Consider the following 136716-nt stretch of genomic DNA (forward strand, 5'->3'; position numbering starts at 1 on the left):
TCATTTTAAAGGTTGTAATATTATTTTATGACATTATATTTTCCCTCCCCATTAAGCTATTACTACGTTGAAACCAACACAGACACAAATGAGTAATGGATGAGAAAGCTTGTAACTGGTCATTGGATGGATGAGAAAGCTTGTAACTGGTCATTGGAGATCACATTAGAGAACTCAAATTTAGCCATCCGTTATGAGAGAAAACATTCTTCACATCCTTATGTCTTCAGGCACTGGATTCAGACCAAAGCCAACATACAAGAGGTGTTTACATAAACCACCTACACCTTTATTAAAGCAACGATACACAGTGTGGCTTTAAGTCTATCAAGCTTACTATCTAATGCTTTAAAAAGAAAAAAAACACTAATAAAAACTATTTAAAAAAATATATTATCAAAAGTGACAAATTGCTGCATTCATTTCCCTGTGATTACAAATATCTATTTCAAATCTATCAAATTGGCTTATTACAACTAGTCAGGGGGCCAAAACTGATATTAAAACTTTGTCTGACACTTTTTGGTACAAGCATACAACCTATCCAGTATGTAAGGGATAATGGCCGCCGAGGTGTCCTGTTATACGGAATTAATGGACGAGGGCGAGGGGCAAAAAACTCCCCGACGCGCAGCGTTGGCCCTATAACAGCGATAGCATGGACAGTTAGCTTGTTTACAGTTGATTCCATTGTTGCGAAGCCTGCCTCCAGGCTCATCTGTCGTCCTACTATGGTTGTTATAGTTACCATTCATAAGCATTGATATGGAACGGTGTCCTGTTATTCAGAATTAATAGCCACCCCACCAGCCAATCAGAAAAGAGTATTTCTTCTCTCCGGGTGATAATAATATTTAACCCCTCAACATGTGTTCTAGCCAGGTTGTCAGCTTAGAAGATGTTTTTTTTTTTTGGCCATTATAACACTATATTCTTAAAAGTGGTAAAAGCGGATTTTTTTTCCAAAGTGCTTCCATTTTCTTCCATGTTACCTACTGTAATTTTGGCAAATGTGGAATATAATCCAATTAATATGCAAGCATGATATAATCAATAAATACCACAAGAGTATCACACCACAAGGGGCACTGTTGTGTCAGCACAGCTGTGATTTCGCACAAGGCAGCAGATCTAGAGAAGAGGATCACAGCAGGTGTCAACAGTCTGAACAAAACTTTATACTTTTATATTTATATCACCCTATGTTTTTAGTTAGAAGGCACCGATAGATAAGATATTAGAGTGGTAGGGTGCGTCAAGGACGTCATGGAAAGTGTTCCAGCAGTGCCTTCATCTTCTCCACAACTTTGGTGATGAAGAAGTGCCAAGTCCGGCTATTCTATCCTCAGCAGAACAGATTGTCTGCAAACTGTATGATCCAAAAATGACCAGCACTTCAATCCATGATGTTCGCTGTTCGCTGTGCCCTGTTTTGGAAAGTGAAAGCCAAAGTGAATACTTTGCCACCAACTCAGGATGCTTTGTCTCTGCACCTCATGAGGGCCCACTATCAAACAAAGGTTTGGAAACAGTCATTAGTGAACCATCCACAGTTGCCCTCACCAACCAAGTCAATAGTTATATAGCGCATTTCATACACAGAGGTCATTCAATGTGCTTTACATCAAGGGCGTAGGTTTGGTCTCAGCTTTGGTGGGGACACATCCCCAACTCCTGTTGTCACAATACCAACATTAGTGTTTCAATACCAATACTAAGTGAAGAATCTCAATTTCGATACTTTTTGCGATTTTTAAAACTTGATTTGGTTTGTGTGATTTGTGAGATCATTCACATCAGTGGCAATCATAGAATTTGATTGACCCTCCACACACACACACACACACACACAAACACAGACATACATAGAAAGTGATGGTTGTCATCAGTGTTGGGCAAGTTACTTCAAAATCGTATTATGTATTACTCATTACTGTCATTTCAAAGTAATTTGTTACATTATAATATGTATCTGAATTGTAAGGCATTACACTACTATTGTATTTCTTTTGAGTTACTTTCACCAAAATATCTAGAAATATGAATTTGGAATTCTAAATGCAGTTTATTATGCTGAATGCAGCTCATTGCACTTCTAATGGAGGGCGATGTGGTATAACATAATGACTGAGCTAGGCTTAAGGCTAACAACAGTAGAATGCAATAGGCACAGTGATGGCTCATGATGCAATACAAGGAACAATCATAGCCAGAATTTTGTTAAAAGCAGACCAAAGGTCAAAGTCTGGTCAATTGTGATAGAAATGCTGTAACTTTAGGCTTAGGCCTACTCATTAAAATGAACAGAGAGCCCACTACCTGTATATTGCAACCCAAAACTTAGACATGTCAAGATTTCTGAAACATGTAATATGTATTTCAAATACAAAATAGTATTTTGTCATTTTTATTTTATTGTGTTGAAGGAAATGGCTCTGTATTTTGTATCAAAATACTTTATTGGTGTGTATTTTTGTATTTAAAAAATACTGCAAAATACTATATGTGAAAAAAACTAAAAAAAGTAGATACTACACACAGGTGTAATGAATAATTGGTAATTAGGCAACAATGGTTATTGTTTATCGCAATTAGCTAATGTGAGAACAGCTGTGTTCAACGACATTCACAGCTTTTCAGTGACGGCCTTTGCTGAAGCATCAGCTCTGGTCTGAAGTATAAGTATGAGTATAAATACTCTTTTGATCCCGTGAGGGAAATTTGGTCTCTGCATTTATCCCAATCTGTGAATTAGTGAAACACACTCAGCACACAGTGAGGTGAAGCACACACTAATCCCGGCGCAGTGAGCTGCCTGCAACAACAGCAGCGCTCGGGTAGCAATGAGGGGTCGGGGTTCGAATCGGCAACCCTCCGGTTACAAGTCCGAAGCGCTAACCAGTAGGTTAATAACCAATTCTTGAATTATTCTTAATTCTGATCACACTACATAAACTTGCATACTGTATATCCAAAATGGCATGACAGGGGCCAAATTGTATTGTTTTTTACTGTATAGTTTATAGGCTCAATGTTTGGGATAAAAAAAAGCTTTTTTGCAGTGCTTTCATACTTCAAAAAAAGTATTTGGGTGCGTTTGGCGATGCCTGATGAAATCAAACGTTGTTGCCACACACCTTGCATGTAGCTGTTCGCTTATTTCCTCTGTGCACGAAGTTATTGTAACCGAAAGTAATGATAAAAGGCACTCCGGGAGGACTTCTTGTCGCCATGGTCAATGCATTTTTTATCTGTGAGTGTGCGCACATGCGTTACGTTGCACATTATGGAAAAGGGGCCATGCCGCTCGTTATACGTTTTCCAAAGTATACTGTATGTTGCAATAAAATAGAAATACATGAATACATTTAGATAAAAAAGCAATAATTGCATGAAATACAGCATGTTCAGGAGTCTCGAAGCGTCCGAGTCTGAAGTCTTTTGAGTGGAGTCGCAAGTCAAGTCTGAAGTCATTGTTTTTGCGACCTCATTGTTTTAGGCTAGTGAAAAATAGTTTTCGCAAGTGCAAGGATATGTGGATTCAATTAATCATGTTTGCTATGTCATTAGATAAAATAAATGTTCAAAAAACTAACAAGTCAAAGAAAAGCTTTATAGGATGAGATCATTGATCATACCTGTCAACACTCCCGTTTTTCCCGGGTTTCTACCGTATTTCAAGGTCATCTTCCAGCACCCTCCCGTTTTGTTATTTCTCCCGGAAAACTCCCGTAATTTGCATGGCCATCAAACTTCAATCAATCAAATAAAATCATTGATCCATTCAGGTTGCCAGATTGTGTATGAAATACACCCTACACATACACGATCACTTAGTTTCAATTTCAACCGTTTTGTCATAGGCTAAAACCTGGCAACCCAAAACCCAAATAAGGAAGCGGGTGCCGACAGCGCAGCCTGAGTCTCGTCGTAAGCAAGCGGGCTAGTTGAATGGCCTACTCCAGAACTGGCTGTTGTGAAATTGTTGGGAATTTAATTGATTAAAACATCACATAAACTGTTATTGAGTGTTGTTGATACACTGAACTTGTGCCCTCGGAACCAAATCTGACAGCAAGCAGCTTTGGAGTTTTGGAAGTAGGCTGGTGGATACATAACTGTCATGCGTAAGGTAATGGTAAGGTAAAAGCAACGACCGAAATGTAGTGCTGAAACACGTGTATGAAACGTATTAAATATGCAAACACAGATCCCCCCCGAAAAAAAATCTCCCGTTTTTGGAAAGCTAAATGTTGACAGGTATGGAGATCATAGAAGAAATATCTGGTGTCTCGCAATGTTTTTTTTAGTTTCTATGGAAATGCACTTAGTTTATCTTTTATTTCTTTGCATTGTGCATGCTACATCTACAAATACACTGCAAGATTGGCAGCCAGTGGCTTCTTTTCGGTGCTATAGCCTATGCGACTCTCCGTACGGCACGCCCATATTCAACATGACTTTTAACTTTGGTTGAAAGATTGCAGAAGCTAGGTTTAGCTGTGACAATATCCTGGGTAATCCTAACAGCTAATGTTATTTTACACAGTTGGCTAAAATCCGAATTTGAAAGCCTGGTTACTAGTCGCCAGTTTGTATGGCTAGTTTGCCTACTTAGACTCTATGAAAAAGCTTTGTATGTCCCCTTTCTTCTTCTTGGGTGGCATAGGCAGCCAGCCATAGCTGATCTACAAACCACAAAAAGGGGCAAACATGTACATGCTGAAGGGCAAAGGGAATATCAAAATGTTTTACTTTGGCCTTTTATGGGGTATGTATTGGCAGACAGCCCTGGTAACTTACCGTTGTCGTTGACACACCTGCTCGCTTGACTGCCACTGCAAAGTAGCCTGTGCATTGGAATTCTCCATGCGTGTAGCCTGCGTGTCAGATAACCCTGACGTTTCTTGTATTGTCGTGCTGGCTGTCGGAATGATCAGCAGTACAAATAAGTTCGCTAAAATATTGGTGGGGACAATTTTGTCATCTTAAAATTTTGATTAGGACTAGTCCTTAGCGTCCCACCCTAAATCTACGCCCATGCCACCAACTCAGGATTATAGGTAGACTTATATATCGGGTTGGCCTATATATTGGCCATTTTTTGCCATTTTTAAACTTATCGGTGCATATCGATATTGGCCAACTCATATCGGTTTTGCTATAGTTGTTCAAATGTGCCTTTTTGTGTTTAATCCAACATACAGCTGTTTCAAATTTACTGTCACTAATTTTTTTTATTATTTTTATAATCTACTTAAAAGCCTAATTTGACTTGCAGTAGCATTACACTGATGTTTCTCACGCCATTTTCTGCACTTCTCTCACAAAACAAGTCAGCTGTCAGCATTCAAGGTTTGCATGTTGTGTGTGTTTCCCAGACAGTGCATGCCTCTTCTCTGCAGCCAGTCAGTGTGGAGAATAGCCTAAAGCCTGGAAGTCTAACCCAGTGTTTTTCAAACTTTTTTGTGCCACAGCACACTTTTGACACTTAAAATGTCCCACGGCACACTAACATCCTGTGTGAAGAAAAAATAAACATACCATAGCCTAAAAATAATAATAACAAATAATAACAAATATGGCCTTATTATGGCTTCTATGCAAGACCTGCTCAATAAAACAAGCGCCCTCTGTTTCATTTGTAGGTGACTATATCTAATTTAATTGTTGTTATGAACTGGATATGTGATGATTCTGTGAATACTGGATGTGGGGCCCCCGTTGTACAATGCCTGCACACCACAAATAGTGCAATCATACAATCAATGAGAGCATGTGGTTATAAATTCTTTGATGCAACAGCTGCTTTTCTGGACCAGTGAGTGACATTTGGGTAATTTTCTGCAGCACACCTGATGATCTCTCACGGCACACTAGTGTGCCCCGGCACAGTGGTTGAAAAACACTGGTTTAACCCATATCAGCCTGTTTGTATTTGTAGCCTACTTTTAGTACATTTAAGGTGTAAAAGGATAAACATTTACTCAATAAACCATCTTTAACTCCATGTTTTGCCCTGTTTTCTCATAGAAGTATTCAAATCAAATTCAGTATGTCATTTTGTGATTGCAACAGATCAATGAATATCGGCTATCAAACAAAGGTTTGGAAACAGTCATTAGTGAACCATCCACAGTTGCCTAGCCTCGTGAGACCATCCTGATCTCGCAAGATTCAGGGTTTCACTCGCAGATCAGTCTGGCAACTTTTCGTTAAAATGAATTTGGAGCAGTTCACCAAACGAACGTCCAATCAGCGTTGGCTTTGAGGCGGGTTGAGGTGTGACGCAACGAACAACATGACGGCATCCACAGATGAGATGAGCATAGCTATCGCGCAAGTTTTATTCAAATTAGAAAGTATTCCTGGGTAAGCTGTGAAGCTATGAGTCTCAGCCATGCAGCTGGGAGGAATGAACGACACAGACATCCTCCACGGCCGATTCCAGTTCATAATGGAGGAATATACTTTCTTCAGAAGTGTAGGGCCTACCGTGAAAACTTGATGGGAATTGTCGTTGATTAGGTTCATGTCACATACAAATGGTAAGTTAAAACATCTTAACGTTAGTTCCGTTACCTAACTTGTATGTTAAATGAAGGCATGAAGCTCACTGCGCCGGGATTAGTGTGTGCTTCACCTCACTGTGTGCCGAGTGTTTCACTAATTCAAGGATTGGGATAAATGCAGAGATTATATTTTCTTAAATGCAGAGATTAAAATATACTTATACTTACAATTAACCACATTATAATCAATAGGCCAAAATCATAATTGTGTATCTGTGCCGAATTTCGTAATTCAAGTCCAGTGTAGAACTGAATAAGAAAATCATAAGGCTGTATATTTTGAACTTCCAGTATGTGAGAAACTTGACTTGCCTTTATACCTCCAACCTCAAGTATGCAGCTAATAAGGAAATAGAATTGTTATTTAATTAAACAAGGTGAACTTCTCCCCACTGTGCAATGCAGAAAAGGATGCTACAAGGAAGGGAATTCAAACACACTCAACACCTTACCATCTATTGATGTCATGTTTTGCCCTGTTTTCTCATAGAAGTATTCAAATCAAATTCAGTATGTCATTTTGTGATTGCAACAGACCAATGAATATCGGCTATCAAACAAAGGTTTGGAAACAGTCATTAGTGAACCATCCACAGTTGCCTAGCCTCGTGAGACCATCCTGATCTCGCAAGCTTCAGGGTTTCACTCGCAGATCAGTCTGGCAACTTTTCGTTAAAATGAATTTGGAGCAGTTCACCAAACGAACGTCCAATCAGCGTTGGCTTTGAGGCGGGTTGAGGTGTGACGCAACGAACAACATGACGGCATCCACAGATGAGATGAGCATAGCTATCGCGCAAGTTTTATTCAAATTAGAAAGTATTCCTGGGTAAGCTGTGAAGCTATGAGTCTCAGCCATGCAGCTGGGAGGAATGAACGACACAGACATCCTCCACGGCCGATTCCAGTTCATAATGGAGGAATATACTTTCTTCAGAAGTGTAGGGCCTACCGTGAAAACTTGATGGGAATTGTCGTTGATTAGGTTCATGTCACATACAAATGGTAAGTTAAAACATCTTAACATTAGTTACGTTACCTAACTTGTATGTTAAATGAAGGCATTAGAAGAACACTTTGTTCATCTAATTGGTTGATTTGGCCCGTCGATAACCAACAAAGGTGGTGATAGACAGATGGTTTATCCAATCAGCTAACCAGTATTTCCGCCCTTTCCCAAAAGTTCTTCAATGAAAAGTTCCCAGATGGATATGCGGAGGAAATATGGGGAGTCAGGTTAACAGTTGCCCTCACCAACCAGTTGTTCCATCCTTCATGTGCCAACCACAACTGTACCTCAACACCAACGTTGACCTGTGGTGTTCCCCAGGGGTCGATCTTGGGGCCACTATTATTCAACCTCTATATGATCCCACTTGGACAAATCATTCAAAACTAGATGTACCGCATAGCGGTACAAAATATGACAAAATAAGTCCTGTACATCCGATCCGCAAAAATAAATCACACTTCAATTTGTCTCCATATTTTACTCCATCCCCCACTCTTGAAACTTTTGTGTATGCTTGTTTGGCATGCCTGAGTGTGTGTGTGCGGCTGCACAGAAAGTAGCCTACTGGTGCTGAAAAGGTGAATAGATTGTAGAATAGCCAAAGAAGATGTAGCATTGTTATAAAACCTTTAAAATCTCTAAACAATCACGAGTAGGGCAGTTCATCACAGTTCATCCATTGCAACTGGATTGATGAAAGGTCACTTACACCTGTAGGCTACATTGTATTTGGGAAAAGCAAAAGGTATCAGCATAATGTTATTTATTTATTTATTTATAAACCAAAACATCTCTGTCAGTTCCATGCCGTTTTCAACAGCTATCAAAAACAAAGGTCATTTTTGGATGGATGGATTTTTTGTGAATGTTTCTTCCTCTACATAAGATTTTAGTCATCTTTAGTTCATGTAATACTTTATTGTCAATGCACAAATTAAGTAACAGTAGTCTGAAACGATGCTGTTTTACATCTAACCAGTGGTGCAAATAACTGACATGTCCAAATGGGCCTTGATGAAATGCGTCGCTAGACTGTTCATACACATTTTAACGGGCCAAAGTTGAAGAGCTGTTGTCCGTTATTGTTGTTTTTTGTTTTTTCAGCAAATAACTGACATGTCCAAATGGGCCTTGATGAAATACGTCGCTAGACTGTTCATACACATTTTAACGGGCCAAAGTTGAAGAGCTGTTGTCCGTTATTGTTGAAGGTGTCATTGTTTGGATACTTGAACACACACGTGCTTTTTAATTTCACAGACTACAACTACCAAGCTGGAATCAAAGCACATCGATTCCCCTCTCACACCCTGCACGCACTTAAAACAAAATAAACAGGCGTCTCAGTCTCACACATGTATAGGCAAAACTGTATCAGACCGGTGTAACGTTGGTAAATCTTCCATTGCACAGAATGATTTTTGTAGCACGTGCAACAAATGACAGTCGAAAGATACAATTTGGCCTCCATCACTCAACCAGCGCTAACGGTAACATTACCTAGGTCCTTATTGATATTATAAGATTAACGTACCTGCAGTAAAAACCAAGCATGTCCGATAAACATCCTCAGATTCATTTCGGCTTCAAGAAGAAATGGGAATTACATTTCATGTGAACATCATCCTATCCTTATTAGACGTTCTCTGCGGTAAACTACAGTCCTTGTAGGAAGCGTCCATTGTTTTTCCAACCCATAACTTCCAACAAAATGACGTCTCACTGCAACGATGCGCCATCTAGTGGACAAACGACTACTTATCGCCAATACTGGAAATGCAGCCATGATGATGATGATGAATATTTATTTTGGCTTTCTTTTAATCCTACTGAATTTGTAATTATGTATCGGGCCGCTCTAATACCGATAGTATGTGGGTGCCTGTGTGTGTGTGCATGTGTATATGTGTGCACCGCCATCTACAGGCCAATGAGTGTACAGTCACTAAATGTACACATAACCTAATTGTTTTAGACCCCCCCATGGATGAAATTCTACAAAACTTGGCATACCCCCAGAGAATGCCAGGTCAATCATACACATAAAATTTGGTGCAGTTCTGAACATCTTAACTGAAGATAGGGGCGATTAATATTGCATTTTCATTTTTTACCGGGTGGGGGTGCAAATCACAAATGAGTGATTATGGGCCAGATTGATGTGGGCCCTTGAGACCAACATACCATAAAAGATTCTTCATCCCTCAGTGCCACGGTTCAGGTAGTTATTTAGGAAAAAACTGCTTTTTTATGTTCGGGGGCCCAGCACGGGAGTGGCCCCCGGGGACTAAAACAAAATTTTTCAGAAAGTCTAGTGGGGCTACATACCCACCAAATTTCATGTGCCCCGGTGGTTCAGTGTCCCGGGTATCGTTGACCAAACATTCAGGAAGTAGATGACGGGGGTCATAATCATTTCATTTCATATCATAGATATGCAGATGACACACAAATTTACTTAGCTCTATCACCAAACGACTATGGTCCTCTTGAAGCTATGTGTCAGTGTATAGAACAAATCAACACCTGGATGTCTCAAAAATGTCTTTAGCTGAACAAAGAAAAAACTGAAGTAATTATATTTGGTAAAAAGGAGGAAAGACTTAGGGTTGCCACTCTCCTTGACACAAAAGGGTTGAAGGCAAAAGATACTGTTAAAAATCTTGGTGTATTAATTGACAGTGATCTAAATTTCAACAGCCACATGAAAGCGACAACTAAATCAGCAAGTGCATTTTACTCTGGATAATTCCTTTAAGACCAAACTGTTCTCAGATGCTTTCTGCTAACTGTGCCGAGTTACAAATTCTGAATCTGCCATGATAATTATTCTACCTTGTCTTTTATTGTTTTTTTTTAAACTACTTTTGCCTTTGTTTTTGCTTACTAATTATTCTTTATTTTTAAATGATTTTACCGGGGTTGCCGGTTCAAACCCCGATCAGTAGGCACGGCTGAAGTGCCCTTGAGCAAGGCACCTAACCCCTCACTGCTCCCTGAACGCCGCTGTTGTTGCAGGCAGCTCACTGCGCCGTGATTAGTGGGTACCTCACTGTGTGTTCACTGTGTGCTGAGTGTGTTTCACTAATTCACAGATTGGGATAAATGCAGAGACCAAATTTCCCTCACGGGATCAAAAGAGTATTTATACTTATACTTATACTTCAGACCAGAGCTGATGCTTCAGCAAAGGCCGTCACTGAAAAGCTGTGAATGTCGTTGAACACAGCTGTTCTCACATTAGCTGATTGCGATAAACAATAACCATTGTTGCCTAATTACCAATTATTCATTACACCTGTGTGTAGTATCTACTTTTTTTAGTGTTTTTCACATATAGTATATTGCAGTATTTTTTAAATACAAAAATACACACCAATAAAGTATTTTGATACAAAATACAGAGCCATTTCCTTCAACCCAATAAAATAAAAATGACAATACTATTTTGTATTTGAAATACATATTACATGTTTCAGAAATCTTGATATGTCTAAGTTTTGGGTTGCAATATACAGGTAGTGGGCTCTCTGTTCATTTTAATGAGTAGGCCTTAGCCTAGTTACAGCATTTCTATCACAATTGACCAGACTTTGACCTTTGGTCTGCTTTTAACAAAATTCTGGCTATGATTGTTCCTTGTACTGCATCATGAGCCATCACTGTGCCTATTGCATTCTACTGTTGTTAGCCTTAAGCCTAGCTCAGTCATTATGTTATACCACATCGCCCTCCATTAGAAGTGCAATGAGCTGCATTGAGCATAATAAACTGCATTTAGAATTCCAAATTCATATTTCTAGATATTTTGGTGAAAGTAACTCAAAAGTAATACAATAGTAGTGTAATGCCTTACAATTCAGATACATATTATAATGTAACAAATTACTTTGAAATGACAGTAATGAGTAATGAGTAATACATAATACGATTTTGAAGTAACTTGCCCAACACTGATGACAACCATCACTTTCTATGTATGTCTGTGTTTGTGTGTGTGTGTGTGTGTGTGTGTGTGTGTGGAGGGTCAATCAAATTCTATGATTGCCACTGATGTGAATGATCTCACAAATCACACAAACCAAATCAAGTTTTAAAAAAATCGCAAAAGTATCGAAATTGAGATTCTTCACTTAGTATTGGTATTGAAACACTAATGTTGGTATTGTGACAACAGGAGTTGGGGATGTGTCCCCACCAAAGCTGAGACCAAACCTACGCCCTTGGTTGGTGGTAAAGTATCCACACTGGCTTTCACTTTCCGAAAACAGGGCACAGCGAACATCATGGATTGAAGTGCTGGTATTTTTTGGATCATACAGTTTGCAGACAAACTGTCCAGCTGAGGATAGACATCCACAACCAAAGGGTATGAGAGGCTCATCATTTAGTGCAGAGACACAGATGTACTGTTGTTGCATTTTGTGTTTGCAACCTGCTGAGCCCAAAAATTTGGATGAAAGCAGGAACTGCCAAAAAACCACACTACATTAAAGTGCATGATATTAAAATGTCAAATGAGATTCTGGATCCCCGGTGAAAAACCTGCTAGGAAAACCTACTGTTAGAACTAAACATGGTGAAGCAGCTTTTAGCTGCTATGCGGCTCAGCTGTGGAACCAACTGTCGGATGACATCAAAAAGGCCCCAACTGTAGCCAGTTTTAAATCTAGACTGAAGACCAAACTCTTCTCAGATGCTTTCTGCTAACTGTGCCAAGTTACAAATTCTGAATCTGCCTTGATAATTATTCTACCTTGTCTTTTATTACTTTTTTACTACTTTTGCCTTTGTTTTTGCTTACTAATTATTCTTTATTTTTAAATTATTTTACCTTGTGTTTTATGTTTTCTTTTTATTATGATCTTTACCTTTTAACTATTCTTTGACTATATTGCCTTTCTATGCTTTTATTTGTTATTATTGTTTGGTTTTGTTTATGTAAAGCACATTGAATGACCTCTGTGTATGAAATGCGCTATATAAATAAACTTGACTTGACTGGTCTGTTGGCATTTCATAATGGTAGTGACACTACCACTCAGTTCACTGGAATAGGAAAAGGGACATCATGGAAAGTGTTCTAGCAGTGCCTTCATTTTCTCCACACTCCAGCACTTCAATCCATGATGTTCGCTGTGCCCTGGTTTGGAAAGTGAAAGCCAAAGTGAATACTTTGCCACCAACTCAGGATGCTTTGTCTCTGCACCTCATGAGGGCCCACTATCAAACAAAGGTTTGGAAACAGTCCCTAGTGACCCATCCACAGTTGCCCTCACCAACCAGTTGTGGTTGGCACATGAAGGATGGAATGCTTGTCCTCCAGCTTTTAACCAAAGAGCCTGTACAGGCCAGGTGCTTGGAGCTGACGATATGTGGATGCAAAGAAAGTGGAAGTCAGTGCAGTACCAGGCAGTGTTGATGTCGAAAAAGTGGAATATTTTACAGTGGGGCATGTGGGTGTGCCTGTGCAGTTTGATGCAAGAATACTCATCATTATTATTGAGTTTTGCCATTTCAGATTATTTGGCATGATATTGTTTTTCCTGTTTTGTAGATTACATTTGTAGTACTCTGCAGAGAGTAGTGCGCTCAGCTGAACGTACTATAAGAACTCAACTCCCTGCTCTACAAGATATCTATTCCAGAAGAGTACTCCTAAGAGCCCAAAAGATTCTGAAGGACTCTTCTCATCCTAACAATGGATTATTCCTACCGCTGAAATCAAGAAGACGCCTATGTAGTCACAAAGCCAGAACTGAGAGACTCAGGAGAAGTTTTTATCCCCAGGCCATCCGAACTCTGAACTCACACTATACTGACTTTGCACACATTCACTCCTCAGCACTCTCAAACATTTCCCAACTCTGAACTCACACTATACTGACTTTGCACTCATTCACCTCAGCACTCATGACCCCCACACACACACACACACACCTACAAGACTTTTAGCACTTTTACATCCCTCTCCCTATGCTACAGACCTTTTATTTATTTTTCTTATTTCATCACACGTCAAAACACACACACACACACACACACATATCTGACTTTCTCCAACTTTTGCACACTTTTTATTTATTATTTTTGATTTCTCCTCCATCTACCCATGTCCTTGATTGCCTAGCCTTTCTGCCCCCCCACCCCCATCCCCAACACACACACTTACATCATCACTGTCATCACTTCACATACATACAGCACTCCTCTACATACTTGCTGCACACTGCCCCCCACATACACAGCACATTGTCTTCAGGATCTTCTCCAACACACATCCTCTACATACTTACAGCACACTGCCCCCCTACCTACCACACACACACACACATACACACACAGTCACTGCTCCACACACACACACTACCCACACACACATCTTCCACTCCCCCCACTGTCATCACTCACATACATTACATACAGTACTCTGCTTGCAATAGTAAGTCCCTGACCCCCCAACACACACACTTACATCATCACTGTCATCACTTCACATACATGCAGCACACTGCTTGCTACAGTAAGCCTCCTCTACATACTTGCTGCACACTGCCCCCCCCCACATACACAGCACATTGTCTTCAGGATCTTCTCCAACACACATCCTCTACATACTTACAGCACACTGCCCCCACCTACCCACCTACACACTACACACACACACACACACAGTCACTGCTTCACTCCTCCCCCCACACACACATCTTCACTGTCATCACTCACATACATTACATACAGTACTCTGCTTGCAATAGTAAGTCCCTGCCCCCTACATACACAGCACATTATTTCATCAGGAAGCTTCCCAACACACATCCCCAACATACTTACAGCACACTGCCCCCAATACACAGCACATTGTCTCATGAGGAAGCTTCTCCAACACACATATTGCACACTGCCCTCCTCTCCCCACATACACAGCACACTATCCCATCTCCCCTGTCATCCCCCAACACACACACCAAGACCCCTGGCAGTTGGTTAGCCCCTTGAGCCGTGGATCTGCCCAAGGTTTCTTCCTTGGTAAGGGAGTTTTTCCTTGCCCCTGTTGCTCTTGGGTGCTCCTTGTTGGTGCCCCCACCCAATCCCAATCCTCCCCCACCTTTTTTTATGCAGCCCTTGCCACTTAATCTACTAAACCCTCTTCTACTGCACTTTTTACCCCCCATTAATGCACAAATAGGCTGACACCAGACATAATTTCACTGCATTTCTTACTTCCAGTAACTATATGCATGTGACAATAAACTTCCTTGTATCCTTGTATTAAGCTCACTAGGGTGTGGCTTCTTAGGGACAGGGGTGAGACATGATGTCTTCCACAGTGTTGGGACTTGTCCAAGGCGTAGGCTCAAATTGAAGATGTGCTTCAGTGGCTCCCCCAGTTCAGCAGCACAGGCCTTGAGTAGCCTTGGACACAGTCTGTCAGGCCCCGCTGCTTTATTGATTCGCAGTGTCTTTAGTTGGGCTCTCACTTGATCTGTTGTGATGATGAGGGGTGTAAGGGGAGGGGAGGGGAGGGGTGCATCTGGGATCTGTGTGTTTGATGGCTGTTGACTGACTGACTGAGGGCAGTCAAACCTGTTGTAGAAGTGGTTCAACTGGTTCACCCTGTCCAGGTCCCCCTCCACAGAGCTGCTGCTCTTCTTCAGGCCAGTGATAATCTTCATGCCGTCCCATGCCTCCTTCAAGTTGTTTTCCTGCAACTACTGTTCCACCTTCCATCTGTAGTCATCCTTAGCCTCCTTCAGCTTGACTGAGTTCCCTTGACTTTGAGCACATGGACATGGTCCCTGGGTGCCTTCTGTTGGCTGCCTATACCTGAGTGTCACTGCTTGGATGGGGAAAAACATACCTTTGCCATCCGACTATTAGTTATTACTAGTACAAACTAGTTACTAACCCCTAACCCTAAAGAAGTGAGAAAGCAGTTATGTTAGTGTGGCAAGTGGCTTAGATTTTACACAATAGCTGACTACGCCACGATGGGACTTGCACCCAAAGATATAATTCAGAGATCAGTATCCTTAACCCAGTAAGGCACTCAGGTTCGTAGAACTGACAGTTCTACCAGAAAGACTCAGTAGACAGAATAGAATCAGTTGACAATTTAATTAGTAAAGGAACGGCTTGGATACAAGCATGATAGAGTCCTGAATAGGTAACAGTCTTCGGCATAGGCCCCATCTCGGAGCAGCACGTGAACGGGGACCAGGGAAGCAAAACATTGTTAGGGTTAAAAGGTTAAACATGATTTACTCAGGATCAATGCAGGGGAATAGAGCTTGTGGTTGCAGATGCTTGGGACCGGAGCAATGAGTTAGTTGATATGGGTGCTTGAGTATATTCGCATCAAAGACATGTGGTTTAATATTTAGGATAAATGAGCATTATGACTAGTTTTGTGGAAGACTAGTGCTTGTGAAGCCAGATGTGTGTTCTGGTTCGATAGCTCACCTGCAGCGGCTAGAGTGAGATGAATGCATTGAGCTGCAGACCCAAGGCCAAGATGGATGCGTGAGAGCTACACCTTAGCACCTGCTCTTGGAAAGCCCCCCAAAATAAGATGGGCAGCATCAGTAATGCGAGGGAAGCATGACCTTGCGACGTAGACAAAGGACTTCAGGACAATTCATGCCTGTATGTGACAGGAGGAAGAAACATATGTAACTGAAATATGACAAGACAACGAACAGATGAGTGCTGGGGTACCATTGGTGCTTATGCATCTCAGAGTGCAGAGGAGCTCTGAGTGACGTAACAAGAGCTCGCTATACCAGCCGCACCAACTGTGGCAGGATAGTACAGTTTAGAACTGGCTGCTGGAGAGACAATGAGTAAAGGTAGCAATAAGGAGAGAATAAGCAATACATATCGCCCAACTGAATGCAGAAATGATATCAGTCATGCGCCAAGCACTGGCCCCTGAGTGATGAGTGGAGGGGTGTGCATACACATGACATTACATGTGGCCGGCACATTTTTAATCAAAGCGACTGACAACGTACCCTGGGAATCCAGAGTTCTCACGGAAGCGTTTGCTCAGGGAGAGACTCGAGTCTGGCAAGGAGTATGATGCACGTAACTTTGGTTCCCCGCGATGCAAGGGGCAAATCATATCTGTGTAGCTGATATAGCGGGCCAGAGGCGATCTAAACAGATGACAGACGTAGTGTAGATTGCGTGCAGACACACACACACGGCAATGATACACTCAGTGAGACAAATGTCACAGCACACAAAGATGGGAACCCATCACCACCAGGAACTGCTCCCACTTTCGGCTCTAAGCACCTAAACAGAAGGAGCAGACAAGGATTACAGACAACTCACATCTAAAGTGTAACAAAGTAAATCAAACAAACAACCAATGAAACAAACTGTCACACTAAGGACCCGCAGCTTCACAGCCTCCCCTTAGTGAGGACAACACAAATTAACATAGATTAGTGCAAACAGAAAGACAAATCACAAAACCAAGGTCAACACTTTGGCGATCAACAGCACTAGGGAAAAAGGCCTCCAGTCAAGTGTATAAGTAACAGACAGACAAACATAGGCTACAAACAACACAGACAATAACACTATACAACGCAGAACAGAGTAGAACAATCAATAAAGTGGGGTCCGTTTGTCAAACACCCATTCCTTCATAACGAACGCTATAGCACCCGAATGAGTTCCAGCGGCCTTCTAGCCCAAGGCCTCTATGCGTAATCCCACTAGCGTAGGCTACGACAAGCTAGCTGCAGGCCACGTAACTGTGGGACCAGTGGTGCTGATTAGACGGGCACGTGAAGAAGTCGTAGGCAAAAAATGATGTAGGCAAAGCAGCAGAGCTCTTATCGATGTAGCCAATTGACAGCCGCTCCCCTGCTACATAGTGATCCCTGGAACACACAAAATACTCACTTAAAACAGGAACTACTTGAGTACTTCACTTCGTACAAATGGATATAACATACCCGGGGACTGCACTGGACGCACATCCAGCCAGCGGGAGGCCAATGCCGCACGGGGAGGGGGAGACTACAACAAAGCACTACGTGTGAGTAACAATATAAAAAGACTATCAGTAAAATATCACAGGAAGCGTGATCATACCTGCGGCGATGGCAATTGTCAGGGAGGTAAAAAGGGGTGGGCCTTTGACGTCTGGCATAGCACAATGAGGGTACTTGAATTTAAATTGAGGCACTGTTGTACTGATTGGCCCATATCTGGCTACCGAGAGCCACTCACGATGCAGCCACCTGTGCTTGAATGAAAAGTGGGCACTGCACCACTTCATTCTGCTACATTAGGATGGCATTAATAACTATAGTGATATGTCAATTAGATATAATTTGGGTTACAATCTGGTACATTAATGAAGTCAAATAGCACCATAGACCACCATCTACAGTTCTACATTTCCGCCCTGACATTAAAGTATTATAACTTGTGAAGCATTGCACTCTCTCCCTACAAGCTTGGCTTGACTCATTCCCATAGGGGTACTGATTAATAAGAGATTTTGGGAAACTATGTTATGTTTGAAAACTGGTTCTCTTTAGGTGGAGATTGTTTTTTTTTCCATGTTCTAGTTCTGTTGCCTCTTACACTGTACACTACATGTTCATTCTGCACATCCCATGAGTGTTGGCTTTCATTTGATACCATTTTTATGTATACGGTCCTTGTGATTGTGGAGATATTCAACATTTATTGTTGGCATGTTGTGTTGAGCAGGAAACCAAAAAAAAAAAAAAAAAAAAAAAAAAAAAAAAAAAAAAAAAAAAAAAAAAAAAATCAGCTTGACAGCCACCCTAATATCTTATATGGGTGTCTTCTACCTAAAAAAAAATAGGGTGACAGCTTGTACCAAAACATGTCCGCAAAGTCTTAACGGAGTCAGAATTGGCCCCCTGACTAAACCAGTTGTTCTCTTAGACAAAGGCCAACTGCCTCCTCTGAGTCTGGTTAAGCCTCATACCGACCTACATTGCAGTCCCTCTAAACACTCCAATGGGAGAAGCTCAGTTTTCATTTTCTACACAAAACAACAGCAACAAGAGTTCCATTCCACAAAACCTCAAAAGTAATGCCGCAGGTCTCTTGACAACTGGTTTTATTTGAACACCAAATTACAGGTTTACTTACACAAGGCATCACTACTACAACAGTGAATATTATAAGAGCACTGTATGTACAATTTACAAGCAGGCGGGACTTTGTACCGGACAAGGCACATGGTGGTGGACACATTTTCAGAGCTGCAGACAGATATGATAGAAAAAAGGAAGCACTTCAGTCCTCAATGTGGCAAAAGCGATCAGAGTAGGACAATAAAAGCACTTGGTGGCGCAGTGTACAAAAAAAACTAATTCAATGTGCTGCACTACAGTAGTGCTAAACAGCCTTAAGTCCCTATCTTTTTAGATGACTCAGCCATACACGTATACGTCCACATGCACCCACACATACACACACACAGGCACGCAAAAGATTTTAAGTAGGTATCAAAGATCAAACTATAAGACACAAGCTTAAGTTGGCAACACACTGCATTGTTGGGAAGGTTAAGGCTCTCATCCCTAATTGTAGAGGTATGCGAGTATGACCTTTTACAGTCAGACCAGTTCACATTATATAGGGGAGACATGTTAATGAGTCTGGAAAGCTAAGAATTCAACAGTGACTCCACATTAGGGTTTGACCTGAATGTTTAGTATCCTGAATAGTGAGATTTCTTGTAATTGGTTGTACACAGTTCAGTGAATGGTGAATAGAGAATGTCATATCTAACACACACACACACAAACACAGTTCTCGACTGACTATCTCAGGGGTGGCTAACCAGTCCAGCATAAAGAGCCAAAAAAAATTCCACAACTCAAAAAAGAGCCGCACAACAATAAAAAGATGCCCACACTACAACAGCGACTTAGGCCTACAAAAATAGATCTTCTCTTTTCATTTAAAGTGAGACACTTGGCAGATGCTACAAATTATCGTTTTCAGGAATTTTTTAAAAGAAAATACATAAAAAGAAAACGAGTCTACTTCTCTGACTGACGTCTATATAGCCTACCTTTACCTTGTACTTGCATAAGTCAGTCAGTGTCTTTGGGAAATGTTCAGGTTTGAAGCTTTATGCAACAGTTAAGTCTGGCATACCAAGTACCAAACTAACGTGTAGAACACGTTTAACGGTGTTATTTAGGTTACGTTGACATATTAACCAGAAAGGCTATGATAGCCTACAAAAAGATGAATCCTCCTTTTGAATGTCCTCTTTTTATTTACGCTTAGCGTCAGGGTTTTCCTGATTGCAACAGTATCATTACACCTGGTTAGACACAAAGTCTGCTTCTTTTTAGGCTAGATTCCTATCCATAACATGACGGTAAAATTATTTTAATTTAAACATTGCAGCCTAACTATTAGCAGTACTATCAACTTATGAAAAGCATTTTCATTTACCAGAAATAATAGGCTATTTAAAAAAAAACTCCAAGGAGAAGTGAGAACATCAGTTGAGCAGCCGCGAGCCGCGAGAGGAGGCAAAGAGCCGCAGGTTCGCCACCCCTGGACTATCTGGACTGATCTAAGCACACTAAACCGATTGGTGCAAGCACTGAAAGAATACATTTTATGTATTCACCGATAGAATACATTTTATGTGTGCAAATCTACAAAGGTGTTATGTCTGAAACGAGGGTTCAATTTGTAGTTACAACTTTTTCGCTGTTCTCATTACAAAAATAAAACAGACTTTCTTTTCTGAAACACATGAATGTTGTTAAAATGTAAATTAACCAAATCAATTACAAACAATTTCCTAAGACAATCATCAATGGTAATCACATACAATAATTAATTTAATGAAAAGACATGGTCAACAAAATGTAAAAATATGGATCAAACATTATATGCGTATGGCATTGGACATTCTTAAACAATCGGTTCTTGTGCTTTTCCTTTAGATCTCTAAACAGAAGAAGTCCTTTCTGAATAACTGAAAAACTAAAAAAAAAAAGGTTCTAGAAAACAACTCTTCACTCTGCAACTGCTATTTTCGCAGGAATAAATGGATTGCATTGATGGGTGGCCGATACTGCTCCAGGGCATTTGCTGGGAGGGTGGGGTGGAAGGTTTTCACATTGCTCTAAAGTGACTATGACAAACCTTGTCAACTGCATTTTGGAGTTTGATGGCTTGGTGAGTTTAATTGTGCCTGGTAAGTCACTCACTCACACTCTCTCTCTCTCTCTCTCACACACACACACACACACACACACACACACACACACACACGAGTGTGTTACTTTGTTACTAACAGCTTTGGCAAAAGCTTTAAGCCTGTTCCCTTTCACTACGTATAACGCATGTTCAAAACTACTAAAACGAATTTGGAAAACAGCAAAAATCAAGTATTTTGCTACTGACTAGCTATATTTTAAATTAACACATCACATCTGTCCACAGTAGACCACTGATCAATCTTTCACATTTACATTTGGGGAATACAAGTAAAAAAGGGAGGGGTTTATACAGCAATATACCAGCAATGATTTCTCTCCCTTTTTTTACATTACTCGGTTCAATAAATTACTTAGATATTTATATATCAAATACTACAAAATCACCAAATGGTCAAGGCATCAACCAAAGGAATGCTTGTGGATTTTCTGGATACATGTGTGTCTCTGGGCAGCAACAATCTCTGAGCTGTCCTCACTAATTCGGACCGAGTTGCCCACCAAAAATCTTAAACAAAATCTCCTTTGAAATGTTATTTGAGTCCAGGACTAGGGGTTAATACAGAGATGAGGAGGAGGCAGCTGGGTTGCTACTATTGTGTGACATAGTGATGATGTTTTTTTTTTTTTCTTCCTTTCTTGACTGGCCCCAATTCTCACTAAAAATGACATGGAAGTAGTCGTAGGTACACAAAAAGCTGGACAGTCTTGATTTATAATGTTCCTGACACCTCCCTAGAGCCTTGTGAGGAAGGCCCTGAAAACAGCAGATCTAGACTTTTGCTAAAACAGGACTCAATGGATTGGAAGCTGGACAAGGGGAACCGAATGGAGTAGGACAGGTAAACAATAAAATGTGTGTGTGTGTGTGTGTGTGTGTGTGTGTTAGGTTACGTGGTGGTAGTGGTGAATGGGTAAGGTAGATTTCAGTGGTGTGTGTGTGTGTGTGTGTGTGTGTGTGTCAGGTTACGTAGTGGTAGTGGTGAATGTGTACGGTAGATTTCAGTGGTGTGTGTGTGTGTAAGTAAAAGGGGATGGAGGTTTAGCTCAGTCTTGTCTCTGGGGGATGCATCCCTCCATCTCCAGCACCTCTGGCCAGCCTTCATACTTGTTGGTCTCTGCGTTGTTCTTGATGTGCTGGGGACAAAAACACAGAGTGACCATCTTACAGCTTGCCTCAACTGCATGCGAGTGTTCGAATATCGCATAGCATTGAATGCTCCCTGTCCTCAATGAGCCTCTTCTCATTTAATATAGCAGAACAAAGTGAGTAACAGAAAGAAAATAACAGTTATTTTAAGTTCTGGTCAAGATGTTGCACATTAGCGACCAGCACAGCAGTTATTGGCTCGTATCCAGTTAGGACATTCTACTTCAAAACAAAGTAATCAGACTGATTTTGTCGCTGATGCTCGTTCACGTCACATGCCGTTAGGACATGGTGTTAGGGTGCCACCACATGCCAAAAGCACCATACGAGTCGTATGAGCAACTAAGAAGTTTTCATGAAGCAGTGTGCTAGTAAACAATTTGTGCCTTTTTCAGCGTTGTGAAATCCCAGTGAACCAACCATAACACTTACACTGCAAAAAAATGATATCTTACCAAGTGTTATAATCTTATATTAAGATAAAACATCTAGTTAGTATTGTTTTTAGTATAAAGATACTTACTTTGAGCTTTCTTGTAAGATTATTTGACTTAAATAAGTCAATCCTATTAAATTAAGACATAAAAACTAGTAAATTTATCTGCCAGTGGAGTAAGTCAATTTAAATTAAGATAAAATTACTTAATCCACTGGCAGATAAATGTACTTGTTTTTGTAATGTGAGATTGTGTAGGGGGGCAGGTGTGAAGTTATCCTAATTGATCCCAAGTGAATGTTTGGAGAGAGAGAGAGAGAGAGAGAGAGAGAGAGAGAGAGAGATGGTGGAGGTATGGGAATTACCTGTTCGAAGGGACTCTTTGTCTTGATGCCCTTCCCTCCAACAAATATCCAATTGTCCCTGAAGCCTAATGTGGACACACTACTGCTGCCGAGATCAGCGATCATCTTCCTGGCCTCCTCATTCAACCTGTCACAAACACACACACACACACACACATAGTACAAATATAATATAATGGTTCGCTGGTATCGATCCGATACTGATACCAATGTTGGTATCGATACTATCGATATTTGGATCGATATGCCAGCCCCTACGGTGCAGCAGTAAATCGGCAGAGAATTGGAGAGTTGAAGGGTAGCATTCATGGAATATCTTGGACCTAAGACTTTTCCTGCATATTTGTAGCCTACTTTCTGTAATGTACTAGTCTGTTATGTTGACATATTTGATGGCTTAGCATCATATGTGGAGAGAATTACTTTTGCTTTGGAAAGCACAACAGTCAAATAATATTTTTTTTCAAGGGGCAAATGCCAGGTGTCACATGGTTTTGTAATTAATGTATTTGTAGAATGATGCATTCTCTCTGCAAAAAATAAAGTGTATTACACTTAAATCGCTATAGTTTCCCAGCTTGATCCCGACTTTTCTAGCGTAATTTCTAGGGGCTAGGCCTCTAAATGGAGCCCATGCAAGGATGTGGTATTTAAATTACGTTTATTTTCAGCCACTACATTTACCAACACACATTCAGTCTTACACTAGAATTGAAGATTCCTGCGCTCAGATCTGCACTGGTTTCTACACTTGGTTGATAAATGAGGCCAATGTTTTCTTCAGAAATATAGCTGAATAAACTGAAATAAATGCTACAAAAGTGCATGCACAAAATGTACACACATTATAAATGGCATTACAGACAAATAAATACTCCATATATTCATTATCTTTGAATTCAGTTGAAAATAAGGACATTTCATATTGAGAAATATGCACAATTGCATGTGCAAAATGTAGCCTCAGCCTATAGCACATTTCAATTAAGTGCAAAACAATCAGAAATAGCCTAGTCCATATCTAAATTAACTATGTTCAGTTCAGGTAAAAATGCTCTAAGCGATGTCACACGGTTTCTGAGCTAAAACATTTTTTGTCGCATACGGCAACAAAAACAGCCTGGTGCAGCCTGGACCATGAAACAGAACAAACTTCCCCAGCCATTACTGACAAGATGTATGTTCAGGAGAGTTTCAGTTGCACGAGAGAGAGGGGGAGGGAGGGGCGAGCTAACTCTCTGTTCTGTTGACGTTACCCATCATTGTTTAGGGCACTTTTAACTAGTTTCTTTGTAACAATGGAATGTAAACAATGTTTAGCTTGTAGATTAGATCTTAAACTTGAAGTGCTTGTTACACTACGTTAGGCAAGTGCTCAGCTGCGTTGATCAAGCTTCACAGAGGTTGATTCCCAAAATGAATAGCTATGAAAAGTACAGTTTCTCTCTACATTCTACACTCTGGTGCACATGAACAAAAACAGAGAAAGGAAGATAATAAAAAGAAAGCCAAGTATAGAGGTCTTCTCATATCAGCCATTAAGGTGTCAAACGAAATTGAGTAGGCTATTGTGTTCACAGGTGCCAGTAGTTGGTTGACTCCATGCAACACAGATGTGAAGCAATTCTCAGAAATAATGGTAATGGTAATACAGTAAATGTTTGAGTTTGTAAAGAAAAATGCAAACACCGCTATTTTGTTTTAAAGGACAAGTTCGCTATTTTTCACTTAAAGCCCTGTTTTCAGATAGTTTATGATTAAATAGAACGTTTAAGATTGAAATTTGGACACGTGCTGCTGTCCCGAGAATTTACGGTTTCTGTGGTAGCACCCCCAACGAACGACCGTTTAGCCTACCTATCCTCATGGTTGTGGAGGATGATCGTTAGCAGCTGTGAAGTCTTTTATTCTTAAAATGGCCTAACGGTGTAGCCTAGGCTACTGTCTACGAAGACGTAGGCTAAAATACAACCATCTACAGTCATCCAAAAATGAATTGGCAGAGATAGGCTATGAAGGGGAAAAGTGCAGCATTTTAAACATTGCAAGAATATTTTTACCGGAACAGTTTGTTCTAATTTGTCTCGTGAAATTCGTGCTTGTGGACATACAAGGATACAAGGAAGTTTATGGTCACATGCATATAGTTATATAGAAATGCAGTGAAATTATGTCTGGTGTCAGCCTATTTGTGCATTTATGGGGGTTGGTAAAAAGTGCAGTAGAAGAGGGGTTTAGTAGATTAAGTGGCAAGGGCTGCATAAGAAAGGTGGGGGAGGATTGGGATTGGGGGGGGGGCACCAACAAGGAGCACCCAAGAGCAACAGAGGCAAGGAAAAACTCCCTTACCAAGAGTGTCATTTGATTATATAATCACAATAAAAATGCTAATAAACTGATTTGATCCTATGAATTGTTTAGCAATCATCACACACAACAACTTAACACAGCAACTTCAAACACCACTGTTGAACCTAGGCTTCTGATTCAGTCATGTAAGAAATAAGCAGTTTATGAATTATCTTTACCCGTTCCACATGACCACATCAAGTCTACATGACCACATCAAGTCCACATGACCACAATAACAGCATATTTAAAGGCGGAGTTAGCATAACAGCCTAATATAGCCGATGCTGCAATGGATAAGTTATAAAAAGTTTCATACAATTAATTAACTTTATCACTCACATTCTGAGTTTTCTGGGTGGTTATATATCCATGCAGATCGTCTTCGAATAAGCCATCGCTGTTATATGTTATAATATGTTACCGGATTCATGACTTTAACGCCATTAATGTTACATGATGCTGACTGACGCTGCCGTTTTAACGTCTGCTGAGTCTACATGCCTACCAAAACCTGTCGCTGTTCAGTTGAAGTTGAATGATCAAATATTGTTTGATTTTGTGTTAACTTTCATAGGGAAGACGTTCCTTTCTGGCCAAATTTCACAGCTTCTAAGAAAGTCTATCATCTTCGTGTAAACCGAATTTTGAACAGAGAAAAACAGTTAGGCTACCATTAGGCTACATGCAGGTTCTCCCATAACGTTATCGATGCACCAAATCAGGGCGATTTTAGCGAAATAACGTTCCTGTGTGTTCCAGGCTATCAAATATTGAACAATGGGATAACGTTTCATCATCACCTTTATTGATGCCTGAAATGTTGACATTGCTGAAATACAGAGATGTAGCCTACTGAGAGGCAGTTGCAGACAATGATGTTCAATGGGTTCAACTTGTCCCTTGCCTACCAGGTGGATGTAAACAAAGCTATAGAACCTAGAATACGTCACATGAAAAACGTTAATAGTAAAGTAATAGAGCATCACAGTCCCACCCCTCCTTCGAGAGAGCTTAGTTTCCGGAAGTAAATTTCCCATTAATTTCTCCCATTGACGTTTTGGAAAAATCCGTATCTAAAGAGTTTTAGAGCATGTCTTAGGCTAATCAGCTACGGAGTAACTCATAAGCATACAACATATCATTTCGAGTGAAAAAACAAAGAGAAAGTCCAAAAAAAGTCCAAGGTACAAGACTGTACATATTTTCATTTCCTAGCGAAGGAACTACTCATCCCATAAACCACCGCGCCTCACTGAATAATATATAAGCAATGCACGAACCAACCAGCGCGAAATCATTTCCAACCGGTGACAGCACGCGAACCCTTTCCTGCAAACAGTGATTTTTATATAGTGAATGTGGAGTTAATAGCAGTTATTTCAGGAGTAATCGTGCAAATAATAGTGTTTTGGTATTGAATGTTATTTTTACCATCGTGTATTTTATATCGTGTGTGTGTGTGTGTGTGTGTGAAAGCGGTTAACGTTAACGTTAGCAACATTGTGCAGTGCTTCGTATCTGACTGCCATTCTGATGCATGGACTGGTGCATGGTCTGCTCTTGGACCACCATATTCAGTTTGCTGTGAATTATTACACAAAATATTCATTAAATGTACGAAGAAGTATTTCTAGGTTACTGATTGATGATATGACTCGTACAGTATGAAGGCTACAGTAGCCTAGCTAATGTTAACTAGCATTACCAACCTCCCTGCAAAACTCACCACACAACTTTGTAGGTCTTGTCCCTCATGCTGGCCCTTACAAAACCCACAAGCTAACCCTCAGACACACAACAGTCAATAATGTGACCCGATTTAAAGTGGTTTTCACCCCTTTGGACACTCTTGATTCCGTCTTTGAAACAGTGAAATATTTACGGGGGCATGGACGGTTTGCTAACCATTTTACTGCAGTGTCTAGCTGCTAGCCGGTGGTAGCATCCAGCTTGCATGTGCTATCAGCTAGCTAGCTAGTTCAAAAGTTTAAGTACTTAATGAGGATATACAGGGCTTTTTATGCCTCGACTAAGTTGATTTTTCTTATAAACAACAATTAATGTTCATAGAAACAACAAGGTCACTAAAACATTATATTTCATACCTGTGTTGCAGCATGTAGGCTACATTCTAATGTCTGAAAGGCTAATGATTAGCCTATCGGCTACCTGAAAAGTTAAGTGTTTAAACTAGCATTTACAGTGTTCTATTTGATGGTGTATTGGCCCTGACTAAGTTTGTGTGATATATAAACCACAATCCTTGTTGATACAAGTACCAATGTTAGCCCTCTAGAAAGTTTTATTCACATTAAGATTTTTAGCCATAGGCAGTAAAAAGACTCTTTGTCAATCTTTGTCAATAATTTTTAAACTGATAAAGTTTCAAACTATGATCAGAGAATGTCTAATAAGGGGAGAACCTTCACTCTCGGAACGCTTCCGGTGTGGTACTGCACCTAGGGGCGCTCGTGGGCGAGTCCAGAATGAATGGAGGTCTATGGAGCTGTACCCCTCAAAATCCACTTTTCTCGGGATATAATTTTTTTTCAAGTAATTTGAATATTGTATTCGAAAGGGGAGGCAAAGACAATACACTTGGTTGAGTATTATATTTTTTAAAGTCACTTAATTGTTCTAAAAAGCCTTTCAAACGTGTCAGTGATGTCATTCATTAGCATGATCATAGCATAGCATAGCATCAATGCTAGCGTGTTATGGGCAACAACGACCCAACCTGTAAGAAAACGAAAGGACATGACTCCTGGATTATTTCACTTTTGATTGATAATCCATATCCATTTTGCGAAAAATAAAATAAAATCTGAGGGTTTCAGTTGTTAAATAGGTGAAAACAATAAATGTAGCCATGTAGCTCCATAGGACCCCATGTATTTTGGACTCGCCCGCGATCGCCATCTAGGTGAACTCTGGTGAACTGCAGCCAAGTTCGGTTTGTATGGGATTAATAGAGAGTGGGGAGGATCTCCGTAGACGGGCTCTGCTATGATCATAACGGCCTTTCCACCAATCAGAGGCATCACTGTGGGATTGTGGGATTGTTCAGGATTGTGGGTAATGAAGTACTTATCCAAGACATCGCGATTGAAAGACATTTATTTCAAAACAAGGTTAGTGCCCCTTTGAATTTTAAGCCCTCTATATGACCATATACAATAAGCTTAGTACAGCCGTAACTGGTTTTGAGTCTACCATGTGCAGTTAAGTTTTTATGGCTTATACCCGAATTGTCAATGGAGAAATTGCATTGAATTCTTCCTTCCGGAAACTCCTGTGGGCGGGACTGTGATGCTCTATACCGTACCTCACAGCACATCCAATACAAGTCAATGGAGTTGGACAAAAACTACGATAAAACCTGTTAGAAATAATCTTTTGCAGCGATTTTTGTGTGAGCATATCAGTGAACACCCTTGACCACTCGGTGAGTTTCGCGTCTTTGTAAACGAAAGTTTAATGCGTTTTAGAAAGATTGTTCCAGTGCACCTATACAGCGTTGTGGAGGTGGGGGTGCTACCACAGAAACCGAAAATCTTCAGGACAGCAGCATGTGTCCAATTTTCAATATTAAACGTTCTATTTAATCATAAACTATCTGAAAACAGGGCTTTAAGTGTAAAATACCGAACATTCCTTTTTCTACATTCCTTTTTCTTTGGTATAACACAAACTTGATCAATTTTGGTCATGTTTTGATTTGAAATTGAATGTGTTGTGTTCCCAATGCATTGCTATTATGGAATTAACAGCTATTCTAAGGATTCAATTATTTAAAACACACTGCTATTATTCTGCACATAACTGTATGTCTTACATCATTATTTATAATTAATTCAATGGTCTGGTTGAGCCCCTGGTAGTGAAGTGTCATATTGAATAACCTTAGTTACGTCCTTACTTTGAAGCAGGATCATCAAAGGTGGCCATCATGACTAGAGTCCCGTCTTCAATGGTCTTCATGAAATTGATTAGTTCGTTGACATCTGAGTAGAAAGGAACATTCCATGAGTTGTATCAGGCAAACAAGCAAGGCCTGTGCAAATAAGGAAGAGCAAATAGGTGGGATCAAACAATCAATATTGAAAAAAATAAATAAATAAGTAAGCTTACCTCCAGCCCACATGTCAAAGGAGTCTGTTTTTAAAACGCTTCCTGTTTTTCCTGGATTAAACACACACACACAGTTATACAATGGACTACTTTGAGTGAAACAAAAAAACCACTTATACTGTACAATAGACTGTTAAAACACTACCTCTACTTTACAACATCACTTTGACATTTGAGTACTTTGAATACAACACTGACAATTGACGATTTTGAGCACAACAGCTCTTGACAACTTTTGAAAACAATTTGTTTTTGTTTTTATTATTTTATCTGTTCTGCAATTCTGCCTTCAGTGACTTAGACATCCCACCCACTATTGTGCTAGAGATGCCCTTAACCCAGTAAACCCATTGAGATATAACACTCATCTCAACTGCACAAAGTGTAATTTCAAACATGTAGAACAAACATCAGAGCCCTGGAGCAAGAGTTCCGTGAGGCACTCCTTGCAGCTGAGTCACGTGACGTACCGTTAATGAGCGCAATGTTTATCCCACGTCCTACGTTGTTCTTGACTCCACTCATCACACTGTGGAAACAATCAGGATGTAGACATTGAGGGTAGGGCATTCAAATAGCAGTCGATGTTACGCAAACCTGTGCCAGACACGTGGATGGGGTTCTTTATGACCCCTACACATTCCAGTACACGCATATCAGTGCAACACAGCACACGTCACAGTTCTACAGGCAATTATTTATCATGTTTGTCAGACCCTCTTTTTAAAAAAAGGCAGTTCCTGCATTTGGTGAGGGGAAATGTAAAGTTGTTTACTGATGTCATAATTGATGTGGCACCTAATGTTCACAATGCAGCTCAATCCTGAGCACAGATGGATCTTGAGCACAGGGGCAAATGTTGGACAAGTGTGTGTGTGTGTGAGAGAGAAAGAAAGAGAGAATGACAGTGTAAGGGAGAGCTACACTGAACACTTACATGTTGTCTTCCAAGCATATCTTTGGTCCAACGACACTCGCAGCCCCACTGGTCATTTTAAAGGAGAAGTGTCCCTCTGGACATGCTTTTGAAAGGCCACACTTGTACTTTGGTGGTATGGTAGCTATGGATATTATAAGATGTGAACAAATGTTATTCACCGTTTTATTCTGTTTCCCACGGTTGTTTCTTTATTGACCACCCATAGTTTCACTAACTCAAACACACACACACACAAAAACACACAACAATCTAATCTTTCACCCAAACTAGCACAAACGTCTTTAGCATCTCATCTTTCAAGTCCTACATAGCTATTTGGCTGTCATGTAACTCGATTCACAAAAGACAAAGGGGAAGACTTCAAAGAAAGGCATTTTCACATTCCCAGGACAAAAGGTGCACTTTTTTCTTATTCCGTCCATTACAGCTACAATTACAACATTGCATTGAAGAGTAAATATCATACTCCAGCATCCAGATGATTTGATTTGAGACAGAACTGTATAATGACCACAAAGCATTAGAAGCATTTTACATCCATTTAACCAACTGGAATCACCCCTGGAATTACATATTACCTGGACACTATTCACCACAATGATAGAGAGGGGAATCACTCACAGATAACTACACAGACACTGACTCAAGCTAATAACTAAAGAGAATAATATTATTTAAAAATTATGTACACACAAATCCTGCAGTTGCTTCAGATATCCTGTTCAGTTCAGCCAAAAAGACAAAAGGTATATCCTTTATAGCTATGCCAGACAAAAGCATGACATGAAATTGTGCGTTTCAAAAGCCCAGCTCTAACCCACTATACCGCAAAGTGTACTTCAGGCATAAGATTCCATTTAACACCTACTCCTGACAAATTTCCAAAACCCGAATAACCACAACACACACAATGAGTGACAGAAGATAGAAGTACTCACAGCCTGTTTCTTGTGGTGCTGATCTGGCTGTAAAAGAGACAAAATATGAGAGTAAAGTATGAGAGATGTGACTAGCACAACTTACATGGGTACGTGCAGACTAGGCGTATTTCTCGCAGACCTTATTTTTCGTAGGCGGTGTTTTCAAAAAGTGCTCGGCTTCTTTCAAAATGCAATCTCAGGCGTCTTTTTCTGCAGCTCAAAACTGTTTTAAAGTTGAATGTTCAATGTTCATGATTATTTTTTTTTTTAAACTGAAAAAGTGGTCTGTACAACTTCTCGTCAGACAAAAAAGCCAAGTCTGAACGTATCCTTAAACTGACAATTAACCCACAAAAGGGAAGTGCAACACTCTGCCTACAGTGGCAAATGTCCATTTGAACTGGAACTTTTAGAGATCTTTAGATCTGTATGTTTATTGCACAGGCTATGAGAGCTTAGTATAACCAGTTTACGTATGATTAACCTACTGTTCAAGTACATACCAAACACCTGTCCGATGTTGAAATCCATGTTGATGTCAAGAAGTTCAAAAGCAAAAAATACAGCCAACAGGAAGGCAGCAACCAAAGCCACCAGTTTCAGAACACCTGTTATTAACACATTAAAATTGAACTAAGTTGGCAAGCCTCTAGCTTTACTCAACACTAACCATCATTGACACGACACCACACCAGGTCTGTTTTCCAACACATTATCAGGGAGACATTAATAATTAAGTAATAAGCAATAAAACCCAGGAAGACACTAATAAAGTTTCGTTTACAGCCCACTTAGAGTAGCCTAGGATAAATCCACATACCTCCAGCTCTCACCATCTTGATCCCGTGATTCCGACTCCACCACCTAGAAATGAAAGAAATACCCGCCTGTGATTTGACCAGTCGGCTGCATGTCATTACCACAAGGGTAAAAACTTTGGCTCGCGGAAGTTAAAGCATCAACTGGGACGAAAGGTGACACTTAAATTCCATGGCTGCGTCTAGCGTATATCCTCGAAACTGTTAATGGACTGTGTCTGATCCTAGCCTACACTGGATATCTCATCTGGACTAGTTAAAGGTCAACGCAAGGAACTATCCAAAGCGCACGTTAGCTTGCTAAAATCAAGTCCCCCAACACTTTTATTCAGATATATTGTTAGAAAATGGGATTGCAGATTTATAACAGCACAACTATGAAATCTCTTGGAGGTTAAATTAACTTATGAAGAATAATATGAACCTTACCATAACCTTACAGTTAACGTCAAATAAGACTGTCAGACGCATGTCAACGTTACATTAAGTGAGCTTTTCAAATTTACCATTTGACTCAAAATCATGCCATTATCTATTCGTGTCATAGCAAGACGGCAAATAATAAACAACTTTTGCTTACCTGGAAGGCCACGCCGTCCGTCACACACCTTTGATGTAAAGTAAATGTTATCTGTCTCTAACGTTAACTTTAGTTCATTTGTACCACTTTGCTATAGTTATGCTATAAAATGTCCTCACGGCTTACAAAACTGAAGCTGAAAAGAAGGCACAAATTAATTTGATGGAAAGACTTCCGCAATGAATGTAAGTTAACGAATCTGTTTCTCCGTCAATATGAGATGTATATTACGTACTCGAAGACACAGCTAACCTGAGAAATCTACCATCACCTGTACTGTTCGCTGTTATCAGAAACGAACTCTGCTGTTCTTCTTCTTCTTTGCTTCTTCTTCTTTGAAGCTCTGCTGTTATCAAAGATCCTTGATTACTAGCTCCGCTTTAACCCTCTCTGCTGTTATCTTTCCACTCTCGTTTTTCTCTGAAAGGGGAGGGTCCTTACTGAACTTCGACATCTTCTTTTATTAGCAGATTGCAACTTGCAATTGGTGTATACCGCCACCTAATGTACTGGAGTGTGTAGGGGAACTTAGTTGTTCCATGTACGGTCAGATCAGCACCACAACAAACAGACCGTGTGTACTTCTATCTTCTGTCACTCACTGTGATGGGTGGTTAAATTAAATTAAGTTATTATCATTACCCCCCCCCCCCCCCCCAATTGCAATGTCACATTAAGTACCATATTATGACCAAGTCTTGAATACTTTTTCTCTCCTATTTAATATATTGATACTTTTTTCTTCCCATATTTTTTTGATTTTCTGATAATGCTTAGCCCTAGACTCAGATTTTTGCCATCTTTGTATTATTTTGGATTTATCCTAAGTTTTGGCTTATTCTTTCCCCATTGAAATATAAATTCTTGTTTAGTGCCTTTATTTCATCAGCTTCTTTTGTTACTTTTGATCCCAATGTGTGCTGGAACCTAACAAAACTTAACTGTAATTCCAAGGTTTCTAATACTCAACAATATATGTCCTCTACACTTATACATAACTTCTACAATTATCTTCTCTAATTGACATCCTGCAATTGAACTGCAATTGAATCTGTGCATATGAATGATTTTAATGATTTGACTTCAATCCATCTTAAAGCTCATAGGCACAGGGGACAGAGACACATGGCACAGGACACAGGAAGTAACAAAGGCAACAGGAAACCAGGAAGTGAACAAGAGAACACATAAAGTAAAACAGAACACGGCAGGACAAGACTCTTACACCTGTGGGACATGTGGAGGTGGTTGGTGAAGAGCCTCCACTTGCACACCTGAGGGGAACAAAGGCAGGGATGAAACTGATGAGACTGTGGTGGTGATGTCATCTCCTCCTGCATGGGAGGAGGTCAGCTCTTTGTCTGAGTTGATTAAGCATACCATGACCAGACTGCCAGTAAGTGGGGTGATAACACAGTGATAACACAATAATGACAAAGCACACTGTTAAGCAGTTGAAAGGATATTTATTGAAACAGCGTCACTTATCATAATACATGCAGCCAGAGAAGTTATATTGAGCAGCTAACATTTTTATCGGGAAAGAAAAAACAAAAAACAGGAAACAGGAAACAGTCTCAACATATTCCTGCAGATATGGTTTGAAAATATTTAAATGACAGTTTGCATAGCTGACACCACAGATCATGTTCTTTTCACAGTAGATGCAATAAACTTATTTTGTAAAATGCTTCCGGTCCTTAAATATGATTGGCTGAATCGTGTTCAATGCCGTTGTAAAATTTACATTACATTTAAGTTCTGATCTCATGACATTGTTGAAGTGTCTTCATGCCAAGTGCTTGTTTTTTTCATATTCCAATGCCTAGTGCTTGTTTTGATCACATTTAGATCAGACAGAACTGAATATATTATCAATAGAAAATAACCCTCGAGCAAATATTGCCTCAAGCAAAGTCGAGCAATAAATATCTGGTTTAGATAAGTGCGATTTCACATTTCTGCATCAAAGTTGTCCTTATAAAGGCATGACAAGCTACCAAGCTGTGTCCCCATGACTAGACAAGAAATCCAAAGATTGCAAGTCACCCTGGAGTAGCTCATTCTAGAAGTTAGCTCATCTGAAGATCCCATTTCTGTACATTTGATCATTGAATGAGCTCCTGTGGACAGCAACAAGAAAGACAAATCAAGGAAAAGGATTTACATTGTAACTATAACCTCACAGACATAACATTAGGGGCTGTCAGGTCATGTGTGAATTCTGATTTCTGATCTTAATTAACTTCTAGGTAGCTAACAGCCTTTAACTTGACTTTTATTTGATCAATAATCATAACAATGTGCATTATCCTTAACCCCTTATGACAAGTTCAAATATACATTTTTGTAATTATTGGTAGGCCTTTTCTACAGTAGTATACTAGTATTTAGTGTTTAAAATCATGGTCATTATCATGTAGTGTTCATTATGTGTTTTCATTTGAGAATATGTGATCAGTTTGATTAAGTGTTTTGGTATTATTTTGAGAGCAGCAAAGTGCAGTTTGATATCCTGTTGCAGAACAGATGTAGGTATCACTTAAGACACTAAAGCCATTGTGCTGATTTAAAAAAAATAAAAAAAAAAACGTCTTTTGGACGGTTGTCAGTGTCACCAACAAATACAGCCCTTTCTTATAAGTCACCTGGGCATTTGGAAGTAAATATATGCATTTGGGGTGTGTCGTAACACCTATTGTTATCGCTCTCAATCAGAGATTAAATATTTGTGGTGTGCGTTCAAACACACATCATCTGAGTCTGCCTGGTAGCTTCCTCGGTTGCTGCTGGTCTGGGATCCAGGCTCGGGGTGAATACACTGATCATCATCCTGCAGCCGCAAGGCAGAGAAGAGATACGCATGTGGCCTGTGGAGGGTAGAGACGGACAGTATCACACGTCATCATCATCATCATCATCATCATCATCACACAGCTTCAATCATTTCAAATCCTCATCAGCCGAGTGATATGGCTCCACTATTCTTTGGGTCTGAGCACACACTCTTAAAACGAATGTGTTGGAAACAACTCCAAACTGTTGTCCCTATCTGGACACAGACAAAAACAATGGAAGTTGTGTTGTTTTCAACACATGTGTTTTAAGAGTGCATTTGATTTTGTCGTTATTTGGTTAAAGATTCTAACAGAATATCAAAATATCATTATTCATGTATTACTTTGAGTATCTTGAGATCCAGAATATATTTTACTCTAAGGCCATTCACAGACATGTTGGTGTTTAGTGATGGTAAATGCAGGTGCACCACCTGTTGGGTAGATGTGGTACTACATTAAAGGTTACTTAACAGATCATTTTTGTTTACTGTGAGTCAGTACAATAATGGTAAGACAAGTTGCCCCTTGAGAAAGGCCATAGGACTGTTTGTCACTCTGATTGACATATCTCACCTTGGCCTTGAAATCATCTTCCTGACAGTGATGAGAATTGCCACAGAAATTACCACAGCGACAACACCCACGGTCACACACACCACAATCAGCTTCAGTGAATCCACCTGACAGTAACAGAGAAGTTCACACACATCAACCCTGCGACTCTTTTATCCTTTCTAAACATACATACAATCATTGTGTGAACCTCACACATGGCTCAAATGATAGAGCAACTGAGCAACATACTAACAGCATTTAGATAAAAGAATGTACATTTTCACTGCGGTAATTGTTGTTTAGCAGGATAAAAAGCTTCTGCTAAATGAATACATGTAAGTATTTTTGAAGTAAATTTGGGACTTTTGCTTTTATGTGGCTCGGTTATGAGAGTCAGAGAGAGATGGGGGTGGAATCAAGAAATGACTGACGGTGGTCAAAACGCCGAATAGAACCAAGGTCTCCTTGGGAACTCAGATCCATATATGGTCGGGATGCTTAAGCAATGTGGCATAAGTAGGAGTGGAGTTGGGTTGGTGAGAATATACCTACAGCTGTGGTTCGGCTGGAGCCCGAGTGCTGTAACCATAGCTGCGAATATACCCTTTACCAACCCCACTCTCACTCATGCCATATTGCATTTATACAACAGTTGTACTACCAATTAATCAAAATTAAAGACATCAAATTGTGTTTTCTATCATTTATTTTGATAAACAATAGAAAATGTTCCAAGCTTAATCTTGGTGTCTCCTGTTGACAAGCAACGCAGCATATCACACGAGAGCCAAGCTCAGTGAGAGGCTATATGTGCTTCTTCAGCACACAATAATTTGTCTACTCGCTGGTCTACATGTCACATGCTAAATTGAACATTCACCCTACTCCATCCATTTCCTCACTCAATGACTGTCAAATGTGACGTTAACAAATCGCTGCTCTCTCGATTTTAAATTCAGGTTGGGGTGATTACTAGGGGAGAAGAGTCCAAGTGGGGATGTTCTGGGATATCCCCACTCAAGAATGCCTCTGGTCCAATCAGAAAGTAATAAATAGTTTGACCGGACCTAACTGATGTATAATGCTGCTGGCACCACAGATCCCCTTGAATAAATGTAAATATGTGTGTACCACTCACAGGTTTCTCAGGATTGGGACTGATGGACGAGGCCTGACTGCCATTCCCACAATGCTTCTGACCTGAATTGATCCGCCGCAGGGGTGAGAAGCCTCCTTCACATTTATCACTGGGGACCTTCCGATAGCTGCAACCACACAGGCGACATTCAGTGAGTCTGTGCTACAGTACGTGTTGTGTGTGCGGAACAGTGAGATAGGGAGTTTCTATGCATGTGTGTGACAGAGAGAGGTGTAGTGGGAGAGAGTCTAAGCATATATGTATGTTTGTGTGTGTGTGCATTATTGTGTTTTATTGCCAGAGAAAATCTTTGTATGTGTATGTGTGTCTGTCTGTCTGTCTGTCTGTCTGTCTCTCTCTCTCTGTATGTGTGTGTGTGTGTGTGTGTGTGTGTGTGTGTGTGTGTGTGTGTGTCATACCCAGAGGTCTGAAGCGTTTCCACCACTCCATGCACACACACTTCGAGGGTCTCTTCTTTGAAGTCTGCCTGTTTCACACACTCTGAGCTGTTCTTATGACGATAGTAACCATAGTCACTGTAAAGACAAAAAATGACATTACTTTAAGTGACCAACAACAACTGGCTTACCATCATCACCACCATCACCATCATCATCATCATCAATTATAGTCATCATCATCTATTGTTATTATTATTATGTATATGTTATATTATCATGGGAAAACAGCACCCTCACCACATGTAATCCTCCATAGTACATGGACAAGGTGTCTGTTTCCTGACGACAACGTAATCCCGCCCATTCCTGCAGATGGCCAGTCTTCTGAGCCTCCTATAGGTCTCCTTGTAGCCTAGGACACACCCATCTGTCTCTGAATCTCCGCCCTCCGTCGCGTGAGCCAACCAGGTCACGTAGTCCCTTTCTTGACCTGCAGAAGGACACATGTTCACCACATGAAGATGCCTTCAATCTTGAGTATTGAACATGCAATGTGGGGTTATCCTCTGTTGGTCCAGTTAAAGAGAAGGCCAGATGATTCGTTGAATATGTGGCAGTGACATAAGAGAAGATTACTGAATCAACACTACTGCTTATCAGTGTGGCATACAAACAGCCCATGCCTATGAGACTGATGCTGTTTGAATTTGTTTTATTTACTGACTCACACTCTCGGGTGAGTAGACGCTCAAAGTCAATGGTCACGGCGACCCACATGGGCTGATCATCATCCTCTGGCCGATAGCCCCACACACTGATGTTCATGGTTTTACTGCCAGGTTCAGACGCTAGACCGGCGAAGAATATGGGGTGGTCAGTGAAATTATAGGACTTCCAACACTGACCCTCATCTGTTGAAAACCTGAGGAAAGGACACATAAATGAAATAAAAGGTCACCCTTTACTTGGATGATCTATAATTTACTGTACTGTAAAGTCATTTGTACATCTTTAAAGGCGTACGTACGTCTGTAAAGTCTGTGAAAGCGGGCTATCCAATACAGTGTTATACAGTACATTGATAAATAAAATATTAAATTGTAAGATTAATGCAAACATTTCGGTCCGGTTTCCCATACGTACTGTAGGCCCTTAATATTGACATTAACCTACATTACTGGTGACATTATTTATTTATGCATATTAATGACATTAAGTTGAGGCTCTGAACTGTCTGGATTTTCACAATGATATCAGATATACATAAGATATTTCATATAATATGTTTCCTACTGTATGTGGAAATGTTTGTCTTAACAAAATTGTGGGTTGTTGTAATATCCATCATGCATGTGCACTGTGCAGTCCTCCAATTTTAATGCAATATACTTTTTGTCAAATTTAGCAAATTTATCATTTATAGACCTCTAGAGTCTAGGATATATATGTACTCAAAACTACTCAATCTGAGCTCTAAATTGGAAGCAATACACTATCCCAGCCATTGTTGACCTTTGACCCCTACTTACTTTATGGAGTTGATCTGCCGATCCTTGTGGGCCTCCACAGCCACAATGAGTCCACCTGAGTCCAATATGCTGTAGTGATGGGGTCCCTTCAGGATGCAGAACCAGGTGTAGCCCCCATCCCTGGAGATGTATACATCAGGCCGCATCGCAGACATAGACTCACCCACACTGCCTGAGGAGTCAAACACGGCATGAGAAATAGCCCTCCTCATGACTGATTAGCACAAAGTCTAATCAAAGTCAAAGTCAAAGTCAAAGTCAGCTTTATTGTCAATTTCTTCACATGTTCCAGACATACAAAGAGATCGAAATTACGTTTCTCACTATCCCACGGTGAAGACAAGACATATTTTACCAATTTAAGTCCACAGACAAACATAACATTCAAGTAAACATAAAAGTAAGTAATTTTAAATAAGTAAATAAGAGGGCACATATAATAATGAAAAAAATAAGAGCAGCAAAATTTGGTTGAAATTGTGCATAGACAGTCAATAAAATACTAATTCGGGTTCACCTTCTTTATTAACCTACTCTTTTACTCTTAATTTCTCTCAAAGGTGGGAATTAGGAGAAGGAAATCAGATAATTTTTTTGCGAAACAAAAGACATTTTTCAGGACAGAAACATTTCCTCGGGGGAGCCATAGATTGAGCGACATTAGGAGATGCATGTGTGAGAGTCATAGATGGAGCGACATTAGGAGATGCATGTGTGAGAGTCGGTACCGTGAGCGATGACCAGTCCGATGGCGGTGGGGTCAGTGAGAGGCAGCATTGGGGTGATGTTGTTGTAGCGGCTGTGCTCCCCATGGATGTGCAGGTTGCACTGTAACATGCAAAACACAGGAGACAAACACCTTCCCTGTTACCAGTGCTAGATTCCACCAGAGGTGGAAAGTAACGAAATACATTTACTCACGTAACTGTATTGAGTAGTTTTTCTGTGTATTTTGTATTTTTTTAAGAGTAGTTTATAAAATCGTATTTAAAAAAAATCCCATCCGTTACTTGAGTAAAAAAAAAAAAAGTTAAGACTAACGAAAACAGAAAGGGAGAGAAAAGAAATCGCGCCCTAACCCACTAGCCTAGTGATAATGATCAGCATGTAGCCTACAGAGGTGGAAAAAGTACGAAAATATTGTACTCAAGTAAAAGTACCAATACCTTGATGAAACATTACTCAAGTACAAGTTAAAATACCGATCTGAAAATGTACTTAAGTAAAAGTAAAAGTAGTTCATTTAAAATGTACTTTAAGTAAAAGTTACTTAGTTACTTTTTTTTTTTTTGGGGTACCAGAACAACCAGTTTTACCAGAGACTTTCTAATGAGGAGATACAGCACTCAAAAAATCCTCCATAGTAATGCATGGGGTTAGTCAGTTGTCTACAAATATCACAACCAGGGTAGGAATTTCCGCGGCGGCCACGCGCGGCCATGGCCGTCGTAGTTCTGCGTTGGCATTGAGGCCCCTTTGAAAATCAGAGGTTTACAGGCCACGGTGGCCTTGGTGGCCCCTTCTTTCAATATTCTGCTTTTAAGTCCTACAAATAGCAATTTTATTTAGCCTGTGGCCTGTCAAAATAATCTTAGCATTCACAGCGCCAAATTTATTTAGTCTTTTACGCCCAGTGGAGAAAGTGACAGCGCAAGAAAGAAATTATGGTCAAATTCACCCATTCTCAGTTGAACTACTCGCTAAGTAGCCTATTCATCACACAGACATCACAAGTATCACATGAAATAGCTTTTTCTCAGCTTTTAAACGATGTTAGCCGATAATTGCTGTGTTGAACGGTTCCTTGAAAAAAGTAAATAATATAATTAAATTTAATCATACATTCTACTGAAGGTTTTTTCGTTCCATGATCTCCCTACCCATTCATCTCGGTTGGAATACTTTTTACTGAACCCTTCTTTTAACACATGACAAACCATATATCAGAATAAACAGGAGACCTTACCGAACACAAAGGTGTAAAGCAGTCCCCCGTACAGTTAGCAGTAAGTTCGCTCCAGAGTAATCCAGTTTTGAATTTGCAGTAAAGTTCAACATACATGGATGTCTCCAAATTTGGGCTTTAAGTTTTAAATGTTATATATAGCCTAGATATTCAGATGATTTACAGCTCTATGTAATATGTTATGTTTTCATTTCATTTTTTTGTAATGTTTCATACAGTGATGCAGGTCTACTGCAGTGAATAGGCTAAACTTTGATCATTTTTATAGCCTACTACTGTATAGTTAACTTTGGCCTTGGTGCCCTGACATGTGGCCTTTGTGCCCCCCACCAAATATGCCCAACTGAAGGCCAAGTGGCCTTGCCCCCAGAATGGTGAAATTCCAAGCCTGATCACAACCCTTCCGCGGCAAAACGTTGACATGTGAATACATTGAGCCAATCATGTGGTGTGTTGTAAAATACATTGAGCCAATCATGTGGTGTGCTGTGAAGACATCATGCCAATCATCTGTTGTGATCTCGCTGCTGGAGCAAGATTGGTGTCGTGAAGCCTTACGCACATGCATTTCTGCCGAAATAGATGCACGATAAGTGCCCAAAAAGTGTTGCAATATGGCCGCCGAGTGGAGGTTCTTGCCTGAAAAGGACTTTGGTCCTAGCTCGAGTTGCTGCAGCCAGCAGCTAAGGCATCCATGTTCATGCTCCCAGAATAAATGTTAAATATCGCCTAGATATTGGTAAATCAGAGTACAGCTGACTAAGAATTTGTGAAAGTAGCCTTAATGATCACAAAATGCTAAGCATGCATCTAGGCTATTTGAGTTTCTTAAAGCGGAGCTGTGATTAAATTGTTCAATACATGATTTCATAACAGGCCAAATATAAAATAAATGTTATATATAGCCTAGATATTCAGATGATTTACAGCTCTATGTAATATGTCATGTTTTCATTTCATTTTTATGACTGTTAGTAACGAAGGTTTTATAGCAATATTATAAATGTGGCGACAGAATAGCCTAGAACTTGGGTAAGCCTTGGCGTTTAGTAGCCTAATTCATGGTGATAGCCAAAACTAATGTGAATCACAGACTATCCTACAACCAAAGAAAGTAAAGGTGATTAGTAGGCCTACCTGCGCTTAGCCAAATAAAGGACAGGACTGCACCCTTCACAAAACCGTAAAATAAAGTTTATTAGTTACAGTTGACTACAGTTGACAGTTCACCATCAGTCCACACAAACAATTCTGGTTTCCTTGCACTAGCCATTTCGTCATAGCCTATTCTCTTTCTGCTTGTAAAGCACAGACATTTTGCTCAATTTCTGTAAAGAAACAGTGCCACCTATAGGCCTGGGGTATGAAGTAACGTGTTGAGATGGATCCGTTTGGACGCAAATATTCTTGATGCGGTTTCAGGGAAGACAGAGGAAAAAAAGATCGGTTTCGTACGTGTGGACTAGCCCTCAGAGTGGTCCTTGGCTCTTGGAATTGACTATCCTTCTGACTCCTGGTCAGAAATATTGGCGGTGAGATCCTGTGCCCTGTGCGGTTGATAATGCAGTGATGTTTCTTCCACTTGGAGATAATGGCTCCCATGCTGCTTACTGGAAGATTCTGAAGTTTTGAAATGCATCTGTAACCAGTTTCATTGATATGTTTTGCAACATTAAGGTTGCAAAGGTCTTGGGAGAGCTTTTTGCTTTTATCCATCATGAAATGTTTCTTGTGTGACACCTTGGTAATGAAAAACCTTTTTATAGCCCATCAATATACTAACTAAGCTTATATTAATTTGCACAGATAGAAAGGATAACTACTCTAACTACTTACAGATTCCAGCTCGTTCCTTCCCTTTCCTTGCCTTAGTGCTTTTTCTTAGCTTGTTCAATACTTTTTCCCTGTGTTATTCCACTTCATTACACATGACTCTACTTATGGAGTTGTTTGGATTTTTTATGTGTGGATTACCTGAGTTATTACTAATGCCTGGTGAAAATGTTGTACCCCCCGTTCCACTTTTCATGGGCCCTCTCCTCCATTGGGGCCCTATACTTCCCACTCCCCCCCCCTCCAGTTCGACGCCCTTTAATCTGCTGAACCTTCTGCTTGTTTCCAAATATAAAAAAACAACTCAACATTGGCCTGCCTGCCTCTGCTGCCTGTGAGGGGCTTTTCAGTTGGATTACTGTTCACTGCAAAGCGACGCAAGGATGAGTGCAACTAACTTTGAAAATCAACTACTGCTCAAACTTAAAGGAGAACTCCGGTGATTTTTCACATAGATCTCCATTTCTCAACATCACCGAGTACTGTCGGTATGAACAAAACTGAAACAATCGGTTTTACCTAGCTCGAGTTGCTGCAGCTACAGCCTTCGGCGGCCATATATTGCAACACTTTTTGGGCACTTTTCGTGCATCTATTTCGGCAGAAATGCATGTGCGTAAGGCTTCACGACACCAATCTTGCTCCAGCAGCGAGATCACAACAGATGATTGGCACGATGTCTTCACAGCACACCACATGATTGGCTCAATGTATTTTACAACACACCACATGATTGGCTCAATGTATTCACATGTCAACGCTTTTGCCGCTGAAGGGTTGTGATCAGGCTTGGAATTTCACCATTCTGGGGGCAAGGCCACTTGGCCTTCAGTTGGGCATATTTGGTGGGGGCACAAAGGCCACATGTCAGGGCACCAAGGCCAAAGTTAACTATACAGTAGTAGGCTATAAAAATGATCAAAGTTTAGCCTATTCACTGCAGTAGACCTGCATCACTGTATGAAACATTACAAAAAAATGAAATGAAAACATGACATATTACATAGAGCTGTAAATCATCTGAATATCTAGGCTATATATAACATTTATTTTATATTTGGCCTGTTAAAATCATGTATTGAACAATTTAATCAAAGCTTTTAAGAAACAAATAGCCTAGATGCATGCTTAGCATTTTGTGATCATTAAGGCTACTTTCAAGTCAGCTGTACTCTGATTTAAATATCTGGATATTTAACATGTATTTTGTATTTGGCCCGGCATGTGGAACAATTTAAACACATTGTAAAACTTAAAGCCCAAATTTGGGACATCCATGTATGTTGAACTTTACTGCAAATTCAAAACTGGATTACTCTGAACGGCTAACTGTACAGGGGACTGCTTTACACCTTTGTGTTCGGTAAGGTCTCCTGTTTATTCTGATATATGGTTTGTCATGTGTTAAAAGAAGGGTTCGTAAAGTATTCCACCGAGATGAATGGGTAGGGAGATCATGGGACGCCAAAAACCTTCAGTAGAATGTATGATTCAATTTAATTATATTATTTACTTTTCTCATGAACCGCTCAACACAGCAATTATCGGCTAACATCGTTTAAAAGCTGAGAAAAAGCTCTTTCATGTGATCCTTGTGATGTCTGTGTGATGAATAGGCTACTTCGCGAGTAGTTCAACTGAGAATGGGTGAATTTGGGCGCAATTTCTTTCTTTGCGCTGTCACTTTCTCCACTGCGTAAAAGACTAAATAAATTTCGTGAATGCTAAGATTATTTTGACAGGCCACAGGCTAAATAAAATTGCTATTTGTAGGACTTATTGAAAGAAGGGGCCACCAAGGCCACCGTGGCCTGTAAACCTCTGATTTTCAAAGGGGCCTCACGGCCAACGCCGGGAATGAATGGCGTTGTTCCTACCCTGGTTGTGATATTTGTAGACAACTGACTAACCCCATGCATTACTATGGAGGATTTTTTGAGTGCTGTATCTCCTCATTAGAAAGTCTCTGGTAAAACTGGTTGTTCTGGTACCCCCAAAAAAAAAAAAAGTAACTAAGTAACTTTTTACTTAAAGTACATTTTAAATGAACTACTTTTTACTTTTACTTAAGTACATTTTCAGATCGGTATTTTAACTTGTACTTGAGTAATGTTTCATCAAGGTATTGGTACTTTTACTTGAGTACAATATTTTCGTACTTTTTCCACCTCTGGATTCCACCTAGATATAACCTACTACTTTTCACATATCAACAGTGGAAATATTACCAGCAACACTACACTCTTGATTCGAGTATAGAGATTTCAGGTGATTTCAGTTGAATGACTAGACGATGATGTTAAAGACCAAATGGCATACACACAAACCTTTTTAACATTCGCCCCACATTTGACATTCTCAGGCTTCTTCAGAAGTCTCCACTCTCCTCCTCTGTCGAATGAGATGACAGTCCGAATGCCGCCATCTGCAATGCAGAGGAGGTTATCCAAAAGATATTCAGTTCTTGTTCAATTCAAATAATTACTGGTACACAAAAAATTATATAATTAGATACCAATTGATTAGACAGTTGATTGTCTGGTGGCTTCCTGATAATCTTCCATAATTTAACTATATCCGTTGTACTTCTATACACTACATGTGTAACCATCATAGGCGTGGTGTTTGTCCCACCCAATATTTTCCAGGATTTTCTTTTTTTTAAATATGAATTTAGCTCTCATCTTGGTTAAATTACTCATCAAGGTAAGGCGTTCCGCTGATGAATTCAGCTGCATATCCTATTGCCCACCATATCCCAATGGGCTTAAATGTCAATTCTTCCATAGTGTTACTTTAAACTTAGACAAATTTGCCATTGTTACAATTTATTTAAGAAAATATTATTCATACATACAATATTTGCTTATACATATTATTTGATTATATATCTCTGCACTGTAGAGAGGGGCTATCTGTTGTTCTCCTACCTTCTTCCAGTACGTTGGTGAGGTAAACTCCTCTGAGCGATGTGATGTTTGTGAAGTCGCTTTTCCCCTCCCCACCAAACAGGTGGCGCTCAAGAGACTTGGAGTACAGGATGCCCCGGTCATCTGACGTGTACACCGTCCCATAGTAGGTGTCCTCTGGAGCCACGTGGCACACACACACACACACACACACACACACACACACACACACACACACAGACACACACACACAGTTGTAAAAGAAAAGCTGACACAGCTTCCATGATGTGTGTAGATAAGAAAAAGCCATTAATTATCACTCGACTGTCATAACAAAACATCAAAAGGAACACCCAAACAAGGCCATACATGATTTCTCGTTCCTTCTCTGTTCTCTTTCTCTCACACTTACTCTATCTCCCTATCAAACGATTTCTCTCTCTCTCTCTCTCACACACACATACACACACACACACACACAAACACACATACACACACACAAACTGATATACGTTTCCAAGAAGCTAGAAGTTTCAGCAGCTAAATAAATTCAGCTACATACTGAATGTGTGTGTGTGTGTGTGTGTGTGTGTGTGTGTGTGTGTGTGTCCCCTGCGTCCTGAAAAACACACAGCTATACCCTGATACACCTGCCTATGCGTCAGCTGATCTAACAAGGCTGTGCATGTGGAGAAGCCAGTGCTGCACTTGGAAAGACAACACCACTGCCGCCCGCCTTATCTCCCGGTCGCATCTCCACGACCCACAGAACTCCTGACACTCAGGCCGCAGATCCGGCTCCACCTGCACTGACCCAAAAGACACGGCCACTCAACAATGTCTGCCAGAAACGCTCTTTTTTGTGCCATTCGTCAGCAGTATGTCAGACTTGCAAAACGAGTCTTTCCTCTTTCACCACCGCTTGTGGTGGAGCTGTTAAGATGCTACTGTTGGTGGTGGTGCTCAACGTGCGACTGAGGCTATAGGTTTTGATGAGTTTGTGCAAACACAGTCAAGGTGTTAAAATAAACTGACTAATTAACCACTGAGACAGGGCTGAGGAGAAGGAAATGTGCTGCTAATGGTGGTGTGAAGCTGGTGTGAACAGCTCAGGGGGTACACTGTGAAAGCGATGTGTAACAAATTATTAGAGCGAGAGAGAAAATGAAAGAAAGAAAGAGTGTATGGCAGCTTTACCTCCAGGTTTGTCCACGTGCATGAAGATCATGTCTTCATCCCCATCCAGGACAGAGTAGAACTGGTGGGGAACAACAGAACGAGATGTCAGGTCAGATAATGGATGATTGCTTTCTGTATGTGTGTGTGAGAGAGAGAGAGAGAGAGAGAGAGATGTGTGTTTGTTTGTGTACGTGATATTGTGCGTGTCTAATCATCGTGTGAGAGCACAGTTTTTCTGTATCTGTCAGCAGGATGCTGCTGGAAGGGCCGTTATGGAGAAGCTGGGGGCGACAAGGCACCTGTGCCACTGGCAGTGAGAGAGAGTGTGTGTGTGTGTGTGTTCCACATCAGGCTATGTTTGTGAATATGTTAGTGTGTGTTAGTGTGTGTGTGTGTGTGTGTGTGTTAGTGTGTGTGTGTGTGTGTGTGTGTGTGTGTGTGTACAATAAAGTGTATAAATGCATGGATGAATGAGTAATATCATAAGGGTTTAGGGAAGTGCACATGCAGTCCCACAGAGGTGAATAATGTCACCAGGATTTGGGTACACAAACACAATGTACCTAAGTAGAGGGCTTCAGTGTGACCCTGCAAATGTTTCAACCAGCTGCTTCTTTCTCCCAGCAAGATTTACTCAGAGGGTTCTGTTAAAGGCCACTACTTATTTTCAACATTGCTGGGTTTTGTTCTGAAGAACAAGAACAACTGGTGGCAAACTGGCAATAGTTACAAACCGTCCTCACTTGTTAAAAGACCTTAACAAATCCTTTCTGATTCTGCAGAAGCTTTGAAAAACAAATGTGGCAACCTACACTAGACAAACCTACCTACACAAAATTATCTAGTAGTACACTAAGTAAGGCTACTGTGCTGCAGAAACCACGCGTGGGGCTGTTTACCTGTTCTGTGGAGGCAGAGGGGAGTTGAGCTTTGTTGAATTTGTCCCCCTGGTCAGATGATACATAGATGACACGTGGTGACCCCCTGGGAATCCATGCAGGTATCAAGAATGAGCCACAATCACAGGAAAGAAGTAAATGTGTGTGTGTGTGTGTGTGTTGTGTCACCATCTTACCAGTTTCTCCATAACTGAAGTAAAGAGGAACCCTCCTATGTAGCCAAAGGAGAAGATATTCTGTGCAATGGTTGTGAAAGTCAGGCCAAGATCCTTTGTCCGTTTCAAGAACAGCTCTCCTCTTTGATCAGCCTCAACTTTCCACACGCACGCACACACACACACACACACACAGATGAGGAAAGGGGGAGATAAGGGTTGTTAACACCTTTTCCAAATCATTCTTGTGTAATTGAAAAGCCAAGATTGCAACAGTGGTGCATGGCTGATACCATTTTGACTCTACCCATGAAGTGATGGAGAAACGAGATTGGCGCAACACTAATTGAAACATAGATGGGACTCACCTGTGCCGTTGGGACTGTAGCTGAAGTAAAGAGTGATGTTTGCACCCCTGGAGAGATGAGGAGAAAGGCATATTTGAGATTCAGCTCATTATTGTCACAACACAAACAAAGAGAATTGTCCTCATGTCTCGGGGGCTATTTGAAATTAACTTCTAAAAATACTTAAAATTCCCAAACTATTCATTCACCACATTTTTGACCACTAAAACATCACAACCCTGATTAATAATAGACTGGCAGAAAATAGAAGCTAGTTCAGTTCAAAAACACACAACTTAAATTTCACTTCACTTCAATGTGTGGCATGTGAAAATGCGGATACTGTATGTAACCTCCAATTGCCCCGTCACACCTCTCTGTCTTTTGTGTGTGCCTGTGTGTGCTTGTATGTGTGTCTGTGTGTGTGTATGTGTGTCTGTGTCTGTGTGTGTGTGTGTGTATGTGTGTGTGTCTGTGTGTTTGTGTGTGTGTGTGTTTGTGTGTGTGTGTGTGTGTGTGTGTGTTTGTGTGTGGGTGTGTGTATGGGTTGTGCGGGGGCAAGTTTGTGCAAAACCAGAGCTCTGGATCAAACACACATGGCTTTGTAGAGGTGTTGCCGTGGCTGTTTGTTCTCACCACATAAAAGAATGGGCTCCCTCGTGGACTTTCGTCCATCTGTTCCCAAAGTCCAGTGAGAGCCACAGGCCTCCCTAGGCAAAGAAAGCACCACATCACATCAGCCTCAATAACAACAACCTAACTTCATTCAGTAACATTAGGTCTGTTGATTCATCACACCCAATCTGTGGAACTAATAGATGATAAAAATTAAGGAATTAAGGAATAATAAAGACATAATCAGCTTTCATTATTCAAAAATCTGCATGTTCATCAAAATTTCACATGGTATAATTTGGTTAGCATTTTTCCATGTTACGGGCTAAGTAGGGCTTGCTCATAATAACCCCATTAAGTCTGCATCTTTGCCATGGTCTACCTGCATAGTATAGTGTTAAGGAAGATCAAATCTAGACATTTTGATCCTAAATTACAGCCTTCACCTGGGTTACAGTGAGTTACAGTGTGTACCGCCTGTTGCAAACCCTGCAAAAGATCACTCAATCATATCATTCACTCACTCTATACAGTCCCCTGCCAAGGGTCACTCACATCAGTGCTTATAGCCACAAGATAGTTGGGATTCTGGAAGTTGAAGGTGATTGGCTGAGCAGGGTGAAAAGGCAGACTGACAGATGTGAAGGACACGCCTGTATCTTCCGAGGTGAAAATGACACCCCCTTCAGTCTTGGTGATAGGAAGATCAGCTGTGAGAATCACCTGTGGCATCAACACAATATCCACATCATATACAGTGCGTCATACACATTTCAATTGAGCTATTAGCTGCTAGCTGAATCTCAATGGTTGTAGATACCTGCCTCTATTAAATACAACTCTTACACATTCAAATAGTGCTTGGTTTCTTTGTAACAATAGCTTAGGACACTAGTTTTCAGCACGTAGACTTTCAATTTCATTCTACCTGTGACAATGACAATAAAGATCTATTCTATTCTATTCTGGATAGTTTAAACTACTTTGTTCTTTTGAAATAGCTAAAACAGCTGAAATAGCTCTAAACACTATCAGATGAATCTTGCTGATTAGTGAGGCAAACTCAAAGTGATTACAAAGCCACAACCCATGTCCACATACACAAAAATACAGGGTCGAAAGCTACCCAAACTGGGTCATGTGCTGGTTTAATATTGGACCGAACATACTTAACAAATGTCCACACATGTATGTGCAGATGCCATACACACACAAACACATACACAAAGCACAGACGTTTTTCATCAGATGGTGGCCTGCTAACCTGTTTTGAGTTTCCAGGTCCGGCACTGACCCCAAAGTCCTTCCGAATGAACGTGTTGTTGATGACGTGTGAGATATCGTGAAAGGTTTTTCCATAGTCCTCACTATAGAGAGTGGAACATAAGCACCAGTCAAATGAACTCTCTTTACGTGTATACCTATCAGTCCCTCGCTGTCTTTTTGACACAGGAAGACACACATTCACAGAAACCTACAGTACATGCTTAGCGCAGCCTGCTTCACTTACCTCCGATAGAGGCGTGAGGATCCTCCTTCATAGAATGTATCCAGTGGTCCACTGATGGTGGATAAAACAAGAATCACCTGCAGTGTATGAGAGAAACAGTGTCAAGAGAGACATATATGGCCTTCACCTGGTTATCCAAGCCTGTATGCACATGTAAGGGTAGAGCACTCTCATACAGAGATAAGTGGACTGTGTCTGTGAGAGACAGAGACTTACTCCAGTGCCATCGCCAACCCATGTTAAAGTGAAGCTAGATCCATCATCACCATGGAACCCTGTCTAAAAACATTTAAGACACATTCATTTTCATTTTGGTTAGGTTTAACCATTTAGGGAGGAAATGAAACTGCTACACCACACACCCAGCTTCCTATTGTTTGGTATTCTATTTAACCAGAGAGAGAGAGAGAGAGAGTGTGTTAGAAACTTAATTAGCCCGTTATGAGTCCTTGGAATATATTACATTTTATGCTCTCACCCGTTTATTTACTTAAAACAAATGTATCTCACCTCATGGGTGTTCTGGTCCAGCGTTTGATGTTCTGATGGATCTAAAGGTTGTCTGCAGTACGCAAAGTTGGACGCGCCAAACCAGCTTTCCCTTCGGCTCCGGGAACGCACTTGACCCAACTTCTCAGTGCGCAGCGTCCGCGTGAAAGTCACAGTCCTGGGATCGCGCTGGGATTTTGCACTGATGGCACCACTGAAGATCAGAACCAGTAACCAAGCGCCACAGCAAACCGTTACTTTCCAGAGCATACTGTTTTTGATGTACCTATATCTCTGACAAGTGTCCAACCTATTGGCGACTGACAGACTACTTTCGTACTTGCGCGACCTCACAGTTCCACAGTGATGGACGGTATGGGCGGAGGCAGGATGTAAACTGATTTACATAATAGGCTATTCACAGACTTGGGTCCGCAACACGTTTTTGCCATTCTGTCATAGACTCTATTGCTTGCCAGTGTCTATAACGAAAATATGAGTTAGTCCTATAATGATCAAATGCTTAAAATAGTAATTCCAGCATTGTACGATTGGAATGGGCATATCAAGCATTTAAGCTGTTCTCTTCTATGACATATCATTGTATATTACATACTTATGTACATATACATATTACATAACTTACATACAATTACCATAACAAAGACATAACTTCAAGATGTATCAAAACCTTACTATTGTAGCCTGTAGGCCTACCATGCAGCTTGTGTACCCTACTGTATAAATTATATTAGATCGGCTAGGCTACCCATAATGTCGTCTAAAGAAAAACTAACGCTGGGTGGTGTAGTTTCTCAAGTCATGTTGAGCGTCTTTAAATCCACACATTCAGGAGCAAAATTGTGTTGTTGTTGTGCTATTACACTACATACAAAGAGGTGACATCACACAAGTTAAAGATTACTGACGTATTTTATAGAAACCTCATAATCTAATACATTTGTAACGTGAAGCCACCTAGAATCACTTCTTCTGTCTATGTCAACGACGTTGCGCTCTTCCTGAAGGTACGCGCATAACATCTTATCCCAGCATGCACCTCGTGTCATCATGGACCAAAATGGTAAGGAGGGAAATGAACAACGCTAACCTGAGCAGTTTTTTCATAGCAGAAGTTCGATTTACATGGTACCTAATAGTGCACATAATTAATGATGTCTTAGAATGTATTATTTGGTCTTTGCTGCACGGTTCTTTCGTAAATTGCTACAGCATGCCATGCGGCCCTAACCACAAGCTAGCTACAGCTGCTAGGTTATTAGCAAGCTAACGTTAACTAAGTTACCTAGTTTGGTAACGTTATCTTAATGTAAGGTTTTTTGAACGCATTAAGGCTCTGTGTGTTATATGGGAACAGAGTTTACTCAACGAATCAAGTCATTTGTTTCAGATCAGCACTCAGCACTGTGTTGCTTGGTATGTTCTTTGCTATCGCTGACTAGCTTGCTAACTTGTTAACTTGAAATATGGTCATCTGTGGCGTGATAGTTATTTAGCCAATCGTGACATGAGGTTGTGTGCAGTTTTAGATGATAGTGAACAGCCCGACATACCAGGTTTATTTGACATAATCAGGTCTTTTACGCTAACGATATGTGGGTGGGTGTTCAATGTATTGATTGTCAGGAGGAAGCTCGTTAGAGCTAAGCTAATGTTAATGCATAGTACGTTATGCTAGTAACAACAGGTCATGTGTACTTATTATGATAAGTGTGCTGCATATTATAATCTCTTGTTGGATGGATTTGGTTGTTTGTGTGGCGGAGACCAAGTGCTGACTGAGTGCATTCCTACCCACAGACCATGACATGCAGGGCACGGAGGGTTCCGGGAGTTTGGGGGGACTGGATGTCCGTCGGAGGATTCCCATCAAGTTGCTCTCTAAACAGGCAGTGAGGAGCAAACCCGTAACCCGTTCCCAGAGACCCACGGGGAGACAGGGCTCAACCACCCAAGCCGGTGAAGAAGGTAAATAAGATTTACTTTACATTTCTCACACCGTATTAAATATGCGTTGTGGCAAAATTTAGGGGAAATGAAAGCTAAATGTCTACACTATTATGTCTGCCTTTGCCATGTTGACTAAAGTTGCAATTCCGTTTTGCTAGGCAGAACATGTGCATTTGTGTCTACAGTGTCTGGATTGTGTTTTGTTTATTCAGATGTCCATAGCTACAAGAAGGATGAAAGGTTTGATTGTGGTGCCAAGGCTGGGGACGTTTTTGCTAGTCAACGGCGTTACCCTCAGCCTATGTACTGGGATTATAAGGTAGGTGTCTGTCTGTCTCTGTTGGTCTGTAACCAACCCCTCACCACAAACATTCTCACAGTAAATAACATGAGGTTTGGCTATTAATAGCCCAACAAGACTGTTATTGCATATTACAGGAATACACTGTGTGTGTGTGTGTGTTCAGCACAGATTTAAAACATCCTGTAAACAGTCTGTTGCTTTATGGGTGTGTGCTGTGACGGGACATTTATTAATTTATTCTTCTGTCTGACCCACAGCTGAACCTGCTGGGTGAAAAGGATGAGACGCCCGTGCATTTCTGTGACAAGTGTGGGCTTCCCGTCAAGACTTACGGTCGCATGGTAAGTAGGAATGGGAGTCACCAGATCGAATTTAATTTCTAGGGTTTAGTGGAAGCGCTAACTGGCACAGGATTATTAGAAGTATTGTCAATCTCAAGGATTATCATAAATTGCATTTACATTATATTTACCTGCACTGATGGAACTGAGTAACCAATGCAGCAATGTTATAGTCTATAGACTCACGATGGAAGCAAAAAGCTTGAGATTTGTAAGAAATATGCAATTAATCACAATTTCGCAGATGTACTATAGTATGCACAACAGCAGCCTTCAGCTGTCTAGAGGAGTTGGTAAGTAAACTTCTAACATTATGTTTGTCTACTCTTGTAGATTCCATGTAAACACGTCTTCTGTTATGACTGTGCGTTGCTTCATGAGAAGAAAGGAGACAAGATGTGTCCAGGGTGAGTTTCACTCTCTGTCCCCTGCACTGTGTATCAGATTTGTTAAGGTTCAGTAAACCTACTCAGCTGTAACCCATAGGAAACTAAAATATTGGAACGCCATCGAAAGTATGGATTATACCTTTGCCTGATAAGATTGCTTGCTTCAAAGAAAGCTTTAGGTTCTGTAGAATCTATTGGACTCTTACGGCTCCTACACACAGTTGCGTTCCTACAATGCATGCCAGTGGGTGTTCCCGACGGTAGCTATGCAAATGACTTGAAGTATAACTGTAATTTGATTGGTTGGTACCGTCTGTCGATTGGCTTGATTGGCCGGTGCCGTCTGTCGGTGCAGCAACAGCTGAACTTGTCAACGTGAGCGGACCCACAATTCAGTTCGGCAACGGATGACGTGAGCCCATGTAAAGTGAATGGGATGCGTCTCCAGCAACGCAACGCACGCAGCTGTGTGTAGGAGCCGTTAGGTTTTAAAAAAAGATGTTTATCAAACTTGCACTTGCAAATCATTCTTACAGTGGTGATGTGACAAGCGGCTCCTGTTTAATAATGGGTGAAATCGTCTGTTGAATAATTACATGGGAGTAGCAATCGTTATGTTGCTTTCTCTGCCCCCTCTTCCTGATCCTAATGTCTCTATGGTTTCAGCCTGGTCATCTACAGCTGCACGGACCCGGTGCAGCGGATCGAGCAGTGCCAGCGCGGCTCTCTGTACATGTGCAGCGTGGTGCAGGGCTGCAAACGTACCTACCTGTCCCAGCGCGACCTGCAGGCGCACGTTAATCACCGGCACATGCGTGCGGGCAAGCCCTCAGGCGGCCGCGCCGACTCCCACCATCATCACCCGCCCTCGGACGTATCTGACCGCTTCCGTCTCCCACCGCCGCTGCTCCCCAAGCCGCACGTCATGATGCCGCCGAGCATGGGTCACGGCGGGCACGACCCATACGGGCAGCCGCCGCCACCGACGTCGCACGACGACTTGCGCGGGCGGCCGCCACCATCGCCAGCAGACCTGGGGCCGTCTCGCTCGATGACACAGGAGACATTCCGCATCGCCACAGTCACCACACGCAAACACAGCAATCTCATCACCGTGCCGATCCAGGATGACCCCACGGGCCCTGGGTCGGGCCGGGACAACCTCCCCCAGTCAGGCCCCGGACCGTCGCAGCCTGGTCTGCATCACCCCGGAGACTACGGCAACCAACCAGTCGTGTCCCATCCGCACCACATGATGGCGCCACCCCCACAGTCTCACTACGGCCCTCCCCCACCGCCACCTCCCATCAACCCCCTCTCCCTGCAGCACCCCCCTCAGGGATCGGGCACCCCCCACATGGGAGTGTACAACCAGGCTCCGCCCCCTCCCCTGTCCTCCGCGCCCCCACCCATCACCCCTCCCCCAGGACACCTCATGGGTCAGATGCCACCCTACATGAGCCACCCCCCTCCCGGGCCGCCCCCGCAGCACGGTGGGCCCCCGGTGTCCGGACCCCCTCCGCACCACTACAACCCCCAGTTCTCAGAGGACCAGGGCACACTCAGCCCTCCCTTTGCCCAGCCGGGGGGACTCAGCCCTGGGATGTGGCCGCCCACTAGAGGGCCTCCACCTCCCAGGATGCAGGGACCTCCACCTCAGGGCCAACTGCCCGGCCCCCACCACCCAGACCAGTCGCGATATCGGCCCTATTACCAGTAAAGGCCACCCACCATCTCTTGCCAGCGTACTCTGTATGGTAGGATGTCTCTCATCCTACTCTTTCCTGTCTGATTTAAGGAAAGAAGGCACACTGATTCTAGCCCAACTGTGATACTTGTGCCGCCTCTGTGGAGCAAAGCTACTATGGGCTGTTTGCAGCAATGTCCACTCAAATCTCTACTTCTTTTATAATGCTCTTTTTTTGTTGTTGTTTGAAAATCGTGTAAAAGAAACAACTTTTAGGGTTTTTTTTCTTCTTCCATCTGCATCATTTGTCACAGTGGGTGAGGGTAATGATGTTCTTAGCCCATGAATGTCAATAGAAGTGCAGGAAAGCCATGACTGACTTGAGCTTTGCAGGACTGGCATATGTTTGTCATTATTTTCTGTATTTTCGCAGTATTGTTGATTAAAAAGTCATTAATTCTTAACACAATTGTTGACATTTAAGGCATTTTTTTTAGATGATTGTGATCAAATAAAAAACAATGACTGCTACAATAAACCAAGTCAGTTTAACTCATGGAGACAGATGATTACTTTCATTTGGAAATCGTTCATTAATATTAAGAGGACCCTTTTAGTTTTGTGTTTTTTATTATTTTTATTACAGTAGTCCCATTGAATTCTGTGTTGTGCCTATACTTAGGGCACTGAAAGTGAGATTTGGTTTATAAGTGTATCAGGGTTTAGGAATTACAATAGTATAGTGGATATACTAAGAACTAGTTCATTAATTATTATTTTCATAAGGACTGTTTGTAACAGTCAAGCACATTCCATTTTGAGAGTCCTCTGATCAACATATAGCCTAGTAGTTGCACTCATTCAATAAGTCATCCAAAAACATGTTTTCTGACAGAACTGTTTGCTGTATTTTAATTCAATGTCATCAGACCAGATGTCTACAAAATAATAAAGCTAGTCATCATTATGAGTTTCTAAGAGTCAGATATTGTGTGGCTGAACACAAAAACAAGAACACGGTTTCTATAATTTTTATATAAAAATGTGAAAAAAGGTATGTATTATTGAATGCAAAATTGAGGAAAAGAGACAGCTTATAAAATTGTTGGAGAAAAGATGATGCCATGCTTTTTTTCAGATGTGCATTTCAGAGAAAAAAAAAAGACTTTATGCATTAGTGAGTTACAACTGGATGGACCTTTTGGAATAACTGATGCAAAGAGATCTGTTGACACGGGAAGGAGTTTCATCGCTAGATCTGGGTGGAGGAAACCTGCGGAGAAAACATATGGCTATTTAACACTGGACTGGTCTGTCTGATCTGGTATTACGAGCGTAGTTTGCTCATATCCCTCAGACAACAAAAATCAGTATTCCTGCCTTTAAGTCACTCTGGATTTTATCAAAGGTAATGATAAAAAGGTAACAACATTGATGGTTGTGCAACAGATTTGGTTTCACTGAACATCCCTGTTAAAGAAATGTGATTGATCATAATGGAAGCTGTGCTCAGATACCTCTGCCTGGATGTAAACATCTTTCAGCTCGTCCTTGCGTGTGTTGTCTTGTTTCCTTTGCACGTACATCATGGCATCGTGAAGCGTTGGGAAGAACATAGATATCCTGATCTCGTCGTCAAAAAACTTAGACCTGTAGAGTTTGTCCAAAATATCCACTGCAACAGCAAGGTCAGATTCGAGTTAAAGGCTGCCTGAGACAAACGAGTCAGAAACTCTGATGGTTTTACAGTGTGATTGAGTATGAACTGATAACACACAGGTAACCTGATGTTTTATGTGATTTATATGGTTGAGGAAATCTTAGTGCTGCCAGATTCATTGATTCCCCAGTACATAGATTATTATCTATGTGCTGAAATTGAGAAATGGAGTTATGTGCAATGGCCATGAACATTACATTACACAGCAAGGTATCAAGGAAGGACACAGTGAGGACAGGTCAGACTAGGCAACATATTTCAGTATCCAGTGGCATCATTAAGCAGATATGCAAGGGAAAATTTAACTGATGATATTGCCATGGCATGTTTGCATAGGGCCAGGCTACTGGCCATCAAGTGCTACGTACCATCACAGGACACTATGTAGACCTCCACATCCACTCGTATGAATTCTTTTAATGCCTGAAAATTCAAGATACTTTTAGCTTGCCGTTTTTCCTCATCAGGAGTACATTTTAGAATACAGAATATTAAACATGTATGTTCATGTAAGCTTGGAGAACTAATAGCCTCTGTGCTCTTAGAGAGAGACCTACGGCTTTGAGGCCTTTCATGGCAGACGTGTCCAGGAAAGAGACGGCGGCGAAGTCCAGGACGAGGCTGTGGATGGGCACCGGGGGTACACAGATGTTGGCAGGGAGCTGGGAGTTCCAGTTGACCTCCACGGGCAGGTCGGAGTAATCAGGGGGCAGGTCCAGATCCTCCATGTTGCGTTCGTCCTCCGACTCATCAATGGGGGAGGAACCAGTGGGCAAAATTCCTCGCTGAGTGTAGAATGGTCAAGGGTCATTGTGCATGTGTACTGGTATGCAATACTGTTTGAAGTATTTGAATGTAAGAAAATTGCAGGCTGAAAGGAATATATCGTAGCTTCCAGTGGTCAGATCCATGGAAATGTTTTGTGGCTTACCAGCCAATGAATTATACATGTTGCTAGTGCTATACACATATTAGGATTCAATTGTTTCACAAATAGCATCAATATGTTTGAAACATACCCTTGTAACCAATAGTGACCCCTTCTTCCGGATCTTCCTCAAGGCCTTGTTCCGCTTCCTTAACACTCTTAGAGGACTGAACCCCACCTGAGAATGACAAGATTTATATATTTACCCATTGCTATCAGATTATCAGCATTTAAATAACAGTGATGGATATGTTTGAATATACAGAAATATAGTATGGGGCATACAGCTTCCGTTAGCTTCGTCCTGAAGAACTCAATGTTGGCAAAGAATATGGGCGAGGGGATTCTGAAGATCGTCACTCCTTCTGGTTCTGAGATCTGGCAGCACATAAGATTAGATTAGATTTTAGATTCAACTTCATTGAAAAATAAAGACAAGATATGTACAGAATGTACAGCTATGTGCAGTGTGGTAACTACCATTGCAGTGCAGAAACAGTAACATTATAAGAGTAGTAAAAATAATTGTATGTGCAGGATGAATAGTATGAAGAGCAGTAGAAAATGGCTATATGTAAGTGTAATTGCAGTATGTACATTTGTAAATAAATAGATAGAACACTGTGGATTGTATACGGTGGTGCAAATGTCTGGGGTGGGGGGGGGTCCCGCCTTCTTGTTGTCCCTGGTTGCCCGCCTCCTTGTTGTCCCCTCTTATGTAGAAGCCATCAGGCACTGGCAAGGAGGCATCGGGCAGGGGCGGTGGGGGGTCTTAGTTGGTTGGTTGTCACCAGGGCGCAGAGCTAGAGTTCAGTAAGGTGACAGCATGTGTTCGGGGTGAGAACAGTCTTTGATGATGCTGCACGCCTTACGCAAGCATCGCTTGCTCTGGTGGATGGCCTTGATGGAGGGGAGTGAGGAACCGATGGTAGGTCGTAGGCAGAGCAGTTGCCATACCAAACTGTGACACAGTCGGTGAGGATGCTCTCGATGGTGCAGCGGTAGAAGTTCACCAGGATCTGAGGAGACAGGTGGACTTTTTTTAGTCTCCTCAGAAAGAAGAGACGGTGGTGAGCCGTCTTGATCAGGGTAGAGGTGTTGATGGTCCAAGAGAGGTCCTCAGAGATGTGGACACCCAGAAACTTGAAGCTGGTGACACGCTCCACTTCAGTCCCGTTGATGAGAATGGGGGTGTGTGTGCTAGCTTTAGACTTCCTCACAATGGGCTCTTTGGTCTTCTTGGTGTTGAGAGCTTGATGTTAGGTGCTGGACCTCCTCCCTGTAGGCCATCTTATCGTTGTTGCTGATGAGACCAATCACCATAGTGTCATTTGCAAACTTGACAATGGTGCTAGAGCCATGTACAGGTGTGCAGTCATGGGTGAAGAGGGAGTAAGTAGAGGGCTCAGCACACATCCCTGTGGTACGCCGGTGTTCCGGGTGATGGTTGAGGAGGTGTGTTTATCTAACCTAACAGACTGAGGTCTTTTGGTTAGGAAGTCCAGAATCCAGTTACAGAGAGGTATTGATGACCAGTTCACTGAGTTTGGTGGCGTCATAAGCACCATTAATGAGCAACCTGTTTACTCTGTTCTTATGCACACAGAAACAGTTGTCACTTTGGAGGAGTTGAGGATGTTCCTACTCACACAGAGGTAATCCTTGCGGTCTCTGTACAGATCGGTGCCCGAGATGTTGGCCATCACTGCACAACGGGGACTAGAGAAAGAGCCAACATGCTGTCAACATGCTGGTGAATGATGCTGAACCACCATTCACCAATATTGAAAATTCTCAGATTTCACTTTATACAAGCCAAACTCATGTTAAAGTGTAAGTTCAGTGTTAATTGATCCATAGCCCTGTTGTACAAGCTCACCACATGCAGCCCATCGGAAAAAGAATGAAACAATTTGGGACAACGTAGGCCAGGTGATGAGCTTGAACAACAGGACTATGGTTCAATGTACACTGAACTTACACTTTAAGGAGCAATCTCTCATGTACTCTACCCAATGTTTAGAAAACACAGCATATGTCAAACTGTTAAAAGATGAAGGTTGTCCTTGGTATATCACATCTCCAAATGCTTAAAGATTTCACATTTATCGCTGACCTTCGGTCACTTTTAACCCACTAACCCTTGAATGCCTCTGCCCGCGGCACTTCACCACCAAAGCTAAATGTTTGAACTCACAACTGAGCCCTGAAGACGACTGTGAACAGCTCGATGCCCAGCCCCGCGGCCAGCCCCAGGTCCAGCCCCAGCAGGATGGACGCCACGCACGTCCCCAGCCACACCACCTGGAGGAGGAGGAGGACAACATGGAGGAGTGAGAAAGATACACAGTTTTTTCTTCCCACACATTTTGCTTATAGCTATATAGGGTGCAAAATGTTATAGAATCGATGTTGCAGCGCAACGTTGATTCAATGATTTAACGTTGACAAAATAATGTTGATTTAACATAGATTCAATGACTAATTGCTATCTGGGTAGGTTCCGAGGACACACTCACTGCCTATTGTGTATCAACAACACTCAATAACAGTTATAATGTGATGTGTTAATCACAACATTTCATAACAATTTGACAAATAAGCTATTCACCTAGCCCTCTATCTTACGAGACTCAGTGGCTGTGCAGTGTGCACCCGCTTCCTTATTTGGGTTTTGAGTGGCCAGGTGTTATGACCAAAAATCGGTCCTGGCATATTTGGCCCAAGCGGCCCTCAAATTGGTCTGGCACACCTAATTAAATACAGAATCTTTGTGTTACCCTTGAATATTATGTATATTTTCAACTGTCATGGAGCACTGAAAGTGATGTAGGCCTCACTCTGACTGATCAGAGGTAGGCACGGAGCACATGATCTCCATAATCCATAAGTAGGCTATACAAGCAATCGTTAAAGAAGAGTTTCTGCTTGAATTCAAAGTATCATTTCAAATTATTCAATAGGCTACATTTAAACTATACAATGCTCAATTGACAGCAGCACCAAAAAATACTGAAGCCTATGTGTAAAGAGTTAAATTACCCAGATTGTCGTAGACATTAATGTAATTTATACCAGTTATCACTGTAGGACAACTGAAACAACATGAAATAAACAGGCCTGGAAATATTTTATTCCTGTAGGCTATACTACCTACCTACATCGTTGGTACATTTTGGAACAGTATAGCTACATGAACTAATTATCTGTTCCAGTAGCCTATCCTATAGGTTATAGCTTAGGTGGCTTGTGCATGACTTTACGTTTTGTAGCTTACATTTCCGTCAGTCTACAGTCTTTTAGCCCATGGCATGATAACCCTTCCAAGATAGAAACCTTCTCTACTTCGAGAGACCAACCACCACTCATGCCATCGATGTTGAATTTTGGGTGGAAACTGATCAATCTGACCAACAATTAACGTCGATTTGACAATCTTTTACTGTCCGGGTTTGCAAATCATTAATTTAGAAAATGTAAGTTGCGCTATTTGTTATTGTAATCACAGCACGGCCTTACTATGTTATCATTACCATATCATTACATTATCGCAATTAACAAGTCGTCTAATCATCATCGTCAGCATGGCATGTCACACATAGCCTACCTGCTCCACCAGTGAGTGAGTTCTTATCATGTAGCCTCAATAGGCTCGCACTTTCTACCATCTGCTCACTGTCCCTCTGCTCTAACTTGCTTACATCCTCGTTCAAACTCAACGAACTTCAACATGTTACTGACATGCTAGCCTACTTGCAATATTGTATTTTTGAATCTTCTACATTGGTGTTAATTTTGCACAATTGTCACTACCGGCACCCGCCGCAATTTCGTGTAGGCAACTTCGATTAATTTTTGATGCGCTCACAGAATCCAGGCTCTGAGCCAAAATGGGAGGTGTGGGGCCTGACGTGAGCTGTTATTGGATCAGTCCAGTGTCAATAAAAATGTAACCAATGGGCCGCTGATTGTCCTTCCTTTGGACCGATCGTTGGCCAAAATAATTATATAGCCTATTCTATCGGCCCAAAAGGTGCGTCGGCCCACCGGGAAAATGCCCGGTACCAGATGGCCAGTCCGCCCATCTTTATGACAAAAGGTTTGAAATTGAAAGTATTCTAAGTCATTGTGCAGTAAGCTATGTGTAGGGTGTATATCATACCCAAATTGGCAACCCGGGAAATGTCAGACTAACAGAAAAAAATAAGAGATCCGTAATTTTGAAATTAAGTTTGATTGGTCATGCAAATATCAGGAGTTTCCCGGGGGAAATAACAAAACGGGAGGGCAGGGAGATGACCTTGAAATACGGGAGAAACTCGGGAAAAACGGGAGTTTGTAGGTAGGCTATGCCTTCCACTGTCTGATCTCTTCTCTCCACATATCTCCATTCATAAAGATTATAACAGGTGTTCATATTTCTCTGATTTCATTTGAGTCTGACACATGAATTCATTACTGAATCTAACTAAATCAAGATCACAATCTATTTGACATAATGTATAAGAAATAAAATTATATGAACATAAATCTAATAGACTGGTGGTTATTTGATTCTTGATTTTCAAACATATTTTTTTTCTTCTCAAAAGTGCTCTTTAAAAAGGTATTTAATTAATGAATTCTCATTAGACGTGTTGGTGATTGGACAAGCTGGAGATGGCACCCACTCACTCACACAGTCCAGCCGGTCTCTCGTCCACAGGTAAGGCACTTCAGTCACCTGTAGCAGCATCCCCTTCAGGTTAACAATCACCAAGGCACCTAGGACAGACTGAGTCAAGGAATGCACAAAGTGTTAAGTACTGCATGGACCAGTACTGTATGATGCATAAGCTCTTTGAGTTTTGGCATGTTTTGCTTATGGAGCAATCAAGACCGTGCAATGCATGAATTGGTGACCGGATTGAAGCAGCAATGTAATCTAGTGTGTAAGAGCATTACATCAACTTTAACATGAACAACACAGTACATATGCAAAAAAAATACATGGCACCTCATCTCAACTATGGGCGCAGCCATGTTTGTTGTAAGGTCGTACGTCCACCTCGGGGTACCCTCAAGTACTCCGAGGTAAAGTGGGCGTGCCTACCCAAAATGCCGCAAGAAAGCTGGGTAATTTACACTTTCCAACTCGGGCGGCGGATTTACGAGACATTTACGAGACATCTCGAAAGCAGCATTTGTAATGCTTTCTGATGGTGTATGGAATCAAAACAATGGCAATAATATTTTGTACTTTTATACTTTTGAAAAGATATTCACATGTGTAATAGAGTTTTCCAGCTGTATAAAACAATTTGTGCTTGTGCACGGAAACTTTGTACTTGTAGAAATATTCTGTGTATGTGCAAAATAAATTGTCTTTGAGGATATGATTTGCACATGTGTAGAACCGTTTTGTAGCTGTGGAATTAATTTGTCTGTGTGTAATACAAATAGGCCTATCTGCAGAATTATTTTGTGCCCATGTGAAAAACGTGTGACAAAAAGGGTGACATCCATCGTTCGTGTGCAACACTGGATGTACAAAGCTACAAAACTTTTTTACAGACAGAAATTTTGGCAGTGTTTTGTCTGCGTTTCTGTCGCCAGTCAGGGGTAAAATTTACTTGGCTACTTTTACAACCTTTTGTGTTGTAAAAGTTTTGTATTGTGTTTGTGTTGGTATGTAAATGTCCAGTTCAAAACTAACATTGGCAGAATGATTGATGCTGGGTTTGAACCAAAGATCCTTAGATCAAATCTCACTCCTCTTACCACTGTGCTACAGCACTTTGAAATTGCAATCCTTTTTAAAACTTAAAGCTTTGGTTTGCTAGGTAACAATGAACAAACTCACAGATCGTAATTCTTGATTTTGCTTATAAAATTACAGTTTTATGTGTTCACTAAACAAAATTTTTTAAATTAAACACTACTTTTCCATCAAAAAGCTTGTTATAAAAGGCATAACTTGGTAGATTTAAGACCTAGGTTCGCTAGCTCTGTGCCTGCCTGTGCGCACTATGGTGCACGCCGACCCTGGCCGACGAGAACCCGCATGATGACGCAGGACGTAACCCCGTCCCCCAGGCAAGATGCCCCAAAATTATGAGTCCCCTGATTGGCTAGTCAGTAGGCGATGCAATGTGCTGATTGGCTCTTCAGAAACGCTTTCAAGACCGTGCCAAAATCACTTATTGGCTCTTCAGAAACGCTGACAAAACACTGCCAAAATTTGTGTCTGTAAAAAAGTTTTGTAGCTTTGTACATCCAGTGTTGCACACAAACACTTTGTCACAGATGTTTTTCACATGTGCACTAAATATTTATGCAGGTAGGCCTATTTTTTCTTTTTTTTTGCAAAGACAAATTAATTCCACAGCTACAAAACGTGCAAATCATATCCTCGAGGACAATTTTTCGCACATGCACAAAATATTTCTACAAGTACAATGTTTCCGTACACAAGCACAAATTGTTTTATAAAGCTGCAAAACTGTATTACACATAAATATGAATATATTTCCATGGGTACAAAATATTATTGCCATTGTTTTGATTCTATAATAGTGTTGCTTATTATCACGGTGTATTCCAGTGTATTGGAAGTTGTTTTTGAAATATGTGTGTGTGTTTGTGTAAGTGTGTGTGTATGTGTGTGTGTTCACAGTGAGAGTGTGAGTGGTACCTTTGGCAAGGGTTCGAGCAGGAACCCGATCGCCACAGTGACAATCATTGCCATCATGGCCGAAACAAGACTTGCAATCTAAGCATACAACAGATGGAGAGCATGTATGTTAATGTTAACAGATATATGGATAGCATGTTGAATCTCAGATTTCTGTTGTTTTCAAGAGTATCGAATGCATTTCAGTGTGCTTCATATCAAACTGTAAAAGCTGGACAGAGACTTGTAATGTCTTTAAGGTCCTGGCTATAATAGGGAAATAGGTTTTTCAAAAACATTGACCTAGATTCAGGTGGACAGAGATGCCCTGTGCTATAAATAGGTTGTTTGCATGTTTTGGCAATCTTTTATTGCTTTCAGATGACTGTTTATTGTCTGTGCCATATCATCAAGTCAACACCTTGGATTCAGCTTGAACAACCACACCGGCTCACAGTTCAAGTTGTGTCACAGTATTGTTGTGCATGTATCACAGTGTATATGTGTGTGTAAATGCAGTGTAAATGCAGTTCGATACAAATCACATTTGTCCTTTGAATAGGCGAGAGCTGTCACCCTGGCAAGCCTGAAATCAGATCTAACCAAGTAAAAAAAAAAAACTGCACTGATCACAGCACAAAAGAGCCCGTCCCATTGTTACAGCAGTCAGAGCACATAATCAGCAGTAGTTAAGGTGCTCTATCACAGTTTGTTGGAGTGTTGGTTTACTTGTGTCTTCCCTCCTGTGCTCTCCTGCATTGCTGTCCTCGAGGGGGCCGTACTCGCCACAGTCGATTTGAACAACGCACCAACAATGTTGCTGGCCCCAAAAGCCACCAGCTCCTAGCAGAGAGGGATACAAATGCAGTTATAGACCTTTGTTAGATTGACAGCATATAATTTAATGAATAATGATAATTTTTATGGTGGCATTTTTTTATTGGAGGTGAAACTACTTTTTATGATTGAGACAGTGATGGAAAATATGTTTGTGTCACACTGCAGGCATTGTTTCAGATCTCAAAATCTCATTCAGCTATGTCCAAGTGCAGATTATTTATATTTTATCTGCATGGAATGTAAAGATAGCTAGATGTCCGCTTCCAATGTGTGCACAGGTCTGCAAACACAAAGTACCTAATCTAAAAGTTGTTATGTAAATAATGCCAATTCCTTCATCAGACTTTGAACAGTGCTGACCTGGTTTCCATCAATGACATAGTCATGTTTGACAGCATAGACCTTGGCCACAGAAAAGGCCACCGCAAATCCCACTACAGCCATGGGGATCGCCTCTGCTATGCTGCATTCCATGACTTCCACATTTGGAAGCATTGGGGACTCATATCTGAGAAAAGAGAAGTACAATGTAAAAGGGTAAACATGGACAATCTGAATACTTGATAATTGGATGGAATGGAGAATTTGAAATAAAATTAATAACTGAATGTATTTACTTTACGTAAATACGGAAGCGTATTGCTGCCACACTAAAAAAAAGGCTCAGTATTACGTAATTATGTGAAATAAGTTTCGTTATCTTGAAATAATGTGATAATTTCATGTAATAACGTGATAAATATCTTCTAAAAACGTAAAAATATCATATCTTGAAATAACGTGATAATTTCATGTAATAACGTGATAAATATCTTATAAAACGTGAAAAAGATATTATTATAACAAGAAACTTTTCACATAATTACGTGATACTGAGCCTTTTTATTTATTTTAGTGTGGCAGCAATACGCTTCCGTAACTTAATAAGATACAAAATGAACAGAACATTTATTCAGATTATATAGTTTATACTGTTCTCACTGACCCCTTCACCATCTGACCCACCACGTCTATCCTGAACCGCTCCTTGAAGTTGAAGCCATACGATACGCCGCATGCAATTATGGTCTAGTACAAATAAACAACTTAATAAACAAGCACAGTAATCAAGGTTTTCTTATGTAAGACTGGATATCCAAAGCAGAAAACAGTGCCCTCACCATAATGACTTCTATAGGTATTGGCACCGGAAGCTTTGACTTGTACTTGTCATTGATCTCCTTCACTACAAACACAGCTAGCATGATCACCATGGACATCACCAGATCACAGATATTGGTGGAGGTGATCTGGGAGAAGATTTTCTCCAGTGTCTGTGATAGGAGACATCAAAAGAGACAGCACTACTGTGAGTATTCACCAATGTGCTTAATGACACTAATGTTTTTTTTGTGTGTGAAATAGGATCAGGTTACAGGTGTGCATCCTGTCAGGATATTGGTCTTTATTTGCCTACAGGTGGACAGCTGACACCCTCGCACTACAACTCACATATATAAGGGACAGCGGGCCACTTATTCCAGGTACAGTGAGACCCAAGATGAACTTCAGCTGCGACACCAGGATGAGGATGGCTGCAGCCGCGGTGAAGCCGGACACCAGGGTGTCCGACAGGTAGATAACGATGAAGCCTGCTTGCAGCAGTCCCATCCCCAACTGAGTGGAAAGGAAATGGAGGACAATGGAAGGCAAAGATACGTTATGACATTTCAACACAATGTCATTGTTTGGACAGATCTTGTGAATCCTGTTAAATATTACGGGTCAGTAAATCAGCAAAAAAGACAAAGGACAAACATGCCACCTTCAGCAAAACAAAGAAGGCTTAGATAAATAATTACCACTATAGATTGACAAGTCACATAGAGTTTGTTTCATTTCACATTGCTCACATTAGGTTACCTCAGTCTCAAAAGTTACAATAAAATAGTGTAATCACAGGTGAGGTGTGTACTGAAACTCTAAACCAAACCAACTCGGACTTTTATAGATCTGCTGCCTTGTGTTTCACTGAAACATGAGCTCTGCGAAAGCATCCCGGACAACACACTTCAACTGCCTGGTTTCCAACTCATCCGAGTGGACCGCAACCCAGAACTTTCAGGGAAAACGAAAGGTGGAGGAATCTGCTTCTACTTAAACAAAGGTTGGTGTACAGGTGTTACAGTGCTGGACATACAGCCCACACTTAGAGACTCTCTTCATAAACTGTAAGCCATTTTATTCTCTGCGGGAATTCTCTTCATTTGTTATGGCCTGTTTCTACATTCTACCACAAGCCTGCATAGTAGACGCACTACAACAGCTAGCTGAACAGATATTGAGAAAAAACACCATTATCGCCATTATTGTTGGGGATTTTAACAGTGCTAACCTCAATCAGGAACTCCCTAAATACAGACAGCATATCAAGATTCCCACCAGGGACAAAAACACATTGGACCACTGTTACACCGTTTTAAAAGATGCCTATCGCGCCGTTCCCGTGCAGTTCTAGGACTCTCAGACCACTGCCTGCTTCACCTCATCCCAACCTACAACCTGGAAAAAAAAAATGTAAAGAAATGGACAAGAGAATCAAAGTTAGAGCTGCAGGCTTGCTTTGACTGCACCAACTGAAGCGTTTTTGAAGCTGCAGCTACAGACCTCAATGACCTCAAAGAGCCCATCTGTAAAACTCCTGAAGTTTGTAGATGACACCACCGTCATTGGTTTGATCCAGGCTGGTGACGAGTCTGCTTACAGGCAGGAGGTGGAACAGCTGGTCCAGTGGTGCAGTCAGAACCACCTGGAGCTTAACCCTAAGAATCCTTTAGGTTCCTGGGATCAACCATTTCACAGTAACATAAAATGGGCTCTCCACATTTACACTATCCAGAAAAAGGCGGCCCAGCAGAGGTTGTACTTCCTGAGACAGCTAAGAAAGTTTAATCTGCCTAAGGAGCTGCTGCCCACTTTCTAATCAGGCATCATTCAGTCTGTCATCTGCACCTCCATCACTGTCTGGTTTGGGTCAGCCAGCAAACGGGACAGGGACAGAATGCAACGGACAATTAGGGCTGCAGAGAGGATCATTGGAGCTTCCCTCCATCCAGGACCTGTACCGGTCCAAGGTCAGGAAAAGGGCAGCAAAAATCTCTACAGATCCCTCACATCCTGGTCACAAACTGTTCAACCTCCTTCCCTCTGGTAGACGATACAGGGCACTGTTTGCCAAAACCAGCCGACAGAGACAGCTTCTTCCCTCAAGCAGTCACTCTGTTGAACACTCAGAAACAGCCCCCACCCTTACACTGAACAAAGTCAATCAACACTGTTCTGCTCATCTACCTAATGTGTACTTCAACCTTACAGTTACAATATTGTTATTAATACATGACCATTGCACTGAACTGCCTTGCACTATATTTATATTTAATCTTAAACCTAAGTCTATACTGATATTGCACTATTCCCACCCTCTTTTCAAGTGTATATTGCATCTTGCCTATGTCTGTTGAGATGTCCATGACTTGGCAACCCTATACCACCCATAGTGTCTATTTATTTATTTATTTGCAAACACTGTATTTATTCTTATACAGAATATCCTACTGCCCTTCATTGTATTCTTACTGTTCTGTTTTTATTCTTTTACTCTTTTTATGTTTTTTTATTTTTATTCTTTTATGTTAAGTGTGTTGTGCTTTGAGAGCAAAGATTAACCAGAGTCAAATTCCTTGTTTGTTTACGCAAACCTGGCCAATAAAGCTGATTCTGATTCTGATTCTAACACACACCTGGATCAGTCCGGTGAGAAAGGTGACAGAGGAGGCGACGAGGACCCTCTGCTCATTTGGAGTGAGTCCCTCAAAGCCGGTGATGTTGGCTGTAGGCCCTGTGTCCGGCACCAGACGTGTCACCACCTGCCCCACCATGAGACTCAGAACTGGGAAGGAGCCTGGAAACCACAGATGTGTGGGGGGCTACATGTAGATGTTTACATTGTGCCAAAATTACAATAAACAACTAACTGCATCTCAGAGGAACTGCAACAGTGGGCTTGATCAGGTGCAGTTTACCAAAAGGATCGCAAAAGTACCTCATTTTTGAAAATCGGGCACATGATCCCTTAAAGTGGTTGCTATGCTGGTTGCTAGGGTAATCATGCTGGCTGCTATGGTGATTGCTAGGGTAACATTATAGTGGTTTATAGTGGCCAATTAGAATCTTGTAAGCACTATTTCTATTTTACATAGTCTGCTGTTCTAAAACTATTGTTCTTTAATACCCCACTGTTTCTCCCATGTGATATTGCTGCATAACAATGATTGTGACTATTGTGTCCTCACCCACTGAGATGTGCCGGGAGGTGCCCAGGAAGAAGTAGACTATAGTGGGGAAGAAGGCTGTGTAGAGCCCATAGCTGGCAGGCAACGAGGCCAGCAGGGAAAAGGCCAAGCCTGCAGGACATCACATCAACATTAGAGAGGGAGAGTGACACTTTAGGTACACAGGGTTTACATGTTTTATGTCTGACCTATTGCAAAAAAGATCAAACTTATAAAGTTGCTGTAAATATTTTAAAGGGACACCAGGCAAGCCTGATGCTTTTTCTCTACGGAGCTCCCCCTAGCGCCTGTACGTGTCGATACGTGTGCGAGCCCTCGCTCGGTCTGAAGCTCTTTTCCTATTCTTTGCATCTTCCGTCAAGGGTTTTCGCTGCTTCTTCGCCGGCTCTGCCATTATACACACGTTTGCAACAATCACTAGCATTTCATTAGCCTACCCCTGTGCTGGGGATGCAGGATGTAAACTGATTCTGCTTCTCGCGATGTCTGAGACTGAAGGTCGGCGGGTCGGATACACCGAACTTGAAATCGGGATATTCTTCCTACAGGCAGTAGGGGCGGGCGAGAGAGTTTTCATTCGCCCTGTAATGAGTCATTTAACCATATACTGAATTACGAAGATGATTAATTAACACGAAAACGTTGCCTGGTGTTCCTTTAAGTTTGTTTGGTGCTCTTTCTTACTCTCTCTCTCTTTGTGTGTGTGTGTACATACTCAAAAGTCTTGATTTTCTTATCATGTTTGACATCATTTGTACATCAGCATAGAACACAAGGAAATTGCGAAAGGTTTGTGCAATACAACAGGGCCTTATCGTGCAGTCCCTCACTGTCATTTGGATTGCTCTCATTTGCATCCAGAACACCTGCTCCTTAGCCTAGAAATCTAGACGCACCCTAGTGGCAGCAAATGTAACTCTCCGTTGGCTTGTGAGCTGGAAAAAAATAAACTTCGGTCAGGCCAATCACATTGTGTATAGAGTCGATGGATGGGCTTAACATAATAACGGAAGAGTTGCGACGGTTCCGCATGAATTCCCTGCTACTTGAAAACAATGAAGATGGATGCTGCTGCTGACGAACAGCGCGACTGGACTTAAAAGTTTGATCAACTAGCCAACTACCTCCGCTGGTGGGAAAATACATGGGACTCCTATTGCGTTCAAAGGGAATTTGAAAGATAACCGTTTATCCCGCCCCTCGGATTGAGCACTGGGTATGGTGAGTTCCCAGACCCTACATCTTGATGTGGGTCTGGCTCGTCAGTCTACCTGCTCCTCCTGACTATTTATCTAAATCTATTTATCTAAACATTTAGTAAAGTAAGCATATGTTGTGTATCTACAAAATACTGCAATATACACTGAGATATTAATCATGTTGAACTTTGACCGTGGCGCACTGTAAGTCATTGGTATTTTGCGCTGAGCCCTACGGCGAGCAGAACAAAAATCTTAACCAAGAGAAACCTAGCGGCGAGCGCAGTGCATACCGTGTACAATGTGATAGGCCCTTAAAGGTTGTATCAGCGATAGCGGGGATACGTCACTTCTGTTGATGTTCAAACAAAACAGAGAGCTAGCTTGCTACTCCCTCCCGTGCAATTTAAGCTCTCCTAAACGCACATCTCATCGGTTATTTATGGAAGCATATGAGTAGCTTTATTCAAATGAGAATGCAATCTGCAATATGCAATTCAAAAAGACATTACATTATGCAATAGACAATTCATTATGCAATTTAATATTGCGATTTGCAACAATATCCAACCAATTGTATTTTATTGTATAAAATGTATTATTGTATCTGCAAAGTGACAATGAAATCCTAAAATCAATTCCAATCATTTTGGTTAAAAAATAGAATAAACATGGATTGAATTGCATTCTATTTTGCCATGGTACTTCAGTCTCAAAATTCAAATGGCAATTCATTTTGCATTTCAATTTTCAATATTCAGTTTCATCATTTAACTGTCAATTTGTTTTGCAATTTAATATTTAAAGTGCAATGTAGGATTGCATTTTAAAAACATATTTGGCAAAACTGTCAATGCCAGCCTGAAAAGATTTTGGATTATTTTGGGCAAAACGTTTTGCCATCGTTTTGAGGCATTTTATTCAAATGGAAAAGAAATAGCGCCCCCCCGTGATTGCATTGCACTTTGGTCACGGTCTTTTTGTTGCAAAATTCAAATGGCCATTCAATCTGCCAAACGCATTGCAATCTGTCAAGTCACTCGTTAAGGCAGGAACTAGGCTACGTCACTTCCGTGTTTTTCTTACCCAGTTAGCGCTTGCAATTCGCTTATAGACCCTTTCAACAATAAAAACAAAAACAATGCTGAAACATTCTATTTGGGCCCCAATCTACTTCCTCTGCATTAAGATAACATATGGAATGTTAAAAAGGAAGTCTTGTGGGGCCAACTATGATGCTGATAATGGAACTCTCTTGAAAGGGTCCATATCACCAGAGCCCATCTACGGAGAGCCTTGCCACTCTGTATTAAGTCCCATTGTACTGAATTTTGGATGCAGTTCCACCAGAGTTTCACTGGGGGCGATCGCCATGAGTGCAGAATAAATGGGAGTCAATGGAGCTAGACGGCTAAATGTGTCTCTTTCACCTGATTGTCGTTGACAAATCTCAGATTTGATTGTAGTTTGTATAACTTCTACATGGGTTATAGGTCAAAAGTGGAATGAACGAGTACTTGTGTCCTTTTGATTTCTTACAGGTTGGGTCGTTGTTGCACATAACACGCTAGCATTGTGCTAATTAACGACGTCATTGACACATTTGAAAGGCTTTTTAGAACAATTAAGTGACTTTAAAAAATATAATACTCAACCAAGTGTATTTTCTTTGCCTCCCCTTTCGAATACAATACTCAAATTACTTTAAAAAAATGATATCCCGAGAAAAGTGGATTTTGAGGGGTACAGCTCCATAGACCTCCATTCATTCTGCACTCGTGGACGAGCGCCCTCATGTGGAACCACAGAAGGAACTGCAACCAGTTCAGAAACCGGAAGTTCTCCGAGAGTGGCAGTTCTCCCCTTATTAGACATTCTCTGATATCACCTAACTGCCATTATGAGCGAAAGCGAGGCTTGGGTTGGTAGTAACATGGGCGTGGCTTCGGTGGAGGCGAGAAAACACTGAGCTGTCACTGCTCAGCACGGTCATTACATATGCTGGACCGAAAACTTACAGCTGCCCCCAATAACTGCTGGACAAGTCGAAACTTGGGCAGATGAAGGGCATCCCATCCCTGGAAGTGTCCAAAAGGGATACAGCAACTTTATCGAGGGGTATATTCATGACATTAAAGGTAAGCATGTGAGAACAAACTGCTAACGTTAACTAATAAAGTGAGCTACCTAAAATGACTAGTGAACAACATTAGCCTAATGTTACTGTTATTATTTATTGTTGTTGTAAATGATCAATATGTTCGTTTCGTTTGTCAATATTGTTTTGCCAATGTATGCACTGTCATATAGTTAGCCTGTGCTTTCTCTTTACGGTAAACAATAGGTTGAGGACGTGACAAGTTAGCTAGCCAGCGCAGCACAATTTAATGTAGCTAACGTTAACGGTGTTAACAGGTGGCAGACAGAAAACACGTCTTACAAACGTAGCATTAACATGCGTCAACCAGCTGGCAAAATGAATTCAAATATATAATGTTAATCTTTATCTTCTTTGATGTGCTCATTTTGTGAATACTAGTCAGGAGGAGAGAGGATGGGTGCACAGTGAAAGCAAAGATCCTTGATTACTAGCTTTAACCCTCTCTGGTGAAAGCTAGGGCTAATAAAGCTATTTCCATCCATGAGGAAGACACAGACACCCTACACAGTTCAGGTAGTCAGGCTGGCTAAGTATTCAGAGGCTGTACATTTCCTAGTGTAGAGCAGGAGTTCTCACTTCTCAGTCAATTTCAATCCCACATATTTATATTCTGTACAGAATTACAATTTAAACAGGATCACATAAATTGTAATCTGTTGTACAGAGGTACTTGAATCAAAATAATGCTGTTTGATTTTTAACCAAAACAATTACCATTTGAAAGTAACCCCAAAATCCTTTTTAAATGTGCCGAACTCCTGATTCTGGTACACATTACTATGGTATGTGTCAGTGCTTGTGTTACAGTTCTATATACTTATTCTTACTATATAATTTAAAATTGAACATTCAACTAATGTGACGAGAGTAGAATAACACATTTTACTGTATTTTTGTCTTTTTCAGGTGGACCTTTCAGCTGGAAATCCAGTTATCGGCGAGGTGATATGCAACTGCAAAGCTGGCCTGGGCCGTTGTGCACATGTTATTGGCTTACTGTACACATTAGCACCCTACCAGAGGTTGGGATTGAAGTCTGTCCCCCCTGGGCAAAGTTTAACACCTAAACCCATTAATTTAGTGGAAATAAATAAAATAAAGCCACAGCAAAATGATCTGGCCCCTGCTACAAAGGTACGGAGTGAAGGGGTTGTCAGTAACCTTTATTGTCCAGTGTCACTTCCCCTTCCTTGTAAAGACTTTGCAGAGAGATTGCAAAGAAATCATAATGAAATAGGAAGCACATGCCAGTTGGCATCTTTAATGAACTCCCAAATGTATGAGCCACAGTATATCCCATCACCTTATGGTGACATTCCTCTCGGGTCTGTCCTGAGTTATCATATTCAGCCTGTAGTAACCCCCTCTCATAACTATTCTCCCTTTGCATTGCCTCTCTAACCTTGTAGCTTCACCACTGTTCTGAGTCAGAAAGAGTTGGATTATTATAATGGCATTTCAGTGACACAATCAGACTCTGAACATATATAGAGAGAAACAAGGAACCAAAATTACATCAACTACCTTTAAAAGGGTGTGCTCAAGACGAGATGACTTTGACAGTCTCGCTGTCAACTTAGAGGAATAAAAGACAGGTACAAACAAAAGCTATGCACAGAAATACACTTCAAATCACTGGAAACAGTATCCTGCCATGTGGATTTGTGATTAACCCTGGCGCTCCTCACTTAGGCGCAACCCCAGATAGGAGAGTGATTGACCAATCTGAGGACTGCCCTTATGGCCTCTTAGAAATTAAGTGTCCGGATAAAGATTCCTGTGTAGATTGTCCTTACCTCACACAAGATCTAGATGCCAATTTATCATTGAAAGAGGGCCACGAGTATGGTTTTCAAATGCTTGGACAAATGGGTCTCACTGGGCAACCTGGTGTGACTTCTTTGTCATGTCTCACACTGACTTTCACTTAGAGACCGTATTTTGATGCAAACATGTGGGCAGATGTGAAGCAGAAACTAGACTGCTTCTATTTCCAACACTTCTTACCAGCTCTTTTGAAGGGAAGAAGATGTAGTTTAGTGCAGCAAGTGTTATTTTCAGGATTGACTAATCAGTTCATCTTTCCTATTTGTACCACATTTTACACAACCTTTTGGGATTTATACAAATATGTAAGTAAAGAGTTGTTTGTACTTCATTATAAACGTCTGCTATGTTTTTTTCCACAAAACAAAATGTTACTACTCTACTGTAAAAGACAATTATACAAACAAAAGTCTTACCTTCTTTCTGCACATTTATTAATTCATTTAGGTGTAAGCATTTAAAAACATTTCATACAAAGTGACTTTAAAGTCAACATATACAGTGCAGTACAGTGCGATGCACTATTGAATAACAAGTTATAAAAATAACAAAATTGTAACATACAGTAACTTGAGCCCTGTTAAACATATGTACATGAATGAGACCATGAATGAGACTAATGGCACGATTAGAATAATTCGATTCAATAATTCAATCAATCAATTCTCCTCTACGCTAGCATTGCTGTTTCGTGCTTCTACTAACTAGCCTTAGCGAAATAAGTGTACAGAAGGACAAATGGATATTAGAAGTTTCTTTAGAGAAAAAAAAGGGCAGAGCAGGCACAAGAAGTGGAAACTCACAGTGTGTCATCATCTCCCGCAACCCAGGAGGACATTTCGATCAGCTCAGTTTCAATATATTGTGATTTACTATTGAATCACATGCGCAGTAAATATGGTAAACCTGACCTCGTTTGAGGGGGCTTCCAAGCAATGCATGTTGGGCTTTTGCCAACTAAGGACTTAAGTGTGGTGGTTCCTTTGTAATGGGAATATGTTTCAGAATTTAGTACTTTTGAGCTGGGCCTTTGGACATGCAATTCTGTACGTGGGAAAGTATTTTTGAAGGACTGAGGCATGAGTTCATTTACCGTCTGTCGTAAGGGCCAAATAGGAATAGATCCCAATGTGTAGTAGAGGAAATTTGTCCAAGTGATGCAAATTCTACTGACAGTTGTTTGAGATACATTAAAAAGGGTAGCAAAGGTCCTGCACTAAAAAACCCTGCCTCAAGCGGCACAAGAAGAGAAAGAACAGATCAATAAGAGGTAGGCTTTGCTCTTGAAATCCCTTTCTAATGATGGGCTGATCTGCTTGTTTTAGTCTCTTTGCTTGACTCCAACCTACCATGTTCTCAGTCAGTGGGGTTCAAAGGCATAAAACAGCCATGAGAGTCAGATAGTCTTTAAATCCTGTGTAGAACATAATTAGCCTGTCATCACATTGGAATCGTTCAAGAAAGAACCGGTTATTTCTTAGTTTCTCAAGCTCCTCCTCTTGTGATGCGATGGTCTTGCGTGCCTCTTGAAGCTGTTCCTCCAGTGGCAGGGGTCTTTGGTCGTAATCATGATCTGCATGTGGTAAACTTGTCTCCACGGTGCTGAAGAAAGTGCAAAGAAAAACAATGTTGTAGCCGTCTGAGTAGTTTATAATGTCTTTTCACCTAACTGAGCAGTGTTAAAGCTTAGTAAACAAACATATGGATTACCTGGATGTGGATGTCAGGTCATCATCAGGTATGTCCTCTACACATGTGACAGCATCTACATCACTGAACAACAATAGATACATGATTTTCCTTACATCCGATGACAGTTAACTGATAGTGACATGTTGGCAGGTTAACTGTTTAGTTAACAATTACCTTGAAAGATTTTTTTCATAAAGCCTAATAATTTGTAGAACTGGGTGAAGGAATTAAATAAAACTTGATAACTAAGAAACATGCTATTATTAATATTCTGCTGCCTGTCAGCTGACAATGTCTCAGTTAATAAGTTAAGTTTAAAGTTGTCTGGATAGATTTCAAAAGTGACATAAAAGGAAAAACAGAACAATCTCTCAATCTGCATTTAGCTTCAACATTAACATTAAGTGTTCCTGCTTGCCAGTCTTTAGTTTATCACGTTGTACTTTTAGTTAATGACACTTGGTGGGTGTATATGTACGTTACCTTGTTCTGCTCAGTTTCCTCCGGCCAGGCTTAGAGGACCATGCAGAGTCGGTACAGTCCCTTCCTTAAAGGAATTATCCGGAGTAAAATGCACTTTAGATCAATTTACGGATGATTGGGAGTACATAAGTTGAGTTGACATCAAAATCATGTCATTCGGATGTTTTTTTGTTTTTTTTAAACATAGTCCAGTATTTCTTTCGAAATTGAAATGAAGTTGTATGGACTGGACTATTTAAAAAAAAAAAAAAAAAAAAGCAACGAAATTGTGAATTTCCAGAGCGTGTTCCCAGAGAATGTCTAATAAGGGGAGAACCTTCACTCTCGGAACTCTTCCGGTGTGGTACTGCATCTAGGGGCGCTCGCGGGCGAGTCCAGAATGAATGGAGGTCTATGGAGCTGTACCCCTCAAAATCCACTTTTCTCGGGATATAATTTTTTTTCAAGTAATTTGAATATTGTATTCGAAAGGGGAGACAAAGACGATACACTTGGTTGAGTATTATATTTTTTAAAGTCACTTAATTGTTCTAAAAAGCCTTTCAAACGTGTCAATGACGTCATTCATTAGCATGATCATAGCATAGCATAGCACCAATGCTAGCGTGTTATGGGCAACAACGACCCAACCTGTAAGAAAACGAAAGGACATGACTCCCGGATTATTTCACTTTTGATTGATAATCCATATCCATTTTGCGAAAAATAAAATAAAATCTGAGGGTTTCAATTGTTAAATATGTGAAAACAATAAATGTAGCCATGTAGCTCCATAGGACCCCATGTATTTTGGACTCGCCCGCGATCGTGAACTCTGGTAAACTGCAGCCAAATTCAGTTTGTATGGGATTAATAGAGAGTGGGAAGGCTCTTCGTAGACGGGCTCTGGTGTTACTCCACACTCGGCAATCGACTCCTACGGACTTTCCCCTAAAGACGCCAGCTGCAGCAGCAACATTTCCGGAAAGGTACTGGCTTGATGAAATTCATTCTGGACTCTCTATCCGACCACATAAAGACCTCGAGATACTACGGTTTGGCTTTAGGGACCCTCTACTCACTACCACGTAAGTGTAATGTTGTTTGGAACTGTAGAAGAGGTATAAAAATAGCGTTTTGTAGGCGAAATGACTTGCCCTGGTCACTTCCAGGCTAACGAGTTTTGACTAAAAACGGTAAAATCGAACTTTCTCAAAACACATCCGAATGACATGATTTTGATGTCAACTCAACGTATGCACTCCCAATCATCCGTAAATTGGTCTAAAGTGCATTTTACTCCGGATAATTCCTTTAAGCTTCTTGAGTCCGGTTATTGTTTTGGTAAAGCAGTTCTCCGTGAAATGATCAGCACATACTCTCGTGTTTTCAGTAATCTGTCGAACGTGCACATTAGCGTCACTACAATGGTCTATGATAAAATCTCAACCAAACGGCAGCTACATCTACCACCTCACATGTACAGTTATATTAATTAAACGTGTTTGGCCATTACAATTAGTCAGAGAGTGGCTGGTAAGTTTAGGGCACTTGCCTAAGCTGTACATTAAGTGAACCCCCACATTTTTAGCACATTTCACAAGATATGAAACTAGTTAGCCATCGTCATTATCTACCGCTAGTTGTTGTAGCTCACATTAACGTTAGTCCCCAGACTTGAATATCTTACCTGAAAATGTGGACCAATGTCTCTCCTTATTTTCACAATCCACTCTCGGCGTATTTTAGGATTCACTGGAAACCGATGGAAAGTTTTATTCCGACATGAATCCCTCGCAGCAGTACCATGACATGGTGTTTCCAGGTCCGTAAACAAATAGCGATATCTATCTACTTCCGGAGAAGTTACAAACCGAGCCTCGGTCTGGCGCCAATATTGACGTAGGTGTTAAAAGTGAATGGAGGAGTTTGCAGCTGCACTAATGCTGCTTTTTATTTGTCTCGTAAATCCGCCGCCCGGGTTGGAAAGTGTAAATTACCCAGCTTTCTTGCGGCATTTTGGGAAGACACGCCCCCTTTAGGTCGTAATATCAGCCGTCCGACTCGGGCTCCTCAGTAATCCGAGCTGAACCAGGAAGAACGTACAACTCGCACAACAAAGATAAACAAAGATGGCTGCGCCCACATTTCATGTAAAGTTGATTGTCTTTGTATTTGTACTACGTTGGTCGTTTTAATGTCGATTTTAAATGTTCGTACACACCTATTTACATTGCTGCTTCAGTCCGGTCACCAATGTATGCATTACACGGTTCTGCTGTGCGTGCAATACAATGTAATGTTTTGTTTTCGAACTGGTTTGCTAAAAGGCTACAATGCTAACAATAACAACAACTAGCCTGCCACTGCCCCTGGTGGCTCGAGAAAAATGCGACTGCACTTGTTGAAAAATGAAATAGGCAAAAATGGCTAAATAGTACTGAAATGTAAGACTTGCAACAATGGAATTACTTGAAATGTTCGTGTTTCTGTAGAAAAACATTATAATGTGTGTTGCTGCTAGTGGTTTAGTAGACAATGGACAGGCATACTATAGAAGTAGCCTACTATATGACTACTTCTGTGATTACAGTACAGCTCAGACGTTTGTTATGTTCTGTAATACCTCTATAATATCCTAAAGCCACTATAGTAGTTTTATAGTACTTCTATAGTATGTCATTAGCATGGCAGCTGCTGCACTGGTGGCGTCCATGTTCTTTCCAACTCGTCCTGTAGCAAATGCCCAAAGACGCATTTGGAACACTATAAGTGGTACGAGCCAGGCAATTACGTCACGTTTGCACGTCAGAGCAACTCGGGCGGCGGATTTCCATGACATCCTCGAAAGCAGCATAAGGTCTCTGGCTGATTATGTAGACCACCACCGTGGAGACCTTCTGTGGATACCACTGGAGGGAATAGAGGGTTACCTCTCCTATTAGGGAGATCGTGAAGCTCTTTGGAGTTCACAGGACAAGTAGGGCTAGATCGCCCACTCTGTCGTCCATTGTCGTTAGTTAGGCTAAAACTCACACAGCCTTTCCTTGCCCTGCTCTCTCTCTCTCACACACACACACACACACTCAACGGAGACTCCCCTCCGTGGTCGGGCTAGCCTCATAAGCGGACCGGGGGGTGCGGTCGCTCCGGGCCCACGTTTGGCCAAATCTATCTCGCTGAATTGTTGTATACGATGCTTATTTGTAGGCTACTGATTGCTGGGGGGAGGGGGTGCTACTAAAGATGCCGCTGGTTGGCAAAGTTATCAGCAGCAACATAAGAGCCTTAATAATGTAAGAACACAGCTGGGTCTCGCGGACACTAGGCCTACTCGCGGTCACGGTTAACATTATTCATCAACTGTGACATGATATGTTTTGCGCCAACCCCAAATAAACAAAAAATGTAAAAATGTGCCCCCTTGAAAATCGCAAATGCCCCCTCTGTCACTGTACTCTACAGCCGGGTCTGTCGGCCAGACTGCAAACTCCTCCATTGCAAACGCTAACTGGGTAAGAAGACGTAAACACGGAAGTGACGTATTTTTGAAGTGACGAAGTTTTGCCCACAATAATCCAAAATCTTTTCAGGCTGGCATTGACAGTTTTGCCAAATATGTTTTTAAAATGCAATCCTACATTGCACTTTAAATATTAAATTGCAAAATGAATTGACAGTTAAATGATGAAACTGAATATTGAAAATTGAAATGCAAAATTAATTGCCATTTGAATTTTGAGACTAAAGTACCATGGCAAAATGGAATGCAATTCAATCCATGTTTATTCTATTTTTTAACCAAAATGATTGGAATTGATTTTAGGGTTTCATTGTCACTTTGCAGATTAAAATACAATTTGTTGGATATTATTGCAAATTGCAATATTAAATTGCATAATGAATAGTCAATTGCATAATGTAATGTCTTTTTGAATTGCAATGTAATGTCTTTTTGAATTGCATATTGCATTCTCATTTGAATAAAGCTACTCATATGCTTCCATAATTATTGATTGAAAACCTTTATTTTGCCTTTGAGTGGTTGCCAACCCTGTTGGTAGCAATTGTTTTTGTGTACAGATCTCGGAGCCTAGGCTGCTTACAGAAACATGTTTTTGACGGCCTGCTTATGGGGCAGGTAGCTAGCGGATTGTTAGGAAAGATTAGATGAATGTGATCATTTATGTTTGGGCCTGAAATCGCTGATACAACCTTTGTGTGAAGTGTGAAGATTTTGGTTGGTTGATTTGGTTGACTAGCCTAGAAATCTAGGCGCACCCTAGCAGCAGCAAATGTAATTTGCAGCCAGGGTAGTCTAGCAACTCTCCGTTGGCTTACAAGCTGGAAAAAGTAAACTTCTATCAGGCCAATCACATCGTGTATAGAGTCGGCAACGGTTCTGCGTGAATTTCCTGCTACTTGAAAACAAAGAAGATGGATGCTCCTGCTGGCAAACAGCGGTCTTTGAATCGCGAGTTAAGCTTTTTTTTAAATTGGCAAAAGTTTGATCAACTAGCCAACTAGCTCCGCTGGTGGGAAAATGCATGGGACTATTGCTGCGTTCCAGTGCCCATTCAAACCAATGGGACATGGGACTTATCCTACCTGAAGTATACTAGCTAACTAAATGTAACTAAATGTAAATCTAACTAATGTAAACTAAAACATGGACGACCGCCACACTAAGCTGATACACGCTTTGTTTTTGTCTGTTCTGGAGCCGTATATAAAGCACTGTAAAAAGCACTGCAAGATAACTGGGTATACTTTGACCGTAGGCTATATCTTCATGCAAACAGATAATGACGACATAATTTCACGCCATAATATGAAAAACAAGTTGTGTGAAAATGGCAGTGTCTAAAACAACCCTACACGAGAAGTAAAGTTTATAGCCTATTCCTTGAAGTTTTACATCTCAAGTGTGACTCCACGGACGCCACCATTATCCTCTGACTTATTTTGGTGAGGTCGGGGTAGGTCGAGCTCCCCGAGTTCGCCGGTACGAGGTTCCACTTCGACAGGCATTCCACTGCACTTTTCTTAGTTGGAGGTAGGATAAGTCCCACGTTCCACTGGTTTGGATGGGCTCTGGAACGTGCCATATGAGTTGTAGCGCTATCTTATTACGTGCAGAGGAAATTTGAAAGACAACTGTTTATCCCGCCCCTCGGATTGAGCAGTGCCAATGGTAAGTTCCCAGACCCTACATTTTGATGTGGGTCTGGCTCATCAGGTTGACCGATATCTTCTCCGAAGTGAAGTGTGTTCAAGTGTTTCGTGACCTTGGAGCACAGCCACTAGTCCAGTGACAACTAAGCCACGGAAACAGTGCAACGCCTGTGTGTCTTCTAACAAGTTTGATGATAATTGATCCTGGGTTTGTTAATTACCTTGGAGCACCGCCACTAGTCCAGTGCTGACCCCAGAGACGATGTCATTCAGCAGCCACTCCTTCAACCGGTAGATTCTCAGCCAGCCAATGATGGGCATCAGAGACAGGGCTGCATTCTTAGCACGTTTGGAGTCACAACTGGATTTGGAAAAATGGCCCAGATATCCATGTAAATGCCATATGCTAGCCTCTTGCTAGAGAGTACATCTTCAGTGGAGTATATTATCAGATGAATATAGTTAGATGAATTAGTGTCTGTAGATAGAAATTGTGATAATATGTAGATTTGGGTAGTTTGGTCTTTTCATGTAGCCTTGGCAACTAGCCATCTAGTATAGGCCTGAATAATATGCACATAAAATGACATTTGTTAAACTCACCTCAACATTTTGCAATCATTTAACCCTCCATGCTAAAGTCACTGTTAACACCACAAACAGTGCTGCATGCAAGACTTATCATTATTTTTTACTCTTATGAGACAAGGGTACACTTTCGTGTAGTCTGTGAAATGGGTGAATGTTTCTTTTTGGTGGCACTCTGCCTCTGCCATTCATGGCTCCAACAATCCGGGTACTTTCCATTTTTTTTTCCGTTCCGTAAAGAATATCTGGGTTCATTGAATTCAACATAGAATTTTAGAACCTTAACTTGTTGCGGAACTTACACCTTTTAAGGGTTTTAATATGAGACTGGCTTTGTTTATCATTACTATGGTAACTACAATAGCACTAGTGCTAGGTGTTGCAGGCTAACTCGGAGCTGAACTATGACATATAATCACAACTCCTAGTTCGCAAAGTTTCATTCATTCCTTCATTATTAGATTAGACATATTTAACATCGGACATCAACTGACTTTAGCTAGCATGACTGACTGACTTTAGCTAATGAAGTGTTTGCCACAGACGTAAACAAATTTAGACGTCGGGTCCCACAGCCTCCCATCGGGATTCTCTCTCCTGATTGCCTGGAGCCACAAACCCCTTATTTTCCCTTCCCTTTCTTTTTGTCGCAACATACTAAACCGCAAATCCTTATTGGGGGCCAAGCAGCGAAGCTTGGCGTATCAAAGCCAAACTCGGTACATGGGGTCAGTACCAAATAGAAATATAATGACTTTTGACCTATAGGTGGCGCTATAATTAGCAAAATTACCTTTTGGCCTGTAACGGGTGTTGTGTTTGGAATTAAAACTTACTAATGGTGATTTTTAATACTGTGGGAGGTCCGAGTTGCGAGCTTTGGATCTCGGATGAGAGAACGAGAGCAAACACGAACTGGTGTGTGGAGTGTGGGAAAAAAAACTGAGGACTGCAGGATGGATCATTGCTGAGAAGTCGTCGGTAGCAGTGACACAAGTGCGGTCACGTTCCTCTTCGGGAGCGTTGCCCACCATCGATGGCAGTATTTTATCCCACTCTGCACAGCATAAACACTCCATTTCAGTTGCCATGGGTTGGCACACTCCACACTCACACCACCAGTTCGTGTTTGCTCTCGTTCTCTCATCCGACTCGCCTTGACTAGTCGCAACGTCCTCTCTTCCCAGATCCAAAGCTCGCAACTCCTCTTCAGTGAACTCAGGTTCGAAAAGGTAGGGTCTTGGATCTTGGTAGTCGAAGTCATCATCTTTGTCTATCGTGTAATCTTCCATATTCATCGCCACTAGAACTCTTAGAGAAAGCCCACCTGTCAGTGTCAGCCTAGTAGCAGAGAACTTGGTAGTCACGCTGGTGTATTGCCGGAAGTTGAGGGTTTACAGATGCTGCGTGATGTCTTTGCGCCTGGCAGCGGTGCTTTGCCGGTGCTATGCCCGAAAATAGTTCCAAATCTAAATTGGTCTAGTAAATCCCTTTGTGTTAATTTGCATTGATATTTGTACTTGATGTGAATGTACAGGTTACGAGAAATAATTATAAAAGATCTTGAGTTATTTGATTCACTTTTGCAACGACATGCTAGCTGGCATCTCCGGATTACATAGCGATTCAACACCATAATACCACAACAACTCATCTGCAAACTTAAAACTAAAGCTAACCGGCCGTTTCTAGATTGGGACAATGGCTGGGTCGGCACTGCAACCTACAGCAATATAGTGAAATTTGCTGAACACAACTCTGGTGGGTCTCATCACCAAGGGCGCTTTGGCTCACTCATCCAACTCTAGGGACTGCTTCCGGAGAGGTCACACCCAACACCTGGGTGACCCAATTTCACCTAGGGGTGGCGTATTCCTTTAATACGGAGTGGCCAGGCTCTCCGTAGACGGGCTCTGGTAATAGCAAAGTGCCTACTTCCTTCACCTAAAAAAGGGCATGGACGTTCTGGGACTCATTAGCATATCACTGGTGACAAGACGTTGGAGCCATGAATGACACCTGTTCGGGAGAAAAAGAGATAAAAGCCCACCTACACTAAAAACTGATTGGTTGATTTAGCGAAACAGGCTAATCAGGATGACGCACCACCTCTCTCTCTCTCCCTCTTGTGTGCGCTACACTCAGATGCACACGCAATTCGAGGTGTAGGTCTCGCGTGCGTGCTCTCTTGCTCGCTCGCTTCTGATTCCGGGAGATTTTATCTAGGCTAATTTGCGGGCATAGGGAGCCGCTATCAATATGCAGGAGACTCGCGGAACTTCCGGGAGACTTGGGATGTCTGATATGTATATCCAGACAGCAAAATATATTTGGGCCAGATTTGGTCCAGATCTGCATTAGCATTTGGCGCAGATCCACTAAACGGACCTGCCCCGGGGTCATTTCTTCCAACGGGCCAATACCGGAACAGGTCGGAATTACGGATCAGAGACAGAGCTGGGCCAGTACAGTTATATTGCCATGGCATTTGGTGCGGATCTGGCCCAGACTCATATTCTACATCTGGGGCTCATCTGGCCCTGGTCTGTGATTCATATTTAAGCTATCAGACAATTAAGACCCACAAAAATACCCACACAATTTGTAATCTTCAAAATAGTTTTTTATTTTCAAAAAGGCAAAAGAGAACAGTGTGTCCGCTAGCCTCACCTAGGCCTACAACATAACACAAACCAATATGTGAAATGTAAGCGTAATGTGTCTTTTAATTTTTGCTACCATTTTCATTGGCTTATGTTGATAAACAAACTTCGCCAAACGCACTGAAAGAAAATGTCATGTTAACATAGTCCGTTGCATCTAACCGGCTGATGTCCGATGATGATGATGACGACGGCGCAGATCAGCAGCTCGGTGGAATTTGACAGCGACAGTTTGTTGTTTCGTGAGAGTTCTTCGACATTAGCTAGGCTAATCAATCCAGATTGCAGGGCAGGCTGCTAGCAGGTCAGCAGCAGTTCCTTGGTCGCGGCAGCGGCAGATCTCTCGCAGAGTAGGCTAGTAGCTGTCCTGAGAAATATTTTCGAGCAGACGGTGAATTGCAGCGCCGTTCACGGATGGATGTCAGAGGACCAGGGCAAAAACTAGCCCAATGGACTAACGTTAATGTTAGGCATCAACCTGCGATTCTTCCTCACTGCTCCTGTGAGACGTACAACACAAAAAGCAAAGAAACAAAGAGTAGTAAATATTAGATTCAACATCCAAAGATTATTTATTTTATAACAGTATATAGTATGTCAACAAAGCATTGCATCCTTTATATTCAGTTTGATAGGCAATCGCAAAAAAAACCTGTTTGAACAGGTCTCATCAACTTTACATGCAAACCGGTTAAACTGGAGGACAGCGACAATTCTTGTGGACCTTCGATAAAAAGCCTAGTGTTTACTGCCAAGTTTTTCCACTCTAAATCCATTTTAAACAGGCTTAAAAAACGCTGGCCGGCCACCAAGCCGGCTATGCAATACCTGCAGTGCTACTAGCAGCAAGGCTAGCTAGCTACAGACAAAGTGGGTAGCGCTAACATGGCTACGAATTTGCAGCTAACACACAATTAACACGATATTCAGCGATTTTGGTGAATAATAAGAAAAGCTCACCAATTCAGCCTGAAAGCATATGTTCACATTAGTTGTGGATGCATGTTTAAAAGAACCTAGACTACCAGCTAAGCTACCAGCTTGTCTGGCACGTTTCAGGTTGTCAGAATTTCAGAGTAAACTAAGTTTGTAAACTTTTATGTTTAATACAGGCCTAAATATTTAACAGACTAAGATGACATCAACACCAGTTTACTTATAAAATAATACTTGTATAATGCACTTACCAATAATCACAAAGACGTGCAGCCTGCAGTCTTCCACTCTGCATAATCAGATAACGTAGAGTTGCAGGTTTATGTGGGGAAAAAGTGTTCCGTTAGTTGTGGCGCGTCAGGTCTCGCGCTCCTCCCGGATCCGGCCCACACCGCCGGACTCAATTCAGTTGTGGCGTCTGGTCTGGTCTCGAAGCTGCCCCGATAGGCGCCGCACCCAGCTGGATGGACTGTCACAGTCAGAAGCTACAGACAAGTCTGGCGCAAAGTTGGTGCAGATCTGCATAGTGAGTGTGAATCTGCTGATTCAAAAACGGATCTGGCACAGATGTAAATGCTGTCTCGGTAATATCCTGTGACTAAACTCATATGTCTTCTTTTTTTTTTTTTTTTTTTTCCCCGTCATGTACTTCCTGAATTTTTGGTCAACGATACCCGGGACACCGAACCACCGGGGCACATGAAATTTGGTGGGTATGTAGCCCCACTAGACTTTTACAGAAAAATTTCGTTTCGTCCCCGGAGGCCCCTATCTTCAGTTAAGATGTTCAGAACTGCACCAAATTTTATGTGTATGATTGACCTGGCATTCTCTGGGGGTTTGCCAAGTTTCGTAGAATTTCATCCATGGGGGGGTCTAAAAATAATTAGGTTATGTGTACATTTAGTGACTGTACACTCATTGGCCTGTAGATGGCGGTGCACACATATACACATGCACACACACACACAGGCACCCACATACTATCGGTATTAGAACGGCCGATACATAATTACAAATTCAGTAGGATTAAAAGAAAGCCAAATATTCATCATCATCATCATGGCTGCATTTCCAGTATTGGCGATAAGTAGTCGTTTGTCCACTAGATGGCGCATCGTTGCAGTGAGACGTAATTTTGTTGGAAGTTAAATAAAAAGTGGGTTGGAAAACATGGACGCTTCCTACAAGGACTGTAGTTTACCGCAGATAACGTCTAATAAGGATAGGACTATGTTCACATGAAATGTAATTCCCATTTCTTCTTGAAGCCGAAATAAATCTGAGGATGTTTATCAGACATGCTTGGTTTTTACTGCAGGTACGTTAATCTTATAATATCAATAAGGACCTAGGTAATGTTACCGTTAGCGTTGGTTGGTTGAGTGACGGAGGCCAATTTGATTGATTGCATTTGTAGAAAACTATAAATGCGGTTATACCAAGCAAATTGATAGCAGCACTGTAATTGTATCTTTCGACTGTCATTTGTTGCAAGTGCTACAAACATTCTGTGCAATGGAAGATTTACCAACGTTACACCAGTCTGATACAGTTTTGCCTATACATGTGTGAGACTGAGACGCCTGTTTATTTGTTTTAAGTGCGTGCAGGGTGTGAGAGGGGAATCGATGTGCTTTGATTCCAGCTTGGTAGTTGTAGGCCTAGTCTGTGAAATTAAAAAGCACGTGTGTGTGAAGCATCCAAACAATGACACCTTCATTTCATTATGGCTGCTTTAGCAACACACCTTAAGCTACTGTGTAGTGGGTCCCATTTAGAAGTGGCTACTTCATTCAGCTTTCCCTTGACTCATGGAGCTGCGTGAATTTTATTACAACTTTTAAGCCATATGGCAGTTTAAGTCCGCTTGATAGGCTACTGTAAGGCATTAAGCCATTGGTTTCAAAGGAGATTTTATTTGTGTTAGCCAGCATAGCCTATTGACAATTTATGTTGTAAATAGGCCTACCTTATAAGCCTACCCGTAGCTAAGGGAAGCTAACAGCTTTCTATTAGGATCTAGTTTGTTAGTTACAGTTTTGTCATAACTCCCTGATGCATTTTTGCATTTAGAATAGCCAGAGCGTGGATATCTCAATCGGAAAATTAAACAATATCGGGTGCCTATGGACTAGGCTGGGTGAACCTGCCTGATCTGCCTGCCCGCTATTTATTTTTTGATTTCTTAAAAGATTGAGCTTGGTCTGGTGAAAGCCAGACTAGCCATGGACCTCAGTTACACAATGCAAGGGAACATGAATCAGCCTATATTTGCACGAACAATAACGGACAACAGCTCTTCAACTTTGGCCCGTTAAAATGTGTATGAACAGTCTAGCGACCCATTTCATCAAGGTCCATTTGGACATGTCAGTTATTTGCACCACTGGTTAGATGTAAAACAGCATTTCGTTTCAGGCTACTGTTACTTAATTTGTGCATTGACAATAAAGTATCACATGAACTAGATGACTAAAATCTTATGTAGAAGAAGAAACATTCACAAAAAATCCATCCATCCAAAAATGAACTTTGTTTAGCTGTTGAAAACGGCATGGAACTGACAGAGATGTTTTTGTTTATAAATAAATAAATAAATAAATAAATAAATAACATTAGCTGATACCTTTTGCTTTTCCCTAAATACAATGTAGCCTACAGATGTATGTGACCTTTCATCAATCCAGTTGTAATGGATGAACTGTGATGAACTGCCCTACTTGTGATTGTTTAGAGATTTTAAAGGTTTTATAACAATGCTACATCTTCTTTGGCTATTCTACAATCTATTCACCTTTTCAGCACAGCCTATAGGCTACTTTCTGTGCAGCCGCACACACACACTCAGGCATGCCAAACAAGCATATACAAAACTTTCAAGAGTGGGGGATGGAGTAAAAGATCCATGGAGACCAATTGAAGTGTGATTTATTTTCGCGGAACGGATGTACAGGATTAAGCGGCGGTCATATTGTGTACCGCTATGCGGTGCATCTAGTCTTTATATAGCTATATCTGCAAATCATCTCTCTGATAAAAGCATTCCTTTAAATATCCCTATCCTCTACTAATATCGACAGATACAGTGGTAGGCTAACTATAGCTGTCTCCTCTGCACTGTAGTTTAAATTATGTTCTTTTACTCTAGCTGTAGCTCTGTAGCTTAAATGTTAAAATGCTTAAATGTTAATAAACGTTATTCTATTGTCGTATAAGTTGCTTTGGATAAACGTGTCTGCTAAATTAATAGTAGTAATAATAGACCTTCACTACTTGAAACTTCAAACTATTCTCCCAAACTTTATTGCCTAAACCCTGATGCCATTGAACTGACCCACCTCAGCATTCTTACGTTAAATAGTCAGTCACATGGTCAAGTAGGGTCTTTCGCCGTCTGTAGATCTTCTCATATGTTTCCTGGAAAGATTCCTCAGAGTGTATTGGTCTGGCGACCACATAGTACTGACCCTGCGTATCCATTCTCGTATGATGAGGATCAGTCCAACATGTAGCCTGATCTTAGTTCAAAAGATGACCCTGTCCAGCGCCTTCCTTGACTTTTTATAAGTGTCCATTCCAAGGTCATGAAACACTTCTAAGAATACACTTCACTTCTGAGAAAATATTGTCCCAGACTATTTTCTCAGAAGTGAAGTGTATTCTTAAAATGTTTCATGACCTTGAAATGGCCGTGTAGGAAGGACACGGCGGTGAAGTCCAGGTCCATATTATGTAGCTAGCTGGTAACACTTTCTATAAAGGTCACTATTATATAAACTCATATGTCTTCTTTGACACATATTCTTTATATAGCTAAATCATCTCTCTGATAAAAGCATTCATTTAAATATTCCTATCCTCTACTAATATCGTCAGATAGGCCTACAGTGGTAGGCTAACTCCTAGCTGTTTCCTCTGCACTGTAGTTTAAATTATGTTATTTTACTCTAGCTGTAGCTTAAATGTTAAAATGCTTAAATGTTAATAAACGTTATTCTATTGTCGTAAGTTGCTTTGGATAAACGTGTCTGCCAAATTAATAAATATAAATAAGATAGGCAAGAAAGTGTATCTATGCCAGCGTTTCTCAAACTGTGGGTCATGCCAGGTGAGGCGCGAACTGACGTGAAAAACAGGAGTTTTTTTTATTTATTGTTTATCTGTAGCCTGGGCCCAGGTAGCACCAGATGCGCAATGGAAGCACTGTGTTATTCACAGGGAAGCGCTCGTGTCAAGGCAGCTTAGACCGACCTAGCCTACATGAGATTTTGAACGTTGTTGTGAGAGTGGTGAATTTCATCAAAACCCGGCCCTTAAAAGCGCGTCTATTCTCCGCACTTTGCGAAGAGATGGTAGCTGACCAAAAGGCTGTACTGTTTCACAGCGAGGCAAGGTGGCTTTCCCGAGGTAAAGTGCTGTCGCGCGTGTTTGAGCTCCGAGTCGCCTCTTCTTGGAGGAAGAGCGCATGTTTGAATCTGCAAGCACGTTCACTAATTAACATTTCTTGACGAAGATGGCCTATCTTAGCGATATATTTGATATATCTTAGCAATACATTTGAGTTAAATGTCCAGTTACAAGGCAAAGACACCTACCTCACCTAGCAAATAAGATTACTGCATTCACCAAAAAAACTTGAGTATGGGACAGGCGCCTCGATCGCGACAGTATTATGCCTTTGAGATTTCTGAGCGAAATCGCAAAACGTCTGATTGGGAGGCACCCTTGTGATCCCATGTATTAAACAGTAGGCCAACATCACATCCCTGCAAAGTTTATTTCAAAAATATTTCCCAACCAGCAGTGCTCAGTATGACTGGATTATGGATCCATTTGCAGCATGTTGGTGTTTCATTGAATATATTGTACAATGCTGTAAAATGGTCTATACTTCCTAATATGTTGCTGGAAAACAGAAATATGTGTGTTATGTATTTATTTATTATTATATCTACAGCACCAGCTGATTTTCACTCTGTTGAAGAGGATATATTTAGAACTTGTCATTATTTCAATAAATTTGACAATTTTAAGCTTGACCTACCACTTTCTTAGAGCGATGAGAGAGAATGCCCCCTTGATCAAAGTGGAAAAGTTTGAGAACCACTGATCTAGTTTGTTAACTACCACAGTCACGAGTTGGATCGCGATAGTCTGATGTCATTTTAAAAAAGTGGGTTCCCAGAAAAAAAGTTTGAGAAACACTGCTCTATGCTGAGGCATGGGCAATGGATAAGACCTTCACTACTTGAAACTTCAAACTATTCTCCCAAACTTTATTGCCTAAACCCTGATACCATTGAATTGACCCACCTCAGCATTCTTACGTTAAATAGTCAGTTACATGGTCCAGTAGAGTCTTTCGCCGTCTGTAGATCTTCTCATATGTTTCCTTGAAAGATTCCTCAGAGTGTATTGGTCTGGCGACCACATAGTACTGACCCTGCGTATCCATTCTCGTATGATGAAGATCAGTCCAACATGTAGCCTACTGATCTTAGTTCAAAAGATGAACCTGTTCAGCGCCTTCCTTGACCTCTGCAGCTGTAGTGCTGGAATTTATGTGAGACACTTTACATCCGTAATGATTAACAGCAATCTGAGAAATCCCTCTTGTAATGATTCTAACCGCTTCATGATAATCGAGCACAGCCAGTAGTCCAGTGCTGAATGGTATACCTGAATAAATCTAATTGGCTGTTGGAATCCCCTAATCTGATTTGCTATTGTAATTCTGCAATCTAATTGGCTTTTTGAATTAACATCCTGTATATAACGATCATTTGAATCGAACTTGGTCAGAATGCAGTCCCTACAGCTCCCTCAAAATACAATGTTTCTCATTTCTGGTTTTTAAGTCTTCCCTCATCTGTTACTTGGACAGTATTTCCTGGAAGACATTTCACAGGATTACTCCAAGCCAGAGAATGATTGAGTGTCATTTAATAATTTTGTATCTAGCCATGCAGGTACAAGGCCTACTTGCCCTTCTCTGCTTCTCACACACTTGACTGTTTTGAACTTGGAACTTGCTTGGGCATTTTGTACTTGAACTCCCATGGAAAGATGAGACGTACGGCTTTGAGGCCTTTCATGGCGGACATGTCCAGGAAGGACACGGCGGCGAAGTCCAGGTCCATATTATGCTGGTAGCTAGCTGGTAACACTTTCTATAAAGGTCACTATTATAATCAGTTATGCATAATGAACATTATGCTTTAATGCATTTTATTATACGGCTCTTCACAATGCAAGTAGAATGCTCCATTGACTTGAATGGGATTTCCGAAAGTTCTAGCGGTCATTATTTCTTGGGAAAGGACCTCTGAAAACAAGAATGACCGCTGTCAATGGCAACGGAGTTTGTGCTTGGAACTTCATTCAAAAGTGAAAGCAAACGGTTGATCAGCTGTGTTCTAAAGAATGTTTGATTCAAGTTCAGCGTGTGTTGCGAACTATTTGTTTCTCAGCAAAAGCCACGACGAAACGGTAACAAATAAGTGTAAAGACACATATCATGGAGTTTATTTTTTCGTTTTGGCAAGTAGCCGTATAATAAGCGGGATAATGTATAGAACGCCGGTCATCATGGGAAAATAAGTCCCTTCAGGGCGAAACAAGACCCCTCCGCTGGCGTGTCGGGGTCCGGTTCGCCCTGTCGGGACTTATTTTCCCCATAATGACCGGCGTTCTATACATTATATCTTACATAAGTAATGGTCATGCTATGTTACATTACAAATGATTATAATGTATAATTACATCTTGTGAAGTTAAAAAGGATAAAGTCCCTATGCACAGCGTTCTGATTTCCAGGTGCTGGTGATGTGCAGTTGTCAATGAAATTCAGAAAAGTGAAAGATCACCGCACACTGGTAGACTTATTATGCAGTTATTATTTTTCAGTGAACGACACATTTCGCCATTGCGTCATCAGGTTCAGGTGATATAGGTGATTTACAAGGTCACATGACCACACCCATTAGTGCAAAATACCACCCTATTAACAATCTAGGCTCACATATAATCCAGTACAAAGTCCTCACATCATCAAAGTTCCCATACATTACAGTACATCCAAAGTCCACACATTACCAATGATAATGTTAATACCTGAGTACATATACATTTAAAATTCACATTATTATACATATCCATGTTCATATATATCACTTCCAAGGTTCACATTCTCAACAATGTTCAAATTCAAGATATAATTTAAGAGTAGGTTCTTCAACTTCAATAACAAGCTCATATAATGTGTAAAAATGCAATGTGCAAATACCAATGTGCAAAAATGCAATGTGCAAATATTACTTAAATTACATCCAAAGTCCATACATTACCAACAACAATATCCATATGCAGTTCAATTCTAGTCCCATGTTCACATCACATATCAATATTCACATATAACATATCCAAGGTTCACATATCATCAGTAACTCCAATATCAATATTAATCCAATATCAATCAGTACACTCATAATCTTGTGAAATTGTTATAATACATCAACACAATGCCCAGGATGTGTAGTTGGCAAGGTTGCAGGTATAATGGATTATACAAAATGACATGAGATTTTGGTCCATATTAATGATATAATCTGGTATAACCATTAGTTACCGGTATAATGCATTAAAGTAACATTTCATAATGCATTATGAAGATTGCTATAGAGTGTCATGCTTGTTTGTAAACAATTATAATTATTATTATTATAATGACTTATAATGATCGCCACAACATCCGAGCTGAAAGAACATCTCCGGGCCAACATTTTCGATTGACGACACGCACAAACACGCACATAAACACAAATACACACACACACACCCTCACACACATACAAACACACCTACATACACACAAACACACACACACACACACACACACACACACACACAAAAAAACTAACTTACATGCAGGCACACACACTCAATAAACACACACAGAAGCACACATATACACAAAAACAACCACACACTGTGCACACACTCAATTACAAACACAAAAAAAGGAACAAAGTAGGAAATTAACACAATTTGACAAACGTGATTTATTTTTGTGGAAAAAATGTGCTGGACTGGGTGGCGGTCATATTTTGTACTGTTCTGCGGTATCCATACCTATGACATGGACATTTTTCACATCTGGCTAGGCACAATCAATCCTGAATGATGTACATGGGTTGTGAGCAACATATACCGTCATCCACACAATGTCTTTTCAGGTAAGACATTGAATATTTCAGGAAAACAATGCCAAAATTAATTCTGCACATACACAGTATTTTGTCTATAGAGGAAAAGTCTAGTAGCTTAAATGGCCTGTCTGTAGTCCAAACCTATCTATCTGGGGGCATCATGGAATGAAGCACATGATTGAGGGTGTGATCTGACAGGATGCACTTTGCCGCTTATAAAACGTGAGGTGCACTTAGGGTTGCAAAGGGGCGGAAAATTTACGGTAAATTTCCGGAAACTTACTGGAAACTTTCCATGGGAAGTTAAGCTGGGGAATTTTGGAAATATTCCAAATTGGAAACTTTAATGGAATTAAAGGAAATTATGGGAATTAATGGGAATTTACAGGAATTAACTGGGACCTTAACCTACTTTTTCATATACAAACATTAACATTTTGTTTCATAATAACCAATATGATTTGTTTGTTCATATTTTCGCTTAGCTTAGCATACAAAGCTAGCTACCATGCTAGCGGGAATCCCATTCTCTGCCTATGGTTTACTAGCGTGCTAAGCTAGCAACACTGAAACCACTGAACTGCCCAAGATACACCACGCCACTCAACAACAAAATCCAATTGGTTGGAACATTAACTATCTTGACTATCAGTTTGTTCAATTAGAATCCCAGAAAATGGTAAAACAAGTAAAAAAAAAATGACACAACATACCACCCCAACCAAACCTTATAGATTATGTAAGTTATATATACATGTAAATTGTCAAGCTTAATCAGACTAATCCGATTAATCGTCCCATTACAGTTTAATTACGGTGCAAAATGACGTTCACCAATTTGGATGAGGACAAAAGTGACGACAAGCCCATAACTGGGCAACTCTGTCCGCAAACTTCTCCTAGTTTCACACCAGTTATTCCCACGAGATGACGTTTTCACTGGGAATTTATTTTCCCCATGCACATGAACGCACCATAGGTTTCCTTTACGTCTAGTAGCCTATGCTGATTGCTGTGTGCATGGGACTGACGTATGTGCAGGGTAGAAATGTGACTGAAATTGCATTAAATCAGGTTGTTTTAACTAGTATTATGCTGCAAGATGGGGTTTTGTCCACTACATTTAAGTTCCCTGTTATAGACTAACTTGCCATATTAAAAATTCCCAGTTTATTCCTATTAATTCCCGTTTATTCCCATGGAAAGTTTCCAACTTTGAAAATTCCCGGAATTTTGCAACCCTAGGTGCACTGTGTTACTTGATGTTTTAAGCCCCCAACGTTGTCTGCAGCGCTGCATGGAAGGTATTAGGGTTAGGCAAGGGTTAGGGTCGGGGTTAGGTGCCTTGAAGTCGACGGTGCAGTGCTGCCTTGAAGTCCACGGTGGCTTAAAACACCATTGAGCACACTATGTTTTTATACAAATGCGGGCGCTTTTCCGCTTGGAGTTTAACTTTTTTCAATTCGAGGCACTCGGGGCAAAAACATGAGGCGCAGCAGGCGCAAAAACGCACATTGGCACATTGGGAGCATAATTACACATACACTTACATATAGCCACAGTAGATTTCCATATTCACAGAGTTGTCAAATGATGTACAGAATTATTATATTGTGCCTAGACCTCTTTTAAAGGTAAAAACGAGTTTTGAATTTTACATTTTCACATAGTGTCACATGTGACACATAGGCCTATATAAACCTAAAAGACTAGCCTAATGTGTGCAATATCTTTGTATGATGGTTCAATCAAAAATGCATTTCAGTAGAATCCCTGAATGTTTTGTCTTGTATTTCTGAATGCAGGGTCAATGCTAAGATACATGCAAGGAGCAACTCAAGGCCAGGAGGAACTCCTAGTCCACAACACCAGCCACCAACCAGCTCTGCAGACTCTGCAACAGCACTCAGCCCTGACCAACAATCATCAAATAGCCCAGGTACAGATACAAGTCGACACACAACCGCATCTGCTTCTAAAGGCAGAGTGAGTCCTGTTACTGAGGGGCCATCAGCAAGTGACACTCTAGAGACATATCTGCCCCCTCCAACTGATCCTGCTCTATGGTCAGCTCACATTTTAGATGCTGATGTGTGGAAATTGTGCGGAGAGGGCCTTTTAAAGTCAGCTCTGATTTTGGAAATAAAGAGAACCTAAGAAATTCTGAATGGTTGTTATTCCTTTGGTGGTGGGGGGTTGGGGGGCACCACCAAGCATTTGTGCTTAGGGCACCCAAATGGCTAGCGCCGGCCCTGGTCGGACTTTTAGTGTAGTCCCTTGACATTTGATGAGCTTTGGGTAGTGTTGAAGCAGGTGTGTAATTTTGTCCAGAATTCAGTGGGGGTGGGTGTAACAGAGTTGAAAATAACCTCACTTACATAAAGTGAATTCTTTCAAAATTATGATATTGTATTGTTATTGTAATCTCTATTTTTATATACACTGGTTTTTATATGTTTAAAATGTTTTCATATGTCGTACCCATTCACATGAGTTTAAAACATGAGACATTGCGACTGCAATTGTATTTTCATTTCTACTTTGCATTTCAATATTTTGAGCATTTGCGCTTCCCGTACTCCAGTCAGGGGGTAATTTCTAGACAGCATCGTTTGCTAACTTGCATCGCAACCTTGGTAGTTCGCTCCATCGTTCTTGGATTTAGTGTTTCTAGAAAGGGTTGTTTGAACTCTCAATCACAAAGAAGGACGCAAAGTTTGGTCGTTTGAACTACTGCCCCTAGGCAGTCGCACTTGTGTCGTTCCTTAGTAGTTCCTGTTGGTGTCCGGAGCGCCTAACCAAAAATCACAACCGCCTAACCAAAATTTGCGAAGTGGATGTTTATCTCCTCAATGACACACTTTCTGGTGCTTTTAACATCGGATCATATGTCTGCCATTTATTCCTGAGATTTTATTGAATTTGAGCAGGAGAAGAGATGTGCTAAACAAGTACATAAACTGCGTAAATTTAACATGCAAGCCAAGCAAGTGACACTTAGAAAAGGTACGTAGTAGTAATAGTAGTAGTAAGACTGCTAAATCATAAGTGAAGTATGATTAGTCAATTATCATCTTGTTAAATACAAAAATACACATCACAAGATTTCCCCCCAAAATGCCTTTATAATAGAAAATGTAAAATAGTAAAGCTTCTCTAGAGATGAATTTACACATACAAAATGCAACATTTATATGCAGATTTTACAAAAGTCTCCTTACATTTCTTTATATATATTTACACATCCCCATCTGCATAACCTCAATGCAACCATTCAGCAGTATGAAATAACATAACATATGACTCCTATCAAATATGTGGCTATGCAATGAGGTGTCTACCACTCATCCTCTCTGTCTAAACACCCCTGGATGCCCCATCTCTTCTCAGGGCCAAGTGAAGTGACCACTGTGCTCAGGACGATCCCCTCAGCCTTAAAGTTTGGTCTCTACTGGTTTGTCCTGCTGGAAGAGAAGGCGTCTGGGTTCATGACTGGTTTAAGTTTACATGACTACTGTGATTACTATGATTACTGAAGGATGAAGTTCAAACCTCTTTGCTGCTTACCATCCGGCTGCGCAAGCTACTTCTGCCGTTGCCTAGGTTGTCAAATGTGTGGCCTGTGGGCACCTGAAAGATCACATTAATGTATTAGAAAACAGTGTGTGTGGGTAGGTGGTATTTTTTTTTGGTTTTTACCTTCTCAGTTACACTGTCAACGTTTGTCGTGTCAGGGTGTCTCTCTAGAATGTGAAGCATGGCGTCGTGCAAGGTCACGAAGAACATGGATGTCTGGATCTCGTCGTCAAAAAACTTGATGCTTTGCAATTTCTTATATAGGTACACTGCAAGAAAAAGCTCAGTATTGAACAACCTCAGTGGGGCAATAATTCACTGCAGTAAAAGTGGTGATAAAAGTCTGACTGGGATTACTTCAGGATGACCTACAACAGTCTGATCCTTCTACTGTTACACTGACCTAACTTGACCCCCCTCTAGATGCATTTGAGATGAATAGTTACTCACTGTCGCAAGCCACGATGTAAATGTTGACATCAACCCGAATAAACTCCTTTAGGGCCTGGAAGAGTTAATCAAAAAGTTAATAAAACTGTTGAAGATATCATTCCCATTAAAGAGACCGCACTTCGATAACTCCAGAGAGCAGTTTGTTGTCAGTTCAACTACAGAAAAGTCCTGTATTTAGATGACACTTTCATCCAAAATGAGCAAAGCCTACAATGGGCAGCAGACAATGGATAAACTCGCTTTGCTGTTTTTAACTTGGAACTTGCTTGGGCATTTTGTACTTGAACTCCAATGGAAAGGAGAGACGTACGGCTTTGAGGCCTTTCATGGCGGACATGTCCAGGAAAGAGACGGCGGCGAAGTCCAGGACGAGACTGTGGATGGGCACCGGGGGAACACAGATGTTGGCGGGGAGCTGGGAGTTCCAGTTGACCTGCACGGGCAGGTGGGAGTAATCAGAGGGCAGGTCCAGATCCTCCATGTTGCATTCGTCCTCCGACTCATCAATGGGGGAGGAACCAATAGCCAGTAGTCCTTTCTGCACGGTGAGATTTAATCATTATATGACTGCAGTTATATGAATGTGAATTTCTCACATACTGCTGCACTGAAGTGCCATGTGGTGGCAGAGTTGAACAGAAGCAAACATTGTTTGAGTGCATGAGAATGACATCTTAAAACCGTCTACTATTAGTAGTAAAGTTTTATGACTGGATGATATTGTTGTCGGTCAGCTACACCAGAAAGGCTAATGCAATCTAAGCCGAAGCCGGACGTACAGCTGTAACCTGGAGTTCTCCCTTCTTCAGAAGTTTCTTGATCTTCCTGAGGGCTTTGTTCCTCTTTCTCAAGATTCTCAAAGGGTTAAAACCAACCTGCACACACGAGAGTTGTAGGAAAGTGTCATTAGCTGGTTAGAATTAGTAAAAGGATGACAAAACATGAGACCATGATATCTATAGCAAACACAACTAAAAATAGTTGGAGTAAGAGTCTTGTGTAATATAACTGCTGTATTTGTCCATAAGGATGCATTGTTCCTGTGCCATAAAATCAGTGAAACATTAAGGATGTGGTGCAAAGTCTTCCAATATAATCAGTTGTAGAACTGATGGCTACTTTCCAATGCAACAGAATTAATCAGGTCTATGATGCACTTTTCCAATTCTGTGAAACACAATAAACCCTTCTGTTTGATAGGCCATGCCAATAACATATTGTTCAATACATGCCTAGGTAGGGTAAATACTGTAAGTAGGGTATTGATAAGTAGATGAAAGAATAAATCCACATAAGACACATGTAGAAAAATAAGATCACAAAAAATCTGATTAATTCTTACCGCTTCTAGTAGCTTCCCTCTGAAGAACTCAATGTTGGCAAAGAATATTGGAGAGGGAATTCTAAAGATCTTCACTCCTCCTGGCTCATACATCTGTGAATTACAGAGGAACCCTCATGTAGTAGCCTTCTGCATCATAACCCATAGTTTATGACTTAGCACACAACTGGTGGCTGTGTATGGAGCTGTGATTCTGGTACCTCAAACAGGTACAAGAAAAAGTTGCCGACGTCTTACTTACACTCAGGTAGTCCTTGCGGTCTCTGTATATGTCAGTGCCCCTGATGTTTGCCAGGACACTGCAGCGCGGGCTGGAAAATAAAACAGGAAATCGCATCACATTTGCCTTAATGTTCACTAATAATATGAAGAGTAATATGTTGTCCCCGGCCTTTGTCTGCATGATACCTTTATAATGCAATATCGGATTCATGCATTTAGTCTAGTGGTTCTCAACCTTTTTTGAGCAAACGCCCCCTGACCTTTACTTTGATCCTCTGCCCCCCACACACACACACACACACACACACACACACACACACACACACACACACACACACACAATTTAAAAAAAAAAAAAAACTCACACTCATGCTATATTGCTTAAATAAAAAAACGAGCCCATTTCTGTGCTGTTTTGGTTTCTTCTGGAATTATAAGAAAATGTCCCTATGAGCAGATTTAGCCCACTGTTAGAAGCAATAGGAGACTGGTTGGGTAAAAAAAAAACATGTAAAAATGTATGTAATTTGCATTGTACTGTCGGCACTTTTTCTTGCTATCCGCCATGTTCGTTTGTGTTGTTTTATTAAAGATGAAGACGTCACAGTGAATTGTGTACATTTTTATTGGTTATTGAACTGTTAAGCCGCAAACTTGGGTTATGTTTATCGGCGTTACTATAGAGATGACGATAGCTGGGACTGGGGGACATGAGTCCGGGCATGTGCAGGACCGAACTGCACTGTATGACCGCTGAGCATAGATAAACAGTAAAATGTAGCTGGGACGGTAGAGGGGTTAGAAACCCATGAATGAAAATAGCCTATTTATTTCAGGTAGCCTATTTTTGCACCAAAAATATGTGAAAACCATGAAAGTTAAAAAAAAAAAAAAAAAAAAACCTCTCACGTTCCCAGCGCCACCCTAGGTTGTACGAACGCCCCCCAGGGGGCGGTACCGCCCCCCTTGAGAAACCCTAATTTAGTCAGATGCGCATGCATTCATTGTATGGCTAAATTTCTGACTTAAGTTGACCTTCAACTTGCTTATAGAATCCATAAGCCGTAAAGGTTGTTTTATTTCCAATTTATTTGGAAATTTCCAACCAACTGGAGACCTATCTTGCAAACTCCACATTAAAAAGCACAATCTATTGAAATATTGAGTTCATATTTAAAGGTGACCTCACGTTTATGACATGTTATGTCAACTACTATGCTGAAATAACAATGTAAGATACCTGTTTGTCATTACTTATGACCAAGAATGCATCTGTATTGGACCATGTACACTCACAACTGAGTCCTGAAGACGACGACGAGCAGCTCGATGCCCAGCCCAACGGCCAGCCCCAGATCCAGCCCCAGCAGGATGGACGCAACGCACGTCACCACCCACACCACCTGGAGGAGGAGGACAACATGGAGGAGTGGTGAGTATGCGCTTGATTATTCCACCCAACAACTAGCTCAGTTTTTTTATGGATTTTTAAGCGATAGTTAATAATACTAGTGAGGCACAAGAAAGCCACAACATTGGAGTGTCCATGTCGGTGTCCATGTCAATTTGTAACAAATATTAATTCTTGATTGTTACTAATTAATTTCGTTCATATCAGAGACAGGGAATGGTGATGTTATTTAAGGGTTCTTTCAGAAACAGCCGGGAATGATGATGTTATTTATGTCATTTGACACCAGCGAGGGGGCACTTACGCAGTCCGGGCGATCTTTCCTCCAGAGGTAAGGCACCTCTCGAACCTGCATCAGCATTCCTTTCAGATTAATGATAACCACTGCTCCCAGAACAGACTAGACATACAGACACATACAACCAATAGGTAAACATGATGATAATTACACATGTGTGAATGCATACATCCTTTGCGCTCAGCATCTAAGTGTTTCCAACAGCAGTGTGTAGTAGTTTGGGTTTGATTGATTTATACCTTCTGAAGAGGCTCGAGCAGAAACCCAATTGCTAACGTGACAATCATAACTATGAGGGCTGAGAGCAGGCCAGCAATCTGTGGACACAAGTGAATAAGAACTAATGATCATCAATGGAACATTGACGAACCAATGAATATCAATTACATCAGCAGCATCACTGAAATGTTAGAGAACTGGTAAACATCACTGGAATTAATGCTAACAATTGGAGCCAATGTCTTACCAAAGCAATAAAGCATAAACAGCCATGACTGTGAACTTTGCTTGTTATGACCAACAATGGTTTACTGTCACTAAGCTCTCTTTGCCACTAGAGGTCAATATTTCTATAGATGTACAGAGGGCCTGGTGTTTTTGGTGTTTTGGATGAAGTAGGCTTAAGACCTAAGAGTCGTGTTGGAATCACATTGTCTTTGCCAATAATTTCTATATATTACAAAAGATAAATATACATCAAAATGCTAATGAATAGTTAAAGTTAAAGAGGCCCTATGCAACAATTTTAGCAAAAATGACCTTAATTATGCAGGTTGAGAGTCGTTGTGATGGTTCTACAACACTTTTTGGGTCGTTTGGTGGGTGCTTCTCTCCCCATAGTGTTTCTCCATGGAAAAAGCGAATATGCAACTTTCTGGTGTGGTCCTAACACATCGGATGTAACTCAGCGGAAATACTTCGAAAATGTAGTCAGATTGTAGTTTCTAAGAAGACTGCAAAACAGACTCGGACTTGGCTTTTTTGCTGTTGAAATTGTAAGTAGCCTATACCCTTGGGTGAACTTTGTTTTTGTAATGTGATTTGATAGTCTCTTGAACAATGTGTTTGCTCGACCGTTTTATTGTGAGCCCTATGTGTTTAGCTTGGTTTATTGATGGCTAGCTCGCTAGCTAGTGGGGGTTTAGCGTAGCAGTCACTTGCTACCGAAGCTGCAGGGGGAGCTATGTTGTGAAAAATGCAAACCCAAATCAGGCGAAAACCCAGAAACAGCGAAGGAATAACCAGACCTGCCTAGGGCTTCTTTAAGGGCCACAAGCAAAGTGTTGCCATGGAGGATGTCAGGCCTACCTGTGTTTTGCCACCTGTGCTCTCCTGCACTGCGCTCCTCGAGAGGGCCGTGCTCGCTGCCAACGAGCTAAAAGTGCCCCCAAAGATGTTACTGGCTCCAAACGCAATGAGTTCCTTCAAGGGACATACAAGGTTTTATGTTGAGGCTTTTATACATTTCATCATTAATTTTAGATGTATAACATATTTCTAAATATCTATTATGCTAATTATAAATCATTGAAATCTTTGGATTATTGATTTGAACTTATATGTCACTGAGGTTCCTCTGGGTGTTTTTGAGCGTTATTTGTTCATTAGTTGTTTTGATCACCTGGTTTCCATCGATAAGGTAATCATGTTTTACAGCGTAGACTTTGCCAACAGAGAAGGCCACAGCAAACCCCACAATGGCCATTGGGAACGCGTCCATCACAGTCATCTGGAAGATCTCCAGGCTTGGAGCCGTCGGCGGTTCAAACCTTCAAAATGTAACACCCATCACACCAACAATCTGCTGCACTGATATGCAAAACAAATCTGCACAAATAAAATTGTGACTAACCCGCTTGGTATTTTCCCCACAACATCTACTCCAAACTTTTCTTTGAAGTTGACAGCATAAGAGACTCCACAAGCTATAACAGTCTGTCCAGAACAAATGGGGACAGTGTGACACACAGACAGAAGAGAACATTTAATCATATAAGTCAATATCTTTTCTTATCTGCCTATTAACTCAATTTCCAATTTTTACAAGAAAAGGAAAGTCCTCTTACAATCATGATTATGGCTTAGGATTCTCCCCATACAATTATGGCCCTGAGAGTCATGACCCTCCCTATACAATGATTAACTGCAGTATTGATTGGTAGAACAGTAGGTTATATGATATGCTGAAGGGAGTGATATAGGTAGTTGCAGTTAGTATTGATTGGTAGAACAGTAGGTTATACGGTATGCTGAAGGAAGTGATATAGGTAGTTGCTTTCTCACCATTATGACTTCTATAGGAATGGGCACTGGAAGCTTAGACTTGTATCTGTCGTTGAGTTCCTTAACAATGAATACCACCACCATGACCACAATGGCAGTGACTAAATCACAGATGTTTGTTTTTGTGATTTGCAAAAATATGTCCTTCAGAGTCTGCAGCATGGGGGAAAAAGAGAGGACATTTTTTCATTTTATAAGGAGGGACTTTCCTTTTTCACTGTTTGTTCATAACTTCTATCAGAAGACCTGTACTTGCTGGATTCCTGTCAATGTGTCCTCAGTTTCTAGAATGTTCTAGTTCTCACACTAGACACTATCTTGTGTCTCAAAGAACAAAACAGTGTGTTTCAGATAACAGTAAGTAACAGAGCTTTATATATAGGTCTGTGAACCATGACTCAGATTTAAAGATTTTTAAACATCACCCGGAAAAGGACCATGTTCTTTCCTAAGTAAACTGCTGTCGAAATAAGCAAACAAGCCTTTTGTCTGAAAGCTTTCAATAGATATCAGAAAGGAAGGGTTTGTCCATAGATATGCACTGTCAAGGCAATTTAAAAACCAATACGTGATAGTTATGACTTACACGTGTTGAAATATCTGCTCGGGAGATATGGATAGACCACTGACAGTCTTCAGTGAGAAGAAGACAGGGAGTGTGATATTGAAAACTACAAGAGGCATTCAAAAGTAGCCAGACCAAGTGAAAAGCAGCATGTAGCATATCCAGAAATCCACTTGGATTGTTAGATTTGATGGAGTTTTTTTATTCATGCTCTTGCATGTTTCTCTGATCTCTGACATCATCTGTTTTTAACTCAACTAGCGACACTGTCAATATATAACAATTTGAGGTCATTATTTATTTACGTATTCGGTCATTATGGCAAGGTTAGCATAGGCTACAGTTCTATGGTGGGCTAACAAATAAAAGGTTTGCAAAGAATTTAACACCTAAAATCAATGGGCCACTGGGCACAGATGTGAAGAGGGTCCGTTCAGTAAACCAGACCATCTCTATTAGGGGCAGTCCTAGCCTACTGGTTAGCGCTTCGGACTCTTAACCAGAGGGTTGCCGGTACGAACCCCGACCAGTAGGAGCGGCTGAAGTGCCCTTGAGCAAGGCACCTAACCCCTTACTGCGCCGGGATTAGTGTGTGCTTCACCTCACTGTGCTTGCTGAGTGTGTTTCACTAATTCACGGATTGGGATAAATGCAGAGACCAAATTTACCTCACAGGATCAAAAGAGTATATTCTTATACTATACTTATACTTATACTTATACTTATACTTCTTATACTATACTTTGCTCCCTCACTGCATGCCTAACCTCCATTAATCAGTGGATGAGCAAAAACTTTTTGAAACTAAATGATGACAAAACAGAGGTACTTCTGGTTGGACCAAAACTAAAGCGAGATATTATTCTTAGTAATCTGGGGAACTTGGCACACCAGGTCAAACCAAATAACAAGCCTCGGTGTCATCTTAGATGCAGAGTTAAGTTTTAAGCCCCATATCAGTAAAGTTACTCAGACAGCCTATTTCCACTTGAGAAACATTGCCAAAGTCTTGCCCCTTTTTAACTCAACAAGATGCAGAAAAACTAATTCACGCCTTTATCACTAGCAGGTTAGACTACTGCAATGCACTTTTCACTGGTCTTCCCAAAAACATCTAAAGAAATTGGCACTCATACAGAACTCTGCGGCTAGACTTTTAACTAAGACTAAGAAGAGAGAACACATCACCCCTGTGTTGGCTGAACTGCACTGGCTCCCTATTTCCTATAGAATTGATTTTAAGGTTATGTTAATTACTTACAAAGCTCTGAATGGCATAGCACCTTCATATATCTCTGAGCTTTTAATATCTTATCAACCACAAAGGAAACTTAGATCATCCAATTCTAATCTTTTAATCGCATTGCCAAAGTGCTCCACAAACAAAGTGGAGAAGCTGCGTTTATCCATTATGCCCCAAACTATGGAACACCCTGCCTCTGTACATCAAGCAGGCGAAGTTCAGTAAATATTTTTTAAAAAAGATCTGAAAACATACCTGTACAGGAAAGCTTTTAGTTAACTCATCTTATCCTGTAGACTACATTTTCAGATTATTCTACATCTGCTACTATTGAGGGCGAGCCAGCCAGAAGCAGATGGGCTCCCCCTATTAAGTCAGGTTCTGCTCAAGGTTTCTTCCTGGAATATGGGAGTTTTTCCTTGCCACAGTTGCCATATGGCGTGCTTGTGGGGGGTAAGAGGGTTAAGGCTGCCAGTCTTATGACGACATTTTCTATATTTTTGATATGTTGCTGAGTATAACATAAACAGCAAAGAAAAGTGATTTATAATGACTGACTGACTATTATTGTGTTACATGCTTCAAATGTAAAGCACTTTGAGCTGCATTCTGTGTATGAAAGGTGCTATACAAATAAAGCTTTATTATTATTATTATTATTATTATTATTATTATTATTATACTTATACTAGTCATGAATACCAAACATACACCGTCTGCGGTCAATCTGAACTCACGTATATGATCGAGAGCGGTCCACTTATTCCTGGCACTGTGAGACCCAGTACAAACTTCAGCTGCGACACCAGGATGTGGACGGCAGCGGCCGTTGTGAAGCCGGAAACCAGGGTGTCCGATAGATAGATGACGATGAAGCCCACCTGAAAGACTCCCATGGCCAGCTAAGGTAGACAGATATACTTCATGATATATACGTAAAATGCATCCAATGCAGTTTCAGCGTTTGTTTGTTTTTACTGGGCTCTCCCTAAAGTTCCGGAGTATTTGTATTTTACACAAGTATTTAATACCACTCGTGGCTTGCATCCTTCCCCCTCAATAAGGTACATGTGGATTTGTTTACAAACTGGCAAATATAATTTCTTAAGTGCCATGTTAGCTGATAATATTACAAGATTTCATACAAATAGTAGGCTATTGCACAATTTCTGTAACACAGTTTGTGATTCTCTGGGTCAGGGGAGTGAAGCGAAGTTGCAAGGCTGGTTCTCCGTAGATGGCTAGGGTAGGCTATGGCTGGGCCGATGTTTTGACTTGGCTAGATAGGTAGATAGATACTTTATTGATCCCCTGGGGAAATTCAAGGTCTCAGTAGCATGCAGACAACACACACACATTCACTAACAGCAGAAAAAGTAATTAAAAGTATATAATATAAAAAACACAACTAAGCAATAAGGACAGTAGAAGATAAATAATATACTAAATATATTAAAATACAAATTATACTAAATAACACTTAATCTAAATCCATTCTAAAAACAGTATCCATATAGTGGGTGATTAATCAATCAAGAGGCGCTTGCAAATGACTGAGGCAGGGACTGAGCCTGTGATTCTCAATGTTGAGTGTGATAATCTTCTTTAATAGTGTTCAAGGAAACCAAACAATTAGCCTAGAAATCTAGACCCACATTTTAATGTGGGTCTGGCTCGTCAGGCTACCAAACAATACTACTTCACAACATTTGTGACAATGGGCATAGCTGTTATTACCTGGAATATGCCCATGAGGAAAGTAACAGAAGCAGACACCATGGCCCTCTGTTCGTCGATGGTCAGGCCCTCGAAGCCAGTGATGTTGGCAGGAGGACCAATGTCCGGCACAAGCCTGGTGACCACAGCTCCCACCATCAGACTCAACACAGGGAACGCACCTACAAAGGGTGGTAGGAGGCTTATGTTTATTTTATTATTAATTTAGGCATTTAGTTGATTCAGTTGGACTAATTTGGAGTTAGTGCCTTGCTCAGGGGCACAAATGGTATTACACTTAAAGTCCAGATCCTTAACCACTAGACCACCATGATCCACATAATGTATTACAGCAAAATACAATGCAATGTGAAATAGTACACCTAATTATAAGCCAGGGTGGCATTTGTTTATGCTTCTTTACATTCCAGCGTGAAACCAAACATGACTCATTTCATGAATCATTTTGCATGTTTCCACATTTGAAAAGACGTGAAGTCATAAGTACTTATAGTAGTGTTAATGGCTATGGGATTGATCATGTCATGTTTTGATGTCAAATGCAGCAGAGAACTTTAGATTCCACTCTGATGTTTAGAGTTGGTGGTCAAACCTGGAAGGCTGCTTACCCACAGAGATGTGTCTCGAGGTTCCCAGAAAGAAGTAAATGATAACAGGGAAGAAGGCTGCAAACAGGCCATACCAGGCAGGGATGGAGGCCAACAGGCTGTATGCCAAACCTGAGACGAGGTATCAGACAATAAGTCACATTCAAGTCACAGATGAGTTCATTACTGATATACCTGGGCAGGAGACTTTCTTTTTCAGCCATTATCTAAAATTCAAGCAAACAGTCAAGCAATAAGCACAACCCATTAAGATAGATTATCACACTTGTTCAAAACTAATGATTGCTGCAACACTGATATGGTATCCTCGTGTTTCCATAAGAATTGGTAAACAAGAATAATAGAATGCAATTGGATGCAATTGCTGCATAATTGCATAAATTATGCTGGTAACACTTTCTATAAAGGTCACTATTATAATCAGTTATGCATTATGAACTATTGCTTTAATGCATTATAAGTAATGGTCATACCAGATTATATCATTATGGGCCAAAAACATGTATATGCCAAAAAACATCATATGTGGCAAGACATGCCATGTCACATTACAAATGACTATAATGTATAGTTACATCTTGTGAAGTTGTTATAATACATAAACACAGTGCCCAGGTGCCCAATGCTGTGTCCTTATCAAGACAATGTGTTTTATTATCAGATAATCCTCACCCCATTAATATCAGCTGCGTTTGGTTTATGAACTGAACACAGTGGTCAGCTCTTCCTGTCGATACTGACAGTCCCAATGTGTGTTAATTGCTTTCTGTTTGCGTCAATAGTGTCTTGATTTTGGTTGATGAATATGTTGAATACGGTTGATGAATAATCACAAAATTCAAAGAAATGCAATGATGAACGAACTTCTGATAAGTGACAACATCCGAGCTGAAATAACATATCCGGGCCAATATTTTCCAAAGTGAAGTGTATTCTTAGACGTGTTTCGTGACCTTGAAATGCCTGTGTGTCTTCTAAGAAGTTTGATGATGATTGATTCTGGGTTTGTTAATTACCTTGGAGCACCGCCACTAGTCCAGTGCTGACCCCAGAGACGATGTCATTCAGCAGCCACTCCTTTAACCGGTAGATTCTCAGCCAGCCAATGATGGGCATCAGAGACAGGGCTGCATTCTTAGCACGTTTGGAGTCACAACTGGATTTGGAAAAATGGCCCAGATATCCATGTAAATGCCATATGCTAACCTCTTGCTAGAGAGTACATCTTCAGTGGAGAGTCTCTCTGATCTATCTCCCAACAACAAATCTCAAATTACAATTTATTTTGTTTTCCCTGTTACTATGTAAGCTGCAATGCAAGATAATATACATTCAAATTGGCAGATTACTATGTTAAAATAAGCAAGTTTGCAAAGTAAAATAGCTAAATTGATGTTAAGTATCTCAGTTGAGTGTGTTGGACTTACGTGAAGTACTGTTTGAAGTGGTCCAACAGGGTCTTACTCTTCCTCGTGGTCCTCTTATGGTCCTTCGCGAAGGCGTCCTCCGAGTACAGCGGTCTTGAGACCACATAGTGCTTACCTGCCGGCTCCATCCTCACCTCTCTTCCCGATCCTCACCAGGTCCCTCTACAGGTCTCTGTTGCCCTGTTGTCCATCAATTACACCAGCACACAACAGGATTACAATTAGGCCTTTGATATTTTCTCTTTTTTCCCCCCGCTCCACTTTCCGTCTTCTTGTGAAGACGAGGAGGCTGTGTTTTTATGGCCAAGCACAACAAAGTTGCCATGATGTGCCAGTAGGCAGGTTAACCACATTAAGTCAGCTCTGGATCCAATCTCCACTTGACAGCCGGACTGACACCAGACCCACATCCTTCAGTCCTGTGCCTGAATAAAAGGTATCATAAGGACTGTGACCGCAAAGCACACTTAGTGATTTTGATATGCGGGCCAGGCACACCATATTAACCCCCCTTGTTCACTGAATGCCCAGACTGTACTTTAGGATCAGGTAAATATGGGTGGGGACGGGTAAAGCAACTGAATTTCCCCCAGAGAGGAGTGCTCACATAGAGTATGTGAGCTCACTTGCAGGAGTTTTATCAACACTGCACTCAGATAATCAGGCAGCCGCAGCACAAACAGAGTAGGTGTGAAGCCCACCAAGTTTAGATGGGATCTACTGACGCACAGTGAAACAAAATTGTGTGTAAGAGTGTACGTGTGTGTGTGTGAGAGAGAGAGAGAGTAAAGAGACACAAACCATTACTGAGCAAATACTTTTTACCAAAATAGTCAGTTAAGCCTAAGATTCAAATTTCTGAAAAATAACTTTGACGATAACTTTAACCTATTTTCCAGTTGAAGATTGCTTGTTGTCTTCACTGTTCTTATTGAGTTCCAACCATTGTTTTCTGACCAGTCCCTAACAAAATATTATTTAGCCCATTATATCCAGTGAAAAAGGTAAGGGTTAATTTTTAACCGGCTTTCATTTTCCGCAAGTAGCTGTGTGCGTTTGATTATGTGTAACACACCTCCAGCAGCAATCACAGTTTTATATTTAGACAAAATACATGTTTACCACGTTATTCAGTTGCTTGTATCAATTGAATTCTACAGGTCTTACCTATTACCCCCTGTAAGTAGCCTACTTCCAAAGCTGGTCGCTCTGTCAAGCAGATGTATCTGGCTGTTTGACTCTGAGTTTCACTTTTCACGACTGGAGAAAGTTCTGAAGATTATCTGGTCCCCCTCTGATTTTTTCCATCCATAAATCCTCCCAGGCTACATGTACTTATCACATCGATAATCATTAACAGTGATTATGATGCCCCTTTCTTCATACACCAGGGGCGATGCTTTTCCTTATCCTTGACCATTGTTCATATTGATAAACACGCGGGTCTACGCCACCCAGAGAAATTTACTGTTATGACTTCACATGTCAATCATAAGCATCTGATGGGGGTCATCTGAAAGGGTCATCATTACCTTAGAGCCTGTGAGAAGAAATACCCCCCTTGCAACTTTGGGCCGGCGGGCTGACGGATACAGGGACAGAAAGTCTTGCAGCCTCGAGATCTGCTTTACTGCACTACACACATGCCAGGCACCGGTTAGAACAAGGTAGCAATTGAGTTTCTCAGACATTCGTTCTGTCATTCGACAGACACACTTCGGAGCCCCCCTGGGGACAGGGTGAGCAATATTTTTAGACCGCACTTTTGCGTTCCCTCGCAATAGTTTTTGCGCTCCCACGCAATACTTTTGCGTTCCCTCGCAATAGTTTTGGTGTTAAGAAAACCTTTTTCTTCCTCTAGGCCTATGTTGGGGGCTCTGTACGCAGATCCCCATCACGTAAGAGGCGCGCTGTCATCAGTGTTGCCAACTTAGCGACTTTGTCGCCATATTTAGCGAGATTTCAGACCCCCCCAAGCGACTTTTTTTGTAAAAAGCGACTAGCGACAAATCTAGCTACTTTTTCTGGCGTTCTTGGAGACTTTTTGAGACTCTTGATGTGATGGCATGTAACGTCCCTTTTTATTCTTCTGAGTGAGCAGTGAGTTCGGTCTGTGCTGTATAGGAGTCTCATGCCTGTTTCGCTTGTGAATTAGCCTACATCGAGTTCGCCCAAAGCGTTGCCCCATGATTATAAAAGTAATGACTGGCCTATGTAGTATCAGCCCATGTTATCCACAGAAGTTATTGGAAGGTGGGATTAAGGGATTAAGTTGCCACAGCTTGCACAGCTGTAAGAATTGTATGAAATATAGCTAAGTTACTATACAACAGTAATGGTAAGTAGCAACTTTAGTGTGCCTTATGTACGTTCATGTTTTCTTTTCCTTTATCGTGTTTATACCGTCGACTGGTTTTGACTGAAATGTGTGCCGATATCAATTATTGGGAAAAACATTGTTTTGAGTGGATGGCGGATGCAGATGACATGACTACAGCTCATCAGCTGGAATTTGATAGGATACAGGAACTGCAGAGATAAATTGAAAATGAGGATTGGTAATGTCGGAATAGCGGTACTAAAAAAAATGAAGTAGGGGCATGTCTAAATAGAGGCATCGTAATAACGGTATGTCGTAATAGAGGGTCGTCGTAATAACGGGATGTCGTAATAAGGGTGAACCCCTGTACCGGACAGGAATTTTGTTAGCTAATCATGGTTGTGGGACACTGTTCAAAACAAAGCGTCTATGTTTGTAACACATTCCCATGTTAATAGCGTCAAACAGAATTTGTCAGAGATTCTTGTCAACCATTTTAGAGCCATAGTGCTAGCTGTATTTTGCTCTGTGTTTCATCTTGTCTAGACATAGACCAGGATCTTGAGTCTTTCCTAATAACAAGGAATGTTAGTGAGGACAACCTGCAGAGAATGAAAATGGACGAAGTATGTGTTGATAATTTCAGATCTTAACTGGAGTAATAACTTGTTGTCTACAGCATGTTGAATGCACACTGAAATTAGTAGGAGTTTGTATTAACCATGTCAAAAAATGTTACATTACAACTGTGCCTAGATTAATCTAGACCACCCAAATCTTCTACACTGCCTTTTCTGAAAATGATAGAGGCTAACACATTTTGTATGTCTGCGCGTGGTGAGTGTGGGTGCTAAACAATAACTTTGTTTGTTATTGCAGATTGACAGAGCTGTCTTAAATGTTATGACCGATGAAGAGTAGTGTTAATTTCGTCAGAAGAGACGAGAGGAAATATGTTCGTCAACGACCTTTTTTTTTCATGACTAAGACGAGATGATGACGAGACGGCAGTAATGTCCTGAAACACTGACTAAGACTATCTTAAGATGCATTATTGTTGACGAAAAAAGACGAGACTAAAATGTTTTGCATGAAATAAAAACTAAGATAAAATCTCTCTTCATTTTCGTCTACAAAATGAGAAGACAGAATATCTAGCTGTTACGTTTTCAAAATATTCCGAATGAGGAATACGCAACAGCTTTCCTGTAGGCTAGTCTACGTGCTGTTGCTGCAACCCTGTGGCTGCAACACGAAACTACATGGAACCAGAGAATGTCTAATAGGAAGAGAATTGGCACTGTCTGGTTACTTCCAGTTTCTGGACTGGTTGCAGTTCCTCCTCACATTCCACTTGAGGGCGCTACTTGAGGCGCAGTGCAGAATGCATGGAGGTCTATGGAGCTTTACCCCTCAATATCCACTTTTCTCTGGATATAATTTTTTTGAGTAGTAATTTGAATGTTGCATTAAGCTAGGAGAGGCAAAGAAAATACACACTGTTGATTGTTATATTTTTTTTGAAGTCACGTAAGTCTTCTAAAAGCCTTTCAAATATGTCAATGACGTCATTCATTAGCACAATGCTAGCTTGATATGGGCAACAACGACCCAACCTGTAAGAAATGAAAAGGACATAAGTACTCGTTCATTCAACTTTAGATCTAAAATCTATATTGAACCTGCATAAACTACAATAAAATCTCACGATTCTTCTCGACAAGCAGGTGAAAGAGATACATTTAGCCTTCTAGCTCCATAGACCCCCATTCAACCTGCACTGCACTGCCCTTGATCACCCCAGTGGAATTCTAATGGAACTGCAACCAATGTCGATACAATGAGGCTTAATAGGAAGTGCCAAGGCTCTCCGTAGACGGGCTCTGATGGAACAAGAACACTGGAGATTTCAAGCTAAGCTTTATGCCACAATGCTACATACCCAGAAGTTGAAGCTTCTCTCATACATATTAACATCCCCCAGAATGTCCATTCGAAAATGTTCATCATGTAATGTCAACTATTTACTAGTTAGACTGATGATGCAAAGTTTGCTAGTAAGCTAATATGGAAAGTTCGCTAGCAAGTTAGCTATGGCTAAGATGGAGAGTCTGGGGAATGTGTTGTGTTTGGGCGCATATCGCCATCTAGCGAGGCGGAGTAAAACATTAATACTTTGGCCAACGACAGTGTTTCTCAAACTTTTTCAGTTTCAGGACCACTTAACTAACCCTAGCTAAAAAAAAAGATTAGACCTACTTCAACAGTAGCCTATAATTAGTCTACACAATAGGCCTACTCACTGAACCACCTTGCTTATTGTCTTTGCTCAGAGGATGCATATTGTATGATTTAAACTGGCATATCTCACATAGTGTTGCAGAACTGTTTGGATTTACAAACAAGTTGGTTCAATATTGCAAACAACTCATCTATATTATATTTTACCACGTCTGCTCGCGGATCACTTGGGATAGCTTGCGGACCACCAGTGATCCCCGGACCACACTTTGAGAAACACTGGTCTACAAATATGACCGTGGTCCAGTCAAATCTTTTACTGTCTATGGTCAAATCCCAGCCGAGCTATAACTGTAGCTCGACTTACCTGTGCATGTAAACATACTAACTGACAAAAAATCAGAATGAGTAATTATAACAGACGAGTAGCCCTGTGGACACAATATTGTTGGAAAATTGAGATGTGTGAAACACTATTTGACTCAAATGGTAATAATTTGTTATAAAAAAAAGACTAAAATGTGTTGACTAAATCTGACCAAGACTAAGATGCCTTTAGTTTTCTTTTGACTAAAACTAGACTAAAATGGTGAGACTTTTAGTCGACTAAAACTTGACTAACAAAAATGATATTTGAATGACTAAATATGACAAAGACTAAAAAGGACATTTCGACACAAGACTAAGACTAAATTAAAAATAGGTGACAAAATTAACACTAAAAGAGATGGCCAAATACATCCCCTCTTATGGCAGCCGCCTGGCGGTCCTGTCATTTTGTTGCATAAAGGAAACTGATGGGCCTACAACCACATGCATTCAAAGGCTCCGTCAAAAGATTGCAGAGGGAAGGATTTGTAAAAGAAAAGGATCTGCTGCCAAATCTTCCTCCGAGCCAAAGGATGACCTGATGGCAAGACACAAGAACACAAATGCCATAAGAAGCAAACGGAGGATTGGTAGGAAGTAGGTTGGCTACATTATCAGAATCATAGCTTTCATCAAGTGAGGTCTAAGAATGGTGGAGGAACAAGGCATCTGGTGCTGGAGAAAAGTATCTCAGTGAAACAGATGATGGTGATGGCAAAGAATCTGTTCTTCCTAGAGGGCAAGTCACATAAAGGACCTATTGAGGACTTTACATATGAGATATGTGATTTCAAGAAACAGCCTGTGGCCACAACTAGTACTATCGCAGACCTTTTACGAGCAGTCAAAGCTGAAAAGGGTTAGACTTTACCTGTGTACAAGACCATTTGTACATTCAATCACAGAGTCTGACACTTCAGACACTGAGAACCATGAACAGGTATGTATTAATAAATCAGTTTTTTTTAATGATTTATGTTAATCAGCCGTTTGTAAACATTTCGGACACAAAGAAGTAATGTGTACTGTGATACTTCTTTAGATTTCTTAGCAATGGGAAATATTCATGCAGCCTTTATTAGAATATTGTATCACATTGTGGTAATGGTAATATAAACCAAAACTAGAAACTAAACCAAAGTTGCGGTCATTTCAGGTCAAAGGTCCAAGTCCTATGCATGATCCTGAGGCAGATAAAGAAGATGAAGCTGAAAGCTCTCCACAGTCCTCCACACCAGATGTAGGCCTACGTTTCTCAAGTCCAGTGCAACTTCATCATGATGCAAGTCCAGTCCATTCCATTGCTGACACAGAAGGACTACCAGCCCTCCTACCAGGTCCATAACATTTCCTACAGCTTTGAAGTCCCTGCAATGTTACTGGACCCCAATGAAAATGAAGTTTTCGTCTTGCAAAGTCAATGGAGAGGACAAGAGATTTCCAATGATGCTGATGAAACGCTTCCAGTCATGCGGGTAAGTTCTGAGCTGTTTTAGTGGCACTTTTCCATACAAAGTACCTACTGTACTCTACTCAGTACCAGGTCATTAGCATTTCCATTGCAAACTGACATGGCCCATACCGTGGTCCGTTTTGTATTGATTTCACGTCGGTTCTCTTCAATTCTGTCTCTGTCTCTGTCGTCCAGATGTTTGTGTCGTTTCGCTTCTTTGCTTCCTCTGTGTTGTTTTCTTTTCTTTTTCTTTTCTTAACTGGTGAAGACAACTCGGCCTTCATCCAAGAATCGAAATCTGGATAATCTCCAAGAATATTAAAACTAATATTAAACTCATCCATTGTGCCGAATGTTTTGGAAGTTTGTCTGTTACAAAGTATCTGCAGGTCAACTCGCGTAGCTTAGCAACGGAGTATTATAAAGTGATAAGTGGCCGGACTACTTGCGCAGTAATATGAAAGACGTGAAATAGAAGCACAAAGCCCATTTTCCTTGACAGCGGTCTGTTATACTTAGCAACGGTCTTTTATTCAGAATTAGCAGACCGCCGAATGTTGGGAAGGCCCATTCCAGTGAATGGATCATTCTGCAGCATTATGAAGAGGCGTGTAATAATGACTAGTAAGCTGTTAGATGTTAGATTAGATCTAGTAAGATGTATGTGGTTCAGTAATTAACCTTTCCAACTTATAAAAATGTTTCTCTTGTAGGAGATTGCAATGATGTCAAATACTCAGCCACACTCAACTGATCAGAGCAACACACAACCAAGTTTGGATGATCCACAGCCAAACCCAAGGATTGACCAGGACATACACAGATTAGGCAACTCTCAACAGACACCCGTACCCTTACTGGTAAGTCTGGAGTGTAATTCTTACTTTGAGTCATCAAAATGGAAAAGTGTATTCATTCAGTTATTTATTCCAGACACCAGTACCAGGGTCCATATCTCATAAAATGTAAATACAGAATAAATAGATAATAAAAGAAACATAACAAGACAAGACATCACAACATCCTGAAAATGTGTTCACTTACCTAAATCCACTTGGTTTACTGTACCTGTTACTTAAAAAAAAATAAGAAAAGAGAGAAATGTAATCACTTACCTGTTACCTAAAAATGTGTTCACTTACCTAAATCCACCTGGTTTACTGTACCTGTTACTTGAAAAAATGAGTTCACCTACCTGAGTATACTTACCTGTGACCTGAGTCTTAGAAGAAAGTTACACTTCACACGGATGCTCATTTAATGGAGGTGAGAGAGGTTAAGCAAGGTTCTGTCTGGCAGACTATGCCTGAAATGAAAGTAGGTTTACACTTTAAGCAGTTGTTGTAAGCCAGCACTATTGTTTTGTTATGTAGTTAAGTACCGGTAATTAATTTTTCTGTGTTATGAAAATGTTCCTCTTGTAGGAGATTGCGATGATGTCAAATACTCAGCCACGCTCAGCTGATCAGAGCAACACACAACCAAGTTTGGATGACCCACAGCCAAACCCAAGGATTGACCAGGACATGCACAGATTAGGCAACTCTCAACAGACACCTGTACCCTTATTGGTAAGTCTGGAGTGTAATTCTTACTCATCAAAGTCATCAAAATGGGAAAGTATATTGTTTTGTTATGTAGTTAAGTAATTAATATTTCTGTGTTATGAAAATGTTCCTTTTGCAGGAGAGTGCAGCAATTTCAAACATTCAACCACCCACCGCTGATGAAGGCAACCAGGTGTTGCATGGGTTCGGGAATGCTCAATTCACTCCAGAGATTATTCATCCACCATCGATACCAGGTGAACAACAGCTTGACCCCCTTGTATTTGGCTATATGTACATTGCCCCTCACAATTATTAACTCCCCTGGCAAAGTTTACCAAAAACACACATGCAACAAAACTAGGAAACTTTAAATCATTCACTAGGAGTCAACCTTGAATTTGCTTCCCTTTGTGTTTGTATTATTCTGGATTATCATTTGACAATATTCATAAAAGTTTATTTGTAAAGTTCCACTTCACGGTCCACTCCCAGGGTGCCAATAGCTGTATGTGCTGTGCAAAAGGGTAGCTTAAATAAAAGGTTGGTGGTTGCTATGTGCATGTGGGTGGGGTGTGTGTGTGTGTGTGTGTGTCATCTTTTGAGACGTAATGAGTGTGGACAATAAAGATTATCTCTCTTTATCTCTCTCTCTCCCCTCTATCCACATCACTATCCATCTATCTAGATGTTCCAGATACACTGGATGGGCAAACAACAGATGAACCAATTACACTAACTATTAGAAGAGGACATTGTCTCAGTGATCTGATCTAAGCCTTCAAAAACCCAGATATTTTAAATATGGATGTCTCCATCAAGATGCGCCTTCCAAATGGAGCACTGGAGGAAGGAGAGGGTAGTGGTGTTACAAGAGATTGCCTAACAGAGTTTTGGACAGATTTTTATGAGAGGTGCACCTTGGGAGGGGACGTTAAAGTCCCATTTATTAGGCACGATTACCAGTTTGAGGAATGGCAGGCAGTTGCCAGAATTTTAGTAGTCGATTGGAGGTTTGCACGCTACTTTCCAGTTAAACTGGCACCTCCATTTCTTGAAATGGCTTTATATGGTACAAACACCAGCAGCTTGAAGGACTCGTTCTTACAGTATGTCTCAGATAACGAAAGACAAGTTCTTCTTAAGGCTTTGGAAGATTTTAACTCTGGAGAAGGATGATCTATTTGATGCTCTTGAGACACATGATTGCCTGCAAATGCCAAATGAAGAGAATCTCATACCACTGCTGTCACAATTGGGACACAAGGCTCTCCTTCAGGCACCATTGTTTATCATAGAGAGTTGGCGTCCGATTTTGCAACACTTTGCAACATCTATGCCACCTGATGTTCTGCATGGTGTTTTATGTCAGAAAATACCTACTGCCAAAGCTGTGAAGGAGCTTCTGATTTTCCCGCACAATATGTCTCTACAAACAACAGTTGCCCGATACCTGAAGAGATACATAGGAGATATGGATACGCACAACCTTTAGCTTTTCCTCCGCTTCTGCACTGGATCCAATTTGATTGGAAAAAAAAATCACTGTTGAGTTCATTGAGACCTCAGAATTTCAAAGACGACCACAATCCCACACATGTGGCTGCATTTTAAAACTACCTGTAGGTTACCACAACTTTCCAGAGCTGCGCTGTGATTTTAATAACATACTTGCCAGCTCTGTTTGGGTAATGGATTACATCTAGGTATGATTTGATAAATTGTGTTTTGTTAATAGGTTATATCCTGTATTTTTTACATTTTCTAGAGACTAATGTAAGCTTACCATACAGTTTGTTAATGACAGGGAATTGTGTGCTTGTTGGTTTGTTTTTTTTCCACTGAGGAATGTCATACTGTTCAGAAAATATTATTTCCTGTTTCTGCATTGCGTGATGACTCTTGCATTAAGGCTCATGCATTAAGATGTTAATGAATTAACTCCCAACAGTAATCAGTTCAATAAACTGGGAACATTTTTCACTTTTGCTGCAGTATGCACATTCATTCTGTATTCCTTCATAGATGTACAGTAGAGGGCTGTCATGGATTTGTATAGTAAAATCAAATTGTGCATTGCAACAAAGGTTGTTGAAAAAACAAATGACAAATGTTATGCCAAGACATACATTTTAATTCCAGGCAATATTTTGTATGTATTGTAGGGGAGCACTGCTTTATCAACACACCTTTTCAAGCACTACAATGTTCCAAATTATGGTTTTGGAAAAAAAAAAAAAAACACAAAGATGTAAACGTAATGTAAATGTAAAATAATTTTAGAAAAAATGAAGTACAGCATACCTCCTGATTGCATGACAACATGCATGCAGCTCTGCAAATGCAGAAACTGCAGTCCAGTTTATCCTGCAGAGGTGGAAAAATAGATCAAACTAATTTTAAGCAACTGAATATTTTCCAAACTTCCTCAGACCACTGTCTGTAGGCTACTCTAGCCATTTCAAAGGTAACGTACATACATATATGACAAGTTGAAACCCCAACTAAGTATGGATCATGGAGACCCGCAACGGTAACAAAACATGCACACACACACAGAAGCTACCTCGTACAGACAGGAGACGGACAGACTCTGCGGCGAAACCGCTGGCACCTCCGTGACAGCAGAGACGCCCCAGACACAAGGGACACACAGCATACAGATATGCAACACGCAGACACGCACAACAACACACAGCCCCTGCACCTGCCAACCACCTGCGACACAGACCAACAGCAGCCTGGTTACATGACAAATCCACTTGGTTTACTGTACCTGTTGGTTGCTAGGGAACATATGGTGGTTGCTATGCCAAATAAAGTAGTTGCTATATTAGTATATATATATATATATATATATATATATTAGTAGTTTGACTCCCTGATGAAGGCTTGTTTGCCGAAACGCGTCAGAGTTTTTTTTTAAAGGTTTAAATGTAACCAAGCCAACAAAATAAAGGCTTTTTAACCTTTGACAATTGAGAGTGCCTTGGAATCCTCTGTTTTTCTCTCATCTACATTTTCCCATCCAAAGAGCACCTCAAACAAACAAATTTGAGTCCAGGATGCGCTCCTAGACAGACATTTTTAGTTGCTATATTAGTTGCTATGACAATCATGTTGGTTGCTATGGTGGTTACTAGGTTGACATTGTAGTGGTGGTTGATATGTTGTTGCTAGGGAATTAAGATGGCTGCTAGGGTGTGGCTAAGGTCCATATGGTGGTTGTTATGCTGGTTGCTAGGGTAATCATGTTAGTTGCTATGGTGGTTTCTTGGTTGACATGGTTTAATTGATGTTGATAGATAGCTAGTTTAATGAATGTTTATAGACAGATAGTTGAATGGATGTGTACAGGTAGAATGGATGTGTACAGGTAGAATGACCGGTGATAAAACACACTTTTTCAACTACTTTTCTACATTTAAAAAAAAATTCTTGATTATTTCAAAGAGTTGCTAATAACACATGATTTACATGGATGAATGGATGGTTTTTGGATGGATGAGAGACAGATGGAAGATGCCTTGTATTCTTGTTGAAAAGGAAGAGACAGAGAGAAATGGAGCCTAGTTAAGGGCAGTTCCATGGAAAATTACGTTTTTTGTAACATCCATAACACCAATAAAATGTGATGGTATGGTATGATGTGAATGATTACATGAAATTTGAGCATTTGCTATTTTTGGCTGAAGAATGTACATGAGACAAAATACACAAAAAATGAATGTTATCATTCACATCATACAAATGCCAAGGCATTTCTCTGGCGTTATGGATGTGACAAAAAGTCAATTTTCCGTGGAATTGCCCTTAAGCAGATGGCTGTTGTAACAGGTGCAAATCAGTGTTAACGGCCCTTTATGATGTCATAATGCCCAATAGAAAGTCTATGGGAAAAAATAAGCTTGTGTTTAAAAAAAAAAAAAAAATATATATATATATATTTACAAAATATATTGATTTTGAAAAATACATTGTATTACTGTATACAATTGTATTATTTTATACATTGTAATACATATTAAACAGTTCAAGCTGAATTAGACGCAGAAAACTGGTTGGATGAATAATAAGAAGAAGCCTAGTGATAACAGTACAGTGCATTTTCATTTTCAAGACTTCTGATTTTTATGCACTGTGCAACTGCTTTTCACCCTTGCTCTTGCTCTGTATCTAACATTAGACATTAGACATTATGTGTCTAACATTATTGTAGTAATAATCACTCAGGCATCTCTTTGATATCAGCAACTTTGTGACGTGTGTGTAATTATTGGGCAGATAAAGTTTGAGGTGTAGCCCTCCTCTCCTGCTCACAATCAAGGCCAACTAGTTTCCACTCAACACTTAATACTTTTCCACTCATGAAAAAATAAAACAACTTCAAGGACTGAGAACAACCACAGGATGAAAGCTGTCGTTCCAAGTTACACACACACACACACACATACAATTTATACATACCCAACAACATTAGTGAAATAATGCATTAATAGTGTAAACATGAACCATATTATATACTGTATGTGTAAAATATATTTACATTTTGATTAAAGTGCATGTCTAATATTGTAATTGATTAAATCTACTTACAGAAAAAATATCTTAATTGTTCTATGTAGAAGAATGCCTGTTCAATTAACACTTTGGAAATGTATTTATTTATAACATTAAAATGTCATATTTAAATAATGTGTCATGAAATGCATTTGAATTGCTATAATTTGATTCAAAACTGTTTATTTGACATATTGCAATTATGTTAATAGGCCATATTGGACATGATTTGTTTGCATTCTGTGACATTTTGTGAATATTTAAGTTCATGTTATGAACATTATATCTTAATTTCTGGAATATGTTCTGATGTCTGTGTGTTTAAAACTACATACACCACTACATATACTGTAGCTACAATTTTATCAATGTTTTAATTAGCTTTCATAGTACGTAGGCTACATAAATAAATCAATATAGGAACTGGGGTGAAAAGAGTTCCCAACCTTGAGTGTTGCACGCAAATTAATAGAAATGGAATGGATTACCACACAGACTAAAACAGACTTTAAACTTTAACCATAAATATTTACCACTGGGATGATTAAGATAAGCAAATAAGGCGCAACAGATACGCTTCATACTGAACGTGGGCTTGGTAAAGGTAATTTCTGTTGATACTCCTCCAGCATCTCTTAAGCCAATGATAACACCAAGATCTGACAAGTTCAGATCTTTATCAAATTAGAGTTGCTCACCTGTGTTTATTTAGAAATTGTTGCCAGCACAGAAAAACACTATGACCCCATCTCAGTATTAATGGAATTATCTATCAGGGGAATCCATGGACTCAATATGGCAAAATACTTGTGACTTTTTCATTTCCTGTACCTAATTTTTTTTCTTTCCCTTCATTAAAGATACTTTAACAAATGAACTTGAACTTACCTAAACCCTTGATTTACAGCAGAACAACAAAGGTGCACTGAACCTGTAAGCCTATACTGTTCAAGACCTGCATGCATATATGTGATTGTGTGTGTGTGTGTGTTTGTGTGTGTGTGTGTGTGTGTGTGTGTGTGTGTGAGTGAGATCAATTGTGTTTGTTTAGCCACATTCTTTATGACTGGAAGTGTTGAGAACTGAGTCAACAGCACGACTCCAGGTAATCAACACAGGAATGTCATTGAGGAGGAAACAAGCCCTTTATTGTGCTGTTGGACACATATCAGCCATTACAAACAACATGGACACATATTAACACAGGGAACAGTACAACACTTCTTGACACGAGAACAACCTACTAGGCAGGTTACAGATGGAGTGGGTTAGTGAGTACACCTGATGATAAATGACTGTTCTTTTGGTGACACTGAGTAGAGATTTTGTAAAAAGAAAAAAAAAAAATATATAAATGATTTTGTACAGGCAGACTACCAAACATGGGAGAGGTGGTGGTGTACCATCCAAATGCTGTATGGGTCCAATGTTGACAACTGGTGGGCGGAGGTTGGACTTCAGTTACCACTTTAAAATTGAGGTAGACCGACTTGACCCTGACTTCACACGTAGGAACTCTATCTTCAAGTGGAATTCTGTTGTATTTTTTCCAACTCTTGACTTCCAAGTTTGTCCAGAGCGAAATTGGGAGATTCCAACAAGGAAATATCTGACTTCTGAGTTGCCTGGAATAAAGGTGCCACAGAGATCCTAGTTCCACCCCAACCTGAGGCAATTTTCCTGATCCCACTCCCGATCTCCCACTAGTTTACTGTTATCTGTTGTAAATAAAGGCAAAAGTCCCAAACATCAAGTCGAAAAAAGACAAACAGATCACATCACAGTAGATGCTGTGGTATACCTGAAAAAGTGAAGTTTATTTCTAGTTTCTTTTCAAGTTATAGTAAAAGGGAATAAAAAATACAATCATTTTGTCCAAAAAGATTTTGCATTTTTAAGATCTGTGCAAGTAACTGGCAACTATGCAGAGCCCAGAGCCATCTGTAACAAAGGTATTTTATTAGGTCTACAAATATATAGATTGTAACACAATGCAGCCTACACATTCAACACCGAGAATGATTATACACAGACATTATGATCAACAAATAACTCTACTACTTTGTCAGTCCTTGTTTACAATAAATAATGAGGGACAATGTAATCTTATAAGAAATGCCTGTCTTTTTATTTGATAAATCAAAGTGGTCCATGCAGTGAATCATGTTGTTTTGATCAGGATTTACATCCAGCCCTGATTCCAAGACTATCTACTAAAAACAGGCCAAGAATCTCTGAGACAAATCTGAGGGGTCATACAAAATCATTTGTGTCCTTCCAAATCTGTACCCCTCCACACATACACTCACACACACACATACACTAACAGAAGCACAACTACAACCACATGGCGTCTGGTAGGGTCAGGCAGGGCAGAAGAGGAAGAGGTCTATTTATTGTCCGCCCGATGTGCTTCCACTACGCAGCGGGAGCTTCTAGGATAGAAGCATCCGCTGGTGTTTTTGTTTTGTTTTGCGCCGACATTGTTTGTTTTCACATAACTCATTAGACAAACGCAAGCCAAACTCCAAATCTCCCTGGACACAAAGTGTGACCAAGTGTGACCAAGTTACTAAACAAAGTGTGTCTGATGTGACTCTATTTTCATAACATACAGTAGCTCAAAAAACATTGTGGGTCCTTAATCTGATAGCAGAGTAAAAAAGGTCATAAATGGGAGAATCATCCTTCAAGCAAATCAGTTTGAGAAAGACTGACATTGAACACACAGGACAGGAAAGTCCGCTCTTGAATATGAAGTGTCTTCCACTTTTCTCACTAGAAACAACAATGCATGTGGGAAGTGGCAAAAATAGCAGAAGGGTTCAGGACTGTCTCCATAGCCTCTTCTTTAGTTGGAGAGCTCATGGATGGCCTGAGAATGAACCGGAAACACAACAGTCAAGCGCCTGCCTTGCAGATTCACAAACTTTCTGGAGTAAACAAAAGAGATAAAGTGGTACCCACCCTTGGCTGGTTGTCATAGGTCTCTATCAGGTCCTCTTCCTCAGTGAAGGGCAAAGGTTCCTTGTTGTCCTGTATAAAATGAGCAATTGTCAGTTTCATAGCATCCAACATAAACCAATATACTGGAACAATGAAAATATGTATAATGTGTATAAAGTGCAATTTTATTTCTATTTTGAAGTTTAGAATTTCATCAATCCTTTTTGTCACATTGAACCTACCACACTATTTATTAATTTGTTAATTCTTCAAAGAATACTTAAGGATTTCTAAGCCATTTTATTCTCCACCAGTTGGGCTACAGTTTTGAAATGACTTTTTGACATTTTTCATATGAATTATTCTTATTAATTATTGTTTCAGAAAACCCTGATTCCTGATAGAATCAAGTTACCTTGTCTATGATAGGATTTGGAGTGTCCTTACTGGCCTCTTCCAGTTTGATGAAGAGGATGGCATCATGCACTGAGAGGAAGAGCAGGTCTCTGGTCACGACATCATCAAAGAGCGCCAGACTCTCCATTCTCCTGATTAAGTCATCTGTACCCAAGGAACAAGGAACAAAATGTAATCAAGGGACATGCCATAAAATCTGGTACACAGAATGCAAGAGATATTGTTTTAACTATAAAATACCGTCACAGCCTGCAATGTAGACGGTGACACCTATTCGCAGGAATTCTTTAATGACCTGTGAAACAAATAGCGATGTTAAAACATCTTGTTAGTCATTATTGAGCATTAAGGCCTGCCATCACTAAATAATTGCACTCATACTGAAACGACCTTTGTTTGAGTAATATGTGTGGCTGTTTGCCTTTCTTGTTCAGGTTTCTTACAAGCACACTGTGATGTCTAGTTTGACAGTCTTCTGAGTGCACTACTGTTATCTTATCTGTGAAGGGATGACCTACAGTGTGTCAACTGGGGATATAAATTTGACTTCAAAGTATGCTGTATGTAATATCAATCTCAGACTGGCAATGATTATCCAAAAGATTATCCAAAAGAGAATTCAATTTATATATACTGTATACAGTACATAACTACACATAGTCTCTCAAGACCACATTTGGAATCACTGCCTTGCTGTGTCCTAATTGTTTTGTCTTAACAGCTTTAAGGATTTCACTGCAAGCACATACAAGAAGGAGACTCTTTCATGTTTTTGTACGTTCTATGCAAATTTTACAATTGTTGAATGATTTTTTTTATTATCAGTAATGATTTGTTTGGTCTCACCAGTCGTAAGGACTTCACTGCCACCACGTCCATGAAGGTGACTGCAGAGAAGTCCAGCACTAGGCTGTGGATGAGAACTTGTGGGACCGACACACTGACAGGCAGGTCTGAAGTCCAGTCCACTCTCACATCCACCGACTCCACATCCCGAGGCTCACTTTCGAACGCCTCATTGTCCACACCCAGTGACACCACAGACACTATGCCATCCTACAGCAAGGCAGAGGAGAAGAAAACCTACTCAGTTTTGAAGACATTACATTCTCTTAACCATACATACATATTCATATGTAGCATGTACAAAGTGTACTATTCAATATGTAAAATGGATATTTAGCTTGTAATGTATGTAGTTGTTTATGAGACTTCTATATGTATATTACTCCCTCCTGTTTTTGTTTTGTTTTTGTCGTTTTTCCATAAAATATGTAATACAATGTTGTAACACCACTAAGCAGATATTTATCTACCATCTTTGAGTAAATAGACAGAAGGCTGCCTGGCAATATTTGATACTGATGTTGCACTAAGTACCTCTGAAGTCTTCAGTTTTCCTTTTTTAACGAGTTTGTGGATTTTCTTGAGTGCTTTGTTCCTCTTCTTAAACACTTTCACTGCATCAAAGCCCACCTGTTAATACCAAACATTAAGGCTGACACAGTGTATGTTTGTTTTAAGTGATGTTGTTCCAAATGTTTATTTTCAAAATGACTCTAACAGGAACCTTATCGTCATATCACTGTAGACACTATCTTCTCTTATCTCACCGTGTCTCTAAGACGTTCCTTGAAGTAGTCGATGTTGGCAAAATATATGGGTGAGTTGCACTTGAAAATCTTTATTCCAGGAACTTCTGCAATCTAAGAATAACTGATATTAGGAATTTTAGAATTTTGTAACATACACTGACTGGCACATGTACAACTAACTATTTACTCTGATTTGCAATGCATGGTGTACAAAGTGCGTCATTTCTGTGAGAAATCCACAGATACATTAGCTGTACAGAATATGTGATTTCTTACATTTTTATAGTCTTTCATGTTTCTGTAGATGTCAGAGCCAGGGATATTTCCCAGGGATGAACAGGAAGGACTGTGGAGACAATTAATTATAATGTATAATAATTTTAGCATTATATTCTATTGTATCAATATTTAAAGCAGAACTAAAGAAGGTTTGCTCTTAGGGTCCCACTACATTTATTAAGCGCAATAATAAATGAATTAAGAGTACGTCTTTACAACAAACTATGATAACACATAACTCTGATACAATATAGAGGGAATGCACTGGCAGCAGTCTATAGAAAGAGAGTTCAGAATTCCTGTAAGTAACTTTTCTATTTGTGCTCTACAGTCTATAATATAGCATCTCTTTACCATTTTGATTTCGGGGGTCGGGGGTTGCAGTGTTCCTACTCCGGCTTTGCAAATGACGATGTCCACAGACAAGATAGAATATGTTGCATGATTTTATGAAAGTACGATGTATTGCGACATCAGATGCAAGTCAAATTTGTAGTTTCTTATGTCTCATTCTATCGAATTACAGATCCGCTACCCGATCTGGCAAACTTGCATAGTGCGGTTATAGCCGATAGAGGGCCGCGAAACGAAGGCAGAAATGCCGTTCACCCTGTTATGAGTTGATGAACCACGATTTTAAAAACATTATTTTAAGGTACAAAAAACTTTTTGGTGTTGCTTTAAGGTAAAAACATTTAGGGGGCCTTTAAGAAACAAAAGCACTTATGTCCTTTAACATTTTCAAAGCCATCATTATATAACATCGACAACTATATCAAGAGTTATTGAACGATTATGACCCCTATGTGCCACCATCACTAGGTGGTGATTCAACAGGCATCCAACAATCCTATTGGGATAATGCATGCACCAGCGATATTTTATGGATTTATTACCACAACGAAGGATGCTGATCTATTTTAGTCGGGCTTTATCTCAAGGTTTGCTCATAACACACATCACTCATATGTGTCACACAGCTGACTTGTCACCATTTATTACCACATTGGCACCATTTATCACCCTATCATTTACCAGTACCTACTGGATCGTCATTTGCAAAGAGCATATAACGCAATATAAGCAACATTCAAACAAACAACTTGGTGATGGAAAAATACTCTACCTCTACTCAATCACTACTGTACTCAAGGAGGTTAAAGAAGGCTTTGAGTGCTTCTTAATTGGTCAAATTAAATGGTGCAATATAATTAATTAATGTACTGATTAGCACTGAGGTAAGTGTATGTAAAGCAAAGAGTGGCTCTCCTTTTATTGCTAGTAAGATTATCAGTGATTGGATGATGCTTATAATTTAAGACGATAGACAAATTCACACAAAGTGCCAAAATACTAATAGAATAGATCCAGTTTTGGAAGTACATTGAAAACTGTAAATTCGTATGAATAAATATATCGATGTATGAAATGTATGTGTAGCTCACAACTGTGTTCTGATGACAACAGTGGCCATCTCAAAGACCAGGCCTGCCAATAATCCCACGTCCAGACCCAGGACGACACAGGCCAGACAGGTGGCTATCCAGATGTACTGTGGAAGACAGGCAAGCATTATACAGTCAATAAGTTCCACTGTGTCTTGCTTTGCCAACAGAAAACAACCAGGTAGAGGGATGCTGTGGCACGAGCAGCAGCTGTGTCCATGTCACATCTAGGTAAGTGTCCATGTGCACTAATGCCCTCCCCAATCCCACCCCTCTCTCTCCCACTCACTTCCTGTCACTCATCACTTTCTGAATAAAGGTCAAAAGCCCAAAGGCATCCAATGTAGTTTCACACATTTTCATACTCTAGAGCTCCCCCTTGCATCACAAAATATTTATATTACTTCTCACGGCTTTTAAAGTCCTTCCCCCTGTGCACGGTGCATGTACTTTTGTTTTGTAGCCGAATGACTAGCAAAGACAATCTCCAAAGAGCTATATCTACTGACCAGTATATCTACTGACCAGGTAATGTTTCACGATTCTTGCCAGATGTCTTCGGCTTAGAAAGTTGAAAGGCAGGTTTTATGCATGTGTGGCGCTGCAAGCTATGGCTATATGCTGGGTGCACATGTCTCCTATTACAAGTTTGTTTACCATCAAAATGTCTTCGAGGCTGTTATATTACGGTAAAAACGTACACAGGGCTGCTTTAGAAAACTAAAATAATCAAGTATGACAAAGGTAAAGCAATTTGAGGTAGACGGGCAGATTTGAGGTACATGTAGATCTAGATAGGTACAATATAAGGTGCACACACCTTATATTGATTTAAGTGTAGTGTTATTTAGAACCATGCATTTTCTCACTGTATTTGTCCATGATGACCAAATGTTGCCAAAGAGAGATTCATAGATACCAAAAGCAAGTTTTCTTTCATGTAAGAAGGATTTAAAGTATTTAATACTATTTATGCTATTTCAATGAGGCACACAAGTCAATCCGTTCACTGATTCCAGAATGCATTCACATTAGTCCGTATACACATGAACAGCAATGCGATGAAATATTGAGATGTTCATATAACTTTTCTCTGAACTTGGTGGTATTTTTTGTGAGTGGTGAAAGTGGCATTTTGTCTTTGTTGTGCGCTGAATGGCACTCACACAGTCTGGCCTGTTCTGTCTCCACAGTGACGGAACTTCAGTGACCTGGAGGAACATTCCTTTCAGGTTAGCGATCACAATCCCCGCCAACACAGACTGGGATGCAGAGAGAGAGAAAGAGAAAGAGTGAGAGAGAGTGAGAGAGAGAGAGCAAAACAAGCTTGATTACAAGTAAGGACATGTACACATACTCTTTCTTTTTCTCTCCCATAAACAGAGAGAGAGAGAGAAGGAGAGAGAAGAAGAGGTCTCTCATCTAATGATACTCCCTTTGAAGATTACAGTACTGTAATTCATATGTTTCAGGTGGAATGTCACATCAAACCTGAGAAATGTCAAGTGACCCTCTCAGCATAGTGCCCTGTGTTATGATGGAGGAATAAGTCCCCACTCTGACCTTTGCTGACCTTTTGCAGTGGTTCCAGAAGGTTCCCTAGGGCCAGGATTACGACCATCACCAGGACCGCCGAGATGATGCCGGCCACCTGCACACCCAGAGACCAGCACAGAGGGTTAGATTTAGGATTCAGATTGCATTTGTGTGTGTGTGTGTGTGTGTGTGTGTGTGTGTGTGTGTGTGTGTGTGTGTGTGTGTGTGATTACGCGTTGGGCTTCACCTGGCTCTTCCCCCCGGTGCTCTCTTGCACTGCTGTGCGGGACAGCGCTGTGCTGGCCACGAAACTGGAGAGGAATCCACACAGGATGTTACTTACGCCGAACGCCAGCAGCTCCTGAAGAGACGAGACGAGACGAGACGAGACAAGAAAAGACATGACAAGAATGTTTTGAGATGTCCTGCTACTATTAGTTACTAGTATGTTTGTGTATACAAAGATGTAGTTTTTTATTGTTAACAAGATATTGTTTTTTCGGTATACTAACACTTTCTATGAACACAGTATTCATTATTACAGTCAAAAAGGATTATATACCATTCATAAAGCCTCTATTAAAGGAGAATTCCGGTGTGATATTGACCTAAAGTGTATTGAAACATGATACCGAGTGTGAACGTATGTCTCATAGCCCATCTCGGCTTGTCCCCTGCACTCCAAAATCTGGCGCTAGTTAGCCGATGCTACCAACAGCTTTTTCAATGGTGGTGCTTTGGCATCGGGCTAGCCATGCAAATAAATCACTGTTTTACACCATTTACGAGGCTCAATGTATCTCTTCACTTCATTGGTAGACTTCCGAGGGCCCTGACATTTAATACGAGACATTGAGAACTTTGAAAAAGCACTGGTAGTTTACTTACAAGACGATTTATACAGACAGTATCTTCACGAAGTTTAGCGTTTGCAGCCATCTTGAATTTAGTCACGATAAGTCGAACGACGCGTAAGAATGAACAGGTATGATAAGGGATCAGATTCCAAAAGTAATTCAGTGGAAATGCATGGATTCCAGAATCTGATCCCTTATCATACAAAGTTCTCAATGTCTCGTTTTAAATGTCAGGGCCCTCGGAAGTCTACCAATGAAGTGTGGAGATACATTGAGCCTCGTAAATGGTGTAAAACCGTGATTTATTTGAATGGCTAGCCCGATGCCGAAGCACCACCATTGAAAAAGCTGTTGGTAGCATCGGCTAACTAGCGCCAGATTTTGGAGTGCAGGGGACAAGCCGAGATGGGCTATGAGACATACGTTCACACTCGGTATCATGTTTCAATACACTTTAGGTCAATATCACACCGGAATTCTCCTTTAATTGTCATTAATTGTATATTACAAGTACAATTGTATATTAGCGCTTACACGGTAGCCAGTTAGGTAAAAACCAACTAAAAGGGTCATGATCCTTCCTGATCAACAGCGTTACACAGTGCAATATCAAGAAAACTGGGCATGCATTGACAATGTCAGACTTGTCTCCACTTTGTACCACTTGACATTTCAGTTGTGACTTTTTGACTGCATCTCTGATGAACAGTGTTTAGGGTATGAGATGTAACAGGCAGGTCGGCATATTGATCTGGTGACATTTGTACATACAGTACCGACAAGGACAGTAATAACAGTGACACACTGTCTTGCTCATACCTGATTGCCATCAATGGTGTAGTCGTGTTTGGCAGCATAGACCTTGGCCACAGACACTGCCACTGCATACCCCACCACCGCAGTGGAGAAGCTGGACCCAAGAATGTCCAGGAACAGCTCTGTGTCTGGGGCCTGGGGCGCCACAAACCTGCATTGGGATTAGAGGACATATTGCAGGTCAATAGGGATCCACTACACACACTCACAGTGACCAATGGCTTTGCGCCCATTGGAGCTAGGCCACCCAAACTCCCCGTTGTCTTTGAATATGATATTTATTCCCCCCTATTGTGAACACCCACATGTATACCCCGAATAATGCCCCTCTGACAGTAACATAGATACTGTATGGACACTCAGAAACCCAGTAGAGCTCCATGTTTTGGTATTGCTGTCGGTGACTGGTATGCTTATGTTCCATTTCACCCCATGATACGGTATGTTTTGTGGTCACAGCTTTTGATATGAAGACAGAACCAGACAATTGTTTCCACATTCCACATTGTTTTTTTCTTTTTTTTTCTTGTTTGTTTTGTTTGGAGGTCAGCCTCTAAACTGTCGCTCAGTGTCATTGTTCTGCCGATTACATTTCAGGGTCTGCGGCTCGTCGCATGGCGTCTGCTGAGTAACTTAATGGGTGATGATAATAATAGTCTGGCAGTTAAAAAAGCCGCAGCCAGAACGTCCTTTCCTTGTCCTCTGTCCGAACAGGAAGTGAGGAAATGCCACAGGAAGACAGGAAGTTCCCTCACCCCCGCGGGATACTGCGGACAATGCTGGCGCCGTAATGTGAATCCAGGTCCACTGCATAAGAAATCCCTACTGCAACCACTGTCTGAGAGGAAGAGAGAGAGGGAGGGAGAGAAAAGCAGTGCAAGAAAAGGAGTGAAATATAGGTGTTTATATGACAGTGAGTGATATGACATAGAGTTGGTGAAAGGAGGACGAGAGATTGACAGAGGGAACAGGAGAGAATGAGAGAAGTGTAGAAAAGTATGACAATAGAAAAGGAGAGAAAAAGAGAGAGAGAGAGAGAGTACATTAGAGTGTGAGAAATGACCTGTATCCTCTTTCTCTCTTTATTCATTTGAATCATGACTGATTTATGCTTTTCAGTGAATGCGCCCAAGGAAGTAATTGAATAAACATAGCATTACATTACTAATCTCCCCTCCCAATGCTTGGAGACAATATGTTAACTACATCTGCCACCAGTCAGACTGGGCTACTCCACCGCACGATTAAAATACACCATTACAATAGAACTGTCTGCATGACTTACCACCAACACTTCAATGGGGATTGGCACGGGTATCTTGTGCTGGAATTTGGCGTTGACCTCTTTCACAGCCATCACTGTGGCAATGGTCAGCAAACCAGCCACAAGATCAGCGACATTTGTTAGATGAATGTTGGTGAAAACATCGATGAGTGTCTGTAGCGAGAAAACAAAACTGAAGGTTCATGGTTCAAACCCTGCTCTCTGTATAGAACATTGCGATAACTTTCATTGTTTTGGCACTATATAAAATGGAATTGAACACCTAACTACTAACCTAAACTGTAATTCATACTTTTACATCAAGTCATTTTTGTTTTCATATGTATTAAAGGTAGATAAAAGGATACATACCTCTTCTCCAGTTAGCCTATAGCTAGCCTATGAGTATAACCCATAGACTGTATATATATATATATATGGTATAACCCACTTCCAGTGAATTCTGCTAAGATAGGCTAATGGTGTGAAACTTGATCATGCACAGAGAGAAGAGAAGGGTGTATCATCTTATTTAACTCTGGAGTAGATGGAAAATAAGCTAATTTCTGAAAAAAAATCATATTTCATCACAAATAAATAGCTATGATCAAGCTATCTATATGGATATAAAGAATATCAACCGCTGTTTGAGAGTGACTTACTTTGAAAATGGAGAAGGGGCCGTTGTGGCTGCCGGTGGGGACGGAGAGGACAATCTTGATCTGCGAGACGAAAACGTGCAGCGCCGCTGCCGTGGTGAATCCCCCTACCAACGGGTCAGACAGGTACCGCACCAGGAAGCCCACCTGCAGCAACCCCATGGCCACCTGGGAAAAAACAATTGTGCCGATCAGCATGCAACGTACCTGTAAAATCTCCAGTTTAAGTGAGGCAGGTGGTGAGACTGTGTGTAATATTTGCCAGGAGTGACATCTATATATTCTTTAGCAGGTTCATGTTTATGCAGTGAAATGTAAGTTTATTTGAATTTTTGGTAACACTCCATAATACGGTGCCATAATAAATAGCAAACTAGGAATTACCTAACCCTTTGTTAATATTTGTTAATTGTTACTAAAATATCTATTTGCCACAAGTTAATAGTTTTTTCATCATTAATTAAATATCAGTTGTTTGCATAAAATCTGTATGTTAATGTTTTAACAAATCTATTAACTAATATTGTATTAATATTAATATTAATAATAGTTAACTAAATGTATTTTTGGCACTAACTAACAGTTATTTCTTACATCATTTAAATGTTTATTTACAAACTATATGTTAATAGAAAAGTTAATGACTTTTGAAGGGAACCTTTATAATAAAGTTGGTTAAGCTTAATTAATATATTAGTAGTATATAGCTATCAGTGTGGGGCCCCTTATAATAAAGTTGGTTAAGCTTAATTAATATATTAGTAATATATAACTATCAGTATGGGGGACCCTTATAATAAAGTTGGTTAAGCTTTTTTAATGTATTAGTAGGCTGATATATAATTTGTCAGACGGTGAAGGGACTGAGACCAAAACTGGCTTATCACATTTATTCCTTTAGGAAAAGATAAAACAAAACATGCCTTCAGGCACTGGCATACATAAAACAGCATCTGCACAAGCAAAATAAAAATAAGTAGTTGAATGGGCTATATTACATGCATCATTCCTATACCATCACTGTCAGCCCTACTAGCAAGGGAGACATGCGACATGGAATGTTCAGGTGCACAGGACGACAGTTAATTAATATTCTGAGACTCACTAAACATTCACAGACCTAGACCATACGGAGGTAATGCATAAACATAATGCTAAACTAAATGTACATTAATTTCCTAGACTGAATTGCAGTTTCCATGCACACTAAGCTAAACTAGCCTACACTAAATGCCTACACTAAATGCATGGAAAGACTCAGTGTGTATGAACTCGTGGGGTAACACTTTATTTTAATGTGTCGCTGTTACAGTGTACCTACCTAATTAGGTACAGTGGTACAACCTGTGTAACAACATGTACTATAAGGTACTATCATTGTACTTGCATTATGTATTTGTGGGTACCTACATTTAGTTGTTACATTGTAATACTGAGTGCTTTTACAAAACTTTGCCAATTTGCCTAAATTTTCATCAGAGGCAAAGAGCTGACCTGAGACCTGCTGGATGGGGTAAATCTGGTCATGATAGATTTTATATACAAACCATTCTTAGCTCCAGTCAAGGCCTCATTGTCTTCAGTGTACATGTAACAGCTGTGCTGCTACAACCTTGTTACTCTTTGATACAGTGGAATAAACCTATTGAAGTGGGAAGTGCTTTATACAGTCAACCTACCCAATGCAAAGCATACCGCTTCTGATCGGCTATGGCAACAAGACAAGGACAAAACGCAGCAGAGCTGCAGTATACCATTTCTCCAAAGGGGGCTTTAAAACACCAATCTCAATAAAGATGCTTAATTACGACGAAAATCACATACAAACCAAATAGCAACCAAATAGTATTTCCAAAGGCAAAGAGTACACTACTTTGAAACACTAGACAGAGGGTCACCAATTACAGGACAGCCAACCACAGAGGTATCCAATAAGGATGAAGTGGAAGAAGAGGAGTGCAAACTCTCACACAACCAACCACTGGCAGTAGGGTGCCTTATACACCCCACAAGACCATAAAGCCATAAACCATAAATTCCATAATAGATTTGTTAAAACATGGAGATTTTGTGCTAACAACTAATATTTAATTAATGATGAAAAAACTTGTGCCAAATAGATATTTTAGTAACAATTAACAAATATTAACAAAGGGTTAGGTAATTACTAGTTTGCTATTTATTATGGCACCTCATTATGGAGTGTTACCGAATTTTTTATTTAAACCTGCAAAAAGTTATTCCTCAATTATAAATGTTCAGAAATAATTACTTAAAATG

General features: G+C 40.7%; 7 protein-coding genes and 1 long non-coding RNA gene across 25 annotated transcripts in view; 3 read left to right on the plus strand and 5 right to left on the minus strand.

The window, feature by feature from the left end:
- Window positions 1-18683: 18683 nt before the first annotated feature.
- fam3c (FAM3 metabolism regulating signaling molecule C) lies at window positions 18684-32956 on the minus strand. 3 transcript variants are annotated; one of them, XM_048267828.1, is made up of 11 exons: window positions 32779-32956; window positions 32527-32554; window positions 31949-31992; window positions 31632-31736; window positions 31147-31173; window positions 30206-30329; window positions 29739-29797; window positions 29269-29319; window positions 29057-29141; window positions 22786-22912; window positions 18684-21971 (listed from the first exon to the last, which is right to left on the minus strand). In XM_048267828.1, the coding sequence occupies exons 3-11, from the start codon at window positions 31962-31964 to the stop codon at window positions 21882-21884; spliced, it is 684 nt and encodes a 227-aa protein (XP_048123785.1). In that variant the 5' UTR covers window positions 31965-31992; window positions 32527-32554; window positions 32779-32956; the 3' UTR covers window positions 18684-21881. The 3 variants fall into 3 exon arrangements, with proteins under 3 accessions (XP_048123785.1, XP_048123784.1, XP_048123783.1); XM_048267827.1 differs by having other exon boundaries at window positions 32527-32662; XM_048267826.1 differs by having other exon boundaries at window positions 32798-32947.
- Window positions 32957-33696: 740 nt separating this feature from the next.
- si:dkey-159a18.1 (sortilin) lies at window positions 33697-51424 on the minus strand. 3 transcript variants are annotated; one of them, XR_007196306.1, is made up of 22 exons: window positions 50913-51423; window positions 50619-50681; window positions 50403-50479; window positions 50157-50259; window positions 49448-49615; window positions 48914-48987; window positions 48299-48345; window positions 47952-48088; window positions 47776-47859; window positions 46895-46955; window positions 45719-45874; window positions 45116-45213; window positions 39718-39817; window positions 38990-39161; window positions 38189-38382; window positions 37758-37950; window positions 37479-37595; window positions 37060-37186; window positions 35940-36046; window positions 35279-35396; window positions 34576-34649; window positions 33697-33800 (listed from the first exon to the last, which is right to left on the minus strand). XR_007196306.1 is itself a non-coding variant. In XM_048267825.1 (21 exons), the coding sequence occupies exons 1-21, from the start codon at window positions 51159-51161 to the stop codon at window positions 34635-34637; spliced, it is 2460 nt and encodes an 819-aa protein (XP_048123782.1). In that variant the 5' UTR covers window positions 51162-51423; the 3' UTR covers window positions 33982-34634. The 3 variants fall into 3 exon arrangements, 2 of the variants coding, with proteins under 2 accessions (XP_048123782.1, XP_048123781.1); XM_048267825.1 differs by lacking the exon at window positions 33697-33800 and having other exon boundaries at window positions 33982-34649; XM_048267824.1 differs by lacking the exons at window positions 33697-33800; window positions 34576-34649 and having other exon boundaries at window positions 35009-35396; window positions 50913-51424.
- Window positions 51425-51876: 452 nt separating this feature from the next.
- On the plus strand, window positions 51877-57130 carry cbll1 (Cbl proto-oncogene-like 1, E3 ubiquitin protein ligase). 3 transcript variants are annotated; one of them, XM_048268102.1, is made up of 6 exons: window positions 51877-51975; window positions 52713-52880; window positions 53075-53181; window positions 53424-53507; window positions 53841-53914; window positions 54563-57130. In XM_048268102.1, the coding sequence occupies exons 1-6, from the start codon at window positions 51963-51965 to the stop codon at window positions 55614-55616; spliced, it is 1500 nt and encodes a 499-aa protein (XP_048124059.1). In that variant the 5' UTR covers window positions 51877-51962; the 3' UTR covers window positions 55617-57130. The 3 variants fall into 3 exon arrangements, with proteins under 3 accessions (XP_048124059.1, XP_048124061.1, XP_048124062.1); XM_048268104.1 differs by having other exon boundaries at window positions 51952-52040; XM_048268105.1 differs by lacking the exon at window positions 51877-51975 and adding an exon at window positions 52098-52328.
- Window positions 56742-92279, minus strand: LOC125310563 (chloride anion exchanger-like). 7 transcript variants are annotated; one of them, XM_048268096.1, is made up of 19 exons: window positions 92088-92279; window positions 82792-82931; window positions 70055-70165; window positions 69503-69663; window positions 67215-67379; window positions 66884-67036; window positions 66709-66791; window positions 66084-66231; window positions 65613-65726; window positions 64905-64982; window positions 62910-63005; window positions 60429-60535; window positions 59881-59950; window positions 58517-58609; window positions 58323-58409; window positions 57861-58088; window positions 57672-57726; window positions 57101-57258; window positions 56742-56856 (listed from the first exon to the last, which is right to left on the minus strand). In XM_048268096.1, the coding sequence occupies exons 1-19, from the start codon at window positions 92213-92215 to the stop codon at window positions 56836-56838; spliced, it is 2196 nt and encodes a 731-aa protein (XP_048124053.1). In that variant the 5' UTR covers window positions 92216-92279; the 3' UTR covers window positions 56742-56835. The 7 variants fall into 7 exon arrangements, with proteins under 7 accessions (XP_048124053.1, XP_048124054.1, XP_048124052.1 ...); XM_048268097.1 differs by having other exon boundaries at window positions 92074-92170; XM_048268095.1 differs by lacking the exon at window positions 92088-92279 and adding an exon at window positions 90113-90267.
- On the plus strand, window positions 73283-75027 carry LOC125310565. Its single transcript, XR_007196322.1, has 3 exons — window positions 73283-73391; window positions 73793-73927; window positions 74321-75027. It is a non-coding gene; the product is annotated as an uncharacterized LOC125310565 (long non-coding RNA).
- Window positions 92280-97739: 5460 nt separating the features above from the next.
- Window positions 97740-111403, minus strand: LOC125310562 (chloride anion exchanger-like). 4 transcript variants are annotated; one of them, XM_048268090.1, is made up of 21 exons: window positions 111300-111403; window positions 110133-110312; window positions 109722-109861; window positions 108706-108816; window positions 108098-108258; window positions 107098-107262; window positions 104553-104705; window positions 104122-104204; window positions 103891-104038; window positions 103578-103691; window positions 102509-102586; window positions 102276-102371; window positions 101857-101963; window positions 100580-100649; window positions 100339-100431; window positions 99776-99871; window positions 99307-99534; window positions 98994-99048; window positions 98667-98812; window positions 98520-98597; window positions 97741-98431 (listed from the first exon to the last, which is right to left on the minus strand). In XM_048268090.1, exons 2-21 carry the CDS (start codon window positions 110258-110260, stop codon window positions 98402-98404), a joined length of 2280 nt encoding a protein of 759 aa, XP_048124047.1. In that variant the 5' UTR covers window positions 110261-110312; window positions 111300-111403; the 3' UTR covers window positions 97741-98401. The 4 variants fall into 4 exon arrangements, with proteins under 4 accessions (XP_048124051.1, XP_048124047.1, XP_048124049.1 ...); XM_048268092.1 differs by having other exon boundaries at window positions 97742-98428; window positions 98535-98597; XM_048268091.1 differs by having other exon boundaries at window positions 97743-98431; window positions 98535-98597.
- A 3717-nt stretch (window positions 111404-115120) lies between these two features.
- Window positions 115121-120045, plus strand: LOC125310567. 2 transcript variants are annotated; one of them, XM_048268109.1, is made up of 6 exons: window positions 115121-116002; window positions 116219-116537; window positions 117229-117375; window positions 117940-118086; window positions 118202-118319; window positions 118751-120045. In XM_048268109.1, exons 2-6 carry the CDS (start codon window positions 116340-116342, stop codon window positions 118837-118839), a joined length of 699 nt encoding a protein of 232 aa, XP_048124066.1. In that variant the 5' UTR covers window positions 115121-116002; window positions 116219-116339; the 3' UTR covers window positions 118840-120045. The 2 variants fall into 2 exon arrangements, with proteins under 2 accessions (XP_048124066.1, XP_048124065.1); XM_048268108.1 differs by having other exon boundaries at window positions 115121-116537.
- A 4683-nt stretch (window positions 120046-124728) lies between these two features.
- Window positions 124729-136716, minus strand: part of slc26a4 (solute carrier family 26 member 4) — a 16379-nt gene continuing 4391 nt past the window's right edge. For both annotated transcript variants that reach the window (XM_048268106.1, XM_048268107.1), the window contains exons 6-21: window positions 134440-134604; window positions 133799-133951; window positions 133269-133351; window positions 132517-132664; window positions 131088-131201; window positions 130878-130955; window positions 130471-130566; window positions 129305-129411; window positions 127857-127926; window positions 127599-127691; window positions 127366-127461; window positions 126832-127041; window positions 126226-126280; window positions 125984-126129; window positions 125590-125658; window positions 124729-125497 (exon numbers count right to left, since the gene is read on the minus strand). In XM_048268106.1, coding sequence (XP_048124063.1) covers window positions 125474-125497; window positions 125590-125658; window positions 125984-126129; window positions 126226-126280; window positions 126832-127041; window positions 127366-127461; window positions 127599-127691; window positions 127857-127926; window positions 129305-129411; window positions 130471-130566; window positions 130878-130955; window positions 131088-131201; window positions 132517-132664; window positions 133269-133351; window positions 133799-133951; window positions 134440-134604 — 1707 coding nt within the window. In that variant the 3' untranslated portion in view covers window positions 124729-125473. The remainder of the gene's footprint in view (window positions 125498-125589; window positions 125659-125983; window positions 126130-126225; window positions 126281-126831; window positions 127042-127365; window positions 127462-127598; window positions 127692-127856; window positions 127927-129304; window positions 129412-130470; window positions 130567-130877; window positions 130956-131087; window positions 131202-132516; window positions 132665-133268; window positions 133352-133798; window positions 133952-134439; window positions 134605-136716) is intronic.

The sequence above is a fragment of the Alosa alosa genome, chromosome 17, assembly GCF_017589495.1.
Source record: "Alosa alosa isolate M-15738 ecotype Scorff River chromosome 17, AALO_Geno_1.1, whole genome shotgun sequence".
In the NCBI taxonomy this organism is placed as follows: domain Eukaryota; kingdom Metazoa; phylum Chordata; class Actinopteri; order Clupeiformes; family Clupeidae; genus Alosa; species Alosa alosa.

Bases quoted from the DNA above. Each gene is read 5' to 3' on its own strand.
- si:dkey-159a18.1 (XM_048267824.1), bottom strand. From the start codon at position 51,161: ATGCTCTGGAAAGTAACGGTTTGCTGTGGCGCTTGGTTACTGGTTCTG. The intron at 46,956-47,775 runs GTAAACAGCCCC...GTTCCCCACCAG, and splicing joins CCTCTGCCTCCACAGAACAG to TTCTACTCTGTCCTGGATGG. The intron at 37,951-38,188 runs GTGAGTCAGTAA...GTCCTTCTGCAG, and splicing joins GCGTCTACTCACCCGAGAGT to GTCAAGAAAGGGACTACGTG.
- LOC125310567 (XM_048268108.1), top strand. From the start codon at position 116,340: ATGATGCAAGTCCAGTCCATTCCATTGCTGACACAGAAGGACTACCAG. The intron at 116,538-117,228 runs GTAAGTTCTGAG...TTTCTCTTGTAG, and splicing joins AAACGCTTCCAGTCATGCGG to GAGATTGCAATGATGTCAAA. The intron at 117,376-117,939 runs GTAAGTCTGGAG...TTCCTCTTGTAG, and splicing joins AGACACCCGTACCCTTACTG to GAGATTGCGATGATGTCAAA.
- LOC125310563 (XM_048268096.1), bottom strand. From the start codon at position 92,215: ATGGATACGCAGGGTCAGTACTATGTGGTCGCCAGACCAATACACTCT. The intron at 67,037-67,214 runs GTGAGTTGTAGT...CTCCTATCACAG, and splicing joins GCCCGCTGTCCCTTATATAT to ACACTGGAGAAAATCTTCTC. The intron at 63,006-64,904 runs GTACCACTCACA...TCCTTGACTCAG, and splicing joins TGCTCGAACCCTTGCCAAAG to TCTGTCCTAGGTGCCTTGGT.
- cbll1 (XM_048268102.1), top strand. The intron at 53,508-53,840 runs GTAAGTAGGAAT...CTACTCTTGTAG, and splicing joins TCAAGACTTACGGTCGCATG to ATTCCATGTAAACACGTCTT. The intron at 53,915-54,562 runs GTGAGTTTCACT...CTATGGTTTCAG, and splicing joins GGAGACAAGATGTGTCCAGG to CCTGGTCATCTACAGCTGCA.
- LOC125310562 (XM_048268094.1), bottom strand. From the start codon at position 110,260: ATGGAGCCGGCAGGTAAGCACTATGTGGTCTCAAGACCGCTGTACTCG. The intron at 102,587-103,577 runs GTAGGCCTGACA...TTGTGTCCACAG, and splicing joins GCACAGGTGGCAAAACACAG to ATTGCTGGCCTGCTCTCAGC. The intron at 99,872-100,338 runs GTAAGAATTAAT...TCGTGTGTGCAG, and splicing joins GAGGGAAGCTACTAGAAGCG to GTTGGTTTTAACCCTTTGAG.
- fam3c (XM_048267828.1), bottom strand. The intron at 22,913-29,056 runs GTAAGGACGTAA...TGTTTGTGACAG, and splicing joins TTTGATGATCCTGCTTCAAA to GTTGAATGAGGAGGCCAGGA. The intron at 21,972-22,785 runs GTAATTCCCATA...TTTTGTCCCCAG, and splicing joins CAAAGAGTCCCTTCGAACAG to CACATCAAGAACAACGCAGA.